The following is a 144179-nucleotide window of genomic DNA, read 5'->3' as shown; positions in this document are numbered from 1 at the left end:
CAATGTGAAGAGTGCTAAATCTTTAGGCTTTAGCCTCAACAATAATATCAATATGCAGGTTCACACTAAAGTATGAATAAAACGTGCTCACTCCCAATTCATACTCTTACGAGGTCCAAGGAAATCCTTGGTTCACATCATTCACCTAAAATCAGTCCTCAACACTGTGGCTGACCTGATATTTGGAGATAACAGATCGAAATACATCTTGATAATCATATTCCCACTCAACTGCTTCCCATAGAGCTGATACATTTATTCAAGCTTACACAGCGATAATGCTATACATTAAATTTCTCTTAGTTATCTAGCTGACAAAATGTGTCATCCCAGATAGATCACATACACTCAAGAGAACAGACTCCTTAGTCCTGGTAATTTCAGCCTTCCAGAAAGCCTAAACTCTCAATCAAGCTATCTCATGGAGTAGTCCTAGAATGTGGAACTCCATTCCACTGTCCAATAGGTTGCTCATTTGTTTGAACACTTTCAAGAGAGAGCTTAAACAAATCCTTTAATTTAAATTCGAATGGGAAATATCTGTAAAGAAATCTTCCGACACTTGGGATGCTGATAAAAGTATAGCCTTATTCCGTCTTAGACTCTACGTCTGCCAATGTTTTGCCCATGTTAAACCTTTGTGGGTGTTTACCCCAATGTGCATTTGCTATTTTGTTCATAAGGTTTTCTGATACCTTGATTAGTCTGGTTCTCACTATACAAAACCACAAGTACATAACCCACTATTAAACAGCTGTTAAGAATTTGGGATCAGATTTAAACAAGTATGGACACAAGAACACTTAATTGATGGTCCAAGAATAATATGCAAGTTGATTAGAGTGATACAATCTCAGTGAACTGGCGTCAAAGTCAAATGCTTACACGTGGCCCTCCCTACATATCCCACACTCGCTATTCATACACATCCAAGTGATATTCCACTCTTAAGACTCTCTCAGTAAATTGTTTCCATGCCAACATGCCACAAACAAGAACACTGAGCACCATGAATTGCTGTGTCCCAGACTCTGCAAGTTAGTACTTATGCTGCACAGAGCACAGGTTGGAAACATGGAGGAGTTATTATTGCTCATTGTTAGTGGGCTGGGTGGTTTGCAGGATATGTATTAACTAGCATAGTAAGCACATCAGCTCATGCCCTGTAAAAAGAGTGAGATAGACATGAGGATTCCTTCTACGCTTCGTGATGGGTGCAAAACAGTGTAGTGAATCGTCCCATGGATTTCTAGCATTGGTATTTGATCTACAGCGGGCTCTGATTTAGCGCAAAATTCATTTTTTATTTGTAGGGGTGATTCATAATCACGAGTAGGCCACACCCACATATATTCTTCCATTGTATTAACATGAGACATTAGAATGTGAACTGTAATAACATGAATCGTGGTGTATTTTCGGACAGTTCAATGTGAACCTGAAGAAATCAAGTTCAAAACTAGATGTAACTAGCTGAAGCCATTAATGTTCAGAATTTGTGTGCACCACTGACAATTAGTCATGTATTTGATGTGCTTATGTAACGGATCAATTTAGAATTGCGTAGTAAAGAGTGTTTATTTTATATGCAATTTCATAATGCCTATGTGTTATTTTCTTATGTTGCCCAATTTCTGTTGTCCTGAAATGCATTTTCCCTGGAAGCTCTTGCATTAGATTTAATAGTTGAATTTCATTTGCATGTTGGATTTGTTCTTTCTCACAGTTCTGTTGCAGGTGGAAGATTCATCCATTAAAAATAATATATATATATATATTTTTTATATATATATATATATATATATATATATATATATATATATATATATATATATATATATATAACTACTTTTAATAAAAATAAAAAATAAAAAAAATCAATAAAGTAAACAATAAGTATTGAGCAGCAAAAGAAATTCATAATGCATTTGTATACACCACTTTAAAAGGGGGGGTCCCATCAGAGTAATACATGTAGAATAGAATAGCTATGTGAGTTGTGGTTTAGGGTAACACTTTATAGCATTGTCTCTGTGATTCAGGGAGAACCTTGCTCGGGATCTTCCTGCATTAAACTGGGTTCCATGTCTAGATTCCTGTATGAGTGCCATCCTGCCCAGACTTTCTCCCTCTTGCGCGTACAACCTCTCCCCAGGTATATTGATTTCTCATTTGTCTTGCACTAATCCGTATCCCGCTCCCCCACGATCGGGGCCCCGGCCACCCCCGAAAGGTTTGCAATATTTTGTTTGGCAAATATAAGACCTGAGTGAGAAATCAAGCTCCTACCCTGGTGCCCTCCACTTCTCTTCAGGAGGCCTTACCTGTCAACTGAGTTTGTGTGCCCGATCGCCCGTGGGTGCAGTCTGGGAAGCTGTTCTGATCCTTTGGAGCCGCATCACTTGTGTTCTGTTCCTCTGCAGCTTTGTGCACTGCGGAGAGACCTCTGTTCTGGGGCAGAGACATTTTCACCTCAGTGATTGCTGGGAGTGACTTGCCTCACCTCCCCTGGTGTTCTCGTCACCTGGTGGCACACTGACTTCTTGAAGCTCCTGCAGAGTGGATGGATTTGCAGCAGCCTCTAGCACAGCGTGTTTGTGGAGCCAAGCATTGCTGAAACATGTAGAGGATACACCTGAGTGCTTACAGTTCTTGCAGGGTGGCCAACATGATCCCTGAACCACGTCTTGAGCAGTGAGTGGGTCTTCCTACAGGACACTCCAGAACACCCCTGATATAGCGACAAGGGTGGTTAACTTCCCTGACGGTCTGCACTATGGCTCCCAAACCTGCCAGACAACTTAAAGAGCATCCTCATGGGCTGCTCTACAGGTGTATGGTCCAAGACAAGAATCTCCCCTTGTCCATAATGAGTGCACAGGTAAGCCAAACGAATCTCGGGCTGTAAAAAACAGCTGGAGAGTATGGGGGCAGGGAGGAGGAGGAGGAGGAATCTACCAGACAGCACTAAGCTGTAGTAAAAAAAAACAGGGCACAAAACAAGTCTCTGAGCAGGGGGGTTTTGGGCACAGAAAAGACAGCCTTGTTCCATCTTTGGCCCCACCGCAACCAGCTATCAAAGCATTTTTTTAGGTTAAGGACGGAAGTGTGGTCCATCCAGCTTAGGGAGCACCTCGACAAGTTCGGCCAGAGTGTGGAACCCAAATCGGATGACAAGTCTGATATATCATGAGCACAGCAGGTGGCAGGAGAGACCGCAGCCGATGGGAGCTCTTCTTCTTCAAAGTTAGGGCTACACACATTACAAGACATTCATGAGTAGGGAAAGAAAGGTGGTTAGCAGTCCCAGAGAGGAGAGGTGAACCAGGAAGCCCCATTGAAAGAGCATCAAGTTATGTATAACTCCTAATCTTTGACTCCCAGTGGTGTTATGAGCAATCTAGGCTGTAATACAGAAACTAATAGTCTAGCTCCAGCCTATCTCACATCCAATGGGGCTGATAAATTATTTTCACTCACTGATCATTCTCGCTTGTATGACTTGGTTTCAGTCAAAGTGAAGTTGGGTACAGCTCTTCAGCATCAGGCTGTAGCACTCTTGAAGCACCTGAGACAGCCTTCTAGCGCCAAAGGCATCGGAGGAGCACTAAGGGCAACACAGACTCACAAAAGAACAGGGAGAAGTCTACCATCGGCGGTAGGCTGAAATGGGACTACCCCCATATAAAAATATTGGGAACATCAGAGATAACGCCCGCTCAGGCAGAGGACTGCTCTGGGTGCTTTGCAGGTTGTAGGGGCAGTAACTATGGATCCTGCGCTGGCCCCAATCTTAGAGTCTATCGAGGAGCACCGTGCTGAGACCCGTTCAGATGAGAAAAAAACAGGCAGGCCACAAAACAATTGGGAAGGCGCAGTCATGAAAGTCGGGAAGGCATGTTCTGAGATTAGCGAGCAGCTTAACACTATAGAGTAGAGAACAACCGTTTTGGAAACTGAGCTGTCTGCTGTCAAAGAACAGACCAAGGCCTAGATGTAGGTAATAGCAAATTACCGAATGGTAAATACCGAATTTTACCCATTCGGTATTCACTATTCGGTAATTGCTATGTAGGTAAAATATTCGGTAAAAATACCGAATCTGTAAGATTCGGTAATTACCGATTCTGTAATAACAGAATCAGTATTTGCCATTGATTCCTATGAGCCTTGAAGCCCATAGGAATCAATGGCAAATACCGATTCTGTAATTACAGAATTGGTAAAATTACCGAATTTGCAAGGGTGACAGGGTGTCACTTTGACACCCTGTTGCACCCCTGTTTCTGGCTTGTGTGCCATGTAGGGCATGTCTGTGTGTCACATGGCACAGGTGTGCATGCACAGATGTGCATGTACACTGGAATTCATTATTTACCATGGAATAGTATTCCATGGTAAATAACGATTCGGTAAGGGCCTGTGGCACTGATTACAGTGCCACCTACATCTTGAATTACAGAATCGGTAAATTTACCGATTCGGTATTTTACCAATTCTGTAAATTTACCGAATCGGTAAATATACCGATTCTGTAAATAAAATTCTCCCTCCATGCCAAATCCCAAATACCGGTCGGTAACCGCCGAAATCGTCCGTTACCGGCCAGTAATTGGCGACCTACATCTGGCCCTTAGTCCCTTAATGCCCAAATGACTGATGCCATGTGGAAAATGGAGGATTTACAAAGAAGGAACAATCACCGGTTTCTGGGGATCGAGGAAAACTTGGAAGGGGGTGATATTCGATCCTTTATAGCGAACCTTCTTAAGGAAGCCTTTCCTGAGCTTCTGGGGTTGGATTGGGAATTTAAAGTTCAGAGGGTCCACCGGTTCCTGTTACTATGTCACAGGCCCACAGAGGTCAGGGGCAGCCCAGGGCCATCTTAGTCTTTTTTGGAAATTTCCTGTTACGTCAAGCTATTTTTGAGAAGGCTCGGCCAGAGGCAAGAGGGAAATACTGAGTGTCCTCTTTTTTTGAGAACCCTGGCTTCTGTCAACTAACAGTAGAACGCAGGTGGCGTCTGCGGCAGGTAATTAAGCCATATCAAGATGCAGGCTTTGAGACTTTTTTGTTGACCCCAGCTCGACTGGAGACAAGAGTCAGAGGGGCTATAAAAAGTGTTACCTCTGAAATACAATCTTGAGACTATCTTGAGCAGGTTTGGGCAGATAGAAGTAATATATAGCTTAGGGCCTGTTAGCGTAGGAAAATTGCGAGGCATGCTAAACATAGCTGGGTGTCTTGTCAGTATTACTGGCAGTGTTTGGGGGGTTTTGGTTATTGGGGGCTTAGGATCTCGCTGGTAGCATATCTCACGGTTTTTCATATTGGTATGTGGTGGTGTAGAGAAAGGATTTGGGGTGGGAGCTCATGGTGTTCTTTACTGTCTCCATCACACAGACCTGGACAGTTTGGCTTCTATTACTGGTGGGGGAGGGTAAGGGAGGGGTGGTGAGCGGGTGGAGGAGGGGTATTTTCTGGGGCTGGGGGAAAGATGTTGGAAATAGGGTCAGATGAAGTGGTATCTAAATTGCAGCAAGGTACGTTTAGTAGGTTGGATGCTTTGGTTGTATTGAAGGACAGGCTGGGGTTTAATTACAAAAACAGATGGAGGACTGTGTCTTGGCATTATAGGAATTCTGTCAATCCTGGGGGGACATTACGGGTGGCTAAATCAATCTTCTGGAGGAATGACTAAGATCCTTATCGCCACTATTAATATCTGTGGCCTTAATGATAGATCTAAAAGAAGACGGCTGCAAGAAGATCTTACATTTTTAAGAGCAGATATATATTGCCTTTAGGAGACTCACATAGTTTGTGGAGATAGTGCTGTGCTGAACTCCTTAGGCCTGAAGGCAATATGTTATACAACCCAGGATGTTAGGACTAAGGGGGTAGCTATTTTAGTTAGAGGGAAGGCTGTTACACCAGGTGGTAAAGCAGCGGACAAGATGGGCAACAATGGAGTGTAAAGCTTGCAAAGATTCTTTAACACTGCGCTTAGTCTATGCCCCAGTTTTCGATGATCCTGGCTTATTGAACTTTTTAGCTATGTAATTGCCTTATTGGCCAACACCATATGTAGTCTGTGAAGATCCAAATTTAAATGGATCTAGAGTCGGGCCTTGGGGTAGCAGAGTCTCTAGTGTTGGGCGCAAGCCACAAACGTCAAGATCATTGAAAAATATCTTGAGAGATGTAAGTTTAATTGATGTTTGGCCTCGCTGAAAGCCTCCGAGCCGGGATATACTTATTACTCAGCTCCCCATGGGAGGTTTGCCAGGCTGGACTATTTTTTCTATCACTTGTCTTATTTAAAGGGGCTCAGGTGGAAATCTTGCCCAGAGTAATGTCCAATCACAACCCTATTGTTTTCGATTTTCCACTTGACGGAGAAAGAAGTGGGGCTAGAAAGTGGTCATTTGAGAGGACACTTTTGTCTGATCCTTATTATTTGAACCATATGAAGGATTGGATTATGGAATTCTTTATAATCAACAAGGGCAGTGCTTCTCTTGGAATGGTCTGGGATGACTTAAAGGTGGTGGTAAGGGGGAAACTCTGGGATTCAGCTTGGGTAAAAAACAAGAGATTTCAGGGATGGATCAAAGAATTATACCCAAAACTTAGTCTCTTAGAATCAGAATGGATTAGTGCTGTGGCAAGCGGGAAATCTGACCCCAGTGTCAAATTTAATACCCATAACCAAGGCTTGTTTGAATGATTTCACTGCAGAGAAAACTGCTGGGAGGTACCTAATCAAGAGCCAAGAATAATAGGAGTACAGTGAATGTGTGCGGAAGCTCCTCGCAGTTAGGTCTAGGCAACAGCAAGCCACCAGTCACATTAGTCAGATAAGGGGCATGCAGAGTGAAGTAGTAACAGATCCTGGTGAGGTCAGAAAGGCGTTTAGGGAATTTTACTCTGAACTCAATAAAACTTCCCCTATGGGCTTCTCTTGGGTCTCAGAGGGTTTTGTTCCTAGCACTAAGGTAAGCAAAGAGGAAAAACTCATATTGGGGGCAGTTGTCTCATTAGAGGAGTTTTAGGTGGCTCTCAAAGCTCCCCTATCACACGAAGCCAAAGAAACAAATAGTATTCCTATACATGTTTTTTAATTAAGAAACCCATACGGAAATGCTGGGATTATTTAATGAAATAAGAGAGGGGGCATTCCTGCCAGGCTCCTGGGGTACTGTTAATGTTGTTATATTTTTAAGGTAAAGTAGGGATCCCATAACCCTGGGCTCTTATCTGGCAATTATTCTTTTAAACAGGCAATATAAAGCTATATTCACAGATCTTTGCGAGTCGGCTAAGCAATGTAATACAGCATCTGGTCTATCCTCAGCAGCATGGCTTTATCCAGCGGCGGGGAACAGCGGATCATGTGCGGTGAGTGGTTTAGTTATCTGATGCCACAAAAGTCCTTGTGCAGCTGGTGGGGGCCGCCTTGCTCAATGCAGAGAAGGTTTTTGACAAGTTTCCATGAGACTATCTCTAGACGATTATGGAGGCTAATGGTCTCGGGACATCCTTCATTAATGAAATACGGATATTGTATGTTTACCCTATTGCTCATCTGCAAGTCATGGGGGTGTGAGTCGGAGCCTTTCTCGATTGAAAGGAGAACAAGTCACGGATTATCCCTCTTCCCTCTTGTTCTTTGCACTGTACATAGATCCCTTTTTAGCATCTGGGGCTGGGACACCAAGATGCTGGCCTATGCTGACGATGTGGCAATAATTACAGCTGATCCTGATAGGGCTCTGTGATATGTGGAAATAATCGCTGAAGAATTTGGGAATCAGTCAGGGTTCTCGATGAACAGGGTTAAAACTCCGGTCCTGATAAACAGATTTATTTCAGCACTGACAGCAGGACTGTTGACGAAGCATCATATTTGGGAGTAAAAATGACAAAAAGGGTAGATACTATAGTCAATTAAAACATATCCCCTATTTTGGAAAAAGTCAAGAAGGGTTTTAGTTGCTGGGACAACCTTAAACTCTCAATAATGGGGTGGTCTAACCTTATTAAGATTGCACTGCAAAAAGGTTTCAGCACTCTTATGCATACATATTACTTTATCATAATATAGTCCACAAATTATCAGCACAATAAAGAAGAATTGTCCAACTCCTGTGGTATGTATTTTCAAATGCAGGTTTGACTTTATTTTTTCATCAATGGATTCAATCCACAGTTCCATAAAGCATAGCCAACGCGTTTCGTCTACTGAGAGACTTCTTCAGGGCTATTGAGGAAATATACAAAATACATATATTTTAAAATGAGGAGCCTATACATTATTTTCTATATAAAGTGAATAAATACATAAACAAATATATTTACAATTAAACAATACTACATAGTTATGCATATTGAAATGTCCATGGTTACTTCCAACAATAATGACCTCAACACGAGCATTTCGAAAAAGGCACAAGTTAATATCATTTATCATCCAAAAGATCTTCTATGGCTCTATAAATAGAGTCAACATTAGATTTCAACATCATATTAGTGTGTCAAATAACAACAATTCATCTGTATATATGAAGGACCCCAAACAATGATATCTACAAAATTAAAAACCATACTTTGAATATATGACGACAAAAGTGTTGCATCACATCTCGTAGTGTTCCTAGCCCCAAAAAGATTGTTTCTTTATTGTTTTACAATTCTGCAATATCAAACATTTTGATAATGAGATTCCACATCCTCAAACCGAGAGCAGAGAGAACATATGTGCTAAAAAAATGTCCAATGTCACCTTAAATTCTCTACCAGATTTCCATGAAAAAAGCAGAAAAACCACAGAAACCATATACCACCATATAACATTCTATTCATCAACACTAATAAAATTCTGGAGATTCTAACTTGCAAGAAATTGAATCTTTTAGCAAAACTCTGTTTGACTCATGTTTAGTCCTGCAAAGCTGTTGCACTTATGGAATACATCACAAAAAGTAACAGCGATGCTCCAACAAATTATCTGTGTAATATTTCTAAAAAACCCTCAACCTTGAACAGATCTATAAGAATAGACACATGATCACACAACAATGTTAAATTGGTGTTTGCGATTTACGGTAGTATAATCAGAAGCACATAGCAAGAAAACTGTATCTGAGTATCCTACAACCTCTAAAAGGGATATGCCAGAGATCACACAGACCCGCTGCCATATTTAAAGTGTGTTCTCGACTCAAGAATTATTATTGTTTATTATGTTACCACAGCCACATAGCGACGACCCTGTTTCTTCATAACATTTTAACACCATTATACTAGGTCTGTGGAACAAATCACAAGCGTAATAGTGATGCCCCAAAGGAAATAGTATACAATTTTTCTAAAAACCCCACACTCTTATTGCACATTTTTTGAAGAAATAACTTGTAATCACATAACACTGTTTAATATGTGTTTGCGGTTTACGGTAGTATGGCCACAAACATAATATTGATGCCTCAAAGGAAATTGCATATAATTTTTCTAAAAACCCCACACTCTTATTTACATATTGCAGAAAAAGAATACGTATTCACATAACACTATTTAATATGTGTTTGCGATTTACGATAGTATAGCCACAAACACATGGCGAGAATCCTTATCTAAATATTTCTGAAACCGCTCGGGGGGGGGTCAATTTTGTGTTCAGCCAATCTGCAAGCACAACATTATAAAGCACTTGTTGACTTATATATAACACCAGCAAAAATTGCCAGATGGGTTGGGGATGAGGGGTCCTGTTGTTTTAGATGTCAGGCACCGGTTGCTGATCGGGTCCACATGTTTTCTACCTGCTCTAACCATGAATCAGTGGGCCAGGAAATAGCTTGGTTTTTTTGTGATTTACTTAAAACTAACATATCCATGCCACCTCAGCTTATGGTATTGGAGACAAGTGAATCAGATAACGGGGTTAGGGAAGGCAAATCTTTGATTGGTAAACCCAGATTCAGATTCAGATTAGCTTTATTTGATTTTGGGATATAAAAATCATAAAAGCAACAATACATAGATATACACTATTACATTTCATTTCACAATAAATAACATTATATTAAAATGGAATTAAATCATTTGAACAGATCAGCTAATCATTGAAGAACGTTTTCTTAAAACATTTTATAAAAAATCCGGTCATTACCATGGTGCATGTGGCGTTATCCAGTTGCTGCAAACTAAGGTACGCTGGTCTAAATTGCCACCAGGCACCTTGCCTCAAGTATTGTCGAATCCACCTTTTTCGCTCTTTCGCGTACAGTTTGCAAAACAATACTACATGGAAGGTGGATTGCGACGACATGTTATCACATGGGCAATAATCAAGCTTTCTAGACCAGTCATTTTTAATCGGGAATGTGACAATCCGATGGAATACATTAAACCTGAATCTGGTCAAAATAAACCGGTCAAAGGCCATGTTACACAGAGTTAAATATGGCTGTATTTTATAGGTGCTCAGTGACAATTGATGTTCAATTACCGTTTTCTTAGTAATTTCTCCTGCACATCTAAGTAAGTTGAAATGGGCCATACATAAACTCTTCAATTCTTTTTACGTGACATTCCTGATTAAGTCCGGATTGGTGAAGAGCTCCGGCCGTTGGAGGTCATTTAGGGTTTTCTTAATGTATTCTAGCTAGACAATGCGCTTTGCATTGTCTAGACTCATGACATCCTTTATAATATCCCGATTTAGGCCCAGAGCTTCCGAAGCCCATACTCTTCGCCAAAGCAAAATGGGTTGCAGTTTAATCAGGTCTGTAATGTGGTCCATCCCTAATTCCTCATGGCAATTAAAGATTGAGGTACCCTTCGGAAGGGCTAGAAGACATCTAAAAAAGTTGTTTTCTTCAACTTGTAATGTTGTTGTATCCTGATATCCCCAAATCCCTGTCCCGTACAGTGCAATACTTCGGCATTTGGCTACATAAATCTTTAGCATAATTTCCGCGGGTCGTTTGCCCAGCTTGGACGAGAAGTTTTTCAGCGCTCCTATAGAGCGTTTGAAGGATAAGGTCCTATTCTTAACTTCAGGTCCCTAAGAGCCTGAACCATCAATTAAGACCCCCAAATATGGGAAAGTTTTAGTATGTTCAATTTCTAGCCCAGGAACTTTAAGATCTTTACAGGTTCCACGACCTTTGCCACACTGCATCACATATGATTTCATGGCATTGATGTTAAGACCCCTGACTTTCATAAAATCAAGATATTTAGTTAGAGCCTTCTTTGCTTCGTTCTTGCCATCAATACCGCGTCATCCGCGTACAAAAGTGAAACAATTTGCTTGTTGCCATACCTCGGGGAGTCAATTTTACTGGCCCCCAGTTCTGCCTCGAGGTTGTTCGTGCAGAGGGAAAAAAGAAAGGGGGCCAACACGCAACCTTGTCTCACGCCTTTTCCTATACTAAAGGATCCAGTACACTCCCCCCTCAGCCCATATCTTACTTTGGCTGTAGCCCCAGTGTAGAGCTGCCTTAAAAATTAAACAATGGCAGGCTCGACTTTCATTTCCTCTAATATTTGCCACAGTTTGGAGTGTATCACGGAATCAAAGGCGGCTGATAGATCGACAAAGATTGCATATAAACAGCCCTCTTTGGCCTGGGTATATTTTGCTTAAAGTAGTACAAAATTGAGGACCTACTCAACGGTACCTATCCCTTCTCAAAAGCCATACTGGACAGGACTTTAAATGTCATGTTCCTCCGCCCATAGTTGCATTTTGTTTAAGAGTACTCTGCCTGCCATTTTCATGAGAGAGTCTAGTAGGGATATTGGTCTGTAGTTGGACGGACTCTCCCTGTCCCCCTTATTATATATCGGTATAATAACTGACTCTGCCCACGTGCCAATAAAACCTTTTGCACAACAGGCCCGAAGGACCCGTGTGCAAAGTGGTGCCCATAGGTCTGTATTTAATTTATAGATGTCATTGGGGATCCCATCCGGCCCCAGGGCTTTGTTATTTTTGCTGGCCTGGAAAGCTGAACGTACTTCTTCCAGGGTAATATCTATAGTTATTGGCTGATGGCCACCCCCTCTATGTAAGAGGCCCGTTTCACCATCCTCAATCGCGGGTGCCCCCTGCGAGTTACTGTATACCTTAGAGAAGAAGTCGACCCAAGTTTGATCATCTATGGCTATTTCTAGCCTTACTGCTTTCTTTTTGGTGAAGAAGAGTGCATTGACTGCCTGCCAAAAAGATCTGGAGTCTCTACACTGGGATGCGCTCAACAGATTCTGCCATGCTACTTCCTTGATATCCTTTTTTCATTGGCGCCTGGCCAAGGTATACTCTTTCCTGCACTTTTTTATTGCATCGTGATCCCTAGGTTTGTTGCCTAAGGCAGCCTTAAGGGCGGTGTATGCCTTAGTACACCGTGAATCAAACCAACCCACCCCTTTGTTTGACTTGTTACTCTGCGCCCTAAATAGTTTATCCTGAAATCAGTTTTCAGGCTATGAGTGGCTTCAGCATGGCTTGAACCCCTGCCCTGTCCTTCCAACAATGGAAGGGGCATTTTTTGCATATCTATAATCTAGAGACAGCACTCTGTGAACGAAAAGGCAAAGGGTAAGGGTTAAAGGGAAAAAGATTTGGGACCAGTTGCTACTTGAGTATCCTTGTTTAAATAAGCCACTCTTTTTTTTTATAACTCTGGGAGTGAATACCATTGTGTATGTCCTTTCTCCACTCAATCTTGATCTTAGGAATATTTGTATTTATAGATAACTAATGAAACTTGCCTTTCGTAATGTATTTATGCTACAAATTGCTTCAATTTTACTTCATCAATAAAAAATTAATAAAAAACAAGAAAGACCCAGTGACAACCATATCCTAGCTTATTTTGGTGGTGGGGTTTCTCCCAAAATGTGTAAAAGACATATTTTTGCCGTTTCTGGGTGGCCTCTGTTCCTTTTCCCGTGATTATTTGTAGTTCTGTCCAAAAGGTTTGTACAAAAGGGCATGACCATATAATGTGAAAGAAGATAACCTCTTTCACCACAGGCCTGGACACATAGATCTGTTACAGAGAGGCCCAGGGATTGGATTGCATGCATGAATAGTAAGAGCAGTGTAGTATGCATAAATAGTTCAGTCAAAACCCTGCATGTATTGCCACTTCATGAAAAGTTCCCAGTGCCTCTTGCCATTCCCCATTGTCACAGTCCCCAACATCTACTTCCTATGTAGTCTTGAGTGCAGTAAGAGTATTAGGTGAGTTGTTGATTAGTTTCTTGTAGATTAGAGAAAACGTTTTTTTGAGTAGTGGTTCAGTGAGAACTCTGTCTTCCAGTGGGGAAGAATCTGAAATAGAAGTACCTCTTGAAATGTGGGTATTAAGGGCGTGCTGAAACTGTGACAACCTGAAAACTTCAGTAGGTGCCCGATCGTACTGGGCCTGCAACTCCACCTAAGTAAGCATCTTACCATCCCTCCGTATTTCACCCAGCGAGGATATTCCTATAAGGTTCCAAGGTTTGAAGCCCTGAAGACTTCGTACTGTGGGGAGGGGAGCAGGGACATGGTGGGGTGGAGGGGGGGGCAAAGCGGGAGGGGATAAGTGGGTGGGTGAAGGGTCTTCAAGGTTGTTGGGCACAGGGGAAAGGGAGGGCGAAAATTGGAGGGAGTACAAACTAGTGATTCAAAGAACAGAATCAATCAAGAAAGAGGGGGACAGGAGAGAGAAGGATCAAGGGTGAGAGAGTCATACTATGTAAATGGGTAAAATAAGTATTTGCTCAATCAATGTAGGGGGCCTAAATGACAAAACAAAACGCATTAGGGTTGCAAAGGCTTTAAGAATGCAGAAAGCTGATATAATATGTCAACAAGAAATGCATATTCCCTAGGGGAAGTGGGACATTCTAAATATTATGTTGATACGGATGTATGACGGTACAACGCGTACCGTCACAATGCATCCCTTTAGCACGCATCCCTTACAACGCAAGTCGTTACCACGACTTGCGTTGGGGGTGCGGATTTCGAATAGTATAATTTACTATTCTAACACCAGTCCCCGTGGACCCTAGGGAAGGTGTTGGGATAGTAAATTAACTATTTTTAAACCTTTAGCGCCCTCCAGCGCAAGTCGTGGTAACGACTTGCGTTGTAAGGGATGCGTGCTAAAGGTACTGCGTTGTGAAAACATCGTGGTAAACGATGTTTACCAAAGGATACACTCTTGTAGCATGTTCTACGTAAACTTCCACTATAAGGGGGTAGCTATCCATGTAAGGGATGTTATTGGGCCAGTTAAACATGTCTTGGAGAATAAATGGGGGAGACGGGATATTGCACTGCTTCCCGTAGGTTTGACAGTATGCACGATATACGGATTAAATCAGGACGATCGAACATTTTTAATGATCTGGAAATTGAGTTAGCGTTATGGCCAGGCCCACTAATACAATGTGGATATATGAACATCAATTATGAGGCAAGTAGAGACTGAACACAAAATATTTGGGAAGAAAGCCACATGTTCATAAGGCTCTATCTGCCTTAATGACTAGTCATGATTTGACAGATATATGGGTGGCAAAACATCCCGCTGACCCAGGATATACATACCTCTCATGCCCTCATAAGAAGTACATTAGATTAGACTACTTTCTGGTTTCTTCCTCCCTGCTTCTGGCGGTGGGAATAAAGAGACTACCAAAAAAAATTGCTATCCAATCACAACCCACTAATTATGGATCTAGCACTTCAAGGAGGGACCATGCTCAAAGCAAATGGACATTCGATAGAACACTATTGATTAATGAACAGTATGTGAAGTATATTAGACAGTGGGTGATACAATATTTTGAAATGAATCACTATAGGTCATCACAATGCATGGTCTAGGATAGTTTTAAGGCAGGCTTGCGGGGGGGAAACAATTAGTTTTGTAGGTAAGGCCAGGAAACAAGAGAAAGATTAAATTAATGGTTTGATCTAAAGGCTGGGAGTATTAGAAAAAAAAGCACACACTCGCCATTAGGCAAATGCAGGAAGCTGTTGAGGTGACATTAAGAACGCAGAAAATAACAGTAGTGAAATTTGGGATTAATAGTTATTACAGTAAGAGGGGTGCGGCAGGATTTCAAGCATATAAAAATGAGAGCTATGAGTATGAGGAATCGGTGGGCAAGATGCAGGCTTTGTGCAAAAAGCAGAGGTCTGCTAGGAATAACATAGTTGAAGTTAAAGGACAGGATGGTGCACAGGTTACAGACTTTAAGAATATCATTAAGGTCTTTGAGAGGTTCTATCAAGATCTATACTGGCAAGATAATCTTGACCCTATTCTTTCGAGTGAAAATGAAACAGTTATCGGGAATCAACATAGGGTAAGTGAATATATTAGGCAGGAGATGGAAAGAGAGTAAACAATCGTTCCATTTCCCTACAGTCCATGGCCTTAGGAAAAGCGGAAAGCCCCAACAGAATACCTCTGGAATTCTATAAAGCCATTCAGGAGGAGATTGCTCAATTACTTCTGGACCTGTTTCTTGGAGTACAATACAATGGGGTCACCCCGGAATCCTGGCAAGGAGCAGATGTTGTGATATTTCTAAAAAAGGGGAAGCACCCCGACAACCCAGCATTTTATCAACCCTTATTCCTCATGAATTTGGATACCAAACTCCACTCAAAAATTCTCGCGACTCAGATGTGGAGGATCATAGCTCATCTTTTCTCACCATGGCAACACTGGTTTATACTGGGAAGAGGCACAACATACCATATTAGGCGTGCTAAGGTAATATTCGATATAACTGAAGTATTAGGAGAGAGGGTGGCTATGATCCTTCTGGACACAGAGGAGGCATTCGACTGAGTCTCATGGCATTATCTATGGGCTAATATGGCACAGAACAGTGTAGGAGTGCAAGGACCACTTGCACTACTTCCGAAGGCACTCCAATAGGAGTGTGGACTCCTGTAATAAACTTTCTTTCAAGGTAATCAAGGTAGAGTAGTCAGTAGTAATCCGGTTTAGAATCCATATATTTAATGGGTCACATATTACGTCATAGTAACCATTTGGCAAAACAATGTATTAGATTTGATTTTCAATAACATCCATTTATCCACATATTATCCCTATGCATTTTGGGACAGAGCCCTTCATCAGGGGATAGTGGACGATCTGAAAATAAACATATCGATATCAGGAAGGAGAGCTAACTTCCACAATAGTGCATATCACGTGTCTGAAAATTAAAGTGCGAGTATTAGTGAACAGAGACAGAATCACTAAATCCACTGATTAATCATCGTTAAAGATCACTAGTGGGTGCTTGGTAAAAAACGTGCGCGAAACTTAAATGAAACTGAGCATAGAACTAAGAGCCAAGCAACCAAAGTTAAGAGCAAAACGATAAACCCAAACGTTGTGTGACAGTCACCCGTGTGTTAAGACCGAAATCCAGGTGCACTCAGAGCGAACAATTTAGAAAAGGGGGTGGTGATGAACAGAGTGTCTGAGTTAAACAGACCACTCTTACCCAGTCCAAAGATCAGGGCTTGATCCATCACCATTATTTAACTCACTGCCCCATCCCAGCTCAGAACCTGGCTATATGCAAATCAGTCTGTCCCTGGCCCAGTGCATCATGGGAACAGGGCAGACTAAACTACCAAGCCAATTCTTCACCAGAAAGGAGACAAGCTACCGGGGACCGGTTTCTGGCATTTCAGCCTTCTTTGGCCCGGCTGGCTTGAATCCTGATGAAGCAGTGAGAAAGGGACTCATGTCTGAGTATACCCTGCCACACCTATAGTGGCCAAAAACGATTTAGAAAAGGGGGTGGTGATGAACAGAGTGTCTGAGTTAAACAGACCACTCTTACCCAGTCCAAAGATCAGGGCTTGATCCATCACCGTTATTTAACTCACTGCCCCATCCCAGCTCAGAACCTGGCTATATGCAAATCAGTCTGTCCCTGGCCCAGTGCATCATGGGAACAGGGCAGACTAAACTACCAAGCCAATTCTTCACCAGAAAGGAGACAAGCTACCGGGGACCAGTTTCTGGCATTTCAGCCTTCTTCGGCCCGGCTGGCTTGAATCCTGATGAAGCAGTGAGAAAGAGACTCATGTCTGAGTATACCCTGCCACACCTATAGTGGCCAAAAACGATTTAGAAAAGGGGGTGGTGATGAACAGAGTGTCTGAGTTAAACAGACCACTCTTACCCAGTCCAAAGATCAGGGCTTGATCCATCACCGTTATTTAACTCACTGCCCCATCCCAGCTCAGAACCTGGCTATATGCAAATCAGTCCGTCCCTGGCCCAGTGCATCATGGGAACAGGGCAGACTAAACTACCAAGCCAATTCTTCACCAGAAAGGAGACAAGCTACCGGGGACCGGTTTCTGGCATTTCAGCCTTCTTCGGCCCGGCTGGCTTGAATCCTGATGAAGCAGTGAGAAAGGGACTCATGTCTGAGTATACCCTGCCACACCTATAGTGGCCAAAAACGATTTAGAAAAGGGGGTGGTGATGAACAGAGTGTCTGAGTTAAACAGAATACTCTTACCCAGTCAAAGATCAGGGCTTGATCCATCACCGTTATTTAACTCACTGCCCCATCCCAGCTCAGAACCTGGCTATATGCAAATCAGTCTGTCCTTGGCCCAGTGCATCATGGGAACAGGGCAGACTAAACTACCAAGCCAATTCTTCACCAGAAAGGAGACAAGCAACCAAAGTTAAGAGCAAAACGATAAACCCAAACGTTGTGTGACAGTCACTCGTGTGTTAAGACCGAAATCCAGGTGCACTCAGAGCGAACAAAGCATGCTTTTATACTCAAGTAAAATGGTCAATACATGTAAAAGACACCAAGTAGCTTACCAGATGTCAAGAGTAGCAGCACACGACATACATCTCTGTGGTGGGTCGGTGTTTGATGTAAGACGCGGAAATACATAAAGAGTGCCCGAGATAAAAAACGGACTAGAGTGAATGTTAGTAAACAAGCCGGGGACACTGACGTAAATGATTATCAAATGTGACAAACGACCACAATCACGGCCTGATGGTGAAAGCAAGGGTTAGATTGGTGCAAAAAGCAGAGGGCTGCTAGGAATAACATAGTTGAAGTTAAAGGACAGGATGGTGCACAGGTTACAGACTTTAAGAATATCATTAAGGTCTTTGAGAGGTTTTATCAAGATCTATACTGGCAAGATAATCTTGACCCTATTCTTTCGAGTGAAAATGAAACAGTTATCGGGAATCAACATAGGGTAAGTGAATATATTAGGCAGGAGATGGAAAGAGAGTAAACAATCGTTCCATTTCCCTACAGTCCATGGCCTTAGGAAAAGCGGAAGGCCCCAACAGAATACCTCTGGAATTCAATAAAGCCATTCAGGAGGAGATTGCTCCATTACTTCTGGACCTGTTTCTTGGAGTACAATACAATGGGGTCACCCGGGAATCCTGGCAAGGAGCAGATATTGTGATATTTCTAAAAAAGGGGAAGCACCCCGACAACCCAGCATTTTATCAACCCTTATTCCTCATGAATTTGGATACCAAACTCCACTCAAAAATTCTCGCGACTCAGATGTGGAGGATCATAACTCATCTTTTCTCACCATGGCAACACTGGTTTATACTGGGAAGAGGCACAACATACCATATTAGATGTGCTAAGGTAATATTCGATATAACTGAAGTATTAGGAGAGAGGGTGGCTATGATCCTTCTGGACACAGAGGAGGCATTCGACTGAGTCTCACGGCATTATCTATGGGCTAATATGGCACAGAAAAGGTTTTGTACGGCTATACGGGCAATGTATTTTAGACCTTATGCATGACTACAAATTATGGGCCAAGAGTCAAGTCATATCAAGGTCGCCAGGGGAGACAAGACAGGGCTGTCCATGCTCTCCCATCTTATTTGCCAAATATGTTGATATATTCATCCAACAAATTCTTCAAGATCAGATCATTAAACCAATGTGTTGCAACAGTTTTGAAACCAAGATAATGGCCTATGCCAACAATATCACGGTAGTGATCACAGATCGAGAAACAGCAATAATTCAAATACAAAAACTGGCCGACGAATATGGCCAGAAATCAGGCTTCCTATTGAGCATGGGGAACACACAGATCACATGTAACTCTAAAACTCCCTGTAATGACCCTCGAAGGCAGGATGTAGTAGCTTACCTTGGGATAAAGATCAGTAGCAATGTAGACTCCATTTGGAAAATAAATCTGTCTTCCATGATAAACAAGATCAGCACGGATCTAAGATACATGGATAGACTTCATCTTTCAGTTATAGGAAGATGAAATGTACTTAAAATCGGGATCTTTCCCAAGATGTTATATATGTTTAGATCTAGCCCATTACAAATTGAAGACCAACTTTTAAAGAAATTGGATTCCATTTTTAGTAACTTTATCTGGAGATACAAGTACATTCAGCGAGCCCTTACATTTTTAATGCCTCCACAAGATCGCGGAGGCTGGTCAGCCCCTAATCATATATTTTATTATTACGCCACTTTTTTGAAACAGATGACATTAGTAGTCTCATTAGGAAATAGAAATATGTTACAAAGAACATCAAAACTGTGGCTGACCAAGCTTCAGCACATCAAATCCCAGGTAGATATAAATAATTAAAGAGTCTGTGCAGCTGCTTCCAGAGCCTGCCGCACTTCCGCTCCACTGGAAACCAGATAGGCAAACTTTGTGCAAAAGGGAAGGTGCACCGGAACAGAGTCAATTCGCTCCAAGTTTATCCAAAATTATCTTTATTGTCGATTGAGATTAAAAAGTGGACATCAGCCAATGCGTTTCGTTCCACAGCCGGAACTTCATCAGACCTGAAAAAACATATATACAAAAACAACACTTAAATCACACTGGACATGACACAATAACTTTAATATATATAGACAATTTATATATATATAGACAATTTATATATATATATATATATATATATATATATATATATATATATTACCTACTGGCTATCGCCAGTAGGTATATATAGTTAGGATTAATTCCCTATGGGACTTTTGAAAATTCTATGTCTAATAACTTTGGCGTTTGTGGATGGAATCGGCTGAAATTTTCAGGAAAATGGCACATTTTGTTTCTGAGCAGCTCCTGAAAATTTGGTGGGGTTTCGTCAAGGGGGGGCTGAGAAAAAAGGGGGGTCCCAAAACGCGTTTTTCCCATGTTAATTTCCATAGGGCGGTTGGACTCACTTTTAGCTCGAACGGCTGAATGGATTTGCACGAAACTTGGCAAAATTGTAGGGACTGTTAGCCCGATGTGCCTTTGCTAGGTCTCAATATATGTGCTCCAGTAGTTTTTGAGAAATTAACGTTTAAATCAAGATATATATCTGTAACAGCGCTCTGGGCAGCGATCCGGTCCGCTTACTTTTCGCTTATCGGAACTTTGCGCGCAGAAAGCTGATTGGCTCTCCGGTGTCTGTCAACATTCTAAACAGTCCGGAGCGGCCGCCATCTTGTCTCTCGGTAGGATCGAGAGAGAAGAAGAGGTGAAAAACGAAGGGTGAATTTAATGAAAGGGGGCAAGGTATCCCCCTTTTGACCCCCTAGGAATGCTGTTGGGGTTATTAAAGGGACCCGTGGGGAAAAGATTAAAAAAATGATTTTTCACGGTAGAAGCGCTTCACGGGCCGCGAACTGGGCCGCAAACTGGTAGCGAAACGGGAATTCGCCATTTTGTGCTTCGTAAATTAAATTACTAGTTATAAGTGGGTACGGGAGACGTATCCTAATCCCCTATGTTTCCTGAGGGTGGGTGAGGAGGCTGATATATGTTGATACATCTCTTCCAGCGGCTGTGCGTGAGCTTTTTTTTTTTTTTTGTTGCGTGACAGTCCGGAGCGGCCGCCATCTTGTCTCTCGGTAGGATCGAGAGAGAAGAAGAGGTGAAAAACGAAGGGTGAATTTAATGAAAGGGGGCAAGGTATCCCCCTCTTGACCCTCTAGGAATGTTGTTGGGGTTATTAAAGGGACCCGTGGGGAAAAGAAAAAAAAAATGATTTTTCACGGTAGAAGCGCTTCACGGGCCGCGAACTGGGCCGCAAACTGGTAGCGAAACGGGAATTCGCCATTTTGTGCTTCGTAAATTAAATTACTAGTTATAAGTGGGTACGGGAGACGTATCCTAATCCCCTATGTTTCCTGAGGGTGGGTGAGGAGGCTGATATATGTTGATACATCTCTTCCAGCGGCTGTGCGTGAGCTTTTTTTTTTTTTTTGCTGCGTGACAGTCCGGAGCGGCCGCCATCTTGTCTCTCGGTAGGATCGAGAGAGAAGAAAAGGTGAAAAACTAAGGGGGAATTTAATGAAAGGGGGCAAGGTATCCCCCTCTTGACCCCCTAGGAATGTTGTTGGGGTTATTAAAGGGTCCCGTGGGGAAAATAAAAAAAAAATGATTTTTCACGGTAGAAGCGCTTCACGGGCCGCGAACTGGGCCGCAAACTGGTAGCGAAACGGGAATTCGCCATTTTGTGCTTCGTAAATTAAATTACTAGGTATAAGGGGGTGCGGGAGACGTATCCTAATCCCCTATGTTTCCTGAGGGTGGCTGAGGAGGCTGATATATGTTGATACATCTCTTCCAGCGGCTGCGCCATCTTGCCTTTTTTCGAATGCCACAATTTTGTCGTGCACGGCAGCCATTTTAGATGCCAGGCTGGTCCCAGGCTATCACCTACCCCTGCGGATGTAGTTTATGGCCCCAGCTGTAGAGAATTCAGACATGCCAATCCTCCTGATTCAGGCGTGTGAGTACTGATTTCAGTGCTAGTCTCCCGCCTCCCGATTTCTGCAAGCAAAAACCCGGGGGCATATTACTAACAACTAGCGATAATTTTTGTCTATAACTTGTTTAGAGACAAAAATTATCGCCGCACATCGGCGATTTTTATCGCAGATAAACCTTGCTATTATCGCAGAAAAGTCAGCGATATTCATGTATTATCGACCTAATGCTCTTAGCCATGTTATCCACCTCCCATTGGATAACATGGCTAAAACCTGCTCAGGGCAGGTGTTAGCTTTTGGAGATATTCGCGCTTAGTGCGAATATCTCCAAAAGTTGGTAATAGAAGGTAGCGATGTTAGGGACTGTTTCCAGTCGCTAACATCTTGGCACGCCACTTTGCATGTCATTAGTGATAAGTATCACTGACATGCAAAGCCGGGCCCAAGATGGTCGCTATCTCCTTTTAGGTGTCACTAACTGGTGTTAGCGACAGCTTGATAATAGGGAAATAATTTTATCTCCGCTTTCATGGTTTTTAAAGCCAAAAAAGGGGAGATAAACCCCCTTGCTAATATGCCCCACGATTCCTTGGGGGTTTCAGCTGATAGGGCTTGGTATTGTGTTACATGGTAATTTTTCCATGAAACGTCAGAGGGTCGATGTAGGGGTTCTAGAAGAGGTGATAAACCATTTAAGCCTCATGAACAAGCGCATGGTCTTTTAAAGATTTCTGAAGTACTCGGGGCGGCGGTGTGTGTGTGCCCTCTTTCAGGAGCGGGCGGGGGGGCACTGCCAGCAACTTGCCAGGTCAGGTAGTGTTCAACACGTGCATCACCGTTTCTCTGCTTGCTATTGCGCTCCATGCTTCGGAAAGGTAAGAAAAAGAACGTGCATTTGAGTTTGAAATGTCCGATCCTGCAGCAGCACACTTCCAAAGCCCACACATGACAATAACCCGATTCAAGGCCCCATTCACCCGTTTTACAAAAAATAGATAACACTCCAACAAATTAAGGTTATAAAACTTTATTAACTTTTAACGATAATGAACAGAACAAAAACTAAAAACATTTAAACATTTATTAACACAAAAAGCAACAATGGTTAGAAGCTGTCTTTTGTGCGAATAGTCCCAAGGCAGCACAACGTGCAGAGTTCTGGACGGCACCCAGGTGATGTCGCCTGGGTGCCGCACTGGTTTAGGGATCCTACAATGCTGCTCCGAAAATTGGCGTGGGGCGTCCCGGGTGGGGCGGGGGGAGGCCTCGTCAGTAGCGGTCTGTTGTGCGAATAGTCCCAAGGCAGCACAACGTGCAGAGTTCTGGACGGCACCCAGGTGATGTCGCCTGGGTGCCGCACTGGTTTAGGGATCCTACAATGCAGCACAGAAAAACAGCGTGGGGCGTCCCGGGTGGTGCGGGGGGAGGCCTCGTCAGTAGCGGTCTGTGTCCAGTGTCACATGGCTGACACAACATGTACGACAGGCACCCAGGTGATGTCCAGTAAACTGCCGCACTGGTTTTGGTATCCTACAATGCTGCTCCGAAAATTGGCGTGCGGCGGCCCGGGGGGGGGGGGGGGAGGCGGCGTGAACGGGTCTCCCCAGGTGGCGGCCATCTAGCTGAGTTGCGCTCGCTCTTGCGGCCACAGCGTCTCGCTCACCATGTTGTGGAGTTGCTCCCACTCTTGCGGTGCAGCGATAGGCGGCTGCCACATGGCTGTCAAAATGGCGGACGGCTCTTCGGTTTTGGGCCTGGTCCACTGAAATGGCCCTGGGACACCTTGGAAGTCGGACGCTTGCCTGCTAGGGCTTGGGCTCCATTCTCGAAAAGCGTCCCCTCAGCCGTGAAGATTGTATAAAAGTCTTGGGGGCCCCCGACTCCCGCAGGCTTCCGGTGGGGAGCGGCTGCCATGATTGCTCGCGGAATGACCACGACGGAGCCACGAGATGGTGGTGCTCTCATGCTGACGCCAGCTTCAGTCTGAATGATCCAGAAACAAGGTGGGGCTTTCATCGTTTGGGAAAAAAAAATGTTCTAAACCAATGAAAAGTGTTATTTTTAGGTCATATGACCAAGCCTTCCATCTTTAGGAAACCAAAAGTAAAATGAACCAATGAAAAGTTTTATAAACAAGTCACATGACCTGTTATGCGACATAGGGCTACAAAAAGCGTAGAAAATCCGTTGGCACGTGAGGCGGCGTCAGTAGCGGACCGATGTGCGAATAGGCCGAAGGCAGCACAACGCGCCGAGATCCGGATGGCACCGAGGTGGTGTCCAGCAAATTGCCGCACTGGTGTGGCCATCCTACAATGCTGCGCCGAAAGACGGCGTGTCCAGCTGAATTGCGGTCACTGTTGCGGTACAGTGACTCGAACGCGCCGAGATCCGGATGGCGCCGAGGTGGTGTCCAGCAAATTGCCGTACTGGTGTGGCCATCCTACAATGCTGCGCCGAAAGACGGCGTGTTCAGCTGAGTTCCGGTTACTCTTCCGGCACAGTGACTCGAACGCGCTGAGATCCGGATGGCACCGAGGTGGTGTCCAGCAAGTGGCTGCACTGGTGTGGCCATCCTACAATGCTGCGCCGGAAGTCGGCGTGGGGTGCCCCGTTGGCTTATGAGGTGATGTCAGTAGCGGACCGATGTGTGAATAGGTCGGAACCAGCACAAGGCGCCAAGATCCGAATGGCAAGTCCTGGATGTTGAGTGCCTCAGTTGAGATTTCTGAGAAGTGCTTGTAGAACTGTCTGAAGCTTATTTGCACCTGCTGCAGCTTCACTAGGTCCGGCGGAACTTGTTGCCTTTTCCTTTGTGCTTCTTTTCCTACAATGCGTTTCTTCTGAAGACACGACCAGGTCCCTGAATGTGTGCAGGGGGACGCTATTGAATGAATGAACGCGCCGAGATCTGGATGGCACCGAGGTGGTGTCCAGCAAATTGCCGCACTGGTGTGGCCATCCTACAATGCTGCGCCGAAAGACGGCGTGTCCAGCTGTATTGCGGTCACTGTTGCGGTACAGTGACTCGAACGCGCCGAGATCCGGATGGCACCGAGGTGGTGTCTAGCAAATTGCCGCACTGGTGTGGCCATCCTACAATGCTGCGCCGAAAGACGGCGTGTCCAGCAGAGTTGCGGTCACTGTTGCGGTACAGTGAGTCGAACGCGCCGAGATCTGGATGGCCAAGTTTCAAGTTTCATCTGGCAGTTTTTCTCCATCCCTCCTGGATCAAAGAAGGTGAATGCTAAATATGCCACCTGCCTCATCTGAACATATGAAGTTAACTGGTATACACTGTGGTGCTATGCTGTCCTATGGCAACATGAGCATCAACCTGATGAATACGGCATTCGAAAATCATAAATGCCCTAATGCACCCAAAAAGTAATTTTTTTTTTGCTCCAGTTGAGCCGTTTTCAATGCCTGTTTTTTGTTGTTTCCCCTCCATCAAGAACAAAACAAAAATACAAGGCGCTAAGATCCGAATGGCAAGTCCTGGATGTTGAGTGCCTCAGTTGAGAGTTCTGAGCAGTGCTTGTAAGACTGTCTGAAGCTTATTTGCACCTGCTGCAGCTTCACTAGGTCCGGCGGAAATTTTTTCCTTTTCCTTTCTGCTTCTTTTCCTACAATGCGTTTCATCTAAAGACACGACCAGGTCCCTGAATGTGTGCAGGGGGACGCTATTGATTGAATGAAAATGGCGGCTTGACACAAAGCTGACTCAAGCGTTACTGTTGGTGCTATACAGACAAAAATTGGTTTTCAGTTTGTACATTCTTCAGGTTTTTTTTTCCATCTAAGTCTGATTGAGAGTTTGTAGAAAAATGGCTTCAGATTTTCCACATACTACTCTTCAACATTCTTCCTAAATGTAACAATGTGAAACTCACTAGGAGAACGGCTGTTTCTGTTTCCTTTCAAAATGCTGCCACCAATATTTTCTGAATAGAAGACACCATCTTGTAACATAAAGGGCCGAAAGGGGTTCTGGTCTGGCCGATGGTTGGTGGAGACATTTTGACTATATCTTGGACCTGCCCGGCCTCGCCCAAAATGGCGCCGGTATAAATGGGACTCGTAACTCTTTGCCCGCAAATGTATATCTAGAAAATGTTATTGTAAGTGGCCCTGTCGTATTTTAATTACAAAATGTACGTCCACCGATTCCGCAACTGTTAGACACCTTTGTTCTTGTCACCTAATGGCCCGCTCGTTACGTTCTTCTACAGTGTAAATGTCTCCTCATCATATACGATTTGAGTTTGCTCCGTGGCCGGCCCACGTGGTTATAGGCCCGTATTTGTATACTGACATTTTCACAATAAAGGTTTTTAAAACAAAACACGGTAGTAGTATTTTCATTTGTAAAGTTTTTACTTTTAGTGACTGTTTTCGAATCAGTAAAAGGCAAGTGAAATAAAGCAGTCCAATTACATGACGGATAAAAGGTATAATATGTAGGAACGCAGTAAAGATAAATGGTCAAGGGCAGTTGTGTTTTTCATGTCTGCAACATAAAGTGATCGATAAGAATCTGATAATCAGGCGTATCGGCGACTAAGACAGCAGGCCGAATCTCTTTTACTCAACGGCTCCGTCATGGAAGGAAGAAACGCCCTTTTTCTCGAAAAAGGAATATATTTTACTTGCAAGACAGTTGTAAATTTTCCGGGAAAGTACATTAGCCTGGAATATTATAACATATGTTTGAAAAAAAAATATTGTTCGAAAATAATAAAAAGCGTAATTTTTAGGTCATAAGACCAAGCTTTTCATCATTAAATTAACAAAAGTAAAATGAACCAATGAAAAGTTTTATTAACAAGTCACATGACCTGTTATGCTTACGTTACGCGCTGCGCGCCGCGCCTCGGATCACTTCCGGGTGCGCTAACGCGGCGTGTCATAAAACGCATTACGCGACAACGTAGGTCAAGAATATAGTCTAAATGTCTCCACCAACCAGCGTTCAGAACACAACCCCTTTCAGCAGTCCAAAAAGTTCTGTTAAATGACAACAGAGGGGACAGGCAACAAGAACCATCAGTCAAAGAGGGGAGGGCAAGTTCTTCTCTTCCGGGTCATGTTGGGGCGCTACCGGAACTGATCGAATTGGTAGTCTACAGTGTTTCTGGATGTTTCACACTAAAGCTGGCGTCAGCATGAGACCACTACCATCTCGTAGCTCCGTCGTGGCCATTCCACGAGCAATCATGGCAGCCGCTCCCCACCAGAAGCCTGCGGGAGTCGGAGGCCCCCAAGACTTTTGTAGAATCTTCACGGCTGAGGGGACGCTTTTCGAGAATGGGACCCAAGCCCTAGCAGACAAGCGTCCGAGTTCCAAGGTGTCCCAGGGCCATTTTAGTGGACCAGGCCCAAAACCGAAGAGCCGGCCGCCATTTTGAGAGTCCTGTGGCAGCCGCCTATCGCTGCACCGCAAGAGCGGGCGCATCTCAACTACATGGTGAGCGAGACGCTGTAGTCGCAAGAGCGGGCGGAAAACAGCTGAATGGCGGAAGAGGCACAGTGTAGCAAAAGCGGGCGGAATGGCAACTAAAACGATAAAGGGGCGCCCCACTACAGCTTGTCTTCAGGTCAAACGGATTGTGGGACAAGGTCCAGAATTGAAGAGTCATCAAAAGGCAAAAAGTACCGCCGGGAGCCGGCCGCCTATGTCGGGGGCGATCTCAGGCTACACCAGTGCTATAAGACTTGGGGAGGGTGTCGGAGCCAAGCGTCTTCTCCGAGTCCATGGCCATCACAGCGTCCCTCAGGGGCCTCCGTCAAGCTGTTTAGGAAGGTAACATATCACATTGTTTTCTAATGCAGTCAGGTCCACAAACGACACTCACTTACTTTGAGAATAGTGAAGCTGCAGTAGGTGGAAATAAGCTTCAGACAGTGTTACAAGCGCTGCTCAGAACTCTTAACTATGGCACCCAACATCTAGAACTTATGCTATTTGAGAATGGTAGTGACATCGAAGCATCTCAGGGACCAAAACCATTAACGTACTTTCACGTATGAAAATCTTACTTGGGGAGGGGGCAGGAGCGAAGCGCCCCCTCCCAGTCAGCGCCACCACACCGTATGTTGAAAATCTGAAGCCATCGTTCTACAAAGTCAACCAAACTTGGATTGAAAAATCTAGAAAAATGTACAAACTGAAAACCAGTTTTGGTCTGCATAGCATCAGTAGCAACGCTTGAGTCAGCTTTGTGTCAAGCCGCCATTTTGATTCAACAAAGCACAGGCATTGAAAAAGGCTGAAATTCAGAACTCTAAACTATGGCACCCAACATCCAGGAGCTTGCTATCCGGATCTTGGAGCCTTGTGCTGTTTTCGATCTATTCACACATCGGTCCACTACTGACATCATCTTATAAATCAACGTTATGTAAATAGTTTTTTAATAAAATGTTTTACCCTGTTTCTTTGCTGGTGTGTTGTCTATATTTTTAATATTTGCATAGGGTTTGTCATTATTTTGTGCGGGATGGGTGATGGAGCCGAGCTGTCTTGCAGCCCTCATGGTGTGGAGCTCAGTTCATGTCACTATTTTCGTATTTCTCAAGAAGGGTTGTTCCTAATATTTCTATTTTAGCGAGGTCAAAAAGAGATCCAATTAGTGGCCTACTGATTTTGCTCGATTACTTTTATTTTTTTTACACGATTTTTCACTATCTGCAAAGACTAAACAGAGTATTGCGACTTTGTGCTTGTTTGTAAATAGAGAATGATCCAAAGAGAACCAATTCTAAAACAGTAAATGCTTGGACAACAATCAATCAAATGGAGAGACAAGGAGGTACGACGGATTACAACGGAGGGGAGGGGGGGGGCAGCGTTCAAAGCACATCAGCGTGCATAAATACGAAAATGTTTTTATCTATCACGTACTTGACATTTTAAAGCTTTTCATATTTGCTATTAAAAAACCAATGAAATTCACAGAAAAAACCATAGGTTATAGTGGATATATAGTTAGGAATTTGCATTTACAAAACCTTGAAAATTCAATGAAAAAACCATAGGTTATAGGCCATATATAGTTAGGAATTAGCATTTACAAAACCTTATTTTACTCGCATAAAACCATTGAAATTCCATATATAGTTAGCTAACTATAAGCGCTAACTATATATCGCGCACCCGCAATCCACTGCTGATGATGTCACATATTACATCATTCATGACATGGTCAGTGACATCACTGATGACATCACTGATCACAACATCCAATGATTGTATGTGTCTGTAAAGTTTAAATATGTTTCACATATTGAAGAATGAGTGGATGTATAAGTGTCTGGATGAAGAATTTAGTAGGTGCATGACTGACTGTATGAGTGAGTGATTAAATGTGTCTCACTGAGTACATGGGTTAGTGAGTAAACTGTCTTAATTCGTGCATCAGTATGTTTGATGTTGTGTAAGCTGCTGCATGTGTTGATCAGTAGCTATAAGAGTGGCCATATGGGTTATTGATTGGTTGCCCAAATATTTGAATGGGAGGCTGAGTGTGTGTGTGGGTGGCTGGGAGGTGCGTGACTCTGTGCATAGATGTGTAAGCAGTTGATTCACTAGGAGTATGAGTTCAAGAGTGCATGTGGAAACAGCTATATGGGCGGTTGACTGTGCATGGGTGTGTTGGTGAGTGAATGGATTTCTCATTGCTACATGTGCAAGTAAGTACGTATGTAAAACACAATACATGTGAGAGTTGAGATATATAAATAACTGAACATAACAGCCAGTGAATGTGTGAGTGGCTGTATCGATCACTGTGAGCTTGTATCAGGGATTATATAAGAGAGTAAATATGTGTTATTATATGTTTGAATAAGTAAGATGTGTATAACTGTATAGTTGAGGAAATGGAGGTGTGATTGATTCTTTGCATGACTGACTAGGTGTGTGAGTAACTCCATGGATGAGTGACAGTCTGTGAGTGTCTGTTTATACTGAGTGTATGTAAGGTTATATTAGAGTCTGAAGAGGTTCATTGTATTATCACATGAGTGATGTGATCAGTGATGACAAATGAGATGTCATCAGTGATGTCATTTGAGTTGTCATCAGTGATGTCATTTGAGATGTCATCATTGATATCATTTGAGTTGTCATCAGTGATGTCATTTGAGATGTCATCAGTGATGTCATCAGTGATGTCACTGACCATGTCATGAATGATGTAATATGTGACATCATCAGCAGTGGATTGCGGGTGCGCGATATATAGTTAGCGCTTATAGTTAGCTAACTATATATGGAATTTCAATGGTTTTATGCGAGTAAAATAAGGTTTTGTAAATGCTAATTCCTAACTATATATGGCCTATAACCTATGGTTTTTTCATTGAATTTTCAAGGTTTTGTAAATGCAAATTCCTAACTATATATCCACTATAACCTATGGTTTTTTCTGTGAATTTCATTGGTTTTTTAATAGCAAATATGAAAAGCTTTAAAATGTCAAGTACGTGATAGATAAAAACATTTTCGTATTTATGCACGCTGATGTGCTTTGAACGCTGCCCCCCCCCTCCCCTCCGTTGTAATCCGTCGTACCTCCTTGTCTCTCCATTTGATTGATTGTTGTCCAAGCATTTACTGTTTTAGAATTGGTTCTCTTTGGATCATTCTCTATTTACAAACAAGCACAAAGTCGCAATACTCTGTTTAGTCTTTGCAGATAGTGAAAAATCGTGTAAAAAAAATAAAAGTAATCGAGCAAAATCAGTAGGCCACTAATTGGATCTCTTTTTGACCTCGCTAAAATAGAAATATTAGGAACAACCCTTCTTGAGAAATACGAAAATAGTGACATGAACTGAGCTCCACACCATGAGGGCTGCAAGACAGCTCGGCTCCATCACCCATCCCGCACAAAATAATGACAAACCCTATGCAAATATTAAAAATATAGACAACACACCAGCAAAGAAACAGGGTAAAACATTTTATTAAAAAACTATTTACATAACGTTGATTTATAAGATGATGTCAGTAGTGGACCGATGTGTGAATAGATCGAAAACAGCACAAGGCTCCAAGATCCGGATAGCAAGCTCCTGGATGTTGGGTGCCATAGTTTAGAGTTCTGAATTTCAGCCTTTTTCAATGCCTGTGCTTTGTTGAATCAAAATGGCGGCTTGACACAAAGCTGACTCAAGCGTTGCTACTGATGCTATGCAGACCAAAACTGGTTTTCAGTTTGTACATTTTTCTAGATTTTTCAATCCAAGTTTGGTTGACTTTGTAGAACGATGGCTTCAGATTTTCAACATACGGTGTGGTGGCGCTGACTGGGAGGGGGCGCTTCGCTCCTGCCCCCTCCCCAAGTAAGATTTTCATACGTGAAAGTACATTAATGGTTTTGGTCCCTGAGATGCTTCGATGTCACTACCATTCTCAAATAGCATAAGTTCTAGATGTTGGGTGCCATAGTTAAGAGTTCTGAGCAGCGCTTGTAACACTGTCTGAAGCTTATTTCCACCTACTGCAGCTTCACTATTCTCAAAGTAAGTGAGTGTCGTTTGTGGACCTGACTGCATTAGAAAACAATGTGATATGTTACCTTCCTAAACAGCTTGACGGAGGCCCCTGAGGGACGCTGTGATGGCCATGGACTCGGAGAAGACGCTTGGCTCCGACACCCTCCCCAAGTCTTATAGCACTGGTGTAGCCTGAGATCGCCCCCGACATAGGCGGCCGGCTCCCGGCGGTACTTTTTGCCTTTTGATGACTCTTCAATTCTGGACCTTGTCCCACAATCCGTTTGACCTGAAGACAAGCTGTAGTGGGGCGCCCCTTTATCGTTTTAGTTGCCATTCCGCCCGCTTTTGCTACACTGTGCCTCTTCCGCCATTCAGCTGTTTTCCGCCCGCTCTTGCGACTACAGCGTCTCGCTCACCATGTAGTTGAGATGCGCCCGCTCTTGCGGTGCAGCGATAGGCGGCTGCCACAGGACTCTCAAAATGGCGGCCGGCTCTTCGGTTTTGGGCCTGGTCCACTAAAATGGCCCTGGGACACCTTGGAACTCGGACGCTTGTCTGCTAGGGCTTGGGTCCCATTCTCGAAAAGCGTCCCCTCAGCCGTGAAGATTCTACAAAAGTCTTGGGGGCCTCCGACTCCCGCAGGCTTCTGGTGGGGAGCGGCTGCCATGATTGCTCGTGGAATGGCCACGACGGAGCTACGAGATGGTAGTGGTCTCATGCTGACGCCAGCTTTAGTGTGAAACATCCAGAAACACTGTAGACTACCAATTCGATCAGTTCCGGTAGCGCCCCAACATGACCCGGAAGAGAAGAACTTGCCCTCCCCTCTTTGACTGATGGTTCTTGTTGCCTGTCCCCTCTGTTGTCATTTAACAGAACTTTTTGGACTGCTGAAAGGGGTTGTGTTCTGAACGCTGGTTGGTGGAGACATTTAGACTATATTCTTGACCTACGTTGTCGCGTAATGCGTTTTATGACACGCCGCGTTAGCGCACCCGGAAGTGATCCGAGGCGCGGCGCGCAGCGCGTAACGTAAGCATAACAGGTCATGTGACTTGTTAATAAAACTTTTCATTGGTTCATTTTACTTTTGTTAATTTAATGATGAAAAGCTTGGTCTTATGACCTAAAAATTACGCTTTTTATTATTTTCGAACAATATTTTTTTTTCAAACATATGTTATAATATTCCAGGCTAATGTACTTTCCCGGAAAATTTACAACTGTCTTGCAAGTAAAATATATTCCTTTTTCGAGAAAAAGGGCGTTTCTTCCTTCCATGACGGAGCCGTTGAGTAAAAGAGATTCGGCCTGCTGTCTTAGTCGCCGATACGCCTGATTATCAGATTCTTATCGATCACTTTATGTTGCAGACATGAAAAACACAACTGCCCTTGACCATTTATCTTTACTGCGTTCCTACATATTATACCTTTTATCCGTCATGTAATTGGACTGCTTTATTTCACTTGCCTTTTACTGATTCGAAAACAGTCACTAAAAGTAAAAACTTTACAAATGAAAATACTACTACCGTGTTTTGTTTTAAAAACCTTTATTGTGAAAATGTCAGTATACAAATACGGGCCTATAACCACGTGGGCCGGCCACGGAGCAAACTCAAATCGTATATGATGAGGAGACATTTACACTGTAGAAGAACGTAACGAGCGGGCCATTAGGTGACAAGAACAAAGGTGTCTAACAGTTGCGGAATCGGTGGACGTACATTTTGTAATTAAAATACGACAGGGCCACTTACAATAACATTTTCTAGATATACATTTGCGGGCAAAGAGTTACGAGTCCCATTTATACCGGCGCCATTTTGGGCGAGGCCGGGCAGGTCCAAGATATAGTCAAAATGTCTCCACCAACCATCGGCCAGACCAGAACCCCTTTCGGCCCTTTATGTTACAAGATGGTGTCTTCTATTCAGAAAATATTGGTGGCAGCATTTTGAAAGGAAACAGAAACAGCCGTTCTCCTAGTGAGTTTCACATTGTTACATTTAGGAAGAATGTTGAAGAGTAGTATGTGGAAAATCTGAAGCCATTTTTCTACAAACTCTCAATCAGACTTAGATGGAAAAAAAAACCTGAAGAATGTACAAACTGAAAACCAATTTTTGTCTGTATAGCACCAACAGTAACGCTTGAGTCAGCTTTGTGTCAAGCCGCCATTTTCATTCAATCAATAGCGTCCCCCTGCACACATTCAGGGACCTGGTCGTGTCTTTAGATGAAACGCATTGTAGGAAAAGAAGCAGAAAGGAAAAGGAAAAAATTTCCGCCGGACCTAGTGAAGCTGCAGCAGGTGCAAATAAGCTTCAGACAGTCTTACAAGCACTGCTCAGAACTCTCAACTGAGGCACTCAACATCCAGGACTTGCCATTCGGATCTTAGCGCCTTGTATTTTTGTTTTGTTCTTGATGGAGGGGAAACAACAAAAAACAGGCATTGAAAACGGCTCAACTGGAGCAAAAAAAAAATTACTTTTTGGGTGCATTAGGGCATTTATGATTTTCGAATGCCGTATTCATCAGGTTGATGCTCATGTTGCCATAGGACAGCATAGCACCACAGTGTATACCAGTTAACTTCATATGTTCAGATGAGGCAGGTGGCATATTTAGCATTCACCTTCTTTGATCCAGGAGGGATGGAGAAAAACTGCCAGATGAAACTTGAAACTTGGCCATCCAGATCTCGGCGCGTTCGACTCACTGTACCGCAACAGTGACCGCAACTCTGCTGGACACGCCGTCTTTCGGCGCAGCATTGTAGGATGGCCACACCAGTGCGGCAATTTGCTAGACACCACCTCGGTGCCATCCGGATCTCGGCGCGTTCGAGTCACTGTACCGCAACAGTGACCGCAATACAGCTGGACACGCCGTCTTTCGGCGCAGCATTGTAGGATGGCCACACCAGTGCGGCAATTTGCTGGACACCACCTCGGTGCCATCCAGATCTCGGCGCGTTCATTCATTCAATAGCGTCCCCCTGCACACATTCAGGGACCTGGTCGTGTCTTCAGAAGAAACGCATTGTAGGAAAAGAAGCACAAAGGAAAAGGCAACAAGTTCCGCCGGACCTAGTGAAGCTGCAGCAGGTGCAAATAAGCTTCAGACAGTTCTACAAGCACTTCTCAGAAATCTCAACTGAGGCACTCAACATCCAGGACTTGCCATTCGGATCTTGGCGCCTTGTGCTGGTTCCGACCTATTCACACATCGGTCCGCTACTGACATCACCTCATAAGCCAACGGGGCACCCCACGCCGACTTCCGGCGCAGCATTGTAGGATGGCCACACCAGTGCAGCCACTTGCTGGACACCACCTCGGTGCCATCCGGATCTCAGCGCGTTCGAGTCACTGTGCCGGAAGAGTAACCGGAACTCAGCTGAACACGCCGTCTTTCGGCGCAGCATTGTAGGATGGCCACACCAGTACGGCAATTTGCTGGACACCACCTCGGCGCCATCCGGATCTCGGCGCGTTCGAGTCACTGTACCGCAACAGTGACCGCAATTCAGCTGGACACGCCGTCTTTCGGCGCAGCATTGTAGGATGGCCACACCAGTGCGGCAATTTGCTGGACACCACCTCGGTGCCATCCGGATCTCGGCGCGTTGTGCTGCCTTCGGCCTATTCGCACATCGGTCCGCTACTGACGCCGCCTCACGTGCCAACGGATTTTCTACGCTTTTTGTAGCCCTATGTCGCATAACAGGTCATGTGACTTGTTTATAAAACTTTTCATTGGTTCATTTTACTTTTGGTTTCCTAAAGATGGAAGGCTTGGTCATATGACCTAAAAATAACACTTTTCATTGGTTTAGAACATTTTTTTTTCCCAAACGATGAAAGCCCCACCTTGTTTCTGGATCATTCAGACTGAAGCTGGCGTCAGCATGAGAGCACCACCATCTCGTGGCTCCGTCGTGGTCATTCCGCGAGCAATCATGGCAGCCGCTCCCCACCGGAAGCCTGCGGGAGTCGGGGGCCCCCAAGACTTTTATACAATCTTCACGGCTGAGGGGACGCTTTTCGAGAATGGAGCCCAAGCCCTAGCAGGCAAGCGTCCGACTTCCAAGGTGTCCCAGGGCCATTTCAGTGGACCAGGCCCAAAACCGAAGAGCCGTCCGCCATTTTGACAGCCATGTGGCAGCCGCCTATCGCTGCACCGCAAGAGTGGGAGCAACTCCACAACATGGTGAGCGAGACGCTGTGGCCGCAAGAGCGAGCGCAACTCAGCTAGATGGCCGCCACCTGGGGAGACCCGTTCACGCCGCCTCCCCCCCCCCCCCCCGGGCCGCCGCACGCCAATTTTCGGAGCAGCATTGTAGGATACCAAAACCAGTGCGGCAGTTTACTGGACATCACCTGGGTGCCTGTCGTACATGTTGTGTCAGCCATGTGACACTGGACACAGACCGCTACTGACGAGGCCTCCCCCCGCACCACCCGGGACGCCCCACGCTGTTTTTCTGTGCTGCATTGTAGGATCCCTAAACCAGTGCGGCACCCAGGCGACATCACCTGGGTGCCGTCCAGAACTCTGCACGTTGTGCTGCCTTGGGACTATTCGCACAACAGACCGCTACTGACGAGGCCTCCCCCCGCCCCACCCGGGACGCCCCACGCCAATTTTCGGAGCAGCATTGTAGGATCCCTAAACCAGTGCGGCACCCAGGCGACATCACCTGGGTGCCGTCCAGAACTCTGCACGTTGTGCTGCCTTGGGACTATTCGCACAAAAGACAGCTTCTAACCATTGTTGCTTTTTGTGTTAATAAATGTTTAAATGTTTTTAGTTTTTGTTCTGTTCATTATCGTTAAAAGTTAATAAAGTTTTATAACCTTAATTTGTTGGAGTGTTATCTATTTTTTGTAAAACGGGTGAATGGGGCCTTGAATCGGGTTATTGTCATGTGTGGGCTTTGGAAGTGTGCTGCTGCAGGATCGGACATTTCAAACTCAAATGCACGTTCTTTTTCTTACCTTTCCGAAGCATGGAGCGCAATAGCAAGCAGAGAAACGGTGATGCACGTGTTGAACACTACCTGACCTGGCAAGTTGCTGGCAGTGCCCCCCCGCCCGCTCCTGAAAGAGGGCACACACACACCGCCGCCCCGAGTACTTCAGAAATCTTTAAAAGACCATGCGCTTGTTCATGAGGCTTAAATGGTTTATCACCTCTTCTAGAACCCCTACATCGACCCTCTGACGTTTCATGGAAAAATTACCATGTAACACAATACCAAGCCCTATCAGCTGAAACCCCCAAGGAATCGTGGGGCATATTAGCAAGGGGGTTTATCTCCCCTTTTTTGGCTTTAAAAACCATGAAAGCGGAGATAAAATTATTTCCCTATTATCAAGCTGTCGCTAACACCAGTTAGTGACACCTAAAAGGAGATAGCGACCATCTTGGGCCCGGCTTTGCATGTCAGTGATACTTATCACTAATGACATGCAAAGTGGCGTGCCAAGATGTTAGCGACTGGAAACAGTCCCTAACATCGCTACCTTCTATTACCAACTTTTGGAGATATTCGCACTAAGCGCGAATATCTCCAAAAGCTAACACCTGCCCTGAGCAGGTTTTAGCCATGTTATCCAATGGGAGGTGGATAACATGGCTAAGAGCATTAGGTCGATAATACATGAATATCGCTGACTTTTCTGCGATAATAGCAAGGTTTATCTGCGATAAAAATCGCCGATGTGCGGCGATAATTTTTGTCTCTAAACAAGTTATAGACAAAAATTATCGCTAGTTGTTAGTAATATGCCCCCGGGTTTTTGCTTGCAGAAATCGGGAGGCGGGAGACTAGCACTGAAATCAGTACTCACACGCCTGAATCAGGAGGATTGGCATGTCTGAATTCTCTACAGCTGGGGCCATAAACTACATCCGCAGGGGTAGGTGATAGCCTGGGACCAGCCTGGCATCTAAAATGGCTGCCGTGCACGACAAAATTGTGGCATTCGAAAAAAGGCAAGATGGCGCAGCCGCTGGAAGAGATGTATCAACATATATCAGCCTCCTCAGCCACCCTCAGGAAACATAGGGGATTAGGATACGTCTCCCGCACCCCCTTATACCTAGTAATTTAATTTACGAAGCACAAAATGGCGAATTCCCGTTTCGCTACCAGTTTGCGGCCCAGTTCGCGGCCCGTGAAGCGCTTCTACCGTGAAAAATCATTTTTTTTTTATTTTCCCCACGGGACCCTTTAATAACCCCAACAACATTCCTAGGGGGTCAAGAGGGGGATACCTTGCCCCCTTTCATTAAATTCCCCCTTAGTTTTTCACCTTTTCTTCTCTCTCGATCCTACCGAGAGACAAGATGGCGGCCGCTCCGGACTGTCACGCAGCAAAAAAAAAAAAAAAGCTCACGCACAGCCGCTGGAAGAGATGTATCAACATATATCAGCCTCCTCACCCACCCTCAGGAAACATAGGGGATTAGGATACGTCTCCCGTACCCACTTATAACTAGTAATTTAATTTACGAAGCACAAAATGGCGAATTCCCGTTTCGCTACCAGTTTGCGGCCCAGTTCGCGGCCCGTGAAGCGCTTCTACCGTGAAAAATCATTTTTTTTTTCTTTTCCCCACGGGTCCCTTTAATAACCCCAACAACATTCCTAGAGGGTCAAGAGGGGGATACCTTGCCCCCTTTCATTAAATTCACCCTTCGTTTTTCACCTCTTCTTCTCTCTCGATCCTACCGAGAGACAAGATGGCGGCCGCTCCGGACTGTCACGCAACAAAAAAAAAAAAAAAGCTCACGCACAGCCGCTGGAAGAGATGTATCAACATATATCAGCCTCCTCACCCACCCTCAGGAAACATAGGGGATTAGGATACGTCTCCCGTACCCACTTATAACTAGTAATTTAATTTACGAAGCACAAAATGGCGAATTCCCGTTTCGCTACCAGTTTGCGGCCCAGTTCGCGGCCCGTGAAGCGCTTCTACCGTGAAAAATCATTTTTTTTATCTTTTCCCCACGGGTCCCTTTAATAACCCCAACAGCATTCCTAGGGGGTCAAAAGGGGGATACCTTGCCCCCTTTCATTAAATTCACCCTTCGTTTTTCACCTCTTCTTCTCTCTCGATCCTACCGAGAGACAAGATGGCGGCCGCTCCGGACTGTTTAGAATGTTGACAGACACCGGAGAGCCAATCAGCTTTCTGCGCGCAAAGTTCCGATAAGCGAAAAGTAAGCGGACCGGATCGCTGCCCAGAGCGCTGTTACAGATATATATCTTGATTTAAACGTTAATTTCTCAAAAACTACTGGAGCACATATATTGAGACCTAGCAAAGGCACATCGGGCTAACAGTCCCTACAATTTTGCCAAGTTTCGTGCAAATCCATTCAGCCGTTCGAGCTAAAAGTGAGTCCAACCGCCCTATGGAAATTAACATGGGAAAAACGCGTTTTGGGACCCCCCTTTTTTCTCAGCCCCCCCTTGACGAAACCCCACCAAATTTTCAGGAGCTGCTCAGAAACAAAATGTGCCATTTTCCTGAAAATTTCAGCCGATTCCATCCACAAACGCCAAAGTTATTAGACATAGAATTTTCAAAAGTCCCATAGGGAATTAATCCTAACTATATATACCTACTGGCGATAGCCAGTAGGTAATATATATATAAAATATATATATATATATATATATATATATATATTACCTACTGGCTATCGCCAGTAGGTATATATAGTTAGGATTAATTCCCTATGGGACTTTTGAAAATTCTATGTCTAATAACTTTGGCGTTTGTGGATGGAATCGGCTGAAATTTTCAGGAAAATGGCACATTTTGTTTCTGAGCAGCTCCTGAAAATTTGGTGGGGTTTCGTCAAGGGGGGGCTGAGAAAAAAGGGGGGTCCCAAAACGCGTTTTTCCCATGTTAATTTCCATAGGGCGGTTGGACTCACTTTTAGCTCGAACGGCTGAATGGATTTGCACGAAACTTGGCAAAATTGTAGGGACTGTTAGCCCGATGTGCCTTTGCTAGGTCTCAATATATGTGCTCCAGTAGTTTTTGAGAAATTAACGTTTAAATCAAGATATATATCTGTAACAGCGCTCTGGGCAGCGATCCGGTCCGCTTACTTTTCGCTTATCGGAACTTTGCGCGCAGAAAGCTGATTGGCTCTCCGGTGTCTGTCAACATTCTAAACAGTCCGGAGCGGCCGCCATCTTGTCTCTCGGTAGGATCGAGAGAGAAGAAGAGGTGAAAAACGAAGGGTGAATTTAATGAAAGGGGGCAAGGTATCCCCCTTTTGACCCCCTAGGAATGCTGTTGGGGTTATTAAAGGGACCCGTGGGGAAAAGATAAAAAAAATGATTTTTCACGGTAGAAGCGCTTCACGGGCCGCGAACTGGGCCGCAAACTGGTAGCGAAACGGGAATTCGCCATTTTGTGCTTCGTAAATTAAATTACTAGTTATAAGTGGGTACGGGAGACGTATCCTAATCCCCTATGTTTCCTGAGGGTGGGTGAGGAGGCTGATATATGTTGATACATCTCTTCCAGCGGCTGTGCGTGAGCTTTTTTTTTTTTTTTGTTGCGTGACAGTCCGGAGCGGCCGCCATCTTGTCTCTCGGTAGGATCGAGAGAGAAGAAGAGGTGAAAAACGAAGGGTGAATTTAATGAAAGGGGGCAAGGTATCCCCCTCTTGACCCTCTAGGAATGTTGTTGGGGTTATTAAAGGGACCCGTGGGGAAAAGAAAAAAAAAATGATTTTTCACGGTAGAAGCGCTTCACGGGCCGCGAACTGGGCCGCAAACTGGTAGCGAAACGGGAATTCGCCATTTTGTGCTTCGTAAATTAAATTACTAGTTATAAGTGGGTACGGGAGACGTATCCTGATCCCCTATGTTTCCTGAGGGTGGGTGAGGAGGCTGATATATGTTGATACATCTCTTCCAGCGGCTGTGCGTGAGCTTTTTTTTTTTTTTTGCTGCGTGACAGTCCGGAGCGGCCGCCATCTTGTCTCTCGGTAGGATCGAGAGAGAAGAAAAGGTGAAAAACTAAGGGGGAATTTAATGAAAGGGGGCAAGGTATCCCCCTCTTGACCCCCTAGGAATGTTGTTGGGGTTATTAAAGGGTCCCGTGGGGAAAATAAAAAAAAAATGATTTTTCACGGTAGAAGCGCTTCACGGGCCGCGAACTGGGCCGCAAACTGGTAGCGAAACGGGAATTCGCCATTTTGTGCTTCGTAAATTAAATTACTAGGTATAAGGGGGTGCGGGAGACGTATCCTAATCCCCTATGTTTCCTGAGGGTGGCTGAGGAGGCTGATATATGTTGATACATCTCTTCCAGCGGCTGCGCCATCTTGCCTTTTTTCGAATGCCACAATTTTGTCGTGCACGGCAGCCATTTTAGATGCCAGGCTGGTCCCAGGCTATCACCTACCCCTGCGGATGTAGTTTATGGCCCCAGCTGTAGAGAATTCAGACATGCCAATCCTCCTGATTCAGGCGTGTGAGTACTGATTTCAGTGCTAGTCTCCCGCCTCCCGATTTCTGCAAGCAAAAACCCGGGGGCATATTACTAACAACTAGCGATAATTTTTGTCTATAACTTGTTTAGAGACAAAAATTATCGCCGCACATCGGCGATTTTTATCGCAGATAAACCTTGCTATTATCGCAGAAAAGTCAGCGATATTCATGTATTATCGACCTAATGCTCTTAGCCATGTTATCCACCTCCCATTGGATAACATGGCTAAAACCTGCTCAGGGCAGGTGTTAGCTTTTGGAGATATTCGCGCTTAGTGCGAATATCTCCAAAAGTTGGTAATAGAAGGTAGCGATGTTAGGGACTGTTTCCAGTCGCTAACATCTTGGCACGCCACTTTGCATGTCATTAGTGATAAGTATCACTGACATGCAAAGCCGGGCCCAAGATGGTCGCTATCTCCTTTTAGGTGTCACTAACTGGTGTTAGCGACAGCTTGATAATAGGGAAATAATTTTATCTCCGCTTTCATGGTTTTTAAAGCCAAAAAAGGGGAGATAAACCCCCTTGCTAATATGCCCCACGATTCCTTGGGGGTTTCAGCTGATAGGGCTTGGTATTGTGTTACATGGTAATTTTTCCATGAAACGTCAGAGGGTCGATGTAGGGGTTCTAGAAGAGGTGATAAACCATTTAAGCCTCATGAACAAGCGCATGGTCTTTTAAAGATTTCTGAAGTACTCGGGGCGGCGGTGTGTGTGTGCCCTCTTTCAGGAGCGGGCGGGGGGGCACTGCCAGCAACTTGCCAGGTCAGGTAGTGTTCAACACGTGCATCACCGTTTCTCTGCTTGCTATTGCGCTCCATGCTTCGGAAAGGTAAGAAAAAGAACGTGCATTTGAGTTTGAAATGTCCGATCCTGCAGCAGCACACTTCCAAAGCCCACACATGACAATAACCCGATTCAAGGCCCCATTCACCCGTTTTACAAAAAATAGATAACACTCCAACAAATTAAGGTTATAAAACTTTATTAACTTTTAACGATAATGAACAGAACAAAAACTAAAAACATTTAAACATTTATTAACACAAAAAGCAACAATGGTTAGAAGCTGTCTTTTGTGCGAATAGTCCCAAGGCAGCACAACGTGCAGAGTTCTGGACGGCACCCAGGTGATGTCGCCTGGGTGCCGCACTGGTTTAGGGATCCTACAATGCTGCTCCGAAAATTGGCGTGGGGCGTCCCGGGTGGGGCGGGGGGAGGCCTCGTCAGTAGCGGTCTGTTGTGCGAATAGTCCCAAGGCAGCACAACGTGCAGAGTTCTGGACGGCACCCAGGTGATGTCGCCTGGGTGCCGCACTGGTTTAGGGATCCTACAATGCAGCACAGAAAAACAGCGTGGGGCGTCCCGGGTGGTGCGGGGGGAGGCCTCGTCAGTAGCGGTCTGTGTCCAGTGTCACATGGCTGACACAACATGTACGACAGGCACCCAGGTGATGTCCAGTAAACTGCCGCACTGGTTTTGGTATCCTACAATGCTGCTCCGAAAATTGGCGTGCGGCGGCCCGGGGGGGGGGGGGGGAGGCGGCGTGAACGGGTCTCCCCAGGTGGCGGCCATCTAGCTGAGTTGCGCTCGCTCTTGCGGCCACAGCGTCTCGCTCACCATGTTGTGGAGTTGCTCCCACTCTTGCGGTGCAGCGATAGGCGGCTGCCACATGGCTGTCAAAATGGCGGACGGCTCTTCGGTTTTGGGCCTGGTCCACTGAAATGGCCCTGGGACACCTTGGAAGTCGGACGCTTGCCTGCTAGGGCTTGGGCTCCATTCTCGAAAAGCGTCCCCTCAGCCGTGAAGATTGTATAAAAGTCTTGGGGGCCCCCGACTCCCGCAGGCTTCCGGTGGGGAGCGGCTGCCATGATTGCTCGCGGAATGACCACGACGGAGCCACGAGATGGTGGTGCTCTCATGCTGACGCCAGCTTCAGTCTGAATGATCCAGAAACAAGGTGGGGCTTTCATCGTTTGGGAAAAAAAAATGTTCTAAACCAATGAAAAGTGTTATTTTTAGGTCATATGACCAAGCCTTCCATCTTTAGGAAACCAAAAGTAAAATGAACCAATGAAAAGTTTTATAAACAAGTCACATGACCTGTTATGCGACATAGGGCTACAAAAAGCGTAGAAAATCCGTTGGCACGTGAGGCGGCGTCAGTAGCGGACCGATGTGCGAATAGGCCGAAGGCAGCACAACGCGCCGAGATCCGGATGGCACCGAGGTGGTGTCCAGCAAATTGCCGCACTGGTGTGGCCATCCTACAATGCTGCGCCGAAAGACGGCGTGTCCAGCTGAATTGCGGTCACTGTTGCGGTACAGTGACTCGAACGCGCCGAGATCCGGATGGCGCCGAGGTGGTGTCCAGCAAATTGCCGTACTGGTGTGGCCATCCTACAATGCTGCGCCGAAAGACGGCGTGTTCAGCTGAGTTCCGGTTACTCTTCCGGCACAGTGACTCGAACGCGCTGAGATCCGGATGGCACCGAGGTGGTGTCCAGCAAGTGGCTGCACTGGTGTGGCCATCCTACAATGCTGCGCCGGAAGTCGGCGTGGGGTGCCCCGTTGGCTTATGAGGTGATGTCAGTAGCGGACCGATGTGTGAATAGGTCGGAACCAGCACAAGGCGCCAAGATCCGAATGGCAAGTCCTGGATGTTGAGTGCCTCAGTTGAGATTTCTGAGAAGTGCTTGTAGAACTGTCTGAAGCTTATTTGCACCTGCTGCAGCTTCACTAGGTCCGGCGGAACTTGTTGCCTTTTCCTTTGTGCTTCTTTTCCTACAATGCGTTTCTTCTGAAGACACGACCAGGTCCCTGAATGTGTGCAGGGGGACGCTATTGAATGAATGAACGCGCCGAGATCTGGATGGCACCGAGGTGGTGTCCAGCAAATTGCCGCACTGGTGTGGCCATCCTACAATGCTGCGCCGAAAGACGGCGTGTCCAGCTGTATTGCGGTCACTGTTGCGGTACAGTGACTCGAACGCGCCGAGATCCGGATGGCACCGAGGTGGTGTCTAGCAAATTGCCGCACTGGTGTGGCCATCCTACAATGCTGCGCCGAAAGACGGCGTGTCCAGCAGAGTTGCGGTCACTGTTGCGGTACAGTGAGTCGAACGCGCCGAGATCTGGATGGCCAAGTTTCAAGTTTCATCTGGCAGTTTTTCTCCATCCCTCCTGGATCAAAGAAGGTGAATGCTAAATATGCCACCTGCCTCATCTGAACATATGAAGTTAACTGGTATACACTGTGGTGCTATGCTGTCCTATGGCAACATGAGCATCAACCTGATGAATACGGCATTCGAAAATCATAAATGCCCTAATGCACCCAAAAAGTAATTTTTTTTTTGCTCCAGTTGAGCCGTTTTCAATGCCTGTTTTTTGTTGTTTCCCCTCCATCAAGAACAAAACAAAAATACAAGGCGCTAAGATCCGAATGGCAAGTCCTGGATGTTGAGTGCCTCAGTTGAGAGTTCTGAGCAGTGCTTGTAAGACTGTCTGAAGCTTATTTGCACCTGCTGCAGCTTCACTAGGTCCGGCGGAAATTTTTTCCTTTTCCTTTCTGCTTCTTTTCCTACAATGCGTTTCATCTAAAGACACGACCAGGTCCCTGAATGTGTGCAGGGGGACGCTATTGATTGAATGAAAATGGCGGCTTGACACAAAGCTGACTCAAGCGTTACTGTTGGTGCTATACAGACAAAAATTGGTTTTCAGTTTGTACATTCTTCAGGTTTTTTTTTCCATCTAAGTCTGATTGAGAGTTTGTAGAAAAATGGCTTCAGATTTTCCACATACTACTCTTCAACATTCTTCCTAAATGTAACAATGTGAAACTCACTAGGAGAACGGCTGTTTCTGTTTCCTTTCAAAATGCTGCCACCAATATTTTCTGAATAGAAGACACCATCTTGTAACATAAAGGGCCGAAAGGGGTTCTGGTCTGGCCGATGGTTGGTGGAGACATTTTGACTATATCTTGGACCTGCCCGGCCTCGCCCAAAATGGCGCCGGTATAAATGGGACTCGTAACTCTTTGCCCGCAAATGTATATCTAGAAAATGTTATTGTAAGTGGCCCTGTCGTATTTTAATTACAAAATGTACGTCCACCGATTCCGCAACTGTTAGACACCTTTGTTCTTGTCACCTAATGGCCCGCTCGTTACGTTCTTCTACAGTGTAAATGTCTCCTCATCATATACGATTTGAGTTTGCTCCGTGGCCGGCCCACGTGGTTATAGGCCCGTATTTGTATACTGACATTTTCACAATAAAGGTTTTTAAAACAAAACACGGTAGTAGTATTTTCATTTGTAAAGTTTTTACTTTTAGTGACTGTTTTCGAATCAGTAAAAGGCAAGTGAAATAAAGCAGTCCAATTACATGACGGATAAAAGGTATAATATGTAGGAACGCAGTAAAGATAAATGGTCAAGGGCAGTTGTGTTTTTCATGTCTGCAACATAAAGTGATCGATAAGAATCTGATAATCAGGCGTATCGGCGACTAAGACAGCAGGCCGAATCTCTTTTACTCAACGGCTCCGTCATGGAAGGAAGAAACGCCCTTTTTCTCGAAAAAGGAATATATTTTACTTGCAAGACAGTTGTAAATTTTCCGGGAAAGTACATTAGCCTGGAATATTATAACATATGTTTGAAAAAAAAATATTGTTCGAAAATAATAAAAAGCGTAATTTTTAGGTCATAAGACCAAGCTTTTCATCATTAAATTAACAAAAGTAAAATGAACCAATGAAAAGTTTTATTAACAAGTCACATGACCTGTTATGCTTACGTTACGCGCTGCGCGCCGCGCCTCGGATCACTTCCGGGTGCGCTAACGCGGCGTGTCATAAAACGCATTACGCGACAACGTAGGTCAAGAATATAGTCTAAATGTCTCCACCAACCAGCGTTCAGAACACAACCCCTTTCAGCAGTCCAAAAAGTTCTGTTAAATGACAACAGAGGGGACAGGCAACAAGAACCATCAGTCAAAGAGGGGAGGGCAAGTTCTTCTCTTCCGGGTCATGTTGGGGCGCTACCGGAACTGATCGAATTGGTAGTCTACAGTGTTTCTGGATGTTTCACACTAAAGCTGGCGTCAGCATGAGACCACTACCATCTCGTAGCTCCGTCGTGGCCATTCCACGAGCAATCATGGCAGCCGCTCCCCACCAGAAGCCTGCGGGAGTCGGAGGCCCCCAAGACTTTTGTAGAATCTTCACGGCTGAGGGGACGCTTTTCGAGAATGGGACCCAAGCCCTAGCAGACAAGCGTCCGAGTTCCAAGGTGTCCCAGGGCCATTTTAGTGGACCAGGCCCAAAACCGAAGAGCCGGCCGCCATTTTGAGAGTCCTGTGGCAGCCGCCTATCGCTGCACCGCAAGAGCGGGCGCATCTCAACTACATGGTGAGCGAGACGCTGTAGTCGCAAGAGCGGGCGGAAAACAGCTGAATGGCGGAAGAGGCACAGTGTAGCAAAAGCGGGCGGAATGGCAACTAAAACGATAAAGGGGCGCCCCACTACAGCTTGTCTTCAGGTCAAACGGATTGTGGGACAAGGTCCAGAATTGAAGAGTCATCAAAAGGCAAAAAGTACCGCCGGGAGCCGGCCGCCTATGTCGGGGGCGATCTCAGGCTACACCAGTGCTATAAGACTTGGGGAGGGTGTCGGAGCCAAGCGTCTTCTCCGAGTCCATGGCCATCACAGCGTCCCTCAGGGGCCTCCGTCAAGCTGTTTAGGAAGGTAACATATCACATTGTTTTCTAATGCAGTCAGGTCCACAAACGACACTCACTTACTTTGAGAATAGTGAAGCTGCAGTAGGTGGAAATAAGCTTCAGACAGTGTTACAAGCGCTGCTCAGAACTCTTAACTATGGCACCCAACATCTAGAACTTATGCTATTTGAGAATGGTAGTGACATCGAAGCATCTCAGGGACCAAAACCATTAACGTACTTTCACGTATGAAAATCTTACTTGGGGAGGGGGCAGGAGCGAAGCGCCCCCTCCCAGTCAGCGCCACCACACCGTATGTTGAAAATCTGAAGCCATCGTTCTACAAAGTCAACCAAACTTGGATTGAAAAATCTAGAAAAATGTACAAACTGAAAACCAGTTTTGGTCTGCATAGCATCAGTAGCAACGCTTGAGTCAGCTTTGTGTCAAGCCGCCATTTTGATTCAACAAAGCACAGGCATTGAAAAAGGCTGAAATTCAGAACTCTAAACTATGGCACCCAACATCCAGGAGCTTGCTATCCGGATCTTGGAGCCTTGTGCTGTTTTCGATCTATTCACACATCGGTCCACTACTGACATCATCTTATAAATAAACGTTATGTAAATAGTTTTTTAATAAAATGTTTTACCCTGTTTCTTTGCTGGTGTGTTGTCTATATTTTTAATATTTGCATAGGGTTTGTCATTATTTTGTGCGGGATGGGTGATGGAGCCGAGCTGTCTTGCAGCCCTCATGGTGTGGAGCTCAGTTCATGTCACTATTTTCGTATTTCTCAAGAAGGGTTGTTCCTAATATTTCTATTTTAGCGAGGTCAAAAAGAGATCCAATTAGTGGCCTACTGATTTTGCTCGATTACTTTTATTTTTTTTACACGATTTTTCACTATCTGCAAAGACTAAACAGAGTATTGCGACTTTGTGCTTGTTTGTAAATAGAGAATGATCCAAAGAGAACCAATTCTAAAACAGTAAATGCTTGGACAACAATCAATCAAATGGAGAGACAAGGAGGTACGACGGATTACAACGGAGGGGAGGGGGGGGGCAGCGTTCAAAGCACATCAGCGTGCATAAATACGAAAATGTTTTTATCTATCACGTACTTGACATTTTAAAGCTTTTCATATTTGCTATTAAAAAACCAATGAAATTCACAGAAAAAACCATAGGTTATAGTGGATATATAGTTAGGAATTTGCATTTACAAAACCTTGAAAATTCAATGAAAAAACCATAGGTTATAGGCCATATATAGTTAGGAATTAGCATTTACAAAACCTTATTTTACTCGCATAAAACCATTGAAATTCCATATATAGTTAGCTAACTATAAGCGCTAACTATATATCGCGCACCCGCAATCCACTGCTGATGATGTCACATATTACATCATTCATGACATGGTCAGTGACATCACTGATGACATCACTGATGACATCTCAAATGACATCACTGATGACAACTCAAATGATATCAATGATGACATCTCAAATGACATCACTGATGACAACTCAAATGACATCACTGATGACATCTCATTTGTCATCACTGATCACATCACTCATGTGATAATACAATGAACCTCTTCAGACTCTAATATAACCTTACATACACTCAGTATAAACAGACACTCACAGACTGTCACTCATCCATGGAGTTACTCACACACCTAGTCAGTCATGCAAAGAATCAATCACACCTCCATTTCCTCAACTATACAGTTATACACATCTTACTTATTCAAACATATAATAACACATATTTACTCTCTTATATAATCCCTGATACAAGCTCACAGTGATCGATACAGCCACTCACACATTCACTGGCTGTTATGTTCAGTTATTTATATATCTCAACTCTCACATGTATTGTGTTTTACATACGTACTTACTTGCACATGTAGCAATGAGAAATCCATTCACTCACCAACACACCCATGCACAGTCAACCGCCCATATAGCTGTTTCCACATGCACTCTTGAACTCATACTCCTAGTGAATCAACTGCTTACACATCTATGCACAGAGTCACGCACCTCCCAGCCACCCACACACACACTCAGCCTCCCATTCAAATATTTGGGCAACCAATCAATAACCCATATGGCCACTCTTATAGCTACTGATCAACACATGCAGCAGCTTACACAACATCAAACATACTGATGCACGAATTAAGACAGTTTACTCACTAACCCATGTACTCAGTGAGACACATTTAATCACTCACTCATACAGTCAGTCATGCACCTACTAAATTCTTCATCCAGACACTTATACATCCACTCATTCTTCAATATGTGAAACATATTTAAACTTTACAGACACATACAATCATTGGATGTTGTGATCAGTGATGTCATCAGTGATGTCACTGACCATGTCATGAATGATGTAATATGTGACATCATCAGCAGTGGATTGCGGGTGCGCGATATATAGTTAGCGCTTATAGTTAGCTAACTATATATGGAATTTCAATGGTTTTATGCGAGTAAAATAAGGTTTTGTAAATGCTAATTCCTAACTATATATGGCCTATAACCTATGGTTTTTTCATTGAATTTTCAAGGTTTTGTAAATGCAAATTCCTAACTATATATCCACTATAACCTATGGTTTTTTCTGTGAATATATATATATATATATATATATATATATATATATATATATATATATATATATATATATATATATATATATATATATATATATATATACATTATAAACAAAATATGCAAACATAATCAATAATATTGACTGAACAGCACAAAAAACAGGACCACACATAGCATATATATAAAGACTTTATAAATTACAAAAACAAAACTATAAAAAATACAAACTTCACACTGTACATACAGGACAATACTGAAAACAATTCTGAAAACAAATGCACATTTAACATCTCATAATAAATTTTACTTTACACACAACTAGTTTCTATGTGAAAGAACTCCAACCTGGAAAGTCCATCAGTTGAGTGTAATATACATCTAATTTCAGTGAACTATACATATGTACATATTTGATTCAAAAAGGCACAAAATAATATTGAAGGAAGATTGATTAAATTTAACAGAAAGACAAAAAGACAAAAGGGAGAAAAAAGGGGGAAAGAGGAAAATAAGGTAAGAGAAACATAAGGTGGGAACAACATAAGCCCAGGAGCAACATGATGACACGTTCATCTAGATATGTAACTATGCACTATGATTGGCTAATCATCCTAACCAAGCAAGGTCAAAAGGAACGGACTATGATTCTCACCTTTGTTATTTAAATTCAGGCACAATCAGCCTATGTACTTGAAACAAAATTCTCTTGGACCATATATTAATGTTATTGTGTCATGTCCAGTGTGATTTAAGTGTTGTTTTTGTATATATGTTTTTTCAGCCCTGATGAAGTTCCAGCTGTGGAACAAAACGTGTTGGCTGATGTCCAATTTTTGATCTCAATCAACAGAAAAGATAATTTTGGATAAACTTGGAGCAAATTGACTCAGTTCTGATGCACCTTCCCTTTTGCACAAAGGAAATAGAAATATGACAACCAGAAACCAAGAGGTGAACATGGGCATTCCCTCCATATATGAGTTGGCCATAGGGAAGGCAGTGCAGGGAGTACTCCTTCGACAAGTGGAGGCCAGGTATTACAAGGAGACTCGGTTTAAGGTGAAAATAGCAATCTGGAAAATTTGGAGCAAAATGGTAGGACTTAAGCAAATTCAGGAGTAAGATAGATGCACACCCTTGTGGCAAAATTCTTTATTTCCTGCAAACATTTATGATAATTTGGGTAGGCAATGGGAGGAAAAGGGTATCACTAAGATTGGGGATCTTTTTTCAACTGATCAGAGGCTCTCATTTATAGATCTGCACAAAGATGTGGAATAATGGTTGGGACTTATTTTATGTATATGCAGATCATAAGCTTTTTAAATCAAATAAGCAGGGAACAGATCTCCACAAATAGAATCCCCCTAATGGAGGCTATGTCTCACTCTCAGATAATAATTAAATATATATATAAAATATTAATAGATACAGGTCCCGATTATCTGGAAACAGTAGAAACCAAATGGCCACCAAACTGGGAAACCCTGACGCTGATCTTTACCAGTCAGTTGCATTAGGTAAGGGAACATTTCTTTCAGCCAATTTAAAAGCTCAACATTACTACACAATCTTCGATCTCTATTTTGCTCCTGCAAAGCTTTTTCACTAGGGTAAAAGAGGGTATGAAAAATATCCTCGATGCGATCAAGGACCGGCGGACACAATACACATGTTTTCGGGTGTGAGAGACTAAGGCCCCTAAAAGAGAGAATAGAGAGATTTCTTCCAGCAGCACTAGGGGGCATAGCTCCTATAACCCCTACATTGATGCTACTAGGATATGATGAGAAGGAACAACATGATGTACAGCAGAATAAGTTTGTTTTTATCACAGACACTGTAGCTCGGCTACTTATTGCCATACGATGGAATGAAGCTGACCCGCCTACGTATCACGCCTGACTGGGTCATTTGTTGGCCATATATAATCTTGAAAGATCACTGTATAATTCTAAAGGCTGGTGTGTTAGCAGGAGAGACAGAAAAATCTGTGCTCTAATGAACAAATGGCTTGCAAGGCACAATGCAGGGAGGTATGGTTGGCCTAGGGTGGAGAAGTCACTGAATCGGGTATTATTCGTCCCTCTCCCTTGTCTCTTATACTTTCTATTCTCTTTTTAATTGCTTTATTTGTCTCATATTGCTTGTATGGAATGTTTGTAGATTTCAGTTGTTGTATATATATGAAATTGTATGAAATTTTGAAAACATATAATAGAAATGACTCTATTTGTATCATCAAACAACTCTTCCTCTGTTGTGTACTCCAAATAAATAAAAAAAATAAAAAATAAATAAAGAAGACTTCGTACTTGAGAAAGTGAATCACTACACCACAATGGGTTCATATCTGTACGTTTCTCTCTCCAGCCCAGAAATGAAGTGGCTTATCTCCAAATTCGAGCCACTGTGAGCGTCTGGGTAATAGATGTTTGGCGTTGATTGAGGTGTAGAGTATGCCATGGTATCCTTCAGGTCCCATTGAGGGCCTCTCCAATCTGAAGGTGGGATCGTCCCAAGGGACGAATGCTCAGTCGTTTGCTACTGCGAAGTGCAATGCCCAATAATATTTTATCATGTCAGGGTCACGTCAGAGAGGGCTATTGTGGTAGGGCTCTATTCCACAAATGTGAGTAGAGGAGGGATTCAGTGGTGTATAAGAACTTGTCAGGCATTCGATGGGGGCATTTTGTAGTGCATATAACATATGGGGCAATGTCATCATTTTTTAAACATTGCTGCTCATCCTAAGAGGGAGAGTCCTCCAGTGCTGTACGTCTAATTCGAAAAGCTCAAGGATAGGGGCTAAATTTAATTGTAGAATAGGAGGCGGTCCATTGTAAAGTGGATACCCACATATTAGAAGTGCCCAGTAGACAGAGGGAGACAGACTCTTCAGGGCAATGTGGGCATGGGCCCATTATCAAATGCATGGGGGATTTATCCCAATTAACAGTATACCCGGAATTTTGGCCAAAGGTTCACAAGATATGGGTTAGTTGGGCAATTGTCACAGAAGTTTTGGTTACATAAAAGAGGATGTCATCTGCATATAAAGATATGCGTTCTACCCATGATTCCCCCCAGGTGATGCCTCTCTCGAGCAGGTCTTGGTAGACCTATGCTGCCCGATGCTCTAGGGTGAGCACAAACATCAACGGGGATAGTGGGCACCCCTGTCTGATGTCCCTGCCCTATGTAAAATTGCAGGACATGGTGTCATTGACTTTAACATGGGCTATCGGGTATTATATGGTAGGTGCATGCAGCCCAAGACTTTGGGTCAGAATCCCATGTGTTTGAGCCATTGAGGCATCCAGGGATAGTACCATGGTGGGATACCTCATTGTTTCTTGAGCCCACCATAACCCCGTACAGCCTGCATATGTTAAGACGCGTCCCTCTGTATGGCATAAAGCTGGATTGGTCAGGATGCACCAAGGAGGTGATCACCTGACACAGCCTATTTGCGAGGAACTTGGCAAGAACTTTGATTTCAATGTTGAGGAGAGAGATGGGACAATATGAACTGTATCATTCCAGTGGCTTTCTGGGCTTGTGTATTATGACTTGTGGTGCAAGTCGTTGATCCTCTGGGAGCTCGTGTCTCTCCCACACTTCCCTCCACATTTTATCTATCTGATGTGCTAATTTGGAGGTGAGGCATTTATAGAACTCGATGGGAAGACCGTTGGGTCCCATTGCCTTGCCAGAACTCAGTGCTTGCATCACCTGTTCCACTGTGCGTGGCTCAATATCCCTTTCCAAGAAATTATGATGTTCTTCTGAAAGAGTGGGGAGTTTAATATCTCTCAGAAAGTCTCTAACGTCTCTGGGTGACCAATGTGTTTCAGGGAGGTAGAGCTGTGCATAGTATTGTGCAAATGCTTCCACTATGCCCTCGGGGTCAGAGATGGTCTCGCCCAAATGAGTGGCGATGTGCGATACCCATCCCCTTGCTCGATCGTTCAGAAAAAAATCCTCAGCACACGTATGTTATATCACAATAGTTGTAGACGTGTGTAACATGAGCACAAATTAAACAAAGGTAATTTTTTTTCTTTCTCTTTTATTTCTGAGTCTTCAGATAGCCTGAGGATTTTTTTTGTGCATGTTGGTTGGCTCAGGCTGCTAGTTTTGGGGAGGTCAGTGGTTCTCCTCACCCTGCAGCACCGTAGTGAAGATAGAGAGTGAAATACCATTTTTTTTGTGTGATTTCTCCTGAGTGGCGCTCCCACTCCCTAACCAGATACCACTGTCAAGTACTTCTTCCCTTCTTGTTGCCCACCTCATATAGATGTTGTTGAGATAAGAAATCGGAAATGTTTGCACTATCTGCCAATGGATCTCTATACTCTTTTTGTTTGAGTCAGAGGGTGTGCAAGCTGTCTTCATTTGTCTCGTGACATTCCGCCCTCTCTAAGGTTCTCATTTCACTCTTCAATCTGAGAAGTTGTTTTTGTTTATTTCGTTTTCACCTCACTGTGAATGAGTATGCTTGGCCATGGATGACTGCCTTATAGGCCTTCCATAGCTTCAAGTAGGAGGGAACTGATCCCTCACTGAACTCAAAGTAGAAATTTGTGGCTTGGGTCAAGTAGCTAATGAGTTTGGTATCTTGAAGATGCCAGGCGTTAATAGGTCGTGGGCTGCGGATTGTGTTGGCACTTCCCCATATCTCTAGCCACACTAGAGAATTTCAGGCCACTCTAGGGAGTGGCCTGAAATTCCCCTCGCCAGGCTCCTGGCTCCTAGGCCACTGGAGCCAGATGGATGGATTGAGTGAAGATGTTGTCTAATCTTGAAAGACTATGGTGGACCCTAGATAGGAAGGTATACTGGCATTCTCTTGGATGGATCACTGAAATAATATCGAGGGACAAAATATCGACTTGCAAAAATATCGTGGACAAAATATCGACAGTCAAAATATCGAGTTTGTATCTACAAACAGGTAAGTACAAAAATATCGAGTACAAAATATCGTTTACAATAATATATTTGTAAAAAATATCGACTTTATTAAAAACAGTGTTAAATTAAATTAATATTAAAATTTTATTACTAAAATATACTTAAAAATACTTACATTAACTTATAATATTAAATAATAAATAAAAATAATAATTTTTTTTTTACAATCTTATTTGTTAAAACATATATATATATAGTAACATACTATAATTAAATAAGATACTATTATATAACCGTACAATACCAGAAGTGTAAAAAATACTATTCCCACTCCAGTGGGTGCAACAGTAGGGAAAACTGACCCTGAACCCTAAAAATACCCCTTTACCCAAAAACCCAAAACTGACCCTGAACCTTAAAAATACCCCTTTACCCAAAAACTGAAAACTGACCCTGAACCCTAAAAATACCCCTTTACCCAAAAACTGAAAACAGACCCTGAACCCTAAAAATACCCCTTTACCCAAAAAGTGAAAACTGACCCTGAACCCTAAAAATACCCCTTTACCCAAAAACTGAAAACTGACCCTGAACCCTAAAAATACCCTTTTACCCACAAACTGAAAACTGACCCTGAACCCTAAAAATACCCCTTTACCCCAAAACTGAAAACTGACCCTGAACCCAAAAAATACCCCTTTACCCAAGAACTGAAAACTGACCCTGAACCCTAAAAATACCCCTTTACCAACAAACTGAAAACTGACCCTGAACCCTAAAAATACCCCTTTACCCAAAAACTGAAAACTGACCCTGAACCCTAAAAATACCCCTTTACCCAAAAACTGAAAACTGACCCTGAACCCTAAAAATACTCCTTTACCCAAAATTAATTAATATTAATTAATTACCAATTAATTATTAATTAACAATAACAATAAAGTAAATATATTAGCACATTAGCTGTAATTAATTTAATTTAATAATTAATATTATTTTTTCCCAATTAATTAATTAACAATAACGAAAAATTATATATATAAATAAATTACTCTAATTAATGTAATTCACTAATTAATATCATTTAATTACCAATTAATTAATAATTAAAAATATATACAAAAGTATATTAATTAATTAACTAATTAATAATAATTAATAACCAATTAATTATTAATTAAAAATATTTACAAACATATATTAATTAATGAATTATTATTAAATTACTCCCCACCCATATCCCCTATTAACCCAACATCCCGCTCCTAAACATTAACTACAATTTATATTACTATTATTAATTTTTTTTTTTAACCTTTTTTCTACATATTATCGAAATTTTTTACTTTGACTATTTATATATATTTTGTGGATATTTTTGTACTCGATATTTTTTTATCATTATTTTAATCGATATTTTGACCAACGATATTTTTATTATCGATATTTTATTATTGTCGATATTTTTAACTCAATATTTTGTCCATTCGATATTTTGGAGTCGATATTTTGTCTGTGCACCCTCTTGGATGTCGTGAGCGCCAGGTGTCAAGAATCATCCTTGATAGCTAGAATAATGTCTTTGTTTTAGGAGTTAGACATGGAGAGAAGGGGATACATTGAGCGTTGATACTGATAGTGGAGAACTGTTTAACTTTTTCATCGGAGGGAGCTTGGGAATCAAGGTCATCTCACCAAGCTCGGGGGCAGTGCTTCCCACTGGAAAATTACCTAAGAGGAGGCAGCCTGACTGGATGGCGGGATTCGCAAACGACCCTGGGATACTTCCTGTACCATTGATGTATCATAACTAGAGAAAGTATCCAGGACTTCTGCCTTGCCTTGGCTTGAGAGAGAGAGCATCATAGAACAAGCTCTGTCTTAGTAGCTTTATGCTACTCGACCCAACTAATGAGGGGAAACTTATTAGGAAGGCTTCACATGCTGACACCTTAACTGATCTTGCCCCGGAAGAAATGTTGTGTAGGGATGTCATGATAGTGCTGGTGTAGGGACAGATTAATGCTTTATACCCACAAACTTTCAATTAAGGGGAACTTGTACTTTTGCTCTGTAATTGTTTGTATCATGATTCTCGAACTAATTATTTTGTGCATGTTGCCCCGCCTTAATCTCTTAGATTTGGCTTTGTATTAGTTCCAATGTATTTCTGCCCCCTCGTCTTGAGGTGCCTGTATGACCAGTTAATCTTGGCTTTGTAATAAACCAACTAATCTTATTTTCTAGTCTGTGATTCTTAGAAGTCATAGTGCATTGGAACTGAAATGATTGGCCTGGTAATGATTTCTCCCCCCCCCCCACGCTTTCATGCTAAGAATAAGTACCATTGACTCAAGGTTCTAGAGCGGATTTAGAACATGGCAACTCAGCTCCTTCAGCTCCATTCCTTTTTCCTGGACATCAGGGTTTTATGTTCATAAAGAAAAGTACAATTAATTACCTAACTGTGTACTTTGATTCCTCTAATTGAATATGAGGACCTGCAACTCCCTGGCAATACCTTCAAATCTACAGCACTAAAGGGATTCATTTGCTGGCTCCGTAAATTTCGTACAATGATACTAGAAAGCAGCATTGCCATTGGCTATCCTTTTAATTTCCAAAACCCACTTACAGATACCATCCATGCCTGCTACGTAAATCCAGATAAGGGAAAAGTGGCATGGGAAACTCTGAATCCCCAGCATTGTCCACATATGAATCCGCTTTGTTTGGTAACTATATGAGCAAAGCGCATGGCTAAGTCTATGAAACAAGCTCAATAGCAACGTCATTGCAAAGGTGATATGTGTTTGTATTCCTTTTGGGCTGAGGATAGGTGCCTGCCAAGGTAAGCAAATAGTATAGTCATCAAAACTGGAGGCTGTTTGGCAGAATATGGTAAAGGAATTTGAAAAACTATGAGAAACCGATATCATAATTTGTCTAACTGAATTCTATCAAGAGTGTTCCAGATGATTAGGAAGGGGTGCAAAATGTTTTTAGAAAAGGAGACCTCACTACGGACTAGATGTAGGTAAATAGTATTTACCGATTCGAAAATACTGAATTTTTCCGATTCGGTATTTTCGAATCGGTAAATGCTATGTAGCTAAAAATTCGGTAACAATTACCAAATCGTGATGATTTGTTATTTGCCAAATCGGTATTTACCAATTCGGTAATTGCCATTCAGTCCTATGGGCCTGGAGGCCCATAGGAATGAATGTCAATTACCGAATCGGTAAATACCGATTCGGTAAAATAGGGAAAGAGTCAAGGGTGGCAGGGTGTCACATTGACACCCTGTTGCACCCCTGAATAGTGCTTGTGTGCACATGTGGCACACATACATGCCCTAAGGGCATGTATGTCTGCCACATGGCACTGGTGTAAATGCACAGATTTGCATTTACAGAGGTATTCGTTATTTACCACCAACTAATTGTTGGTGGTAAATAACGAATCCTTAAAGTGCAGAAGCACTCTTCAAAGTGCTTCCTACATGTCATTTACCGATTCGGTAAATACCGAATCGGTAGACGATGATTCGGTAAATACCGAATCGGTAGATGATGATTCAGTAAATACCAAATCTGTAAATACCGATTCGGTATTTACCGAATCTGTAAATTAGCCCCCTATATAAGAAAAGCCTATTACCGGTCGGTAACGGCCAAAATTCGTTAATTTCAGCCGTTACCGACCAGTAATAGCCGCAGAATCTGGCCCTTTGCGAGCGCTTTTATTGCATTTGGGATTCATCATCACAAATGTAATATTCGCAAAATCTGAAATCACTAAATTGCGAAGAATTGCATTTAAGAAATCTCTATTTGAGATTCCATAAAAGCAATTCATGAACCATTTTAGAATTGCGAATTCGCAATTTTTGGCCGCTATTTACCGCGAAGTCTGACTTCATGGTAAATAGCGAAAACTTCGAAAAATGCTCTTCAGTGCATTTTTCTAAGTTGGATGTTACACACACACATGTCCTTTGGACATGTGTGTGCGCAACACCAGTGTAAATCACCATTTCAGGGGTGTTACAGGGTGTCCTTTGGACACCCTGGCACCCTTGAAATCGCTTCCTTATTTGCGATTCGCTAATTGCTAATCGCAAATAAGGATTGGCTCCCCATTCATTCCTATTGGCCTTTGGCCCATAGGAATGAACGGGGAGTCAATCCTTATTTCCGATTAGCAATTAGCGAATCGCAAATAAGGAAGATGTAGAAATCACTATAAATGTTGCGATTTCTACATGCATCCCGTTTTGCGAGTCTTTAATAGCGATTCCTTAATAATCGCTATTAAGGACTTGCAAAAGAGGAGCATGATGATTCTGGGGGACAGCTCATAAATAAAAAATTTGGTTTATTGAGAAATGTGAGTATGTATATACAATATGACAATATATAGATGTCCTATGGCCACCACCATGATGTGCAATAGCACTGAAATGTGATAGCCAGCACCATCCTTATCACAGCACACTTTTGTGTGTGAGACTCCACAAAATATCTGATGTAAGTCATATGATTAGAGTGTGTCAGGAATACCAACAAGCATGGACAATACAGGCAAGGTCACATACAACGGTTTGACACCATCAAAAGCAAATACAATGTGGTTAGAACTATCCAAGTGCAAAAGTAACCCCAATGAAAAGGCATCACCTATCTCAAAACTACAACACAACCAATGTAAACTTTGATAGGTTCATGGATGTAATCAGTTGCGCCCATTGCAGGTAAGCGCGGTGGAGCGGGCGGGAGAAGTCAACAGACAACGGAATAGCTTTTATTTATTTATTCAGTTTTACCTATAGTGTCATCTGTCGACTTCCCCCCACCTGCACTGCCCCGCCCAACCCACCACGCTTACCTGTGCCGGCCGCCGCTGGATGTAATCCAGGTACTTGTTAGCACTACACATTTCAAAATAACTCTACGTTTTCCTGCATAGTTAAACAAAAGTAAGAGCATGAACTCCTAGGAAAAAGTCATGTCACATAGTATCATGGGTCACCTGGAATCTGCACAACACACATAAACACACACAATTATCACATGGGTGTGACAACATCCCATGCTGCCATCGCCCTACATATCCATGCACATATGGGCCCTAAAGCATAGTGCTACATTAGCAACTCTTGCAACAGCATGCAGGGCACAAATCTACATATTACCCTATGTAAAGTGGCATGTCAAATCTGTGGAAACTACTTAGGGTCATATTTACAAGGTGATACCACCACCTGAGCATCACCTTTAGTGATGTTCTGGTGGCGATCTCCCCATCTCCTGATTTGTAAAGTGGCGTTAAGCCACTTAACATGGCTGAACGCTGCATTGAAATTTAGGCACCTGTCATGTTCCACCTAAGGTGAAAGGGGCCTGCAATGGGTGTTACAATGGGTGTTCTGCCACAACACACATAGCCTAATGATGCTGCCCCAGATTTAAAAGTCTGAGGCTACGCCAAAATATGTAATGGCTATCAAAAGGAGGCTTAAGAATGGCGATACAAGGAGAATTCATTGAATATTCCTCCTAGTTTGCTCTTCCAATGTGTGATGCATGCTGCAGCACAGATTGAAACTGCAAATCACCTTACAGAATTGTTTGGGTAAGTCTATAAAGAAATGCTTGAGGGCGGTGTTAAGCCAAAATTGGTAACACTGTGCTCTGTCTTAACACACAGGGATGAACCATATGTACCATAGTTATGGGGCACCCCTGTGCATCCCCTTGCACTGGTGCAAAACATTCTGCACAGTGCCAACGCAGGCATCATTGCACCATGTTGCAAGGGTGACTGCAGCAGGGGTGATTGTCTTTGTGAATGATGGGACACCTTCCAGCACAAAAACAATTTTGAAAGGGGAATCACCTTATCCATTTGTGCTGCAGAATGCAGCACTCATGGAAAGAACAGAAATGCAGGAGAATTTAATACATAACTCATCATTTGGCCTGTGTAGGCTGTCCGAGTGTCCAACACAAAGGGAACAGGGTCGTCTTTAGACTCTTTACAAAGTACCTTTATTTTGTTAGGACTTTGGTCTATTTCGTAAGAGAAGCTTCTCTTAGTCACAATAAAAAAAACAACAACAAAAAAACAGAATAAAACAAATGATTATTTTGAATAGAACAAAGGAGAAAACCCTGCCGAGGGATATATAGGCCCTAACTCGAGGGTCCAACAGGTATACAAGAAGGGGTGATTAGCCTAGAAGTTGACACTGTACACAGCAACCAACAAGGTCAATTAAAGTAGACTCTACAGAACATATTAGAAATATATATATATTTTTTTCTTTTTTTTGGGGGGGATAACAAAGATATAAAGTGAATAGTACTTTAGTATCACATAATACGTTTAGTGCATAAAAAAGACATACATTTTTATAGGGACAACAACGGAGGGGAAGATAGGACTACATTAAGACCTACCCAGTACCAGCCACACTTCAAACACACTATCTCACTTATTTCTGTCTCTTCTCATTCTACCTCATATTCTACCATTCACCTTTCATTCTTCCATTCATACTTCTAATCCTGGCGTGTGCAACACATAGTTGGTTAATGTGTTGCAAGGATCGGGATGTTAATCCAGGCAGATGACTTTTACTACGGGTCCTGATGTAGTTAGGACAATAACCATATTCCTGGAGACACAAGCCGACGCGCGTTTCGGTGACAGGCCAGTGAGGCCACACCTTCGTCAGGGCTAGGGGCAGTATACTGGGAGGGGCACAAGTGTAAAATCTGTATGGTTTCTAATCTCTATTATCAGGGACCGTAAGCGTTCGATGGCTTCTGCTGCACTAATATGTTCTGTAGAGTCTACTTGAATTGACCTTGTTGGTTGCTGTGTACAGTGTCAACTTCTAGGCTAATCACCCCTTCTTGTATACCTGTTGGACCCTCGAGTTAGGGCCTATATATCCCTAGGCAGGGTTTTCTCCTTTGTTCTATTCAAAATTGTTTTTCCCCCCATGACCTGCCTATATCTCTAAAGTGACCCACGGGGAACCCCCTTCTTTTGTTCATAAAACAAATGATTAGAAAGGTAGGGTGTTGTCGTCAGGGCCGAGCGTCTACTTCTTGGGCTTGGCTCTTGGAGTTGCTGGTCTTTTGGACTTCTCCCCGTCAGGCTCCACAGAAGGCAGAGAGCAAAAAGAAAGGGGACCGGGATTAATTACACCTGTCTCTCTAACGGTTTCAGTGTCCTACCATCACCATGCATAGTGAGAAGAAAAAGGGGCTCAACAGTATGAGGGTAGGGTGTGTAAGACGGGAGGCCGGCAATACCAGTGCTTCATCGGTGTTACCCCTTATCACCCCACCAACCCCACCAGAATGCGCCCCTTAATGGCACTTGCCTTGGGCCACGATCGATCAACAGGGCCTTGGAGTCCGGACCCGGGGCGTCCGCTCCCCTCCTTGTGCCCCCGGGTGTAAGCGCCTTGTATACCCTTGGGAGGTTATCCTCAGTGCTCCGCTCCCTCCGCGACTCGTCTCCTCCTGCAGCTTCTCTCCGGGTTTCGGTCCTTCTGGCAGCTTCTCTCCTCCTTCTCCTTGATTGCTGGGCTCCTTGTCTCCCGCTGACATCCAAGTCACGGCGTCCTGACTGTGCCCCTGCTTCTCTGTTGATAGTGTGTTTTTATCGTCCCTCGTCGGTGTCTGAGCTTCAATGTCATCACAGAGAACTAGACCGTTGGTGGCTTCCAGTCTGGGTTGTGAGTCCTCGCCCGTTGTGCTCCACTTCCTGTTGTCGGCTTCAGTGGTTTCCCGGTCCTTCTTACAGCCTGTCTAATGATGCCTTTTCAGAGGTGTTAAATTTGGCACAGCCCCAGACGTGTAAATTTGGGGCAGTGTCAAAAGCAATGGATGTTGCAGTGGAACGTCCAACCCAACACCCAATGTCAGCCCCTTTGATGTAGTGGACTGCAGTGGTAAGGGCCATATGAACAAGGTGGAGTTAATCCACGTTAAGTGGCTTAGCACCACTTTGTATATATGGGGAAGGCTTTAACGCCACCAGAGCATAAACAAAAGTGATGCTCCGGTGGCGTTTGTGCCTTGCATATATGCCCCCAAATCTTTGGCATAAGTAGTAAATGCTTGGCTTTCACATATATGTGCATTTTCCACTCCATGACAGTGTTACTCCCTTTTTACTGGAATGGGGTAAGTACTTGTCACATATATACATACGCATACAACATATGGGATACGGTATACCTTGTAAAATTGCATACATTGCCAATCAAACATTGTGATGTATGGCGCAGCATGCATATGTGAAGGTTTTCATGTTGAGAGCCTAGTCAAATTTTAAACCTATGACATGTGACCAAGATAAGCCACATACACCAAAGACATCACATGCCACAGCCAACGACTGGTGCTAGGCATGTAACAGCTACAAAAAGTGTGCAATTACATTTCAAATACCATTTAGCTGGAATTTTTTGACCAAATTACACATTAGCATGAAATTTCTATAGCCAAAAAACAAAAATCTTCCAAAGTACAAGTCATCAATTGAAAAGTTACTTTAGACCATTAGCAGCAAACATATTCACCAAAACTCCAAAACCGTGCCACAAACACCCAGGAAGTGATATATCCTGTACCCGGGAATTGTGCTGTACACGTTCACTTTCACTTTTCCTCACACGGTTAGTCTCCTTTGAGAATCGTGGTTGTGTCTGGAGTTGCTTGTTGGTTGTATGTGGTAAAAGTGTGGTTGTTGTGTATAATATGCCATCCCAACTGTCCCTGTCAAGTCCTGTGTTGCATATTTGTTGAGTAGTTTGCGTTTGTACAATTGTTTTCTCAGGTGTCTGTCTACTGAGGTCATAGCCCACTGCTGCCATGTTTAGAGGCGTGATTGTTATTGTGCATGAAGGGACATCTTCCTGCACAAAAACAATATCTCACTGGGATTTGCTGTTTCAATGTGTGCTGCAGAATGCAGCACGGATAGGTAGAACTCAATACATGGAGAAATGCAAACAGTTCTCCTGGTATCGCCATCCTAACACCTCCTTTTTGAAGGTGTTAGATTTGGAGTTGCCCTAGACTAGCAAATCTGGTTCAGCGTCAAAAGCAATGGATGTTGTGTTTGGATGACCAAACCAGCACCCCTTGCCCTGCCCTTTGTTGCCATAGAAAACAGAGGTAAGGGTCATATTTACAAGGTGGTGTTAAGCCACACTAATTGGCACTGCATCACCTTGTAAATATTGAACATGATGCATCAACTCCCAAATGTCCAAAAATGGATGCTTTGTTGGAAACAAGTATGAATAGTATGATGTCCTTTGCCCTTTATTAGTACCTAACACTGAAGTATGTAAGTCAAACATCCTACACCCTGTCTAGGTTATGTACCAAATATGCTCAGGGACTGACACATTGGGAGAATGCTTTGGAATTGCCCATGTGACCACAGTTCAATTTACAGGCGTATGTGACCCCATATCCCTGATAGCAAAAATAATAGACCTCCCGTCTTATGTCTGTTCATTTACACATATCAATGTAAAGTAAGGCCAAAGTATGTCAGAGATAACAACACATACCTGATACAAGTACTTTTATGGGTGTGATTGGCATCAAAGGCTACAGATGATAACGCATGACACACTTTACAATGTGAGATTGAACACATGCTAACTTGCCATGCTGGTGAAATGGCAGAAATCCCCATAGTACTGGGCAGACATGTTTTTTAGTGGATCAATGTAACCGGAGTGACAGATCTTGATGACATGTAATTATGATGCTAGACTAATGCCCTAGAGTCAGATGTGCTGGTGAGAGGAAAACAGAGACACCTTGCAGTGGTAGAAATACAAGTGATGTAGGTTAGGTGTCTTCTGACACTCAGCTGTCATTAGGAGGTTCAGCGATGAATGAGGTGACTACCACCCTCAAATTGGAGTCACAAGAGAAGCACATTTTGCCCCAGGATTGTCATGTACAACACAACCTGCATTGAGTATGTGTTTTGTGTGACTCCGCCATTTCTCATCCCTTCCTCTTTGCAACTTGAACCTTCACATTGTTGATGTTACTAGGTGATATATGTAGATAATTTGTGTTGACACATGATTCATGTGCCACATGATGACTGATCATTTCTGTTATTCCCTGTTTTGCAGTTGGTCACCCATTGTTCACTCAAGGGGACAATGATGGCTTCAAGGACCCCCATGCCACGGGTGAGTGACTTAGTCCATGTTTGATCCCCAAATGAGTTTTTGTGATGACTGATCCTGTAGAGTGTTGATCCCACACAGCGTGTGTGTGTCAAATTGATTTTACCACAGCCTCAATGGGGCATATTCATAACAAAATATTGGAGCAAAGAGCTGCAGCAAATTTGGAAAAATGTTTAGAATGCAAGGATGCCCAGCATACACATTGCTATGTGGCACCCCCGTGGTTTCACAAGTACTTGTGGCACCATTGCACCATATTACACAGTTAAATACATATATAATAATTAAAAACAAATCACAGGTGCAACGCGGCATTAAAATGAGCGGTTACGGGTTGGGGCTAGAAACTCACATCCGGACGCCTTTGACTGAGGAGAGGACGCTACTTTTTCGCTCGGTGAGTTTGGGCCACTGTATGGAATAACTTTTGGGAGGCTCGAAGAACGTTTGGGTTTCGTATTTACTGGTATCATGTCCGGGAGAGGCGGAATGGGGTATAGCGATAAGATTGTAGACTGGCCAAGGTAGCACGATAAATGCGCTACTTGGTACCTGTTTTGTTAGATGCCGAGGGCCGATTAAAGAATGCCACATGCTAATGTTGATTTATGTATTTGACATGAGAGGCGTTATGGCATAAAAATATGTAACTTGGGGCATTGCTGAGGTGACGTGACAAATACGGCAATTAATATTTTGTTCGTAACATGCCAAAAGTTTCTTCAGATAACGCCGACCCGTGGGTCTACGCAGGTTTTGTGTAAGGAATACGATACATCCCCAAAATGAAAAGACGTGGGTCCCACACACATGTCTGCCCCGTTAAATTAAAATTCAAAAACGCAATGTAACTTTGTAGTTCTTCATAACATGCCCACGGTCCCTTAAGACAGACCGAAAGCTAATGCCCGGGTTTATAAAGTTTTGTTTGATTTGTCGTCGGTAACATGCAGACGTTTCCTCGAAGAAGGTAGAACACGCACGCGAAGTTAAGTCTCAATAAAATGTGTGTTACATCTTGCATACTTCTTGAAGTGGGTTCGGCACTTACATTATTTACTAAAATAATATATGAAAACGTATTGTTTAAAAGGCCAGAGCCTGAATTACCGTGAATCGAGTAATAGCCTATGATTCACAATACTGGCCAGGGGGAATTGACACCAACACATGCTACTTGCTTAGTCCAAATAAATTGTGGCACATTGTCATTCATTCATTAAGCTTTATTCGATTTTGTTTCAAACCATAAAAGCATACAATATAAAAAAAATACAGTCATAATTTAACAAACAACATACAATTTTAAAAGCAACAAAATCTCGATAGGTCCAGTAAAGTTAGCTAATCCAGTTGTTATTAATGTCTAAGAAGTTTACACGGTATGCACCCGCCTAATATTGCCAGTTGTTATATGGCGTAAAAGGGTTAAATTGAGGTAGGTTGCTATGCTTAAAAAGACATTGCGGATAAAAGTTAAGTGAGGGGAAAAGGCGCTCATTTGGTGGGCAGAATCTATAACCCAGCTTATTGTTGTGATCGACAGTTTGTTTCCGGAAGGGGGTATATGATTCACTTGGATAAAAGTCATGTAGGTCCCAAGTTTTAATAGGACCATCACCTTCCTGGGGCTGCCAGGACTGGAGATAGGGGACAACTTGTCTGCTCCTGAATCTGATTAAAACCAGATCCCCACCGATATCTTTACGAAGGGGACCCAACCATCCCACTCTCCTCACGCTGACTATCCTGCCATCAAGGTTATGGGGTAGGGGTCTATTCTTTGATAGCCAGAATTTAACTTTATTTAGTAAATCAGTCGTTCTCTCAGATTTCCCATGTTTCAGGGGAGGAACCCCCGATAGGATGGACACGAATGGAGCGGCCACTGGGGGAAGATTAATACGATGAGTCTTAGTACTTTTTAATCTAGGCTCAACAATGCGATCTGGGGCAGGTATAGGTGGTGCTTTTGGGACAAGGACAGGTGGGCACACAATAGTGGAGACATTTTCTGATGATAGGGGAACTGAGTTTTGCATAGTTTGTATGGGCAAAATAGGAAGACCAGCCTGTGAAGAACACTTAGGAGTTACTGTGTTTGCCTGGTTAAGTTTAACAGTTTCCTCAATCCCCGTCAATCTGTCCCCCAAGATGTTGATTTTGTCAATCAGGGGATGGATAATAGTTTTGATCAACTGTTCAATCATGGTCAGTAAGACCAATTGGGGAGAGGATGCAGGGTCATCTAGTTTTTTGCCCATCTCTGACGTTAACAGAGCCATGTTGACAGGCGGGTTAAAATCTGATGGCGCACTTTGCAGTTTAGATGTTTTGGTTGGGGACCCACTTTCTCCAACCCCGTCATGTTTCCTTTTACCAGATGTAACCTTAACGGGAGTTGTACTTCTTGCATTTGCTTTTGTGGGTGTCGGTAGAAGCCCCTGTGTGCTAACGATGTGGGCTAGCGAGCTGGCGTTAGATACCAGATGGGGTGAAGTAACTAGGGTATACCTGATATTGCACATGCTGTTTAGATCGTCTAGCCAGGGGGGATTGGACACTGTACTAGACGTTTTAGAAGGGGGATCCATACTGGTAGGGGTATGTTTAAGGTGAGCAGTGTAAAAGAAAACAAAACAAACAGCTGTACTATTTGTTCATTCGCACCACCTTGACAATGTCAAGCCCGTCTTGTGTATTAGGGCATAAGTTCGACCAGGGGGATATAATATGTAACAACTCCCTTATAGGTATAAGTAATAGTATCAGGCCAGTTGTGATAGTCAGTGGAGTAGGCAATAAGTGGTTTTACCTCCTCAGAGAAGGCCTAGTGGGGTGGCCCGTCCCGGCCTCCTCGTGCCTCTGAGGGCCACAGAGGGCCCGCCCTTTGCCCGGGCTTAGCCCGGCGCGGTCCCGCACGCGTCCCGCGACGCGGAGGGAGCGTCCAGTTCAAGTAGCGCCTCCGGGCGCGCTGTGGCCGGAAGCCGGAAGTAGGAAGTGGGCGCAGAGCACCCTGGGAGCTGTAGTCTCAAGCCGCGAGGTGGAAAGCGACGGCGGCGAGACTACAGCGTCAGGAACCCAGGTGCAAGTGAACCAACGTCTGCCCACAGGTAGGAAGCCCTCCAAGTTTGTTTTCCGCCCCCGCTCCACCGAGGGAGCGTCCAGTTCAAGTAGCGCCTCGGGGCGCGCTGTGGCCGGAAGCCGGAAGTAGGAAGTGGGCGCAGAGCACCCTGGGAGCTGTAGTCTCAAGCCGCGAGGTGGAAAGCGGCGGCGGCGAGACTACAGCGTCAGGAACCCAGGTGCAAGTGAACCAGCGTCTGCCCACAGGTAGGAAGCCCTCCAAGTTCGTTTTCCGCCCCCGCTCCACCGAGGGAGCGTCCAGTTCAAGTAGCGCCTCGGGGCGCGCTGTGGCCGGAAGCCGGAAGTAGGAAGTGGGCGCAGAGCACCCTGGGAGCTGTAGTCTCAAGCCGCGAGGTGGAAAGCGGCGGCGGCGAGACTACAGCGTCAGGAACCCAGGTGCAAGTGAACCAGCGTCTGCCCACAGGTAGGAAGCCCTCCAAGTTCGTTTTCCGCACATTGTAATATCGAGATATTTTTAGTAATGACCAAGACTAAGAATAGGCTTAATATTACTATTTATATATATGATTTCTATTATTTAGGCACATTAGCCATTTACTTTAATCTTGGACCCTGAAATACAGAAAACGAAAAGTGATGTCTGTGCACATTGGACACAGCCATCACGGTAAGATACTACTTTGTATCAGTTTCTTTATGTTTCGGCCTAGAGGTTTTAAATGTTGAATGTAATTACACAATCAGTCACATTGGTTTTTAGTAGGAAACCAATGACGAGAGTCCAATATAGAAACTGTTTTAATATCAGATACAGTGGACCCATACCAGAAGCAGCATGTGGTATTATGACTAGATTCACACAATTCTATGGTGACTTTTAAACAAGAGCTGGGTTCTCTAGACTAATTATCTCACTGTATATGGAGCTATTTTTACTAGCGCCCCGTCTCATTAGCAAAATCCCCCATTGACTACTGAACAAATTATATGTTCTTCTGAAAAACTACTCTATCATACATACCATCTTAGTACTGATTGCACTGTCAATACAATATAGCCCACCTTTTTCCGTAAAAAGAGATAGAGACGCAGGGATAGAAGAACCATGCACAAACAATGAATCTATGAATTAGAAATGTTGTCCAGAGCAATTCTGCATGGTTCTCCTCCAATATGGACTATTGTAAAAATTGTATAAAAAATGTATAAAAAATGTAAATATTGTATATACAAAATGCAAATAGGTGGAGGAAAATAAGCCTATATGGTGACATACAAATGTAGGCTTAGGGTTTTACTGTCACAAATGTCTAAATAAGTGTATAGGATTAGAGATTCAATTGGAAGAAGGATGTATTTTATGTATAGGATTGTTAATATGATGACTGTAAAATGCAATGATGCTATATGGCCATTATTATATATGTATTTTAAATGTTTTTACAGCCCTGATGAAGTTTTGTTGAACGAAACGCGTTGGCTGCCTAAAAGAAAATTGAATAAAGAAGAAAAGAAAAAAGACACAATACTTTTTGGACATTCTTTATTGATATGTACATTACTTGAATTTGGGTGGTGCAATCCACAGTGGGTGGAATTTTTCATTGTTTTGGATAAACAAATTGCCTCTTGGGATCAACAGAGGCAGTGGTAGCGCACACCATAAGAGCTAATAGCTCTGCCTTAGACAAATAACGGAGACGGGCGGGCCTAAGGCCATCGGTGAGGTGCAGCACACTCAAAATCTCTTCTTTTGTGTGTTGAGTTGAGTTGCTCAGGAATAGGGTCATATTACACAGTTGCCTGCATTGCAGGTGATGATTGTGTATGTGCATGAAGGTGTCACTCCCTGCACATGAATGGACACAAATGTTGACTTGTAACTTCTGTGTGTGCTGCAGAATGCAGCATATGTAAAAGTTGCCAATTATCTTTTCACTATTATAGTACATGTGCTCAAAGAAGCACCTACCTTCACATAAACATTCATTTGCAAATGACAATTTGCAACTTCTACATATGCTGCATTCTGCAGCACACCCAGGAGTGACAAACCAACATTTGTGTCCATTCCTGTGCAGGGAATAACACCTTCATGCATATCAATCAATCAATCAATCAAAACATTTATATAGCGCACTACTCACCCGGAGGGTCTCAAGGCGCTTGGGGAGGGGGGGTCCGCTACTGGTCGAACACCCAGGTCTTGAGCTGCTTCCTGAAGGTGAGGTGGTCTTGGGTCAGGCGGAGGTGGGTCGGGAGGGAGTTCCAAGTCTTGGCGGCCAGGTAGGAGAAGGACCTTCCTCCTGTGGTGGCTCTTCGGATGCGGGGGACAGCGGCGAGGGCGTGGCTGGTCGATCGAAGCTGGCGGGTGGGAGTGTAGAAGTTGAGGCGGCTGTTGAGGTATCTTGGGCCTTGGTTGTGTAGGGCTTTGTGTGCGTGGTTGAGGAGACGGAAGGTGATTCTCTTGTTGACCGGGAGCAAGTGCAGGTCTCTCAGGTGTCCGGAGATGTGGCTGTGTCGGGGGATGTCGAGGATGAGTCTTGCCGAGGCGTCTGGATCCGCTGGAGTCTCTTCTGGAGCTTGGCGGTGGTTCCGGCGTAGAGGGCGTTGCCGTAGTCCAGTCGGCTGGTGACGAGGGCCTGGGTGACCGTCTTCCTGGTCTCGGTGGGGATCCACCGGAAGATCTTACGTAGCATGCGCAGGATGTTGAAGCACGACGAGGAGACAGCGTTGACTTGTCTGGTCATGGAGAGGGAGGAGTCCAAGATGAAGCCCAAGTTGCGTGCGTGGTCTGTTGGTTTGGGTGCGCTGCCCAGGGCGGGGGGCCACCAGGAGTTGTCCCAGGCGGAGGGAGAGGAGCCCAGGATGAGAACTTCCGTCTTGTCTGAGTTCAGTTTCAGGCGGCTGGTCATCATCCACTTGGCTACGTCTTTCATCCCTTCGTGTAGGTTGGCTCTGGCGGTGGCGGGGTCGTTGGTGAGAGAGAGGATCAGCTGGGAGTCGTCGGCGTAGGAGATGATGTTGAGGTTGTGTTGGCGTGCGATGGCCGCAAGGGGGCTCATGTAGACATTGAAGAGGGTGGGGCTGAGCGAGGTGATTTTGGAAGCTTCTGATCTGAACGGGGGTAGGCGGACTCTCTGTGTCCTACCGGCGAGGAAGGAGATGATCCATTCTAGTGCCTTCTCCTGGATTCCGACTTTGCTGAGGCGCTGCACTAGGGTGCGGTGGCAGACAGTGTCGAACGCCGCGGAGAGGTCCAGGAGGATGAGGGCCGCTGTTTCTCCGTTGTCGAGCAGGGCTCGGATGTCATCAGTGGCTGCGATGAGGGCGGTCTCGGTGCTGTGGTTGGCCCAGAAGCCAGACTGCGAGAGGTTGAGGGATCCGTTCGTCTCGAGAAAGGCGGCCAGCTGCTTGTTGACGGTCTTCTCGATGACTTTGACCGGAAACGGGAGGAGCGAGATGGGACGGTAGTTTTTGATTTCGGTTGGGTCCGCTGATGGTTTCTTCAGTAGAGCGCTGAGTTCGGCGTGCTTCCAGCTCTCCGGGAAGGTGGCGGTGTCAAAGGAGGTGTTGATGATGTCCCGCAGATGGAATGCGATGACAGCGTCGGCCTTGTTGAAGACGTGGTGAGGGCAGGGGTCGGTTGGAGATCAGGAGTGGATGGAGTTCATCGTACGGATGGTGTCTTTGGTGGTGATCGGGGTCCAGGTGCGGACGGTGGTGGTGGGGGGCGTTGGTGCGGTCGTGGGGTGCGTCGGTTGTGTGCTGAAGCTGTTGTGTATGTCTGCGATCTTGTTGTGGAAGTAGGAGGCGAGGGAGTTGCAGAGGTCTTGAGATGGGGTGATGTCCTTGTTTCCGGCGTTGGGGTTGGAGAGCTCTTTGACGATGTTGAAGAGTTCCTTGCTGTTGTGTGCGTTGTTGTCCAGTCGTGCCTTGAATACAGTTTTCTTGGTGGCGTGGATCAGTTGGTGGTGTTTGAGGGTGGCGAGCTTGAGGGTGGTCATGTTGTCTGGTGTCGGGTCTCTGCGCCATGCTTTCTCGAGGGCTCGGCAAATCTTCTTGGAGCTCTTGAGTTCGTCGGTGAACCAGGATGCTTTCTTGCTGCCGGGTCTACTAGGCGGGGTCCTCAGTGGGGAGAGGTCGTCTGCGCAGTTTCTGATACACTTCGTGAGGTTGTTGGCGGCCTGGCTGGGGTTCGGTGAGCTGGTGGGTGGGTGCTGGCTCAGAGATGCGGCGAGCTGGTCAGCTGTGATCTTGTTCCAGCTTCTGCACGCCCCCTGTTGCTGGTGGTGGTGGATCGTGGTTCTTCTGAAGCTGAAGTGGACGCAGCTGTGGTCCGTCCAGTGGAGTCCGGTGGCGTGGCTGAAGACGATGTCCTTGCTGGATGAGAAGACGGCGTCGAGTGTGTGTCCGGCATAGTGGGTGGGGGTGGTCACCAGCTGCTTGAGACCGAGGTTGGCGTGGTTGTCCAGCAGGGTGGTGGTGTTGCAGTCGTTGTTGTTCTCCAGGTGGAAGTTAAGGTCCCGAGGAGGATGTAGTCAGCGGAGGGGAGGGCGTGCGACATCATCACCTGCAACGTAGGCACCCTTGCAGTATGGTGCAAGGATGCCTGAGTTGGCGCTAGGCAGCTAAATATGGAACCAGTGCTTGGGAAAATGCAGAGGTGCCCCATAATATTGTAAATACATTCCATTCATGCATTTTCAGAATGTTGGCATGCAGCATTCCCAATTTTGGCGTGATACTGTGCTCAGCCATTCTGCAGAAAATATGCCCCTGGATATATTTTCACACAGCTATTTAGTACCATGTCACCCATTGGCCCCATCCTTCCACATGACAGGGGATGCTGTAACCTGATGCTGCAGCTACAGATCTTGATTCTGTGTTCACTCGTTGCAACATATGCCTGCGATGGGCAAAGAGTTGTGAAGTCAACAGCAACATCCATGGCTAACCCCTATGTAAAATATGCCTGTTTGGCAGTGTAGCATGTTTACATGGCTGGTAGTGTAGCATGTCTACAGGGCAGCATTTGTCCACAGTTTATGGCTACACAATACTTACTGTACATAGTGTAGGCCATTGCGACTCAGGCAGGATGGTAACCTCATGAAGTTTCTGTGGCACCATCACCTTGTACATATGTGCCGCAGGTCTACCTCTCATGTGCCTCTGAATCTGTGTTTCACATTGTACATACAGGCAACAAAATCCAATAAGTGATGTGTATGACCAGATAGGGGTGCCATGTACACAATGGTAGTTTATGTGGATCACTGACGATCTGAGCATTATAGCTACACATGTCAGTGACAGTGATTGCCACAATGAGCATGTCTTCTACAAATGTTGGGACCTGCCGTATATCTGAGGGTTGGATAACTGGTCCACTCCAGACTTGCAACAGCATGGAATTGTTGTACATTGTGATGTGTCTAACTTCCCTTTTCACCACTACACCCTGTATTACTTCCCATGTAAAGAGTTGTTCTGCAATGTGGGATGCCAAGCTGCCTTGTAATATACAAGTACTGTCATGCCTCAAGTAGATGAGTAAAGGATGAACGCCATATATTTAGCAGTTGAGACAGTTCAGACTATGTAGTGCATTGTAAGTGGCAGATGAGTCACCTTTGTGCAGTTCAAACCCTTTGGTGCTTAGATGTATGGCCCTAGAACACCCAGTGTGCCCTATCTCTACAGGTAAATGTAAATGTAAATGTGGACCCTACAGACATAGTAATGGTGTGACTGCAGTGGGGGAAGGAGCAGCCAGCGGAATCACCTACAAAATGGCGCTTGCCACTTGCAGTCCCGTCCCCGTGGGCCGCTTCATGCTCTGCATCAACATGCAGATATGGCCTTATAAACTGCAGCAACCTCCAGAGCACTGTGTCCCTTTTTCTGCATCCGAGCTCTGCACTGACGTGTTAATTGGACGGTGGGGCGGAGGAAAGTAGTTCGCTTGACTACTTTCCTCCGCTGTTACTAATTAATCTAGGTGTTTAAGTAGTGGGTGTGAGAAGTTGGCCTGGTATATAATGCTCACTAATTCTTAGTGATCACTTTGTACCATGCCAAGCAACCCTTATGAGGATGGTTGTAATTCAACCTTGTAGACCAGTTATCCTAGTGGTAACGTGGACAAAGCAGTCTTAGGCTAAACTCTGAAAGGCATGTGAAGCCAGCTGTTATACCATACACACCCCCCTTGAATACCAAATGAAAGGGACACCACACAGATATATATTGAAAATATATATTGATTTATTAACTATAAAATCCCCTGGACTCTTTATGAGCACAGAAGCACCAGCGTTAAATCACAAGACAGTTTAAAATACACAAAAGTTGCACAATATGGATGAGCCCTAGGGGCCACCTAAACCATATACTAAGAAAGTGGTATAAGGGATACCAGGAGGAAAGTGAAGAGGCCTAGGGCCTTGGGAATCGCTGGAGCTATTCGAGACTAGCTGTGACTAAGTCGGGAGAGGACCACGGGACTCGGGTGCAGTGTTCAAAGTGCACGCACTTTCCAATACAAAGTCTATGGTGCGTAAAAAGTACAAAGTTAGAAAGTTAGGAACCTTCCGAGTGACCTACGGAGCTGAAACTTAAAACACAGGCCCTTGGGATGTGTACCAGTGCAGGAGCACCGGCGGAGCTGAGTTACCTCACCCACAGAGGCGGGTGCACAGGGTCGAAGTCGTGTCGGGTTTCGTCACGCTGGTCGATGGTGCTTGGAGCTGAAGATGCTGCAGGCGGCTCGATGAGAAGAGTTCCGGTGGATCCAAGGGTGGATCTGAAGATGTGAAGACCTGAAAGCAGAGGGGACAGTGTTCAAAGTCACTAGCCAGTGACTACCGTGGAACCAGATTGGAACCAGGCATTGTCGGGTGCAGACAGGCGTTGTCGGGTAGCTTCTTTCTGCAGCCACGTGGATACCCGGGGTCGAGGACGTCCAGGAGTCGGTCACGAGCTGTCCCACGCAGGCTTCTCGCTGTTGGCGGTGTCGGCACCTCGATCGGAGCAAACAGGCCTTGGCAAAGGCAAGCCAGGCAGAAGTTGAAAGATGCTTAACACTCGGACCAGCAAGGTCAGAGCGGGTGCTCCTTTTCACAGGAGCTTGGGTAGGTCTGGAGCAACCAGACCTGCTGTGTAAATCTTCGGTTTCGTCGCCAAGATGGCCGCTGACCACGTGGCTAGTGGCCGGGATGGCGCGTCGAGTGGCACAATGCAAAAGGGCCCCACGCAGATCGTGGAGATGCTGGAGGGCTGATCTTCGGTGCAAGGGCTGCTCGGTGGTGGGGGTTCTCAGTCCCCAAAGCACAACGTCGAGGATGCCTCAGAAGCTGCGCAGTCAGCTTTTCGAGTGTCTTCCAAGAGGTCCGGTCCCACGTCACTCGGTGCCTCCACGGGTCCCTTCTTTGCAGGGACTGTGGATCGGGCTCTGAGAGGTCTGGGAGTCTGGTTCTTGTCGGGCTCTGGGCTCGGTCTCCGGCGGGAGGCGGCGGCAAAGCAGACGTCGAGTTGCTGGTTGGTACCTGTGTTCACAGGGTGGCCACTCCTAGGCCACAAGGGAGATTCTCTTCAGTCTTCTGTGCAGCAGAATGTCGAAGTCCAGTCTTCTTCTTTGTGTAAAGTTGATTCAGGATGATCTGCTGTGCAATGGCACTGCTCCCGCTCTTATTCCCAATCTGAGGGGTGGATCACCTACTAGGTCCCTCCTCTGGGAGGAACCAGGAAGGGGGGCGGCTACACCCCCTTTCCTTTGTCCAGCTCCTCGCCAGGACTGGGGCTGGAAGGCCCCAGAACCGGTTTGGACTGGCCTATGCACGGGGACACCTTGTGTGCCCCGGGCATGTCTGATTCTATTCAGCCCTGTCCTACCCAATACACAAAATCCTGTCTGGGGTGGTGCTCGCACCTCCCAAGGCAGGAAACCCTTTGTCCAGGCCACCATCTGCCGAGTTTCGGTCAGCAGCAGGAGGCCAGACTCGTGTCTGTGGTGGCAGCATCCATTTTGTGATGCTGAGGCTCTGTTTAACTTTAACCGGGGTTAAGGCTACACACATGTCGTGTCCCTCTAGAAGGGTGGAATGCTATCCCCGTCGCCAGAACTGGCGAGGGGATAGTATTCCAATTCGTATGACACCTTACTCGACATGTTTTGATAAAGCCAAACCAAAGATAGCATTTAACCGCGAGGATTATAATGCACTTAAGAGTATATGGTATGGCAATATCCCGGAACAGCTTAGGGAGTGGTTCCCGACAGCTGCAGACAGGCTCAGCTCATGCTAGAGCACCATCTCACATATTTCCAAGCACTCTGCCTCCAGGATTGATGAGGCCTTCCATAGGAGTGGCTGATAGGAACACATGTGTCCAGTTTAGGGTTAGGCACAGGCATACTGTACCTAAGTAAGAGGTGATTACACCAACTTACCCCAGCTGAGTGATCAGCCAGTTGTGTCAAATATGGAGGCCAGGCCAGGGGTGGCACAATACATGCTGCAGCCCCTGGTAGGCCTTGGCTACACCTATGCCCTGGGTACCTATGGTACACTGTTACAGGGGCCTATAAGGTGAACCAATTCCAATTGTGTTATGCACCTAAGGTACATGGAGTCCATTTTAAGGAGAGAGCAATCAGCCTGGGGCCCTGAATAGCAGGATCCCAGGCCAACTAAGTCAAAAACCAGCTAAACACCAGGCAAAAAGTTTGGGGGTAACCATAGTCAGATATCCACCTTCCTACAGTGGGGGCCAGTTCTTCTCTTACAATATCTCTCAATTGATTCTTGAGATCAGTCAAGAGATTCAGTCCCCAAGTAGGATGGTTCAACGCTTCTCTAGGGGGCAGTGGGCTGCTTGGGTTTTGATCCTGCTTCTCACCCTTCTCTGTACTGGATGCAGGATCGTCACACAGCTTATTTTTTTTTAGTACTGCCTCAGTCGTCTGTTTGCGCTTCCTGTTCTTAGGGATGCTCGTAGTATTCCTATCTCTCCGTACGACTTTCTTAAGTGGGACTTTTAGGGATGGTGGTGAAGGTAGTTCAACTGGCGGATCTTGAGTAACGGTTTGCAAGGTGGGTTGATCAGACATTGAAATACATAACTCGGGGGTAAGTGACAGGCGCCTCTGCGTAAGCTCAATATCTGTGTTAACCACCGCTATGGCTCTCTGTAACATTTTGTCAATCGAAGTTGGTGGGAGTGTAGGTAGACTGGTGGTTTTTTGTTTTGGCAGGCATGTGCGCTTCCCCATTTTGCTACCTGATTTAGCCAAATCCCTGTCTCTCCCACTAGTAACACCCCCACATAAAACTTGTTTTGGAGTCAACTATGCAAATAGTTAGAACTAGTTATAGCTGATCAAAAATAGTACCACAACAGAATCCAACAGGGAAGGGGCCACCTAATGTTTGGCAACCATCAAGCATATAACTATGCAATTCTCTGGGTCTCCGTAAGGCCTATGCAGTGGTCTAATTATATGCAAACCAATCTGTCATGATCCTGCAGGGATTTTAATGTTGCAGTCAAAGCCCAGATCTATTCACAATTGAACTAAGAAGCCCCAAATGGTTGTGTATTAAGAGAAAAGAAAATAGAAAGAAAAAGGGGAGTGCCAAACAGTCGGGTAGACACACTCTGGTTTTTTTCTATTTTGTGTCTAGAGCAGTGTTATTCAATCTGTGGGGCGCGCCCCCCTGGGGGGGCGCGACACCATCCCATGGGGGGCGCCACTCCACGCTAATCTGACCTTTGTTCCCTACAAGTCTTCCTGGAGGACTCTGGTGTGTGGAAGGGGGAGGGAGGGGAGCTCGAGGCAGGCTGGCGTAGCTAGGGGGGTGCGGTGGGGGTGGTCCGCCCCAGGCGGAACAATTTTGGGGGCGGCCATGGACAGAATGCAAAGGACGAACACCTGGAAAAATGGGTCAGTTTTCCAAAGATAAAGTAGCTACAGTCTTTTTTTCGTGTGTTTGAATCATGTTAAAAGTTTTCACTTTGATTGCTGGAAACACAGTACAAATGCGTGCTAACTGGCCAAGCTTACATCTAAGAAATTGTTTAACAAATAACGTATTTTATAGAAAGTACGGAAATTAAGGCATGCAGCCAGGACCAGTTAAATGAAAGCCCACTGAAAAACAGAAGGTGTCTGAGAATCAAAGATACAGATAAGGAAATAATTTGACAAACAACAAATATTAGTGCAAGAACGCAAACAAATGGATGCAGGCAGGGAAAGCTAAATGGGCTAATAAATTACTGAAAGTGTGCAAGAAAAAAAGACAATCAGTGTCTGCTGCTAACAAAATGTTTTCAGGAAATACATCCCCAAAAGGCATTTGAGATAGCAGGGCGGTTCCTGCTCGAGGGCATCGGGGCTCCGCCGCCCTTACTTTCAGGGTCAAACAAATAAAAGGTAACTAAACTACTGTGTTAAAAAAAAAAAATAACACGTTCACACACTAACAATTTGGCTGGGGGGCTGTTGGTCCACTCTGTGCAGGGATGCTTTCAGTTTCCAGTAACTTTCACCTCTGGGCGGGCCCAAATCTAAGAGTATTTGCCCTTTGACAACATGAGTGTTACATTCCCCCCAGGCGTTTTTGACAGAAGAGGTAGAGAGCATGGTATCCCCACCCTTTCCCAACTCGTCATGGAGGGGCGAATCCTATCCTGTGAGGAGTTGGGAAAGGGTGGGGTTGAGGCTGTAGGCAGGCGGGAAGCAGAACAATCGAAACTGCGCAGTTTGTCATCAAGACTTTTGAAGACATACTGTGCAGACTTACTGTGCTGCAATTAATGCAGGACACCAATTCAGCTAGCAGCTCATGGCGCAGATGTACCACACTGCAGGAGCAACAGCTTCCCTTCCAGACAGTCCATGTAGTGCTCACAGCCTCCACCCTGTCGGTGAACCCCCATGGAAGTAAAATAAAAGTGTCAGATGTATTTTCACATCCTTTTCCCTTTCACTTCTCCCTTCAATTAATCTAGTCACCAGCACCTGTGTTTATGCCATGGTTGAGATGTCTGGGATATAGGCAGTGCAAGTTTCTCACACTACCTGTCAGTTGGTCAAAAATGTGTTCAGAATACATGGTCATCCAATCCTTGGCCTCTTTGCAGAGTGAGCACAGGGCAATGGTCATGTATTCAAGTTGTAATTGTGATTCTGTGCAAATGTGTACGATGGGTCCTCAAACATGGGGATACACAGTCGTTAAAAATATTGACAAGGTGAAAGTAATAAAATACGGGGCTTGCTTGCTACTTAAAAGTAATCCTTCACTTTTACCCTTCACCACTTTCAAATGTCACCAGCCGCCACTGGATAGATGGTAAAATGTTTGCAAATGTGTGTGCGACTCGTATTAAATAATGAAAAATGTAAGCGCAGAGAAGCTGATTTAATAAATAATGTTTTTTTGGGGAAAACTAGGCAACTTGCCACCTCGCTTGAAATGCGTGCTATGACAAACTGATGTATTCATTCATTTTAGGATAAACTAAGAACTAAGTCTATGTACATCCAGGGTTCGATGCAGTCTGTGTGTTCTCTTTTGTACTGCCAGTCACCGGTGTGTTCAACTGTGAAGCCTTGGACCGCGTCATGCATGTGCATGTAACTGGCGCATTTATGTTGGTGGTGTTATTATTAATCCATGTCATGTGTAAAACAAAGCACCCTAGTAAAAACAATTTGCACACATTTTATCTTGGAAAGTGGTGTTTTGAGCTGTGTAATAAGCCTCTGTCATTTCACCGGCCCCACTCCCAAACCTGCAGTTTACTAAACACTCTTATTGTATTGAATGTTATTCGCTGAATATGCCCGGAACGTGCGCGTGGCAAAATTTCTGTCAGGTGGTGGGGGGGCCCAACATCTAAAAAAATTCAGCTGGGGGGGGCTCAACCTACAAAAGTTTGAAGACCTCTGGTCTAGAGTATTCATAGACAGGTATTACCATATGGCTAAAAAAAGATTCTTCAAGATGTATTGATGAGTACCAAGTCAGAACAATGAGTCAGAACAAGGTCATTAAATCAGGAGGCTTACCCGCTGAATCTGTCACGGCAGGATGAAACCAAGAGGTGTAGCCCTGCCTCTTCCTGTCGCTGACGGGCACAGACGCGATGTGCTTTTAAGCACCTCTGGGCATGGACATGATACCGGCAGCACCTCCTGGTGCTTGGCTTTGTGGGGTTTGGAGTCCCCCCGGCTGTATTTGCCTCTCGCTGCTGGCCTCTCTGCTGGGGTGTCTGCTGCGGGCACGATGACGGCATTGCCTCCTGGCGCTTGGCTTTGTGGGGCTTGGAGTCCCCCCTGGCTGTGTCTGCCTCTCGCTGCTGGCCTCTCTGCTGGCAGCACCCAGGCTGCGGGAGCCACAATGTGTTTTTAAGCGCCTCCGGGCATGCGCACGATGATGGAAGCACCTCCTGGCGGCTGGCTTTGTGGGGCTTGGAGTCCCCCCTGGTTGTGTCTGCCTCTCGCTGCTGGCCTCTTTGCTGGCATCTCTGCTGACGGCTGTGGTGTCGATAGAGACAGTGTTAGTATTGCCTTGCCCAAAAACGCTGAGGAGTATTTTTCCACAGAAATGTAAAGGTAATGTCTAGAATTCAAGTCAATCCATTCTGTCAGTTGGGATAAAAGTTCTCTTTCAACAGAGTAATTTATGTATAGTTGAGAATGGGGAAAGAAACACTGGCGGTGGGAAGGGTCTCAAACTATCTATCAGTGCTGAGGCGTTTATGTGCAAGAAGCAACAGGTATGCAGGTTGCATACAATGCCGGATTCTGAAAGTGACTCAGGTACTGCTGGAAGCGGCATACTGGAAGTGAGCCTGCAGTCCACCCACATCCTAAGCGGAACTCCTGAAACATGTTTGGCTCTCTGAGGGCAGCAACACAAGACGACACATACTGGTCAGATGACAGACAAGTGGGGTCAGGAGCCTATGTGTTTTGATGTGACTTAAGAGGGGTGGGGGTTGATGTTTAATATTTGTTTTCAAATGTGTATGAAAAGATAAGGATTGTTATGGTAGTGTTAAGGCTAATTAGGATAAGGCAGTGTAGTATAGGTTAGGTTAGGACTTTAGCTTAGGGTATATAGGCTTAGATTTTAAAAAGTTTCTACTTAAAATACACCTAAACATATTACCAAATTGTGGTGTCAGTATCGTTCAATGTGTATCAGAGATGTATTGAGCTAATATTTATCTTGATTTAATCGGTTATCCTGGGTTGAATTGCTGCATAACATGTGTGAGTGGCTTCATGATCTTGGATGGGGTACTGTCAAGTTGTCCCTTGGACGCTTTCTTAACTGTGTGTATTGTATTTTGGAGCAGCTGAGGCTGCAAGTCCGTTTTTGTTCTGACCGCTTAATTTTAAGCCGTCTTCGCTCACCTTGGTAACTGTTAATTTGCATTGATGATGGCTAACTTTGCTGGCCTTTCTTTTAATGACGATGTGCTAAACTCCATACTCACAGAGAATCCGAGCATTGTAGACACCATACCAGCTGTGGGACTTGGCCCCCAGGATGACTGGGGTTCAGTACTCAATTTAAAAAAGACCCATTCACGGACTTGTATACATGGGCAAGTAATGGCAGAGTGTCTACATGGCAAATGTGCACCCACATGACTTATTGTCACAAATGCTCCCCGCCTACTTCTGACCGGCAAAATCTTCCTCAGAGATTGGTCCTTGATCGCGTGGCAGTGCACACGCGACTGGCTGATTTTAATTATCACAACAGCCAAAAGGGTGGCGGATGCCATCCTTTTTGAAATTCAGGTCCTAGAGGGGCAAATAAAGACTACTCATTCTAGTACTCTCTTCAAGAAGAATGTAGATGAGACTAATAAGTCTAATAAAGAATATAAAGACACCATTCTATTTACCAAAATAGAAAAATTCAAGAAAGATCTGGTCCGCTTTTACTAGAAAAAATCTACCCCTACACTAGAGACACCTACATACCTCCCGAATTCAATAGAAAGTCAAGTCAAGTCAAGTCAAAGAATTTATATAGCGCACTACATACCCAGAGGGTCTCAAGGCGCTTGAGGAGGGATGGGGAATTACTTGTCAAATATCCAAGTTTTAAGTTGTTTTCTGAATGCTAGGTGGTTCTGGGTAAGGCGAAGGTAAGTGGGAAGTGAGTTCCAGGTTTTAGCTGCCAGGTAGGAGAAGGATCTACCTCCCATGGTGGTTTTGTTGATGCGAGGTACAGTGGCAAGGGCTTGGTTGGAAGAACGTAGCTGGCGTGAGGGGGTGTAGAAGGACAGTCGTGTGTTGAGGCATTCTGGTCCGATTTCGTAGAGTGCTTTGTGTGCGTGGGTTAGGAGCCGGAAAGTGATCCTCTTATTGACGGGAAGCCAGTGGAGGTTTTTCAGGTGACCAGAGATATGTTCTTTACGCGGGATGTCTAATATGAGCCTGGCTGAGGCATTTTGGATTCGTTGGAGTTTTTTCTGGAGTTTAGCGGTAGATCCGGCGTAGAGGGTGTTTCCATAGTCCAGTCGGCTCGTGACCAGAGCGTGGGTGACCGTTTTCCTAGTTTCGGTGGGGATCCAACGAAATGTTTTTTTGAGCATGCGAAGAATGTTGAAGCAGGATGAGGAGATGGCGTTGACTTGTCTGTTCATTGAAAGTGAGGAATCCAGGATGACGCCCAGGTTCCGTGCGTGGTCTGTCGGGATGGGTGCATTTCCAAGGGCTTCTTGCCACCTAGAGTCGTCCCATGCGGAGGGGGAGGTACCTAAGATGAGGACTTCTGTTTTATCTGAGTTCAGTTTCAGACGGCTGTGTTTCATCCATTCGGCTACTTCTTTCATACCTTCGTGTAGGTTAGTTTTGGCGGTGCTAGGGTCATTGGTGAGTGATAGGATCAGTTGAGTGTCATCCGCGTAGGAGATGATGTTGAGGTTGTGTTGGCGGGCGATGGCCGCGAGGGGGCTCATGTATACGTTGAAAAGGGTGGGGCTGAGTGAAGATCCTTGTGGTACGCCGCAGATGACTTCAGTGGCCTCCGACTTGAATGGTGGAAGGCGGACTCTCTGGGTTCTTCCGGTGAGGAACGAGGTGATCCATTCTAGTGCTTTTCCTTGGATTCCGATGTTTCTGAGGCGCTGTAGAAGGGTGCTATGGCAGACTGTGTCGAAGGCTGCGGAGAGGTCGAGGAGGATGAGGGTGACTGTGTCTCCGTTGTCCAGTAGAGTTCGAATGTCGTCTGTTGCTGCGATGAGGGCGGTCTCAGTGCTGTGTTTTGCTCGGAAGCCGGACTGTGAGGAGTCGAGGGATTTGTTGGCTTCGAGGAAGGCGGCGAGCTGGTTGTTGACCGCTTTCTCGATGACTTTGGCCGGGAATGGAAGGAGCGAGATGGGGCGGTAGTTTTTGAGTTCGGTGGGGTCCGCTGTGGGTTTTTTCAGAAGGGCGCTGAGTTCAGCGTGTTTCCAGCTTTCTGGGAAGGTGGCGGAGTTAAAGGAGCAGTTGATGACATCTCGGAGGTGCGGTGCTATGATGGAGTTTGCTTTGTTGAAGATGTGGTGAGGGCATGGGTCTGTGGGGGATCCTGAGTGGATGGAGTTCATTAGGCGGATGGTGTCCTCAGTGGAGATAGGGTTCCAGTCATTAAGGATGTTCGAGGAGGGTGAAGGTCCAGCAGAAGGTTGGGTGGGTTGGTCTCCGGGTTGGTTGTCGAAGCTGTTGTGGATGTCTGCAATTTTGTTGTGGAAGAATGAAGCTAGGGAGTCGCAGAGGGCTTGAGAGGGGGTGATGTCGTTAGTGTTGGCCGAGGGATTGGTAAATTCCTTGACGATGTTGAAAAGTTCCTTGCTGTTGTGGGCGTTGTTATCTAATCGGTCCTTGAAGGCGGTTTTCTTGGCCTTTCGGATCAGTTGGTGGTGTATGCGGGTGGCGTTTTTGAAGGCGTCCTTGGTGCTAGTGGTAGGGTCTTTTTTCCAGGTCTTCTCAAGGGAGCGGCAGAGTTTCTTGGATTTCTTAAGATCATCGTTGAACCATGAGGCCTTCTTGCTGCCCAGTTTGCTTTGTCGTTTTTTCAGTGGTGCTAGGATGTCGGTGCTGTTGGATAACCAGAGGGTGAGGTTGGTGGCGGCTTGGTCGGGGTTTGAGGAGTGGGCTGGGGGGTTTAGAAGCAGCGATGAGGAGATCTGGTCGATGGTGATATTGTTCCAGTTTCTTTGCAGAGTTGGTTGGGGATGATTGTTGGGTTTGGGCTTGTTGTAGGTAAAGTGAACGCAGTTGTGGTCAGTCCAGAGGAGAGCCGTAGTGTGGCTGAAGGAGACATGATTGCTGGAGGTGAAGATAGGGTCGAGAGTGTGACCTGCGATGTGGGTGGGGGAAGTGACCAGTTGTTTAAGTCCGAGGTTGGCGAGGTTGTCCAAAAGGGTGGTGGAGTTGCGGTCGTTGTTCTTTTCAAGGTGAAAATTGAGGTCTCCCAGAAGGATGTAATCTTTGGAGGGAAGCGCGTGTGGAGTGATGAAGTCCGTGATGTCCTCGCTAAATTGTGCGCGGGGACCTGGTGGTCTGTAAAGGAGGGTGCCTCTGAGTGTGGTCTTGGGGTCGATGTGGATCTGGAAGTGAAGGTGTTCAGAGTTGGCGAGATTGACGTCAGAGCTGGTAGAGATGCGGATGGATTTCTTATGGACGATAGCGATTCCTCCTCCTGTGTGGCCGGTGCGGTCTTTGCGTATGATCTTATAATTTTCTGGGATGGCAATGGTGATGTCTGGGGCGGAGGAGGCGTTCATTCATGTTTCTGTTAGGAAGGCGACGTCCGGAGAGATGGTGTCTAGTAGATTCCAGAGGTCGATGGCGTGCCTGTGGACCGATCGGGTGTTGAGCAAGATGCATTGTAGGTGGTTGGTGTCGGGAATCTGTGGTGTGATCTTAGCAGGGTTGTTGACGGTACCGATGAATTTGCAGGAGTAGCATGAGAAAGGTCCATGGGTGTGTCCAGGAGCGGCTTGGACGCAGTTGGGGGAGCGGCCGGGGTTAAGGGCCAGGAGGGTGGTGGCATCGTAGGCAATGCGAGGGCCAGGGGGTCTGGCGCTGGGCGCGGACCAGGCGCGGACGGGCGTAGACGGGCTTACCTTTGGCGCACCTTCGGCGCGAGTTGGGCGCGAACGCTGCGCGTAAACGCTGTGCGAAAAGGCGTCAGTCATATGTGGAAGTTCGGAGGGGGAGGGGCGAGGGGGGGCCAGCTGGGAGGCGGGAGCGGGGTGGGGCTCAGGTCAGGAAGGCTAAACAACAACACATAAACAATTAAAATGGCCGCAAGGGTTCTAGTCACAGGCTTGGGCTCAATGCACGTGAATAGCGCTACGCTGAAGGTAATGGCGCTGGCACAGTCGGGCACAAATTTGCATGCAGCAGTGAAATATTTGAAAGTAGAAGCGCACCTTGGCAGACAAGCGCTACGCAAAATATCTCGGCAATAATATGCAAATGAGGAGCAGTGCGAAGCCGTCAGGCGCAAGCAATGATAAAATGCATGTAGAAGTAAAATTAAGGCAAAGCAGTCTAGCGCTACGATCTATTGGCAGTTGAAATACAATTAATTCTGTGCAAACGAGCAAGGCAGGTGAACCACTTATCGGTCTGGCGGTGTGGGCAGCAGGGAGCAGCGTTAGGAGCGACCTCTTCTGCGAAGGGTAGGGAAAAGGGAAAAGAAAGGGTAGACGATACGGGTCCAATTACTGTACATCTTCATCAGATCAGAGTTCAAGCGACTCAGATACTGCGACTAGCAACATCCCGCAAGGGAGGGGGAGGGGACAACGGAACAGGTTCACCATGGGGATATCATCAACCACAGTTTTCACATCCTATGCCACACTTTTAACCCCACTAATATCAAAAAAGGGAGGGAAGAGGATAAGAAGTCCATTCGTTTCCCCTTTACAAGTTACTAATAATCAAAAAGAGAATGGACACTGGTGTCTGCAAAAACCATTAGTTTTTATCGGAAACCCTCATAGACTTCCTGGAATTATCATAGCGGTATATCTTTTTTCCGCCCCATCAGGAGTCCTGGCATAGTCATTGGGTCAACGATTAACGTGCAGGATGCCTGCCTCACCCGAGGCTACTGGTGTATGCAGAAGTGTCCAGAAATCAAAAAAGGGGCAAAAATTACGTTAAAAAATAATGACTTAGTCAAAAAAGAAAATTTTTAATATAAGAAAAAGACTAGTCACTATCATTAAGAACCATTGTGATATGTAGGTAGTTGAGTTATTGGGCTACCATATCATTCTGGAAAAGTGTCGACACGTTACAGCTCACGGGGCCCACAGGGGTCAGGGGAGCTTTCGTCAGGACAGTAACAAAAAACAAACACACAAAAATATATATAACACGCACACCTTTTGTGTGTGTTGCAATAGTAGCAAAATGGGATTTCCAAGCTTATGCGTTCAGTATTTTGACTTCAACGGGGACTGGGAGTCGCTTCTGGATTTACACCATGCGGCGCGATTTTCGTGCCTTGTGCTGACTCTGCCGGGCAACACACACAAAAGGTGTGCGTGTTATATATATTTTTGTGTGTTTGTTTTTTGTTACTGTCCTGACGAAAGCTCCCCTGACCCCTGTGGGCCCCGTGAGCTGAAACATGTCGACACTTTTCCAGAATGATATGGTAGCCCAATAACTCAACTACCTACATATCACAGTGGTTCTTAATGATAGTGACTAGTCTTTTTCTTATATTAAAAATTTTCTTTTTTGACTAAGTCATTATTTTTTAACGTAATTTTTGCCCCTTTTTTGATTTCTGGACACTTCTGCATACACCAGAAGTAGCCTCGGGTGAGGCAGGCATCCTGCACGTTAATCGTTGACCCAATGACTATGCCAGGACTCCTGATGGGGCGGAAAAAAGATATACTGCTATGATAATTCCAGGAAGTCTATGAGGGTTTCCGATAAAAACTAATAGTTTTTGCAGACACCAGTGTCCATTCTCTTTTTGATTATTAGTACACTTTTAACCCCAGCCACAGTTCTTTGATAGCCAGGCTTTTTTAGGGCAAGGCCGAGGATGGAACAGAGACAGGAGAAGTGGTCAGCCCCAGGTACATTGGGAGGATAAACCAACGTTCCCGAACACACGAAGCAGACGAGGGCAGCAACAACAGCAACAACAAGCAGGGACGAGCTCGGACTGGAAGATCTCATAGTAAATCTGAGCTCTCGTACCCTCACTGAGGTTGAACGACAGGTTCTCAATAAAGGTTTGGGGTTTGTCCCCACGAATAACGGGGGCCCTTTTCAGTTACGCTGCAAGCTTGATTTTCTTTTTCGAAAGGTACGCCTTCATTTCTTTTTTACAAACAAGGAGAACGAAGGAGAGGTGATGGAGGTGGACCATAACACCCGCCTGAAGAGCCCCTCCACCTTTACTCCCCTCATTCATCAAGTGCCTCCTGAAGTAGACGCTTTTGAAAAGGCAGTGGCTCCTGATGTTGTGACCCGGTGTGCACTTAGGCATCAGCCATTTCAAAATCTGTCAGCCAAAGAGAAATTGTCTGGTGAGACTTTGTCGAAAGATGCCACCATTATTCATCAAACCCGCTGACAAAGGGGGAGCTACGGTTATTTTAGACACTGACACCTACCGTGCAGAGTGTCTGAGACAGCTCAGTGACATCAAGTCATATCGTCCTTTAACTACTGATCCTACATCTAGGTTGACAACAGAGATTGGTCATTTTGTGGAGGAGGCAAGCATAGAAGGGTGGATCACTGCTCGGGAAGCTCAGTTTCTCATCACCACACATTCAGTGATACCATACTTCTACGTCTTGCCCAAGATCCACAAAATACAAAGACCTCCCCCTGGTTGCCCAATAATCTCTGGCATTGGTTCTTTGTTAGAACCTTTATCAACATTTGTGGACTTTTTTCTTAGGCCTCTTGTAAAGACCATGCCTACATACCTGCAGGACACCAAGGATGTCCTCAGGCTGCTTCCTGAAGTTGAGTTCAACATCAAGACTGACTATTTGGTCAGTTTTGATGATGAATCATTATACACCTGAATCTCTCAGGAGGAAACACTTGAGGCAGTTAAGAGCCCGCTAGAGGTTAGCGACCTGGATAACATTACACCAGTGAGCTTTATAATGGAATGCGCCAGGAATGCAATGACCGAAAACTTCTTCAGATTTGAGGATACCATCTTTCTGCAAACTTCGGGGACCTCGATGGGCAGCGTCTCCGCGCCAAGCTTAGCCAATGTTTATGTCATCTTTTTCAGACAGATTGCGTTCTTAACCACAGCAACCCCTTTTTCCATCAGGTGTTGCTGTGGAAAAGATATATAGATAACATTCTTGTCATCTGGCGTGGGGATGCCCAAGCAATACTTGACTTTCATACCTGGCTTAATACCAAGAAGCAATATTTGAAGTTTACAGTCAAGTACAGCCAATCTGAACTCCCCTTTCTGGACATCCTGATTTTTCCGACAGTTGGCAGGTTGGGCAGCAAACTGTACAGAAAACCAATGGGGGTTATGATAATTGAGGAAATAATCTAGATCAGTGATCAAGCATTAGCTGCAACTCCGGGTCCAAGTCTAGACCTTATACGGCATACCATTGATGTTAACATGTCCTGGCTACATCTTTATACACACTGATTGCTAGCGATTTAGGTTAATTTTCTAACAGTAATTTTTGTAAAAGTCAGGAGTCAATGGCACATTCGTAGAGAGGAAGAGTCTCAATTATGCTGTTATCTATTGGCTTATACCAAGTACCAAGGTTTTTAGCTTTTTTAAGTTAGTGGAAAACTGAAGGAGGGATACTGATTTAGTCCTCTATCATTTTTATCCACTCACAGAGTGGGGCCTCATCACCTGAGCAGTTGCCAGGAGAGGTGAGGATTACTTCCATGAGATAATGGGTGAGTTAATGAAAATTTAATTGTTATTTGAAAAGATTTAAATAAATTCTTGTTCGATTACTCATACATAATTAAAATAATAGGTGTATGTGGCAAATACCTGTGAACATGTAGTTTTGAACTATTATCAGTCTTTTTTCTTGTGTACTTTTCCTGAAAAGAATCTAATTTTTTGAATATTCGTCCTACTCAATGGAACCATAAAGTATGGTAGGATGTATCACTGTTATTAATTTATTTTTCACCACACAGTTTTTTCATCGTTTTTGCAGTAGTGTAGTCTTTGGTCCTGAAGAAAGCCAGAGGTTTATTGTTACCTATAATGGCTGAAACATGTCTAGTCAACTGACGTTATCATAGTAGCCAATTTTACATTGCACTTTTGTTTTTTCCTTATCTTTAGTATCACTGCAAATTGTTTCTCAGCACCACAGATCTTACAATCATGGCCTGATCCATCACTGTGGGTTTTGATTTAGGACAGCTCTTGATTTCACAAGGTGAGCTGTGCTATCAAATACTGGTTTTCTCGAATCCCAGATGATGAAGTTCTGCCATTTGGTGGGCTGATGGGATTCCTTTCCAGCTGAGCGCAGGTCTAGATGCTATAGTTTCTGATTTTTCTGTATATTACCTTTTTGTTAGACCAGTAATATCCTTTTTGTTATGGTATACTGTAGATTGGGGATAGAATATTACTTGGTCTATAAAAAGTTGTCCCTTGGACCCTTTCTTAACTGTGTGTATTGTACTGTCATACAGCCTATTCATTGACATAATCAGACATGCACACATTTTAGAATTCAAAATATGCCTTTTCTCATTGCATGGGGAATAGGGTTCTGAATAAGTTGTCCTATACAAGATCATTGTGTATTATAAAAGCAATAAATGTTGGAGGAATGGTACGCCCTCTGACTTCTGTACATAATGTTATTATGGTGGGTGGTTCCCTGTTCACTGCCTCGTGACCTATGGCAATCACTACATTTGCTTTTCACTCTAATGAGGTATTTTTCACTAGTTACCATGGCTGGACATGCCACTTATAAATATTTATCCTACACTGAGAGGGCACTTTAACAATTAAAGATTATTGTGGCCAACTTGTTTAGCACTCAATGTGTATCTGACATTATGTCCTTCAGATATGTTTTTACATCTCACTGCCTATCACGGTCCCATAGTCTGCAAAGACCAGAGTTTCAAATTTACTTTGTAAATGATGTACTGGAGAGGCAGATTAGCCATTGTTGGTGGGCAGTCAAAATATCAAATTTTAAATACCGACCTACATTAATATCAAGTTTTTAATATCGTAGGGACAGAATATTGACCCCAAGGTAAGTAATATATTTTTTTTTAAATATTGAAGCAAGTAATATCAGAATCAAAAATATTGTTGTTAATAATATTGAATTTTTTTGTGTTACATAGTTTATTAAGTATTTTATATGTGTGTTAAACATTTTTGTAATGTATTTCTAAACATTTTAAAATAAATGTTTAGAAATAAGTTATTTTGTGAAAATAAAGTTTGCGTTTTAGTATCAGAGCAGGTTGTGGGCTTATAGGGGAATAGGGTGGGAATTAATTAAATTATATTTAATTAATTATTATGTGTTTCTTAATTGTTAATGATTATTAATTAATTGTTAATTAATTATTATTTGGCAATTCCTTTTTAATAATTAGTTAATATATCCATTAGAATCAATGTATTATTATTTTATATTTATTGTTATTGGTAATTAATAAATAATTGGGTATTAAACTTTATTAAGTGATTAATTGACAATTAAATTAATAATGTGATTTTGTAAGTGTAGTTGGTTGAGGGTTTATAGGGGAATAGGGTGGGAAATAATTACATTAAATTAATTAATGAGATTGTTTTTATTTATTGGTATTTATTATTAATTACCTTTTCCTAATTATTTCATTATATTAATTATAAATAATGTATTAATAATTAGTGTTCATTGTCATTGTAAATTAAAGTATTGTTAATAAATTATTAATTGGTGATTACTTATTAAATGGTAATAATATTTATTAAGTAGTTAATTTATAATTATATTAATTTATATATATAAACTGTGGTTTTTGTATGTGTAGTATGTTGTGTGTTAAAGGGGGAATAGTGTGGGATGTAATTTCATGTTATTTATGTAATATTAATTTTAATTAATTGGTTAATATTTTTTGTGAATTAAATATGAATGTTATTTTTTGTATAAAAAACTATGCAATTGATAAATATGTTAATTTAACCCCTAAGCAATCCCGTGCTTTCCCTACTGTTGCACTCACTGGAGTGAGAATAGTAATTTTGACCCCCTACACTATCCAGCACTTTCCCTACTGTTGCACTCTCTGGAGTGGAAATAGTAATTTTTACCCCTATGCTATCCAGCATTTTCCCTACTGTTGCACTCTCTGGAGTGGGGATAGTAATTTTTTCCCCTACGCTATCCAACGTGTTCCTTACTGTTGCACTCACTGGAGTGGAAATAGTAATTTTTACCCCTACGCTATCCAGCGCTTTCCCTACTGTTGCACTCTTTGGAGTTGGAATAGTAATTTTTACCCCTATGCTATCAAACACTTTCCCTACTGTTGCACTCACTGGAGTAGGAATAGTAACTTTTACCCCTACGCTATCCAGCACTTTCCCTACTGTTGCACTCTCTGGAGTTGGAATAGTAATTTTTACCCCTACGCTATCCAACGCTTTCCCTACTGTTGCGCTCTCTGGAGTTGGAATAGTAATTTTTACCCCTATTATATCCAACACTTTCGCTATAGTTGTAATATGTGGAGTAAGTATATATATTCATTTATATGTAGATGTTTAATTAATTTTATAATTATATGTATTAGTTATTATTTTTTAAATATGTTGTAATATTTATATCTATAATTGTTTTAGTTATATGTATTTTTTACTTATTTTTACATTATTATTAAAACATTAAAAAAGGCGATATTTTTAACTTCGATATTTTTGACAACGATATTTTTTTCTGATATTTTTGTACTTACCTTTATGTAGATAGGACTTCGATATTTTTGATGTTGATATTTCTGTGTCGATATTTTTGTAGGTCGATTTTCTGTCTGTCGATATTCTGTCAGACATTCGCCATTGTTGACACTTGCCCTATTTCATGGTGACAGAAAACACACATCTGGCAATTAAGGGTGCATTTATTCGCATGTGCAAATTGAATTGGGTCACACAGGATAAGAACCCCAAATGATGCTTCAAGCCAGTGAATTTCCAGACAGAGTCCTTGTGGGGAACATGTCATGGGACATGTTGAGGATTAAGAAATTATCAGTCAGGAGGATGATCACAGTGTCATTGGGGACATTGGGCTACATTAGCAGTCCACAAATTTCCAAGGTGAACATGGCAGAGCAAGATGAGGACAGTGCTAGATGATGTTTCCAGGCATGTTAGTGAGAATAGGGCTAACCAGAAACTGGACATTTGACACAGATGAAGGCTACAGCAGACTTTTCCTTTGGAAAGATGTACCATCCACATCTTCCTCCTCTGATGTGTGTGGTGTCTCCTGTGAGGGTGGTGTTGTACATACAGCAGGCAAGGGAAATACAGACACATCAGAAGATGTGGATGCGTGGCTGCAGCAGCATTCATCTGCGCCAACGCATAAAGCATCACTGCAGCGAGGAGGAGCTGCTGGTTTTCCAACACAGCAACGTCGCAGCGGTAGGCAGCCCTGTAGGAGTGCTGCTTCAGCTGCATGGTCTCCCTCCAAGATATTTTGGATGGACCCCAGCTCTTTGGCAACCTTGCTGGTGCCACTGTGGCAGGGCAGTTGTTGATGCCTCTGCCTCATGAGACCAGCAATGTCAGCAAGGGACTGATGGAGGCCACAGAGCGGACAGTAGGTGCCTCTGAAGGCAATCGAGTAGTCCACATTGAGACTGAGGCTCTCACCGACCCCCTCTACTGTGACTGCCAAGGTAAAAACCCTGCCCGCACCTGATCTACCAACTCCCACTGGACTTATGCCACAGACGGTTATAAGGTGATCTATTGTTCCTCAGATTCCAGGCTTATGGGTGTGGTATTAGGTGGTGCCTGCTGGTTGCTTGGTGTGTATGTAGAGAAGTCACAATGCTACTCACCCTCCCCGGGTCCGGGGATTGCGTTCCTATGCGGTCCAAAAGCGCGTGTAGAGTGTTGTGGTTGATAGTTGGAAGGTTTTCATCATCATCACCATCATCTGTGATGGCTGGGACAGAGTGCTGACCAGGAGGTAAGGTTTCATCCTCTGCAATGGAAAGGGGAAATACTGTGTGGAGGAGTGTGGCTCAATGGTTAGAGCGGCAGACCCTGATGCAGAGTTCTGGCCCAGGACCAGGGTCCAAACCAGCCTCGGCTGGTTTGGGCTCAATTTCCTCGGACCTGACAATTCTCGCCTCGGTGCCTATTCTAATCATGGGCCCCACGCTGCAACTCTGGGCAATAGCTTGCTTAACCTCCACAACGGCCCCAACAGTGCTAGGATGCCTGGCTTCACCCTGGGGGAGCCCATGAGTGGACACTTCACAGGGAAAGCCAGGAAGGGTTCCACAGCGGTATGAGTAATAGCGCCAGGAAACCGGTTGGTGACAGTGCGCTCTACAAATACCTTGACATTTACATTTACATTTACTATTGTTGCTGTCTGTTACATGTCAACATGTTGTTAAGCATTTGGCCTTCAAAATGAATGACACTTTCCATTCTCCTGTGATACATGGTACACCTGTTTCACTTAGTTGTAGATGGCAGTTTACACTGTCCATAAATGTTACATGACAGGAGTTCTGCATTATGATATTACCACTGTGTGCCAACACTGAGTGGCTAAGGCCTATCCCAGTCCTCATACAGGAAACTGTGACATCCATTCTATTTCATCATGCGCAGAATTGGTCATCTGCAGGGTGTGAGACGTCTTATGTTTGTCCCAACACTTGTAATCCCTCTGTGCTTTCAAGACAAAGGTCCTGACAACCAGCTTACTGCCACTATGATGTGACCATGATCATGAGTGGCTTATCCTGTACATACTACACCATCATGTTTGCCTATCCCCAACATATGTATATAGCAAGCTGTTACGAGGTGACATGTGTAATGCAACACCCCAGATGCAATTTTATTTGCGGGGTGGTGAGATGTACCTAATGAGGGTCCTTTTAACAAGATTTTCCCTAGACATGGCACAACATGCAACCCAGCATATTTCACCATACACAAGACAGCCACATACTCAGAATGAGTGTACCCTCCCCTTGGGTTTTCCTGTGCATTGGCAATGATGACAACAGGCAAGTAGCAACACAGACAACTTTGAGCCAGTGTTTAACGATGGCTGCACTGCTGAACAGCTGACAATTTTACAGCGGTACAGGTGTGTGCACAGGGATGACACATGCTCCAGTGTATACAGCCCTTCCATGCATTTGTGAATGGATGCATGCTGACACTAACCTATCTGTATGCATTGGCACCCTGACACTTTTGATTTTCGATATGGCCCATGTTCCACGTATGTACATAGTTTGCATTCATCTCCAAAACCAGGGGCATAAATACAAGGTGAAATTGCCCCCACAACATCATTTTCAGAGGCGTTCTGGTGGTGAAATCTCCATCTCGTTCTTTACAATGCAGTGTTAAGCCACTCAACATTGGTTAACACCACCTTTTAAATGAAGCCCCTTTCAACGCCTCATTTAGCATGAAATGGCTGTGCAATGGGTGTTGTAGTGAGCATTCCACCACAACAGCCATTGCTTTTTTAACTGTTTGATATCTACAAGGCTGGGGCAGCACCAACAACTAAGGCCAGGTAAACACTGGGGAATTATATACAAGCCCCTTGCGCTGTCACTTTTTCCCATAGTAAAAATTACGCACCAGCAGAGTAAGGTGCTTGTAAATTAGGGCCCTTTTCTTAGAATAGCAAAATGTGAAAAAAATTATATATTTCTCCTCATATTTTGCTCTTTCTGTGTGCTTCATTCTGCTGCACATATAGAAACAGCAAATCGCCTATAAAGATTGTTCACTTATCATTGTTTCTATGCATGAAGGGCTTATTTACAAAATCCTTACAACGCTGGGATGCCACTTTTAATATGAGAAAAGGTAATGTACTGGAGGTGTAAAGGGCTTGTAAATAGGGATTGAGCTGCCTGTCAATTTCTTGCCAGTGTCTGCTTAGTTTTGCACGTGGCATCATGCCAGCACTTCTTGCAGTCTATCACTGTCCTCTTGATTTCTGCAATGAAGTTCACCTTGTTGGCAATGGACTGCCATATAGTAAATTAATTAATTTCCCCGAGCACTCAGAATATACAGATCCAGTATCCAAATTCAAGTTCAATGGAATTCATAATCTGACGCAGTCACAGGTTGGTAATCCAAATATAAGTCATCAACTCAAGTCCTTCCAATCAAGGATAATACTTTATTTTCTCTTTTCGTGGTTCAAATTCTTCAAATTCCCATATACAGTAGTCATCGGATTAATCAGCCAACACGTGTTTCGTCATGTTAATTATTACACATCGACTTCATCAGGGCTGAAATCACAATACAAATAAACATGGATGAAATTCATTTAAAATATCATATAAATCTACACACTCTACTGTTTAAAGGAATCCCGTGAAAAGTAGAACAGAACCAGGCAAAACCAAGAGAACATACACCCGAGTATATGTGCACGTCTCTACTAAACCATCACCAAATAGTATAGTTAAGTATCAAGCATCCATTCCAAAATAACTCTAATATTTATAAACAAAAACACTCATCCTTGTGTTGAAGGAAGTTCTCGGGTTAAAATACCCCAAACAAAGCCCAACATGGGATCTTCAATCTCCCACCTCTTTATTTTTGATGGTTAGCCCCCTCATGAGTGCTTCCTCACTTAAGTATTTTTATCGCGTGTTAGACTCTCATACGTTATTTAAATACACAGAGTCATTAAAGAATTCTATTCTGTTCAGTTTTTCAGTCACCACCCAATGAATATCAACTTGGATAATTTAGGAAATTAATTTTTTACCGTAATCCACATGTACCGATGAGTTCACTTGTGAAGTATTCATTCACTTTTGCCCTTTCAAATATGAAGTCAAACGACCCTACAATTTGAGCAACCCAAGATCTCCAATTAGATAAATGCCTAACAGTACTTTGAAAAAAGGCTCATGTCACCAAATGTTATCCATACTCGACTTACCCCACTCTCTAAGTATAATCTGGATAGGAGTCCTCACATGTAATTCAATGCGGTTGAATCCCCACACTCTCGATCTGAAATAATGATCGAGTGCGAATATAATTTAGTATCTGTTTAAATACGTTACTAAAACTACTTAAATAAATAGCTCATACATAGGTGAAATCCTCGTGCATACCCATATCTTGATACGTGTTCGTCTATCCACAAACTCGCTCAGTAGTCGGCGTCCTGCACGGGCGCCATATTGGAATTCCTTTTTATACTCTTTCTACTCTTGTAGTGGGTTAGTAGGTTTGTTGCAAATATAATTGAATATTAGTCCCTCAATGCGAGGTCATCTATCCACTTGTATTAGTGTTTGTTTGCACTATTTCATCAAAACGTCATCTTATAGTGGGATAAGTACTCAGATTAATTATACAGTCAACAAACTCAGACATTATCATTTGTTATAATTTCAATGAATACTGTTTAGGTCCGCGTCAATTGCGTCATCATCGTGATAAATATAATATCAGACAATTTGTAATAGGCGCGTAAAAAGCGGGTGTTATATTTTATTTCAGTAATGTATCCACGAGTGTCGTTTTCCGTGCTCGTTATTTGCACCCTACTATTTATCTATAGTCTCTCTTTAGCGCCCTACCCATAGGCAATCTGCGCCATATTATATTTTCTTTAATGTCCTCATTGTTGACAAGTCCCAAAACACTCATTTTGCGAGCGCCATATTATATTTTACTCTAGGTCAACCTTCTTCAGTGTATAATTACCATCTTGGGATGCGGAAATGTTGAGGTCCCAAGTAATAGAAATCCAACAAAAATAAAGAATTAAAAGCTATCAATATTTAGACAGATTCATTCATTCCACAGCCGAATAGGAGATGAAAGATGGGAGATAAGGTGAAACGTATAGGTACATCCTTATAATTCTTTGCTTATGTTAATTTCACAAGTAGCATCAATTAGTTCTTAACACAGAGTCTTCAGTATAAGCAAAAACATACAATATATGTTTAAATACAATAAATTCACGAGATGGAGAGTATTCAAATTCATTTCAAATCATAGTAAGTCATAACACATTCTTATACATTCAATCATAGATCTACACTGGTATCTCCTCCAGTTTCCTCACACTGACGTTAAATCATTCAGGAATTTATAAGTGGCTGTTTGCCACTTCTGAAACCCTACCCATACAGTTAGTCTATTTCTCATACTGAATGCACATTAGTCATCACTCAGAAAGTACTGAAACTCATGGTCATTATTTAAACCTAGTTCCACAGCCTTTAGTTTCATCAACCACATAACCTCCGTCCTTCTTAATTTAAGTTGTCTGTTACCTCCTCTTGGGTGTGGGCTAATATGATCAATCCAATGAAAACTAAAGTTATGTCCTTCCCTGTCATCACAATTTTGGACAGCATGTGCCGCTATGGGATATCGCGTATCACCATTTTTCCACGCCCTAATGTGTTCCATAATTCTGTCTCGAAGTCTCCGGATTGTGCTGCCCACATAGATTTTACCCCATGAGCAGACTAACACATATACTACGTACGTAGTATCACAGTTGATAAAAGTCCCAATGTCATATGTTTCGAATCCATTATAACTAAAACTCAGAACCTTCTTTTGTGCCCACCTGCAAGAACTACAACGTCCACATTTGTGGAAACCCTTCGTCTTGTTCGTCAGCCAAATATCTGGTCTCACAGTGGGGTAGCTCGGACTGACTGCATTGGCCAGGGTTTTACCCTTTCTATAGGTAATACTCGGTCTTTCCCCTATAAAGGGCATCAAATCTTTATCTGTTCTCAGTAAGTGCCAGTACCGATTCAATATGGAATAGAGTTTATAACTTTCCACATTGTACTATGTAATCATTCGTATTTGGTCCTTAGATCCTGTACTTTTTCACTTTGGGTAAAAGTGTTCCTTTCCTATCTAACTCTTTCGCTCTCCTTCTCGCTTTGTCTACCTTATCATGTTCATAGCCTCTTGCTTTAAACCTGTTCGAGATATCGATCAGATTCATTTTAAAATCATTTTCTTCTGAGCAATTCCTCCTTGCCCGTACCATTTCACCGAAAGGTATCTTTTCTATCTGGCTTCTGGGATGACAGCTATGCACATGCAATACTGCATTACAACTGGTTTTTTTCCTATATAGCCTACTGCACAGTCTGTTTTCTTTTATGTACAATTCTATATCTAAGAATGCCTTTCTCTCTTGACTATATTGTGTAGTGAAACTCAAATTCACATCATTGTTATTCAAGTATTCAAAAAATTCTTTGAGTTTTACTTCAGTACCAGTCCAAATCATCAGACAGTCGTCTATAAAACGACCCCAGTAGTGAATGTACTGTATCCATTCTTGCCCACGATGACCCCAGATCCACTCCGTCTCGAACCACCCCATAAAGAGGTTGGCAAAGGACGGAGCGAATTTGGAGCCCACCGCGGTACCAAGGCGTTGTCTGTACCATTTACTGTTAAATAGAAAAACGTTATTTTCAAGTACCAATTCCGTCATCTTAAGAATCATAACAGTATGATCAAAGAGCTCAGCAGGTCTCTTAATCAAAAATGTCTCCATTGCACGTAACCCAAGATGGTGATGAATGTTCGAATATAAAGACACCACATCAAGGGTAACCAGATACATATCAGGTTCCCATACCAAGTCACTCATGACGTTTAACACATGTTTTGTATCCTGAATAAATGATGGCAAATTATGTACATATGGCCTCAAAAACATGTCAATAAATTCAGACAGTCTCTCAGTTCGACCCCCAATCCCGGAAAAAATAGGTCTTCCAGGTGGTCTTTCTCTATTCTTATGCACCTTGGGAAGTGTATATAAACACGGTGAGCGAGGAGTCCTAACCACTAGATAATTATATTCATCAAAATCTAATAAAGTCTGATCATACCATGTTTTCAGACATCCACTGATCTTAGTCATTACATCTGTTAGGGGGTTTTTACTTAAAGACTCATAGTATATGTCATTATGTAATTGAGAGAGGACTTCATCATTATAAGCTTTCGTATCTTGTATAACAACATTCCCTCCCTTGTCCGCCATACGGATAATTATATTCTTGTCATTCATTAGTACACTGAGTGCATGCCTCTCCCCTGTCGATAGATTATCATTCCTGATACATGGTTTGATCATTTTACTTCTGTCAATCATTTTATCTATTTCTAAATTACTGCCATATAGTGTTTTTGGTCCCCAATAACACCTTAGAGCTAATGAAGAGCTGGTGTTGATGCTTCATCACCTCTGCAATCACAATCTCATTCTTCTCCTGACTGAATCTGCTTTTCCCACTTCCTCTTACCATTGGATTCCTGCTGATCATCCTGTGCTGAGCTTGGTCCAGGCTGCTCCATTCTGCATTAAGGTTTGGTATTTTGTTTTCCCTTAGCAGCGTATTTGTGAGTTTTATTTCTCGCCAGATGCTGAAATATGATGTTAGGCCGACTAGCGTGATCTTTCTTACCGCTAATTGGCCGCTGTCACTTTTTTCACGCTAATGTATAGTTTTCTTAGAACTTGAGACTAGCGTTTATATCATTTTGTTGCACCGCTAGCTATTCTTACCACCATGTAGCACTGTAATGTAAATATGGAGCTAGCATGGCGTTAGGAATTGGCGAACGGCAGCGGCAAACAAAAATTACGCTAAGCATCAAAACAGCATAGTGACAATACTTGTAAATATGCCCATTTGATTTGTGTGGCAGCCAAATCCTCTGGATCTTTAGCTGATCCATTATATGGGTTCTAGCCTTACTCTGTCAGTGCTGGTTTTTGTCTTGCATTGCTGAACCATTTGAGGTCATCAAATGGTGGCCTGGTTTCCATCTTCATGCTGAATGATTTATTGTAGCATTACATGGATCTGGCTCAGCACAAAACAGTTGCTTACCAGTGCTATATCCATGGTGATGTACTGCATAATGGAAGAGTGAGCTGTTGCAATCAACCTGTGGGAGCTTCACCTGCCCATGGCTGTTTATGTGGGTCTGGCACAATAATAAGTGATGTGAATTTTTTTTTTACCTCAAACTGTGCATGTACTTTTTTGTATTATTGTGTTGGTCTTGCTTTTTTGTATTGTTTTACATATTTTCTTTTATTCCCTACACTTTTTACCACCTGATTTTGACTGGAGGTATTTTACGATGGTATATTCCATTGGCTTTTATTGACCTCTCTGTGTATGTAAATTGGGTGTTATTTACCACATGTCTCAATTTCTCGCAGCTAGTAAACATCATATGTGATAAATGGAACATGAGTTAAATAGAATATGTCAACTACAGATATGCGGTTTTTAGCACATGTGCTAAATGTAACATGCATTTTTTAAACTTTTGATCAGAATATTTTTAAGAAATGCACTATATACCTTAGCATGTGGTGATTACCACTACACCTAACTCATAATCAGGCCCTTAGCCTAATCATGTACCTCATCCCATATTGACAAGTCTGACCTGCGCTCTGCTGTGGTCCTCCTTGTGTGTAAATACAATTTTGGTTATTGGCTCTGCTTTTTTCAGCCCTCTGAAAATCACTCCATCCTCATGGGTTTTGACCCCACCTAGTAGTTCTAGAACTTGGAAGAACTAGTGGAAGGGCTCTATAGTGTGCTGTTTCAAATGTTCTCTCTAATTGAGACACAGTACACTACTTTGTCCCTTTTGGCTCACTCTAATGGCTACCAACCAATCAGTATGCTGTCAAAGACAACTGTTTTGGGATAGCAAACTTAATGTCAGCAAGGCACTGACACACTCTTCTGTGCAATCAGTCATTGTATTCTGCACAAATGAAGGTTTAAACAAATCCTCAAAAGTAATTGCCTTCTTAGCTTTCACCCAATCATTCAGTAGTAGTACTTGTATCCATACAAGTCCTCAATGTCCCTTACAGCCTTTTCATAGTTTCCTTAAATGATGTACCATATTTGTGAGACGTTGGCCTGGTATATGCTGACCACTAGTTATAGTGGGCACCTTGTGCCAGTCCAAACAACCCTTATTGATGATTAGGTTCAGACAACCTTTATTGAAAGCTACCCTAGTGGTAGCTATGTAGAGCAGCCTTCAGGCTAAGTCTCGAATGAATGTAAAGCAGCTTGGTTTACCAGATCAGAACCTCCTGAATGACCAAATGAAAGGAGAACCACGCAAGGAATATATAAAATATATGTATGTATTACTAAACACTCTCTGCTAACCTCTTTATGAGATTAGAGAACAAAGCCCACAATATTAAATCACTAGAACGACAGTAAATTGCACAATACACAGTGGGATCCATGGGAAGACCGAACCATATACTAAGAAAGTGGTAGAATAACCATAACTTGACTAGACACAGTGCCTAGAGCATGTAGAATCGCTGGGACCCCAAGGAACCAATCAAGGTAGTGACACAGGGGACCCACGGAGGACAGGTGCAGTGTGAGAACACAGGCAACACTTCGTACAACTCTACGGTAAAGTCACGGTTGGAATTTTAAAGATTAAGGACACTTCGGAGAGGACTTTAGGCAAACCCTTTAAAACTTAGAAGGTTCTACGGCCAGCACCCTTGTGAGCACTGGAGTACTCATGTTACCTAACCCAGAGAAGCAGGGTGCATAGGTGTCAAGTGATGTCTGGAATCTTCATTGTTTTCAATGGCATGATGTGGAAAAGTGCTGCTGTTGTGAAGAGGAAAAGTGCCCAGTGGACTAGAAGACTGGATTTGAGGTGATAAGAACCTGAAAGCAGAGGCGACGGAGTCTGGGTCACTTCAGCATGACCATGGACTCAGTAGACGAATGCCCACCAATGTTGGGTGCTTCAGGTGAGTTGACACGATGCTTGCCTCTGCAGCCACAGGGACCAGAAGATGTTGAGGATGACCAAAGTCCCGAGGTGAGCTGTCCCATGAAGGAAGTCGAGTGCTGGGGTCAGTGTCCGGATGGAACACCAAGAAGCCATGGCAACTGCAACCCACGTAGTCAGAAGAAATCAGCTTCGGTGAGGATCAGCAAGGTCCTGGGGACTCTCCAAGCGATGGGGAGTCAGGGCACATCTGGAGCAACCAGGAAAGCCCACAGAAAGTTAAAGGTACCTTCACAGGGACCCACAGGCCAACGGATTAGGGAACGCGAAGGGACATTAAGAGGAATCATGAAATAACAGCCTACGGAACACACGCGGAGTGTAGGCCACAAATCTTCAGAGGAAACACAGAGGAAACACAAGTAGCCCAAAGCAAAGCCTCAGGAGTCACCGGCAAGCATATGCTGCTGCAAAAGAGCACGGTGCACAAGGGTTTGGGTTGCACGGTCCCCACGAGAGATACAGGCCTCAGAATTGCTGAGAGCACAGATGAACCTCAGAGACCTCGGGAACCCACTTCCTGTGTTGCAGAAATCTTCATAGTCCTCAGGAGCTTCAGAGATGCAAACCGGTCAGGTGCGGTTAGGTGCCTGCTTAGCAGGGGAGTAACTCCTTTACTCCAAGAGAGATTCTTCAGTCATCCAGAGTCGTGCAGATCGTTGAAGTACTTGGTTTCTGTAGCAGAGTTTAGTCCAGGTAAAACCTAAAGTCCTGTGTTCAGGGGTTCCTACTTTATACCCAAGGAAGGGGTGGGACAAACTCTGGGGACACACCTATGGGAGGGTCAGGACTGAGGGATGGCTACACCCATGTCCTTTGTCAAGTTTTGCACCAGAGCAGGAGCCAATGGCTCCTGCAACCGGTTTGAACTGGACTATGCACAGGGGTACCAAATGTGCCCTCGGCGCAGACATCAAAGCACTCTCAGAGTGCACCCACCCAGTCCTAATACACTAAAGCCTGTCTGGGAGGTGGTTACACCTCCCTGTGACAGAAAACCTATTGTCAAGCCTTCCCCTACTCTAACTTGGCTCAGCAGCAGGAGGGCAGACTCTTGTATGTGGATGGCAGCATCCATTTTGTGATGCCCAGGTCGAGAAAGCTGGTACCTGTGTGTAGCATGTGTCTCTTTAGGAGGGTGGAATCATAAGGTATGATTCCAAGGGATTTGACACCAAACACAACATGTTTCTAAGCAGCGGTTTTAAAGTTAGCATTTACAGCGAGGTTATAATGCACTTAAAAGTATATGGCTGGATGCAGCACAAAAACAACCCCAGAAAATAGGTTCCGAAGGCTGCAGAGGGGCTCTGCTCATGCATGGGTTCCCTCTCACATAAAACCCAGAACCATGCCTTCAGGATTGATAAAGCCTGCCATAGGGGTGACTGATAGGTTTCTATGTGCAGTGATGTAAGGTAGATATAGTGAACCTATATCTAAGTAAGGGGTGCATGCACCACCTTACACAGGCTGCAGTAGCAGACCTGTGGTGTCAGTTTGAGTGGTCTCTCAGGGATGGTACAATACATGCTGCAGCCCCTGGGAGACCTCAGGGGTACCTATGCCCTAGGTGCATAGTACCCCTATATACTATGGGCTAATAAGGGTACACTAGAATCCAATCTGGAGTGTACATAAAGTACATGCAATCAATTTAGAGAAGAAAGCAGCTAGGCTGGGGTCCTGGATAGCAGGATCCCAGCCAGTCTAAGTCAAAAACAGTGGAACATCAGCAAAACGTTGGGGTAACTATAAGAAGCAGATCCTATTCTCCTACACCCCCCCCCCCCCCCAACGTCAGGACAATAAACTAACCTTGACCAGTTGAGTCTTCATGTTCTAAGTGGAAATATCTGTCGAGTCCATCTGCTTTGGCATGGTTACTCCAAGGTCTATGTTCCACTGTATAGTCCATCCCCTGTAGGAAATGGACCACCTCATAAGTTTTGGGTTTTCACCCTTCATCTGTTTTAGCCATAAGAGAGGCTTATGATCTGTCTGAACAATGAAGTGAGTGCCAAAGAAGTATGGCCTCAGCTTCTTCAGAGCCCAAACCACAGCAAAGGCCTCCCTCTAAATAGCTGACCAAAGTTTCTTTCTGGGGGTAAGCCTTCTGCTAATAAAAGCTGCTGGCTGATCCTGACCCCCATCATTCATTTGTGATAACACGCCCCTACCCCCAACTCAGATTCATCTGTTTGAACAATGAATTGTTTGGAATAGTCAGGACTTTGCAGAATGGGAGCAGTGCACATGACCTGCTTCAGGTCATCAAATGCCTTTTGACAGCTAACTGTTCACTGAACTTTTTTGGGCATCCTTTTGGAAGTGAAGTCCCTCAAAGGGGTCACTATGGACCTATAACCTTTGACAAAGCTCCTATAGTACCCAGTCAGGCTCAAGAAAGCTCTGACCTGAGTCTGGGTGGTTGGAGCAACCCAGTCCATGATGGTCTGGATTTTGCTCTGCAATTGTTGAACTTGACTTCCACCCACAAGGTGGCCCAGGTATACAACTTGACTCTGCCCTAGCTGGCACTTGGTGGCCTGGATAGGGAGACCTGTTTTCTGCAGGACCTCCAAAACATTTCTCAGGTGGACCAGGGGATCCTGCCAGGTGGAGATAAAGACAGAACTATTATCTAGATAAGCTGCACTATAGGCTTCCAGGACTGTAAGGACTTTTTTCACCATTCTTTGAAAAGTGACAGGCGCATTAGTCAAACCAAAAGGCATCATCACAAATTGATAGTGCCCACTAGGGGTTGAAAATACTGTTTTTGGCTTTGCATCCTTAGCTAATCTAATTTACCAGTAGCCAGCTGTCAGGTCAAATGTGTACAGAAACTTGGCTGAGGCGAAGTATCTGTAAGCTCATCTGCACTTGGTATTGGATGGGCATCAGTCCTAATGACTGCATTGTGACCCCTGTAGTCAACACAGAACCTCATCTCTCTGTAACCATTCTGGGTGTGAGGTTTTGGTACCAAGACTACTGGACTAGTCCAAGGGCTATCTGAGGGCTCAATCACTCCCAGGTCCAAAATCTTCAGGACTTCAGTCCTGATACAGTCCCTGACATGGTCAGGATGCCTGTAAATCTTATTTTTAACAGGCAGACTGTCCCCTGTGTCCACTTCATGAGTGCACCAGGTAGTCTGACTTGGAGTCAGTGAGATCAGATCAGATTGCTGCTGGCCAGTGAGGCTGCCTGCCAAGGCTACACCATCTACTGAACCATCATCGGGTTCTGTGAGTGCAGGTCAGGGAGTGGATCACTCTTCCTCCTGTTCCTCATCTGAAGCCATGAGCAAGCCATGTCTGCCCTGTCAACATGTGGTTTGAGCCTGTTCACACGGAGCACCAATGGGGGCTCCAGGAAGTTCAACCAGGTAGGTAACCTCTCCCTTCTGCTCAATGATTGTATGGGGGCCACTCCACTTGTCTTGGAGGGCTGCTTAGCCACAGGCTCAAGCACCCATACTTTCTGTCCTGGCTGATAAACAGTAAACACAGCCCTTTGGTCATGCCAGGCGTTTTGCAATTCCAGGCAAGCCTCACAGTTTTTAGTTGCCTTCTTCATGTACTCAGCCATCCTGGAGCGGAGACATAGTCCACAATATCCTGTTTAGGGGGTTTGAGAGGTAACTCCCAGTCCTCCTTCACTAGGCACAATGGACCCCTAACTGAATGTCCAAACAGAAGTTTAAATGGGCTGTAACCAACCCCCTTCTGTGAAACCTCTCTGTAGGCAAAGAGAAGGCAGGGTAAAAGTATGTCCTATCTACGCCTGAGCTTTTCAGGAAGACCTTTAATCATGCCCTTTAGGGTTTTGCTGAACCTTTCAACTAACCCATTGCATTGTGGGTGATAAAGGGTGGTAAATGTGTAATTTACTCCACACTCTTTCCACATAACAGTTAAGTAACTAGACATGAAGTTTGCATCTCTGTCTGATATTACCTCCTTAGGAAAACTCACACTGGAAAATATTCCCAGGAGGGCTCTAGCCATAACAGGAGCAGTGGTAGTTCTAAGGGGAATTGCCTCTGGAAGCCTAGTGGCATGGACCACCACCACTAGTATGAATCTGTGCCAAGATGCAATTTGAGGATCAATGGGATCAACAATGTCAATCCCGACCCTCTCAAAGGGAACCCCAACCACAGGTAATGATATCAGGGGGGGCTTTGTAGTACCACCTGCCTTACCATTGGCTTGACAGGTGATACAAAAGCTAAAAAAACTCATTTGTGTCCTCTAACATGTGAGGCCAATGGAAGAGAGGGACAATCCTGTCCCAAGTCTTGTTTTGGCCTAGGTGACCTGCTAATGAGATGGCATGTGCCAGTGTCAATACGAAGCCCCTGGACTTCAGAGGTATAACCAACCTCCTGGTAGCACCATGCTTGGGGTCTCTACTCTCTCAGTAAAGGAGTCCATTATCCCAGTAGATCCTCTGGGAGCCACTGGCACTCCCAGCAGCCTCAGCAACAGTTTGCTGTCTGAGTGGTTCAAGAGAGGGGCAGCTCAGCTGCTCCTGGCTCAGATCTGCCCTAGAAGGGCCACCTGTACCCAAGAACTCAAACTGATCAGGTTCAAGTTCTTCTGATACAGTTCCTTCTTCAGGACTAAGATCATCTCCCTCAAGAGACTGAGCTGTACTCTGAGTCAGGGGGAAGACACTGCCTTACCCTTACTGCTCCTTCTCTTGGAAGGCACCTGATCCATTTTTCCAGGGTCCAGGGCCTGTTCGGTGGGAGACATTTTTGCCTGTGACCTAGTCATAGCAAACACATCTGCAGGGATACCCAATATTTCTGCAGGAGTCCTGAGTTCCACTTTAGCCCAAGCTGAAGTTTCTAAATCATTGCCCAACAAGCATTCAACAGGGAGGTCTTCACTTACCACAACCTTCTTAGGGCCAGGTACCCCTCCCCAGGTTAAATTAACAACTGCCAAGGAATTGTCTGACCTGACAGTGCTAGCTTTGGTCTCTTGGTACATCTCCCCAAGTATGATTTGCTCAGGGGCCACAAGATCTTTTCTCACCATAGTGACACTGTGTTACAGCAAAAAAGATGATGGACGGAATGATGACAATGCAAACATTCTCCCCCAGTCAAAAGATCTGGGTTAAAACCATGGTGACACTGGCACCTCTTTCCATGAATGCCAAGGCCTCTTTTCCATTTATCAAAGGCTGCTGTCTGTATTTGCCCAGATTACTGGTACTGAAAAATAGGGAGGCAAAATCCATGCCACCATCACAGACCAACACAGCCTGAGTTGGAACTCTGACTAGGTCAGAGTCCATCTCAGATTCCATGATTAACCCTACTACACCCTCATTCTGAGTACAACCACCTGGAGCTGAACTAGGGGGAACAGTTGCCTTAGGGGCAGTGGTGGTTGGAGTTGAGTCTTTGGACTTGTTACAATCACTTGTCCGATAAGTCATCTGTTTACAGATTTTACACCATGGCTTCTTCTTGCCTTTTCCCTTGTTGTATTGTAGCTACCCACCCGTTGAAGATTTGTGGGGCCCTTGAGAAGACTTCTGGTCTTTACCCTTCTCCCCACCCTTATCCGAGAGTTTTGAATCTTGCTTCTTGGAGTCACCACCTTGGTGCTGAACCTTCTGCCTCACCCTGGTTCTGACCGATTTGTCTGCCTTCTGGCCCTATTCTTGGGGAGAGGTCAGATCAGAGTCCACCAGGTTCTGATGCAAAAACTGATTTTGATAATTATTAAGGGTCTGCTCCCTCATAATTAAATTGTACAATCCTTTAAAATCACCCACTTCACTGCCAAGTAACCAGCCTTCCAGAGCCTTAGTAGCACAATATACAAATTCGACCCAGTCTTGAGTCTGTGCCTTCTGGGTGTCTCTGAACTTAATCATGTATTGTTCAGTGGTTAAGAAAACCCCATCAATCAGAGCACTCTTCAGGACTTTGTAATTATCAGCAACCTCTTCTCTTACAGTGAGGAGCTTGTCTCTACCTTTGTCTGCGAAGGAGAGTCACTATTTTGCCGCCCACTGCTCTTGAGGTGTAGTGTAGTTCCTATATTCCCAATAGGCTCTGCGCATTGGAATAACATAAACAGCAGTGTAGACGTAGGACTGGAGTCATCTAGGTCTCTACTGACTATGTTAGACTTAATTAGTTTTTCCAGCTAGCTCAGAGGTCACTAGAAACTTTCTCGAATGTTCAGGAAAGGGTTAACCGTCCTGATTTAGACAAGAAGGGATTAGCTTCTGACAACAATATAACATGACAACTTTGCTCCCCCAGAATAAAGAGTGTATCTTCAGAGTTGTGTGAAAACAATAGACAACTATTTCACTCAGTCAGTCGTGCATGCTTAGTTTCACCAGATTGCAGAGAAAAAGAGAGACGGGCGTTTTCAATAAAAGGTGTTATTTTATTGAGCAGTCTTCTTTCTCATGCAAGAGAAATGAATTGCCACAATCGCAATGCTTATTGCAAAGTAAAGTGCGTACAGTAAAAGTAGTATTATGAAATACTACGGTAAAAGCATTGATATGGTTTCTTAGCCATATGATACTTTAAAATGGATAAAATATATACATACATAAAAACATTGACTAACGAACTCAACTGATGCTTCTAAGATACACCTACCCCAGTGTACCTGACCTAAGCCTAATACGTGGGAAGGAGTAAGTAAGTTGCAATTTTTAGTTAAGTTAAGTTTTGCCAAGTATCGGAATCAAGAATTCTCTCTAAGGTTTTAATCAGCTCCGTACCTTGGTTATAGAATGAAGGAGGTCTTGTATCTCGCTTCTCAGGACTCGATCTCCCAGCAACCCGCGAGGGTGACTCGGGAACACCGGAGCTGGATTTTCTCGGCTGGATAAAAAGACAGTGTCTCTCTCAGTGCGTCAAGGGGCGGGGCGGTTTCCGTCGGCTCTCATAACAGCTGGGCTCCCGGGCAAGTAGAACATCGCTCTGCTCCCAACCACCGTGTGTTTGCTTACGGCAACATTGGTATATTTATACCTGAAAGGTGCCGGGTTTGACGTAAGCTTGGACATAAGACGTCACTAAGAACTAACAGTTCTTTCTGGACTCCAGGAGTTTTTGTGCAAATGAAAACAAAAGCAGGGGGTTGTCCCGGACTGCTGGAGGCTTGGTTTGTTTAAAGAACGCATTGTGCTTTCTAGGAGTCTATGGGAGTAGCCTTGCTGTGTTTTGGACTGCATGGGCTATTACTAAATATGGATATGAATCTTATGCCTTTATAAGGATATTATTAGTTATAACCACATAAGGGCAAGAATCGGGAATATCAAATTAGGGTCCTAGATAGAAATACAACACCCACTCCACGTATTAATGTCCATCATTACTAAATAATAAGCAATATAAACATATAACGATGCATGTGTGTTTTCCAACCCACCCCAAAAATACATAAATTGCAATTGAAATGGTGTATGGTTTATACACGAAAATGAGTATTGGTACTGTACGCTTTTCAAGCAGGGTTTGTCATTCAGTTAAATGCATATGAATATCAGATGAATGAATTGCGAAAATTACACATGAAATGGCTCTGTATACAAAAAAGAAGGTCAAGACCACTTCATCACATATTTATACGATATTGTACATGTGCTAGAGGCTGAGGTAAATATTGTCTCTAACGTCTCTAAAAATAGAAGCTCTGTTCTCTAAGAATAGTTCTACTCTAAGCAGAGTACTGTGTGCCAGAAAAACTGTAAATATTTTTGAAATGAAAGAAAATAATTTTGCTTTCAGGGGAAAGGGAGAGAAAAAAATAGTCCCAAATGTTTTCAGTAGTATTGTTTAACAAAACTGAAGGCCGAATTCAGAGTTCAGGGAACGCTGTTTCGTCATTGTTTTTTTAAAAAGTTATTCTCATTGTCAGGAGAGAACATCATATCAAACAGACTCGCAAAAAATTGGTCTATGACATCGAGTGAAAGTTCGACTAAGTTTGAAAAAACTGAAACTGTGCAGTTCTCTGCGTGATTGCTATCATCAATGTTTGGACAAGCAATGCTCACAGAAGGTTGTACCTGTTGGTGCTGCTTTCCCCTCGTACTTCACCACCACCTATTCGTAATGGTGAAGTCTCAATGAATGCCGTCATCAGAATTGGTAGCTGGGGACAACACGTTGCATGAGTCGTTACCGGACCTAGCAAAGTATCGCTATCCATTGGTACTGCTGATGGTAGTGTAAGACAGACGTCCAACATGCATTCTTCTCCGCATAGCAGACATCGAAGCAGAGGTAAGATGCAATCTTGCCAGATTGGTCTGAATGAAAGAAACCAGGTAGTATTCAGATCTCTTAGCCGGGCCAATCCGAGGACCTTAGTGATATGGTCTCGGTATCGTATTGCTAGGATCGTTTCATCCATCGTTGCAGGAGTCTTGCCTGTAGATTGGCCTGCCATATCGGAGCAGACGGAACAAAATAAAATTCCTGCCACGAGTCCCAAGATTAAGGGTAGGCCACCAAAGACAGAATGGACAAAATTCGGGAAGATGGCCAGAACTGTTTCAAACGGTGCTAACAGTCCCGAAAAAATTGTCTTAAATGCATGTGCGATCCACTGGTATTAGACATGTTTAAAATTTGGCTTAACATTTCTACGAAATGTACGGGGCAATTTGACGATAAAAGGGTATGTATCTCAGCTGCTGTCCTTGCAACTTGCAGAGCAAATGTTTCTTTGGACGAGGTCAATGGCACAGTAGTCTGTAAAAGAATAGACTTCATTCTGCTTAAAGTATCAATTCGAATAGAAGAGATATTCACATAGGCCATATTGCCGCCTCCATGTCTGTATTGCTGTTTGGATACAATAGTTGCATACAGCAAACGACCCTGGAAGTAGCAGTCAAGAGATAGCATTCTCCTGGCACCATTCCACAACAGCTGTGGTCATTTATTAAAATGTAACTTTGGTTGGAAAGTTGTCTGAAGAATGGCTCTATGTGTTTTGCAGGAGTGCCTTGCAGGTGACACGAAAGGTTATTTGAAGACCCTTCGCAAGCTCCAAGCAAGTTAATACTTTGACACAGGTGTACCGCCTAGTGATTTTTTACAATTATTGCCACTAAGGAATACCTCCTTTTTCCCTTCACTGTAACATTTGTTTGTGTAAGGTAAATCCCAGGTTGATTTGATGTATCCTTTACCCAACCTTTCATACTGGCCTGCTGGTATATATTCTTGGCAATATTTAAACTGGAAAGTTTTTATCGGAATTGTAATAGTTCTGTGTATTATCCATTCAATGACAGCTCTCTCTGACATTGTCAATGGTAATCTCTCAAGTTTTTCATGGCTCAGAATCGTATAGTCTGCTCCTTTTTGTGCCAAACTGATCTGTTTATCAGTAACTTTAAAGATAGAAAATAATGACATTATGTTGATTAGACGCCATGGCACGTAGCCTGATCGTAGGTTTTGCAACATCCAGCCTAGCTGTACAATATAACGCAATTGGGACTGACCATGTTGTAACATTAGTAAGTCTTGCTCTATTATATCAAAGGCAGAAGATACAATACTGTCCAGTGAATATATTCTGGAAGACAGAGTCGTTAACCCATTGTCCACAACAGAAAGTGATTTTTCCAAATTTATACGATCAATTTCTCGTATTTTTTCTGCTGTTTCAATTTTCATTACTTTCCAAGCTTCGTTGTATGCAGCGTATATACCGGCCGCTATGAAACGTTTTTTACACTGTTTGCGAGGTCTCATAAAGAAATCTCGCAAGTCAGCACCTTTTTTAAGTAAAGTCAAGTGTTGCTTAATTTCAGCCAGTGTGGATTTCTGTAGCCACTCAAGGCATAATTTCCCTACACTGTATGTTGTAACTATCCCTGGATGTTGTCTCTGGGAATATCTTGGGTCTGGCCTGGTCATTTTTAACCCCTGTTTTATGTTCAGGAATCTATCTTGACAGTTATTTGTGTATGTGGGCCAGATCAACCATTTTTTCCAATCAGGATTTGTTCTGTTTTGGTGAAAAATATGGGATACGTCTATTTCCACATCAGTTATGTTATGTTATGTTGTGTTATGTTATCTGTGTTTTTTTATAGCGCTCGGCTACTCCAAGGAGTGTCCCGGCGCTTTTATTTTTAACCTGTAACAGAGAACACAACAGGGCAAATGACAAAGAAACCAGAAATAAAAAGAGAGAACAAATCTAGAGAGCAAAAAGCCAAGTTTTAAGGCCCTTCCTAAAAGCTAACAGGTTGGAAGTGCTACGCAGTGACACGGGCAGAGTGTTCCATAACTGTGGTGCCAACAGCCTGAAAGACCGGCCCCTAATGCGTGCCCTTTTTACCCGAGGAACCACGGCAAGGAACAAAGACTCGGATCTCAGGGATCGGGCAGGGTGGTAGAAAGCTAGCCTCTTTTGAATATATTTCGCTCCAGAAGCATAGAGAGCCTTATGAGTCAAGGTCAAGGCCTTAAAAACTATCCGCTTCCGGATAGGTAGCCAATGGAGTGACTGCAGGAGGCCAGAGGTACTGGGTCGCCCGTGGAGGCCAAAAATGGCCCGTGCTCTCGAGTTCTGGACCACCTGCAGCCGTTGCAAAAGATACTCCGGCAGGCCGAGATAAAGGACTTTGGAATAGTCCAATCTCGAGCCAATTAAGGCCTGAACCGTAATCTTCCTGTGATCTTCCGGGAGCAGCGGAAGAAACTTACGGAGCATCCTGAGGAGGCCAAAGCATGTATCCGTTAAGCCCAGAATCTGGGATCTCAACGTCAGGCGGTTATCGATCTTCACCCCCAGGTTCTTGGCTAACTGGGAAGAACCGGCAGGAGGTAGTACTATTACTATCAGGTATGGGCTTCCGAATATACGGTTTGTTGAAGTCTTTTATCTTACTTATGCCAAGACAAGTAGTTTGTTGAATGGTATCATTCAGGAACATAATTTGTTCTGGGATCATGCAATGCAGGCTCTGAATAATGATTCTAGACCTTGTACCTGCCAATCTTTTGTTCCCCAGATGGTTTTGTCTCAATGTTATTTTTCCAGAACTCAAAACCAAATGTAGACATTTTGTCATAACATTTTTCAGAATAAATCAATTTAGTATTTGTCAACATTGTTTTCATTCCTGTTTTGTTAAACATTTTAAAATAAAACGTTTCTGGATCACTGTTGTTAAACCCTGAGAAGTAAGGAAGTTTCTCAAAAAATGTTTTCGAACTTCCTTTTGGTGGAGTTGGACAATGTTCCCATTGATTATAAGTAAAAACATATCTAGGTTGAGCAGATTTATGCAAATAGTGATGACCATAGTGATTGTAACAGTATAATTCTTCATAATTTGACGAACCCTGTAAATAATCATGTTCTGTGAATTTAGCTGACATTACTAAATCTGACATCATATTATTAATATTTTTAAAGTCCCAATCATCAGAAAAAGAACTTGGTATCACAAAGTCACTTAAGGAAACCTTAAACTGGTGTGGATACTTCAAGAGCTCAATCGGGACATAAATTTCATAGTCAGTTCTGTCCCATGCTATACCCCCAGGTATTGGATTTGCTGTGATGTTCACTGATGATAGTTCTCTTTTCTCGATGTGAGAGGATCTGTGAGACTTTAGAACCAAGTTGATGTTCTGACTTGCTGTGTCCATTGTACTATATTTTCCATCAATTAATTTACCCAAGCATAAAACCATGATGAGCCAAAGCAGGAGAAAAAGCACACCTAACACAGTCCAAAATTCAATCCATGGTGAAATCAGATATGTTTCTTTTAGTTGGTGGAAAAGTTCGGTCAATTTTCCTTTGAAAGTTTTTGTTGCTGGCTTGTCTCCATGTTCACTTGGATCATCGGAAAAGTCATCAAAGTTGATAAAATAACCAGATGCAGTTCTGTCAATCGGTGGGATTGCTTCCGGATTTCCGCTGATCTTTGCATTTTCCTTTGTTACATTTGTACATTCTGATGCTACATCATTGTAGATTGGTGTATCATTATGAATTGTTGCAATTTGGGTTTCAAGAGGCACAAGTTCCATGGCTTTGTTGCATAGTCCCTTGTTATTTACTGCAGGTTTATCAAATGTGAATAGTCTCTCAGTTTGAACCTCTTTGATTGTAGCAAAGTTTGGTCTTCTACTATTTCTTGGTAGTCCACTGGGCCTGCTATTTATTATCGGCCACATGTTTGTGGTTTCACCAGATCGATGGAAACAATTCTGTTTTCCTTTTTACCAGCAAGGGGCGGTAGTACTACTGATCTTGTTCCGCTGACAGCTAAGACAGGTGCTGCTTTTCTGTAAGAAGGCCCAAATTCCTTCTTTACCGCGATCTTTTCTGTGACCAGATCCCCAATCTTCGGAATCCAGACAGGTCCTGCTGGGACAGGTGGTTCTTCAGTGGTTGTTGGCTTAAACTTTATGTTACTTAGACTCTTTCTTATTTCATTCAAGTCCTGTAAAACAGCCAAACGATCTTTGATATCAAAGGTTTTTTCTTCTACCACTGAAGTTTGACGATCCAGGCCCTGGATTATCATTCTAGTACCATATAATAGTTTGTACTGACTGATACCTCCTAGAGAATTTCTTGGCATGTTATTAAGACTACGTTGGACACTTATTAAATGTTTGACCCACCCATCACCCGAACCTAATACCCTCGCCGTTATAGATTGCTTTATGTCACGTTTTTTTCTTTCCACTACCGCATTTCCCTCAGGATGGAAGGGAGAAGAGTACCGCAATGCAATGCCCATGCTGTTCATGGCCTCTTTGTAAGCTCGAGAGCTAAACACAGGACCCTGATCAGAATGTATCATGCCAATTGCGTATGTGCCGAAAAAGACTCGCACATCTTTTATAATAGTTCTGGCGTCAGCCGAGCACTGGTGGTCTACATTTTTAAGTAAATTTTTTCTTAATAATTATGGGGACGCATTTCTCCGGTTGTATTTCTGCGTTATAGATTGCCTGATGCTTTCTAATAAAGGTGTCCTGGCAATAGTGTGGTCCGGTTCACAACTGCGATCTCTGTTGCAGTCTGGACAATTCATTGCAAATTTGTAGATTTGCAAGCTCATCCCCAGCCACTAGTATTCTGATTGTAATTCTATTAGAGATTTCAAGATCTGTTGGTGCCTCGGACCCAGTCCCATGTGTGCGTCTTCAATCAAGAAAACTCTCCGGTTTGTGTTTGGAATTACTCTATCCCCCACTCCAGGGATTTGAGCAAAAGGAACGGAGTTTGCATCAATTATGTATGCATTACTGAGTGGATAGTTTAGAGGTAATGCTGCATAATCGCCTTTTAATGAGGCTTTTACTGCCAGCATGGTTTCTCCATCTATGTGTTTTTCTGAACGCTTTTTTGTGGCTACGGAAGCCGGTTGAACCGCTTCCGCTGTGGCTGTGTTAGCCAATGAATTCCCTGCAACGTGAACGCCATCACGTTGATGACTCAGTGTATGTATCACGTGAGTCTTTTGTAGTTCTTTCTTTAAAAGAACTACTTGTTCCCAAAGCGTTTTATGCTTTATTGTGGCACCAGTGTCATCTTTGTAACCGTTTTTGGTCCATGTCTGCATGTCACTGTTGTATGACTTGATGCAGTAATGCGAATCGCACACTATTAGTGTGGGAAATTCGCAATCGGCATTTTCAAGCGCCATCTTTAAAGATCTTATTTCAGCTCACTGAGTTGAACAGTTCCTGAGTGATTCAGATTTGGTAATCATAGGTCTGAATTTACCAGAGCGCCAAAGACCTTTAACAATCGCGCAGGCTGCATTGTAGGATTTTTTATCTACATCGTAGTGTTGTGCGAATCTGTCCATATAGATTACGCAGGTATATTGTTCCAGAGGCAGAATTTCGATTGGCAGAGGATATTCTTGTTCATATTCTAGATCATCTAGTTTTTCATTTTCGGGTCAAAATAGTATTTCACGTCTGGTGCAGCAAGAGAATTTTCCCATTGTATCCATTCTGGATCTAATTCCACTGCATTCAGATTGCGTGGACGTGTTAATGCCTCAAGGGCTGATTCTGCTGTATAAACAGTTATTCTTTTGCCTTGGGCTAGGGCTCTATCTCTTGCTACAGCAGTGTGAACCGCTGTCAGATTTTTTTCTGTAGAACTGAATTTCATTTCAGCTTGAGTGTACAAATGTGATTTGTAAGCTATAGGTACCGTTTCTCCCTCATTAGAGGTCAGGTATGTGAATCCGCATCTTCCTGGGATGACTCGGATTACAAGGTTGTGTACGTTTTCGCGAGTTGCAGTTTTGTTTTAGCTAACATGTCTGTTTGCAATGATCTTAAAATTTCTGTGTGTTTCTGAGTCTAATTTATTGGTTTGAAATCAGGTCTTATTCATTCATAGAGAGGTTTAACCATCTCTGCATAATTTAGAATGTATGTCCTTCCGAAATTCAGGAAGCCTAGTATTGATTGTAAATATTTCAGTGTTTTTGGTGCTTGCAGTACTGCCAGGCTTTTGCCTTCACTTGATGATTCATATCCTAAAAATAGGACTGTTAGATGGGCAATTCTTGACTTTTTAAAGTTGAATTTGTAACCCTTTGATGCGAACCCAAGTATTATGGTGTTCACTCTCTTTAAGTGAGTCTCCAGGTCGTCGTCTGTAAGATAGATGTCATCGACATATGATAATGCCTCATCATCATATATTTGTAGTAACTCTGTTACCCTTGCTGAGAATAATGCTGGGCTATTCTTGAATCCCTGTGGGAGTCGGCAAAATTGTTTTTGCTACCCCATTATTGAGAAAGCGGTCAAATACCTGCTTTCTGGTGCAATGTTTTGACAGAAGAATCCATTAGAGATATCTAATGTTGTTTTATATTTTTTGCGCACAATGTTGTTCATTAGTGCTGCACTGTGTGAGTTTTGTACTGCACAAGTTTTGCAGCAGGAGTTTAAATGTCTGTAGTCAAAACAAGGCGATATGAATCGTCTGGCTTGGAGACAGGAAACAAAGGATTGTTCATTTGTGAGGTGCATGTTTCAATCACCCCTTGATATTCAAGTTGATCTTCGATCTCCCTGACCTGCCTTTTAGCTTCTTGTTTAACTGGATACTGCCTTTGTGGAGTGGGTTGACTTTTTAACTGAATTTTGTGGGGAGGAGAATCCTCATCCCATCCTACATGATTTTTGTATAATGCAGGGGCTTGGGCCACTGCCCATTTTTTTGCCAATCTGTATTTTTGTGAATCGGGACATGATTTGAGAAGGCCGGCATAATCATTTCTTCGCCATGAGGGCACTCCCTGACAAACTCTGGTGGCCAGTCTATCTCTGCCAGAAGGATGTCATAGCCTTTAGAAAGTTTCTCCCAAAAGAGACCTTTTGTTTTCCTAGTTTTATCTCCCTCTATGCGTAATGTTATTTAATATAGTTTATGGGGCACACTGACTCTTGTGTCTGCAGTATCCACTTGATTGTCTTCATTCGTGTCCACTGTCTCTAGAAGATTCATCAGGATCTTGTGAGCTATTGTCACTTCTGCTGTGCTGTCTAGCATTGTCTGGGCCCACTCTCTGTTTTTCAGTTGTGTCCTCAGAATCATCGGCATGTTTAATTTTAATACTTGCTACCTTCTTTCTGGGAAATTCTGATTTTTTACTTTGATGAGCAGGGTCTTTCAGCCTGATTCATGAAGCAAAATTGCGCTCGCAATAGCTGCGATTTCCGCAATAGGTATTCACCACGAAAATAGCGAAATCGCTAACACAGAATTGCGAAATCGCTAAAAGATTCGCAGAATCCCGGCAGTAGACCATTTGCGAATCGGAATTAGCGAGAATTCACGGAATCTGCGGAAAAAAATAGCGAAATCGCAATTTCCTTGCAATCGGGATTCATGAAAAATCGCAATTGGCGAAAAACCACAAAATTGCAGTTAGCGAAGCGCAATTTAAGGACAACCCAAAGCAGGTGGTAACCATGAAACCCATAGTAAAAAATTTTTTGAAAAACCGTTGGCCAATCAGCAACTGGTGCTGGCCTGACCAAACACACTTAAGGAGAAGCAGCATCAGCATAAGGAGTGTCACAATGCCAGGAATGTACATGGTGGTCAGGCGACAAAGGCTACAGCGAGCAGCACGGAGGAGACGCAGAATCCAGGCCAGGATATTCCGCCAGCGGGTCACCCTGCTGGGCCAGACCAGAGAGCAAATATACGCAAAGTACCGCCTCAATGGGGCAATGATCATCAAGCTAATACAGGACCTTGACCCCCTGATGCAGCACCCAACAAGGCGGACTAATGCCGTGCCAACACATGTCCAGGTATTGTGTAGACTGCACCTCCTGGCCTCCGGGAGCTTCCAGGGGATAGTTGCGGCTGCTGGGGGATATCCCAGCCCACCATGTCCCGCTGCCTAGGGAGTTTCCTTGACGCAATGCTGACCCAGCTACACCACCACATCAAATTTCCAACAAGCCAACAGGATTTGGATGAGACCAAGCTTCAATTCTACAATGTCGCCCATTTCCCACACGTGATAGGATGCATTGACTGTACCCACATCCACATCTGCCCACCAGCTGCAACGGAGTACATGTTGCAATCGCAAGTCCTACCACTCCCTCAACATCCAGATGGTCTGCAATGCTAAGACATACATCACGGACTAGTGGCACAGTACCCGGGGAGTACACATGACTCATTCATATTCCGGCACAGCGGCCTCCACACACGACTGGCCAGGGGAGACTTCGGGGAAGGACACCTACTTGGTAAGTACACTTTGCCCACAATGGCACACTGCGATGAAGTAGCTGTGATGCACAGGCACTCACCCTCTGCTCCTCTCATTCAGGTGACAGTGGCTACGTCCTGCGTGAATACCTCCTCACCCCATACCGCAACCCTGCTACACCACAGCAACGGCGTTACAACGTATCACACATACGCACAAGGAATTGCATTGAGAGGACTTTTGGGCTACTGAAGAGCAGATTCCGCATACTTCATAAGACAGATGGGGCCATGTACTACAGTCCTGATGTGTGCTGCCGCATTGTGGCTGTGTGTGCAATACTACACAACATTGCTACCAAGCGCCGGATACCTGTAGACATCTCTGGCAGTGAATCGGAAGGGGACGACCGGCCACCTGCACATGTGCGCCATGCACGCGGGGAGAACCCAGCTGAAGCCCACAGACGCCGTAACCACATCACAATGAACAGTTTCTAGTGCACCCTCTCCCCTCACCCAACAAATCACAATAGCATGCATATTGAAATAATGACAGAACGCCAATGTGTGATGCTATAATAAATATTATTGTTTGATTCACAATAATAGTGCAAGTTGCCATCCTTCCTATGCAATCAGTATTGCCCCATACTGCTGCGTCCAAAACACAGGGCAGGCTTATAGTGTCAGCCTGTGCCTGTCAAAGTACATGTTAGTCAGGTGCGCCTCCGGCGCGAAGCACCCAAGCGCCTCTCTGGCTCCTCCTCTGTCACCGCACGTGACCCTGCAGTGGGCCTGGTGCTACGTCTCAACACCGCTATCTGTGAGGCAGACTGGCTGCTCACACTTGAGGTGCCTTTGCTGCCATCGTCCCCCCGACATTGCCAGGTAGAGCGGGATGAAGTGCCATCACGGCAGTGGTGAGGTGCTCTAATACTCTGGCCACATCCTCGCAGCATTCAATTAGCTGCTGCTGCTGCGCCAGGGAGCATCGCGATAGCTGCGACGTGGCATTCCCGATCACGTAGTTCGATCGAGTGTAAGCCGACAGCCGCGTCAGTGGCTGCCGGTGGCGGTGGCGGGCGGTGTTAAGCTGGGATATCAGAGCAGCTGTGTTGGCCTCCATGGCTGCCGTCATGCGGTCCATCCTCTCCCCCACACCTGCCACATTGCGGCCAATATTATACAGCTGCATCTGTATGGCCCCTTGCCGGCGTGCCTGCAGCTGGTGAATGCGTAGCATTCTACGCTCTATACTCATGCTCGGCAAGCGCACTTCCATCCCCCTCCTGGCGCTGGGAGCATTGTTCTCCAGGCGAGCCCTGCCACGCCTGCTCTGCTGGCAAGCCACAGTGGGAGGCCGCTGTGTCACCGCTGTCGCTGGACCAGATGTGGATGCTCCAGCTGCTGGTGGAGTTGAGCTAGGCGTAGATGGTGCACCAGACGGTGGAGGCACAGATGTTGTAGGCCTGGCTGCAGGGGTAGGTGCTGCGCCAGACGGTGGAGGCACAGATGTTGTGGGCCTGGTTGCAGGGGTAGATGGTGCGCCAGACGGTGGAGGCACAGATGTTGTGGGCCTGGTAGCAGGGGTAGATGGTGCGCCAGACAGTGGAGGCACAGATGTAGTGGGCCTGGCTGCAGAGGTAGGTGCTGCACCTGTTGTTGCGGGCTGTGTTGGTAACGGCACCTCCTCGGCATCCAGTGCTTGCTCATCGATCAGCAGCCTGTCACTGTCGCTGCTGTCTGCACCACCTATGAGGGGAAGTGGACATTCATTAGTTGCATGTATCTGTCACATGTGCAGTTGCTACATGCATGCTGGATGACATTTCCTGACTGGCTGTGGCATTGCGTACTTTGGAACCTGTCTGGCTGCATTGGGGTACTTGTACATTGTGGCCACACTACATGTACCACAATGCTTTAGGGCATTACCTATTGTGCACCGATGGCATGACTTTGGAACATTATGGGAGGCTATAGGGTCATGGCCATTCCTAGGGGATAGGGTCGCAGTCGCATGCCACTTACCATGGCTCTCTTGGGTGGTGCGGGATGAGTCCAATCTGGTGACTCCTATGCACGCCTCGGCCTCCAACGTGTCTTCGACGCGGTCCTCCATGGGGGTGTTTGGAGGGACTGTAGGTCCCCCCCCTCCAGTGGCCAGGGACTCTCCCAGCCTCTCAGCAACCTTCTCCTTGGCACGACCTCGGAGGTCGTACCACCTCTTCTTTAGTTCTTCGAGTGACCTGTCTGCCACGCCCACGGAGTTCACTGTGGCCGCTATCCCGACCCAGATTCTCCGCTTCTCCTGCTCAGGCACCCTCCTTGACTCTCTCCCAAACAGTTTGGAGTTGTTATCCACCACCCCTTCGATGAGGTGCTCCAACTCCTGTTCGGAGAACTTCAGTTTTCTTTTGCGCCCGGTGTTGCTGGGCCCAGGTACAGCCTCCTCTGCCATTGCTGCAGTGAAATTGGGTGTTGTATTCCTAGTTTGCAGGTGTCCTTGCAGGAGCTGACTCAGTTGCTGCCTCGAGGTCTGCCTCACTGTGGTGAATGGGGATGGGAACTGGCTGCTTCCTGGTTGTGATGTCATCACTGTGCTCGAAATGCGACTTCCCGTTTTCGCGATTTTGCGATCTTGCATTTTGCGATCTCGCAATTAGCGATATCGCTATTTGCGATATCGCTAATCCTACACGGATGTTGCCGAAAATAGCGATTATTCTGCGCTTTTCGATAATCGCTAACGCTTTTTGCGGCCGCGTGCAAATCGCATTTTTTTCTCGCTAAAATTCATGAATACTGATCTGCGATTTCTAAATTGCGATTCTCAGTTAATCGCAATTTGGAAATCGCAGAATCCGGTTTTCATGAATCAGGCTGCAAGTCTTTGGACTTGACGTGCTCTTCCTTGTGTTCTGACCGTCCTCTTCTTTCTGATTTCTGTGAGGAAGATCGAGAAAGATTGAGTGAGAGGGATCGAGAGGGACGTGTATCAATATCTTGATATCTATCAGGTTTTCTCAATTTATCCCTATCTCTGAGATTATTTCTCTTTTCAGAGGGGTCCCTTTGGGGAGACTTGCCTCCTCTGTCAGGAGATCTTTCTCTCCGTTGAGGAGACCTTCCTCTGGACTGGAATCGCTTTTCTTTGGGAGTGGATTGATTATTACCATCCCAACTCTTTTTTGGATTATTTAGATCATTTTTAATAAATTGTTTTTCAGGTTTTTCAGTTAGTTGGGGTTTTACTGGTTTCCCACCCAAACTATCCCTTCCTAGCTCTTCATAGGATTTTTCTATGATTGTGGCAAGTTCAAATGGTTGGTCTGTTATATCTTTCTCCTTCAATTTCTGGCGGATTGCCACACATGCTGCTTCACCTCTTATGTTGGCCAATAATATAGCCAAGACCTGCTTAAAGTCTTTTAGTACTTTCATACCCAGATTCAAGGCAGGTTCTGGACCGTATTCGTTTTGGATTTGTCTTAGTACATCTGGTATTACCACCATAGACGGAACACCATGTGTTTTTGTGTAGATGGAAGCAAAGACCGTGCCCCAAGTGTCACAGTCCTCCTCATATGGTTCAACCCACATTGGAAGGCAGATAGTCAGGATTCTGTGTTTCTCATGAGGTGTAGTATTAGGAAATACTGCCTCTATTTGAGTTATTTTCTGAGCTAACCAGAATGGAATTTGTTCCTGTCTTATGGGTGTTTTACCAAGACTTGATTGTATGCTCTGTGGTGTAATTTTGTTTGTATTCCCCTGATGAGTGGTCAGCTGTGGGGTGTTAATTGTTGGTTGGAGTGTTGCAGTCCGCATGACATATTGGACTAATTGTCTATGTGTTTTAATTAATAGTTTTAGCTGAGCTAAAAGTTCCACGTCTGACATGTTATTAGTGTCTGGATGTGGTGTGTAGCTGGCTAGAACCGGCCACGTGGCTCCTGGTCTACCTAGTGAACCGTGCCTGGTGATGTGATTTTGATGTTTTAGGGCGCCTTTAAACCAGAGCAGGTTCTCTTGGTAAGTTAGTGGGATTTCAACGTCCTCAAAAGGAGTGTATATATCCGGAGGTTCCTCTATTTTGTGATAGTGGAAATCTTTTGTCACAGCATGTGCTGCTGGAAAATGTATCCATGTGTACAATACTTCTGTCTGCCGATACTCATGTGCCTCTATCACGAATATGACCGTACCACCTCCGGGTGATAGTCCATTTTCTATAAGTTTAAGAGTTATTGTTCTTCTTATGTTGACCGGAATGAGTATAGCATTCGGGTCATTTTCTTGGATTGTTGTTGTAGGAGAGTAGGGTCTGCAATCCTATGATCACCCAGATTTTTTGCTTTTGTTTCACTGGTTTACGACTTTCTCTGGCTGTGGGCCTGCCAATCAGACCCACAGCCTGGTTGTTCTTTTTCTAAATTACGATATGTACCCTAGGTGCATTTACCAATTGGTACTGGGCCACCTTATCAGACCCCGTAACGCAGGGCATAGGTGTACCCAGGGCCGCCAGGGGCTGCAGCATGTATTATGCCACCCCTGGCTGGCCTCCTAAATTTGACACAACTGGCTGCATGACAGCTGGGGCAAAGTCGTGTAATCACCCTTTGCTTTAGGTATAGTAGCTCTATATCTAACCATACAATGGACACCCGAGTTCCTATCAGTCACTCCTATGGCAGGCCTTGACAATCCTGAAGGCAGAGTGCGTGGGCTCGTGTGAACTAGGTTCTGGCCCGAGCCGAGCCCGGTTGCAGCTTGCGGAATCAAGACCCAATGGCTGTTCCATGATAACGTGTACCACATCGGTAACTTCGGTGTCGCGTTATCAAGGCATGTCGAGTAAGGTGTCATACGAATCGGGATGCTGCCCCCTCACCAATCCTGGCAACGAGGTTAGCATTCCGCCCTTCTAGAGGGACACGACATGTACGTAACTGTGAACCCCGGTTAAAGTTAACTAAAGCCTCAGCTCCACAAAATGGATGCTGCCACCACAGACACGAGTCTGACCTCCTGCTGCTGGGAGTCCTTCCAGCGAGGAGAGCTTGGACAAAGGGTTTCCTGTCGAGGGCGGTGTTCGCACCGTCCCAGACAGGGTTTGTGTATTCTGGGTAGGTAGGGCTTTTGCGAGAAGGTGACTGCGGAGTGGCACCCCGGTGCTCACTACGCATCTGCCGGTTAGAACCAGTTCCAGGGGCACCAGCCCTGGCCTGTGGAAAGTCCGGCAGGGGAGAGGGGTGTAACTACCCCCCTTCCTGGTCCCACCCTTAGGGCAGGACCTAGTCATGTACCCACCCCTTTCTTTAGAATAAAGGCCGGAGCGGGGACCCTTCCAAATTAGATCATCTTTGAATCAAGAACTACTTTCTACGAAAGGACATTCAAGACTCGTCTCAAGATTTCTCCCTTGTGACTAAGGAGTAGTCACCCTGCATCAGCTGGCACCATCTAAGAACTCTGCGGTTTGCTGTAAGTCCTTCCTCAAGGAATCCGACGGCCCAGCTCGACGAGAACCGGCTTCCCTGGCACCTCTGACCTCTACCCACGTCATCAGCTCAGCTGTGATCTGTGGGTGCGACGAGACCTCGAGGGACCGGCCATCATCAGAACCAGCACGACCATCGAAGCAATTCTCTGGTGAGTGCTCTGGGGTCCGAGAAGCCCCGACCCTGAGCCGCTCCAGCACCGAAGTGCAGCCTCCCAGCATCTCCACGATCTGCGTGGGGCCCTTCTGCTCGCTGCTCAGCACGTTGTCTGGTCACTAGCCGCTGGCTTGTGCCCTTCCTTGACGACGACCGACAAACAACTCTGCTGGTCTGGTTGCTCCAGATCGGCCCTTGCTCCCTTTTCCGAGAGGAGCACCCCGGACCCTCCTGGTCCATTCAAGACGCCATCTTAGGCCTACCACGTGGCCCTGAGATCTGCCAAGGCTTGTTGCCCCAATCCTGGGCCCAGCGACGCCGACAGCATCATCCTTCGTGGGACAGCTCGCACCTCCATCCTGGTCGTCGACAACGCCTCCTGGTCTGTGAGACTGCAGAGCCTAGCGTCGCCCACTCACCTGGTCGAGGTGACGGCCAACCGGTGCCCTCCTGGTACCCTCTGACTACTGGCTAGTAGTACGAACTTGGTCCCCTCTGCTTTCAGGTGTCAACGATCTCTGATCCAGGCTTGGATCTCTACGAACTATTCATCACTGGTCGCCGGCCAGCAACTCCTTTTCTTCCGGCTCCTGGTTCGTCAGCGAAGACCCCCGACGCCTGTAAGACTTGTCCAGCCGCAGCCCTCGTGGCTAGGTAACTTCGGCATTTCGGTGCCTGCATAGCCTCCTCACTCTAGGGTCCTGAGTCCCTCGCTTCCGACTTGCCTTATCGGGTCCGCCCGAGACCACTAAACTTCCCGTGTCTTCGGACACTTGTTTTAATTGTGCACTTGAAGTATTTTCCTAAGAGATTTGGTTTGTGCTTAGTACCCTGTCCTCATAAAAAGTACAGGGCTGTTGTGAATCTTAATAAATAACCTGTTTATTTTCATAACACTTGTGTGGTGTCCTTTCACTTGGTGTTCAAGGGGTACATGTGTGGTAAACAGCTGGCTTAACACGCCCTCTCGAGTCTTTAGCCTTAGACTGCTCATATCCACGCTACTAGGATAGCTGGTCTATAGGTTGACTTACAACCAAACACCATAAGGGTCGTTGGAACGATACATAGCGGTCGCTAGAATAGCGAACGCTGCATATCGGGCCAACTTCTCACATTGGTGAGCAGCGGTTGGGATTTGAGCTTGCTGTTGTTTTACCACGCGTATCCTAAGAATATCTTGTTGAAAGATCGCATAACTACTGTTAGTACATATAACTAAAGCTTAGAATACTCTGAGTTCTACTGAACCAGCTGTTGTAGCTCCTCAAGGCGTAGCACACCTTGGCTGCAACTCTTAGCAAGGGAACAGTAGGTAAACACATAGTGTAGGTAGGTGCATCACTTACACCACACTAGAAACAGTATGTCGGACAAAGGAGGAAACTCTGAGTCTCCCCTTGTGTCAGTTGACCCTCCACAGGTCATCCCTTCAAGATATACTGTGCTGAGCTTCAAGGAGTTAAGACAGGTGTGTCACTCCAGGAAGATCAAGCAGGGGTCTAACCCCACAACGTCCTTTCTGATTGGTCTCTTGGAGACTTATGATGCCAGAAAAGCTGAGACCCTTCCCAGCTCTTCTAATCCAGAAAGAGACATGCCTCCCCTCGAGGGAACCAGAGACGATCCTGACCTCATCCACCTCACAACTGAGAACGAAGATGTGGAGGATGATGAGGATGAGGATCCCTCTGGGGATGAGGCAGATAAGGGACAGGTAGAAGTCGTTAGACTAAGCAGGTCCAACTTAAGCAAACATGACAGTGGTACTGGGAGACCCCTGGGGCCACTATCAGGTCAGCTTAACATTGGGAATGGGCGAGCCCGATCTCTGTCAAGAGACTCTGGCAGATCCCTTCAAACCAATGGCTCTCACAACTCTTCTCAAAGAGGGATGACGTCCCCTCAGAGGAGAGTGTACGAAGCTAAGGAAAGGGCAGCTAATCTGAGGATTATAAGGGAAGAACTTGCCCTGGCCAAAGAGAGGCTTGCCTTTGCTAGAGAGCAACAGTTAAGTGGGGCAGTCCCCACTGGTGGCAGCATTATACCTAGCAATAGGGAAAGGAGTTTTGATACGAAACACCTTGGTAAGATAGTGCCCCCCTTTAAACAAGGGGACGACATCCTCAAATGGATTACTGCTTTGGGGAGGGCCTGCACTGTGCAAGGTGTTCCCCAGAGTCAGTGGGCAGCTATCTTGTGGCTCTCCTTTGAAGGTAAAGGAAGAGACAAGCTCCTCACCACAAGGGTAGAGGATGCTAATAATTACCACGTCTTGAAGAATACACTCGTCGAAGGGTTTGGCCTAACCACGGAGCAGTACAGGGTGCTGTTCCGGGATACCCAGAAGACGCAGTCTCAAGACTGGTCTGACTTTGTCGATTGTGCCACTAAGGCTTTTGAGGGCTGGTTGCTGGGCAGTAAGGTTACTGATTACCAAGGGTTGTATAATTTGATGATGAGAGAACAAATTTTAAACAATTGTCAGAACCAGTTGTTGCATCAGCATCTTGTCGACTCGGATCTGACCTCTCCCCAAGAATTGGGAAAGAAGGCAGACAGATGGGTTCGTACAAGAGTTAAACAGAACCAGGGCCAGAATCAAGGTGGTCAGAAGAAAGCAGACCAGAAGGGTAAAGATTCTAAGGGGGAACAAAATGACCAGAAGTCTTCGACAGGTCCCCAACAACCCAAAGAGGGTGGCGGTCAGGCTCCCCAAAAGAAGAAAGAAGGCCAATCCAAAAGATGGTGCCAGTACTGCAAAAGTAAATCTCACTGGTTTAGTGAGTGCACCAAGAAAGGAGGAGGGCAGACTCCTGCCACTGCAGCCCCTAAGGCACCTGTGCCCCCTAGTACAGCCAGCAGTGGTAGTGCACCTCCCAAGGGTTTAGTAGGGTTAACCCTGGGTTCTGAGGGGCGTGACAACTTAGTTGGCACACTCACTCAGGCTGTCCTTGTCAGTACAGGGGATGTGGATATGTCCCCTGACGTAAGTCCCAATACTTTGGGCAAATACAGACAGACGCCTTTCATAAATGGAAAAATGGCTCAGGCCTATAGGGACACTTGTGCCAGTGTCACCATGGTGACACCTAACTTTGTGGACCCTGGACAGATCATGCCAGGTACAGAATTCCTGGTGACCAATGCAAGCAATGTCACTACCAATCACAGTATGGCAATTGTAGCTTTCTCCTGGGGAGGGGTAACTGGCCAAAAGAAGGTTGTAGTTAGTTCAGACCTCCCAGTGGATTGTTTGTTGGGCAATGATTTGGAGTCATCACAATGGTCAGAAGTGGAGCACCGGACTCACATGGAAATGTTAGGCTTGCCAGCACATGTGTTCGCTGTGACCAGGTCACAGGTCAGGAAATGCCCCACTGAACAGGTGCTGGATCCTGGAACAACGGACCAGACACCTCCCAAGAAAAAGAGCGGTAGGGTTAAGGCTGCGCCTTCCCCCTTGCCCCAGGTCGTGGATCAAGTCTCAGAGGAGGCTGACCTACAGGAATTGAGGGAAACTGAGCCTAGGGAGTTCGAACTTGATCAAGTTGAATTCTTGGGTTCAGGGGGACCCTCAAGGGAAGACCTGGGGAAGGACCAGTTAGACTGCCCTTCTCTTGAACCCCTCAGACAGCAGGCCGCTGCTGAGGCTGCTGGGAACGCCACAGGTACCCACAAGGTATACTGGGAAGATGGACTCCTGTACACTGAGTCAAGAGACCCCAAGCCTGGCATGACCAGGAGGCTGGTTGTACCCTTGTCTCAGCGTGGTTTCCTACTTACCTTGGCCCACGAGATTCCCTTAGCAGGTCACTTAGGCCAGACGAAAACGTGGGACAGGCTTGTCTCACACTTTCACTGGCCTCATATGAACGAAGATACCAAGGAGTTTTGCCGCTCCTGTGTCACTTGCCAAGCCAGTGGTAAGTCAGGTGGCACGACAAAGGCCCCCCTTATACCAATGCCTGTGGTGGGGGTGCCCTTTGAACGGGTGGGGATCGACATCGTCGGTCCCATGGAACCACCAACAGCATCAGGGCACAAGTTTATACTGGTGGTAGTGGATCATGCCACCAGGTATCCTGAAGCTATTCCCCTTAGGACCACTACAGCACCTGTTGTGGCAAGAGCCCTAGTTGGAGTATTCTCCAGAGTGGGCTTCCCTAAGGAGGTCGTCTCCGACAGAGGTGCAAACTTTATGTCGAGCTACTTAACTGCTATGTGGAAGGAATGTGGTGTCAACTACAAGTTCACTACACCCTATCATCCACAGTGCAATGGGCTTGTTGAGAGATTCAACAGGACCCTTAAAGGGATGATTCATGGACTACCTGAAAAGCTTCGGCGTAGATGGGACGTCCTGATCCCCTGCCTTTTATTCGCTTACAGAGAAGTCCCACAGAAGGGGGTTGGCTACAGCCCTTTTGAACTTTTGTACGGGCATCCTGTGAGAGGACCCCTATGTTTGGTGAAGGAAGGATGGGAGAGACCTCTCAAAAAGCCTGCAGCCAACATAGTGGACTATGTGCTTGGCCTCCGCTCGCGGATGGCTGAATACATGGAGAAGGCATCTGAAAACCTTAAGGCCAGCCAAGAACTCCAAAAAGCTTGGCATGACCAAAAGGCTGTCTTGACTGTTTACCAGCCCGGACAGAAGGTGTGGGTGTTGGAGCCAGTGGCCCCAGCAGCACTCAAGGACAAATGGTCCGGGCCCTACACCATCCTGGAGAAAAAGGGAGAGGTCACCTACCTGGTCGACCTGGGAACTCCCCGGAGCCCCCACAGGGTGCTTCATGTCAACAGGCTCAAGGCATATGTCGACAGGAAGGACATGAGTTTGCTCATGGCCCTAGATGAGGGACAGGAAGAGGAGAGTGACCCTCTCCCCGACCTGCTCACTCAGAATCCTGACGATGGATCGGTCGATGGTGTTGTCTTTTGTGGCAGCCTCTCCGAACATCAACAGAAAGACTGTAAACAGGTTCTTCAGACTTTCAGACATATGTTCTCTCTAACACCCAGTCAGACCGATTGGTGCACCCATGAGGTTGACACTGGTGACAGCTTGCCCGTCAAGAGTAAAATCTACCGGCAGCCTGATCACGTTAGAGACTGCATCAAGAGTGAAGTGCAGAAAATGTTGGAGCTGGGAGTCATTGAACCCTCGGATAGCCCTTGGGCTAGTCCCGTAGTTCTAGTGCCGAAACCTCACACCCAGGGTGGTAAGAGAGAGATGAGGTTTTGCGTAGACTACAGGGGTCTCAATGCAGTCACTAAGACTGACGCCCACCCGATACCAAGGGCAGACGAGCTTATCGATAGATTGGCTTCGGCCAACTACCTAAGTGCGTTTGACCTGACAGCTGGGTATTGGCAAATCAGGTTAGCTGAGGACGCCAAGCCTAAGACCGCATTCTCTACCCCTGGTGGGCATTATCAGTTCGTGGTGATGCCCTTTGGTCTGAAAAATGCACCTGCCACCTTCCAAAGGTTGGTGAATCAAGTCCTTACTGGGCTGGATGACTTCTGTGCGGCGTATCTAGACGATATTGCTGTCTTTAGCTCCACCTGGGAGGATCACCTGGTCCACCTGCGGAAAGCGTTAGAGGCTCTGCAAGCAGCAGGCCTCACTATCAAGGCCACCAAGTGCCAGATAGGGCAGACACAGGTTGTATACCTGGGCCACCTTGTAGGTGGAGGCCAGGTTCAGCCACTGGAGAGCAAAATACAGTCAATCAGGGACTGGGATCCTCCAACCACCCAGACTCAGGTTCGAGCTTTCTTGGGCCTGACTGGATACTACCGGAAGTTTGTCAGGAACTATGGTTCCATCGTGACACCATTAAACGAACTGACAAGCAAGAAAATGCCAAAGAAGGTTCAGTGGACAGCGAGCTGTCAAAAAGCATTCGATGACCTAAAGCAGGCCATGTGCACGGCGCCTATCCTTAAGAGTCCGGACTACTCCAATCCATTCATTGTCCAAACAGATGCTTCTGAGTTGGGTGTGGGAGCTGTTCTTTCTCAACTGAATTTTGATGGTCAAGACCAGCCCATTGCTTTTATAAGCAGAAGGCTGACCCCTAGAGAGAAGAATTGGTCAGCTATTGAGAGGGAGGCCTTTGCTGTGGTTTGGGCCCTGAAGAAGCTGAGGCCATACTTGTTTGGCACTCACTTCAAGATTCAGACCGACCATAAGCCCCTCTTATGGCTAAATCAGATGAAGGGTGAAAACCCCAAACTGCTTAGGTGGTCCATTTCCCTACAGGGGATGGACTTTACAGTGGAACATAGACCTGGTACTGATCATGGCTATGCCGATGGGCTCTCCAGATATTTCCACTTAGAACAAGAAGACTCACCTGGTCAAGGTTAGCTTATTGTTCCGACGTTTGGGGGGGGGTCATGTAGGAGAGTAGGGTCTGCAATCCTATGATCACCCAGATTTTTTGCTTTTGTTTCACTGGTTTATGACTTTCTCTGGCTGTGGGCCTGCCAATCAGACCCACAGCCTGGCTGTTCTCTTTCTAAATTACGATATGTACCCTAGGTGCATTTACCAATCGGTACTGGGCCACCTTATCAGACCCCGTAACGCAGGGCATAGGTGTACCCAGGGCCGCCAGGGGCTGCAGCATGTATTATGCCACCCCTGGCTGGCCTCCTAAATTTGACACAACTGGCTGCATGACAGCTGGGGCAAAGTCGTGTAATCACCCTTTGCTTTAGGTATAGTAGCTCTATATCTAACCATACAATGGACACCCGAGTTCCTATCAGTCACTCCTATGGCAGGCCTTGACAATCCTGAAGGCAGAGTGCATGGGCTCGTGTGAACTAGGTTCTGGCCCGAGCCGAGCCCGGTTGCAGCTTGCGGAATCAAGACCCAATGGCTGTTCCATGATAACGCGTACCACATCGGTAACTTCGGTGTCGCGTTATCAAGGCATGTCGAGTAAGGTGTCATACGAATCGGGATGCTGCCCCCTCACCAATCCTGGCGACGAGGTTAGCATTCCGCCCTTCTAGAGGGACACGACATGTACGTAACTGTGAACCCCGGTTAAAGTTAACTAAAGCCTCAGCTCCACAAAATGGATGCTGCCACCACAGACACGAGTCTGACCTCCTGCTGCTGGGAGTCCTTCCAGCGAGGAGAGCTTGGACAAAGGGTTTCCTGTCGAGGGCGGTGTTCGCACCGTCCCAGACAGGGTTTGTGTATTCTGGGTAGGTAGGGCTTTTGCGAGAAGGTGACTGCGGAGTGGCACCCCGGTGCTCACTACGCATCTGCCGGTTAGAACCAGTTCCAGGGGCACCAGCCCTGGCCTGGGGAAAGTCCGGCAGGGGAGAGGGGTGTAACTACCCCCCTTCCTGGTCCCACCCTTAGGGCAGGACCTAGTCATGTACCCACCCCTTTCTTTAGAATAAAGGCCGGAGCGGGGACCCTTCCAAATTATATCATCTTTGAATCAAGAACTACTTTCTACGAAAGGACATTCAAGACTCTTCTCAAGATTTCTCCCTTGTGACTAAGGAGTAGTCACCCTGCATCAGCGGGCACCATCTAAGAACTCTGCGGTTTGCTGTAAGTCCTTCCTCAAGGAATCCGACGGCCCAGCTCGACGAGAACCGGCTTCCCTGGCACCTCTGACCTCTACCCACGTCATCAGCTCAGCTGTGATCTGTGGGTGCGACGAGACCTCGAGGGACCGGCCATCATCAGAACCTGCACGCTCTTAACCAGCACGACCATCGAAGCAATTCTCTGGTGAGTGCTCTGGGGTCCGAGAAGCCCCGACCCTGAGCCGCTCCAGCACCGAAGTGCAGCCTCCCAGCATCTCCACGATCTGCGTGGGGCCCTTCTGCTCGCTGCTCAGCACGTTGTCTGGTCACTAGCCGCTGGCTTGTGCCCTTCCTTGACGACGACCGACAAACAACTCTGCTGGTCTGGTTGCTCCAGATCGGCCCTTGCTCCCTTTTCCGAGAGGAGCACCCCGGACCCTCCTGGTCCATTCAAGACGCCATCTTAGGCCTACCACGTGGCCCTGAGATCTGCCAAGGCTTGTTGCCCCAATCCTGGGCCCAGCGACGCCGACAGCATCATCCTTCGTGGGACAGCTCGCACCTCCATCCTGGTCGCCGACAACGCCTCCTGGTCCGTGAGACTGCAGAGCCTAGCGTCGCCCACTCACCTGGTCGAGGTGACGGCCAACCGGTGCCCTCCTGGTACCCTCTGACTACTGGCTAGTAGTACGAACTTGGTCCCCTCTGCTTTCAGGTGTCAACGATCTCTGATCCAGGCTTGGATCTCTACGAACTATTCATCACTGGTCGCCGGCCAGCAACTCCTTTTCTTCCGGCTCCTGGCTCGTCAGCGAAGACCCCCGACGCCTGTAAGACTTGTGCAGCCGCAGCCCTCGTGGCTAGGTAACTTCGGCATTTCGGTGCCTGCATAGCCTCCTTACTCTAGGGTCCTGAGTCCCTCGCTTCCGACTTGCCTTATCGGGTCCGCCCAAGACCACTAAACTTCCCGTGTCTTCGGACACTTGTTTTAATTGTGCACTTGAAGTATTTTCCTAAGAGATTTAGTTTGTGCTTAGTACCCTGTCCTCATAAAGAGTACAGGGCTGTTGTGAATCTTAATAAATAACCTGTTTATTTTCATAACACTTGTGTGGTGTCCTTTCACTTGGTGTTCAAGGGGTACATGTGTGGTAAACAGCTGGCTTAACACGCCCTCTCGAGTCTTTAGCCTTAGACTGCTCGTATCCACGCTACTAGGATAGCTGGTCTATAGGTTGACTTACAACCAAACACCATAAGGGTCGTTGGAACGATACATAGCGGTCGCTAGAATAGCGAACGCTGCATATCGGGCCAACTTCTCACAGTTGTGTCATCCGCTATGAGTTGAGCTGCTATTCTAGCTTGCTCCCTTTCGTCTTCACTTTCTCCCATTTTACTGACAGAAAGTTTTGTTGCAGATCGAGTTTCAAGGAAACAAAGATTAGGTGCACAATATTTTGGAACACTGTATCCTTCAACGTTGACTAAACCAAGAACTAATCCATAGGATTCTCATCCTACTAAGTTCAGGCGGATTTTAACCTTTCACCCACTCCAGGCGTCTATTGGAGTTTTTACTGGAAAAAAGGGGTCTGTGTGAAAAGCACAACTGAGTTACTCTAGTCTCTTGCATTAGTTTTATCGCCTTACCAAACGTTGGGCGCCATGTAGTGTAGTTCCTATATTCCCAATAGGCTCTGCGCATTGGAATAACATAAACAGCAGTGTAGACGTAGGACTGAGGTCCTCTAGGTCTCTACTGACTATGTTAGACTTAATTAGTTTTGCCAGCTAGCTCAGAGGTCACTAGAAACTTTCTTGAATATTCAGGAAAGGGTTAACCGTCCTGATTTAGACAAGAAGGGATTAGCTTCTGACAACCATATAACATGACAACTTTGCTCCCCCAGAATAAAGAGTGTATCTTCAGAGTCTTGTGAAAACAATAGACAACTATTTCACTCAGTCAGTCGTGCATGCTTAGTTTCACCAGATTGCAGAGAAATAGAGAGACGGGCGTTTTCAATAAAAGGTGTTATTTTATTGAGTAGTCTTCTTTCTCATGCAAGAGAAATGAATTGCCACAGTCGCAATACTTATGCAAAGTAAAGTGCGTACAGTAAAAGTAGTATTATGAAATAATACTGTAAAAGCATTGATATGGTTTCTTTACCATATGATACTTTAAAATGGATAAAATATATATATACATAAAAACATTGACTAACCAACTCAACTGATGCTTCTAAGATACGCCTACCCCAGTGTACCTGACCTAAGCTTAATACGTGGGAAGGAGTAAGTAAGTTGCGATTTTTAGTTAAGTTAGGTTTTGCCAAGTATCGGAATCAAGAATTCTCTCTAAGGTTTTACTCAGCTCCGTACCTTGGTTATAGAATGAAGGAGGTCTTGTATCTCGCTTCTCAGGACTCGATCTCCCAGCAACCCGCGAGGGTGACTTGGGAACACCGGAGCTGGATTTTCTCGGCTGGAGAAAAAGACAGCGTCTCTCTCAGTGCGTCAAGGAAAGGGGCGGTTTCCGTCGGCTCTCATAACAGCTGGGCTCCCAGGCAAGTAGAACTTCACTCTGCTCCCTACCACCGTGTGTTTGCTTACGGCAACATTGGTATATTTATACCTGAAAGGTGCCGGGTTTGACGTAAGGTTGGACATAAGACGTCACTAAGAACTAACAGTTCTTTCTGGACTCCAGGAGTTCTTGTGCAAATCAAAACAAAAGCAGGGGGTTTTCCCGGACTGCTAGAGGCTTGGTTTGTTTAAAGAACGCGTTGTGCTTTCTAGGAGTCTATGGGAGTAGCCATGCTGTGTTTTGGACTGCATGGGCTATTACTAAATATGGATATGAATCTTATGCCTTTATAAGGATATTATTAGTTATAACCACATAAGGGCATGAATCGGGAATATCGAATTAGGGTCCTAGATAGAAATACAACAGAGGTACCCTCTGTACTTTACAGGCCCTCTCTAGTGCAGTTAGCCATTTGTGGATGTCATCCCCACTCTGATAGGGAGGGACAAGCTTATTCAGGTTCCTATGATCATGAGTATTCTCTCTACCTCTAGGGACACTGTTGCTGATACCATGGGTCTCTAGCCCCATCCTACTGGAAGCTCTCTGGAGCTCTAGGGATTGCCTAGCTAAGGCCAACTGCTCTCTCTTGATTCTGAGCTTAGCTCAAACTCAAGCAGTCTGCACTTCTTCTCATAATAGGATTCTCTTTTGTGAGAAGCTGAGGACCCTACAGAAGTACCAGAATGATAAGTCTCCTGAGAAGGAGATCTTGATATTCTTGGTAAACTGCTAACTCTTCCTGGTGGAGTAAAGAGAGGGCCACTAGGACCTTCTCCCCCACCTGAAGGAAGAATTGGAGTATCCAGGTTAGAATCCTCTGGATCCTCCTGGTCAGCATTGGGGTCCATGTCATAGACGTTTTCACTTCCTGCCCTTTCCTCCTCTGCTGTGCCTCCCAACTTGTCTGTCTCATCAGACCCTGGGGTGTTTCTGATATCATCTAAAATCAAAATCTATATGAGAGGTTGAGTGTTTGCATGTCTCCCTGTCTTCAGTTTCTTAGATGTACACATATTTCTCAATTCCTGAAATGATAGATTGTCATACTTAGTTGGCAATGAGCCACTGGCTTCGGCCCTAGAAGACATACTAGTGTTAAGTGGTGTAGGCACCTACCTAACTTAGTGGGAACTGAAACTCTCCTGAGTTGAAGAAAGGGTGTGCTAGACCCTTGACTACCCAACTCCAAGTTCCGTAGAACTTACTTATTCTAGTCTTGATTTACATGTACCTAATACCTTTAGTGGTTTTCAGTTAATCACTCAATGAGATTTATCTGGTAAAACCTCGATTTGCATGTTGGATAAGGCTATTTGCACCAGGCACAATAACCTACTGTGCTCTTATAGATAGTTTCTAATACTATTTGACATTAAACCTGTACAGATAGCTCAGTGAGTTAAGGCCCACAGGTTTGGGAACAGTTTAAATCCAGGTGCGAAGAACTCTGCCTATATCTTTCCAGTATTACTGAAATACATAACAGATATGATGGATAAAAATGTATGTTAGATTCAAGAAATGTATAAGCATGAATGCAATCAGCACCCATCCAGTCACTGCACCACACAACCCCCCCCCCCCCTAACCTGGATGCCCTACTCTAATAATCCTCCATAGTCCCACCCACAGTACTAAATAGCTAATTTCAGAAATTGCTTATAACCACCTGCTCTTCATACCCAAAGAGATTTATCTGGTAAAACAATAGCAAGCTTGAATCCAACCGCTGCACACCATTGTGAGAAGGTGGCCTGGTATATGCTGACCACTAATTATAGTGGGCACCTTGCACCAGTACAAACAACCCTTAATGATGATTAGGTTAAGAGAACCTTTATTGAAAGCTATCCTAGTGGTAGCTATGGAGAGCAGCCTTCAGGCTAAGTCTTGTAGCAATGTAAAGCAGCTTGGTTTACCAGATAAGAACCTCCTGAATGAACAATGAAAGGAGAACCACACAAGGAATACATAAAATATATGTATTTATTACTAAACACTCTCTACTAACTTCTTTATGAGATTAGAGAACAAAGCACACAATATTAAATCACTAGAACAACAGTAAATAGCAAAATACACAGTGGGATCCAGGGGGAGACCACACCATATACTAAGAAAGTGGTATAACAACCACAACTTGACTGGACACAGTGCCTAGAGCATGTATAATCATGGGGACCCCAAGGAACCACCAAGGTAGTGACACAGGGGACCCACGGAGGACGGGTGCAGTGTGAGAACACAGGAGCGAGCTCGGTACAACTCTAGAGAACGTCACGGTTGGAATTTTAAAGATTAAGCACACTTCGGAGAGGACTTTGAGCAAACCTTTTCAAACTTACAAGGTTCCATGGCAGCACCCTTGTGAGCACCGGAGTACTCGTGTTACCTAACCCAGGGAAGCAGGGTGTATAGGTGTAAAGTGATGTCCGGAATCTTCGTCGATTTCAATTGCGTGATGCGGAAAAGTGATGCTGCCATGAAGAGGAAAAGTGTCAGATGGAATCCAAGCCTGGATTCGAGGTGAGAAGAACCTGAAAGCAGAGGGGACAGAGTCTGGGTCACTTCAGGGTGACCAGGGGCTTGGTCTACCAATGTCAGTTGCTTCAGTTGAGTTGACGGGATGCTTGACTCTGCAGCCAACGGGACCAGGAGATGTCGAGAACAAGCAAAATCCGGAGGTGAGCTGTCCCACAAAGGATGTCGACGGCTGGGGGGTCAGTGTCTGGATGGAACATCAACAAGCCTTGGTACTGCAACCCACACTGACAGAGGAAATACACTTCGGTGAGGACCAGCAAGGTTCTGGGCACTCTCCAAGCAATGGGGAGTCAGGGCACATTTGGAGCAACCAGGAAAGCCCATGGGGAGTTAAAGTTACCTTCACAGGGACTCACAGGCCTACAGACCCGGGATCGCCAGGGGACCTCGAGAGGAATCATGAAACCGGCTCCTCTGCTTTGCTTTTGCCAGCGCCTACTCCCGCTGTATTTCTCACAAACCTGCCAAAGACTTCGACCCAGCTGTCGAGACCCTCCCGCCTGTCTCCCGCTGCCCAGCTGCAAACTTACCATCAAAAGCGGGGCCGCCGAGCGGAGCGTGGCGAGGGGCTGCCTACAACCCCCGGCAGCCCTCGAGGTCTCCAGCGCCCAGCGGCACCACCACTGAAGCGTCACTAGACAGCGCCAGGAGGCGCATAAAAGTGACGCCTGTCCCGGTAAACGGGTCTCCTCTGCTTTGCTTTTGCCAGCACCTACTCCCGCTGTATTTCTCACAAACCTGCCAAAGACTTCGACCCGGCTGTCGAGACCCTCCCACCTTCTCCCGCTGCCCAGCTCCAAACTTACCATCAAAAGCGGGGCCGCCGAGCGGAGCGTGGCGAGGGGCTGCCTACAACTCCCGGCAGCCCTCGAGGTCTCCAGTGTCCAGCGGCACCACCACTGAAGCGTCACTAGACAGTGCCAGGAGGCACATAAAAGTGACGCCTGTCCCGTCTCGTGGGACGCCGGCCGAAGCCCGGGCCAAGGGCGGGCCTGTTGTTGCCCGTTAGTGACGGGAAGGGACCGGACTGGGCCACCTTCATTGATTCTTGTTATAAAGCTATCTGATCTGTCGTCATTGCTGCTTGTTCCTTTGACCAGTGCAACATGCCCCTTGGATCCAGAAGTAAAACTAAGTCTGCACTAAGTGTAGCCCAGCTCACTGGGCCAATAGACCAATTCATCACACGAACAAATGAGGTTATTGAGCAGAGTATTTCCCTTCTGGAGCGCAGACCTTGTTAATGCAAAACGCTTCTCGATGGGCCTCTTGGCCACAGCAGCCTCCCCTATCCAACAAGCCCCTACCATTTCTATATTGTCACCATCCGTTACGGCTGCAGTTATCCACACAGTGCCCTGTTCTGTGGATTTATCTGCAACCCAATCTGAGTCTGACTCTTTCTCGTCAGTAGATTTAGAAAACACTCCAGACCTTGAGTTATGTGAAACCCTGGGTACATTCGAAACAACTCTAGATAAACAGCTCTGTGGGGCTAGGGAAGGCACCATACCAAAACGGGGAAATAGTAAGCTACGTGGTAACGTAGCAGATCCTGACACCCCCTTGGAGTCCGGGGGGGGTCAGTTTACCCAACCTACACAATCAAACATAAATACGTCAAATACTAATAACTCCGCAGTGCTTATTATCAATGCGGAGAATTTGTTAGATAATTCACCAAAAGGGACCCAGTCGGGGGGCTCTTGCAGAGTTTGTAATTCCACCTCGCAAATACTAACTACCATCAGAGAGCTTTTTACACAATACCTAAAACCTCTGGAAACTAGTATGAGGCACCTAGAAACTCAGATAGCAACTTTATCTCGTACTCCATCAACCGTGCCTAGCTTACACCCACCCAAACAAGGGAAGGGGAAACCCAATCACCCAATAAAAGCTTCCCAAATGGACCAAACTGGTGCCAGTAGCAAACAGCCCGTAGTGGTCACTCCATCTCTTATGAAATCAAAGCACATTACCCCCTTAGTTCAACAGCAGTTAAAACCAGTGGCTGGTGTGCCAACGACTACAATGTCCATTGTTCCGCCCCAAGCTCCTCCAGGCCCTGTGAAAAACACTAATCAACCCACTAACAATAAACAGACACCCTCATCTCCTAAATGGTGGGTACAAAATCCTCGGAGACAGCTAAAAAGGGAGCACGACCAAGGCGTCCAGTACACCTCCCACCCGAGGCTTCCCACTGTACGGTTATCCTTACAGGAGTACCTGAACTAATTGAGGGCACAGACGAATCCGCATGGTCACTTAAAAATAAGGTTTTGCAGTGGCTAAGCTTAAATAGACCATTAGAGTCCTGCCATTTCGGCAGGATCTCTACAGTTCATAGAGTAACCTGGATAGAGGATGAACGCAAATCAATTCAGGGCGACAGCATCATAGTAAAATGTGATGATCCAACAACCGTCGAATATATCTGCTCCTGGCCAACACTGGAAAAAAAGGGTGGCATTGACGCCCAACATCTTTCCTTTTTTTATCCCCCAGTGAATACTCACCAATATTTCCCTACCTCAAACTGGCAACATCCGCGGGAAGGTCACTGGAACCAGGTGGGCTATAGCTATAGCTACAGAAACAGAAATAGGAGTAGACTTTGGCAGATCCAGTTCTGGAATCCTGGCAGGTCCCACTCTTTAATGGAAGGTTGGCAAGGTTTCCCAACCAGAAATAGATATGATTGTTTGGAAATGGTAGACTGACCGTTAGCGACCATAATAAGTACGACCCATGCTCCCAAAACTCCTGATCCCCCTGTAAGTCTTGGATTAAAATTAAATCAGTCTAATTTACAAGCCCTCACAGAAACAAACAGTAACAAGACGGGCCCTACCATAGGATCTCCCCATCCCATCTTAAATACAATCATGATCAGTCCTCTGGAGCTCCTTACTGGAGTTAACACTATACACTCTCATCAGATTAGAGATTCATATAATACCAAAAAAGCCACTGTGATCCCACCAGTGTGTTCGCCTTTGCGATCTCCTGATCCCCAGCCAACATTCCAGTCAAATGACTATTTGCCCACCGTAGATCTGAGCTTTTCAATTATATACTGGAACGTTGCAGGTCTGCGTGCTAAGTTGTCACTGCAACCGTAGCTTGATACGGTGAGGAAACATCAGATAATTTGTCTCCAGGAGACATGGTCAGTTACCACAATTCATTTAGTGGGCTACAAAACTTTTCATGTTCCAACAATTCAGGGAGCTATGGGCAGACCAAAGGGAGGACTGGTGGTTTATGTTGCTAATACTCTGTCTTCTATATCCATATGCAAGTTAAAAGAACTTCCGAACTACCAAATTCTGCAATTAAATTTTAATAAAAACAGTACCTACATCTTGATTAATTATTACAATAATTCAGATTCAATGGACTGTATAAAAACGTTAATTGAAATTACCACTTTTTTAGAATCCTTGCAAAATGAATTCCACAGATCCCCAGTATATATAATCTGGGGTGGGGATTTTAACCATCCACTATGCACAAACTACAAAAATGGCAACTGTGGACTGCAGGACGAACATGGTAGTCCTCTGTCCCATTTTGCACATTCCACCAGCGGCAATAAATTAAACGAGTCCCTTTTTTCCCTAGAGCTTGATTTTGTAAATGAATTAGTAGAACCCCAAACAGATTTTTCACCAACGTTCCACGGTAGGGGGTCCTTAACCACTATTGATTTTATTATGACCTCCCAGACCCTAAAGGGACAAGTGGCCGATTTCTCTACTGGGACTGACGTTAGTAGTGACCACTTCCCCATTAGCGTAAGAGTAAAGCCAAAAAAGGTAAAACTGCACTCTATTACCTCTAGCCATCTAAGACAAAACTCTCTAACTATGAACAAACTGAATGGTTACACGGTCAAATGGGCCAAAGTAGACCCTGGTGTAATTACGGAGAGAGTTCTTGTAAAAACTAAACCCTGGGTACTTGAATGTTTATCAACCGACTCCTCTCCCCAAACAATCATGACTAACTTCCAGAATATCCTGAAGGTAATTGGACAAGAGTTCTCTGGGAAACATAGGAACAATAAGTCTCCCTCAGAGAGATGGTTTAATGCAGACTGTCGTAAGGCCCTTTCGAACCTAAAAGAAGCCCTCCACAGACCTATGAGGGATATCTTAGAAATTTCCAACCTAAGGAAACTCTATAATATAGCCAGACTGGAACTCAGGAGAGAAATCAAGAAAACGCTTTGGGTACAGCTGCATGACAGCTGCCAACGCAAAGATAGTGCCCTCTTCTGGCAAGTTATTAGATCCCCCTTTCTGGCCGATATATCAAAGGGACAGCATCTAGATGTTGCAGTTACGGCTGCTGAATGGGTCTCTCATTTCTCCAAAATCTTTGGAAATCCCCCTATGGATCCTCCAGGGGAAGAACAGAGTGGAGGCAACAACTTGGAGAAGAATAGCTACCCGATTAACATCTATTTTAATCACGAAGAGGTTGGTAAAGCTCTCAAGGCGTCGAAACCCGGAAAAGCTCCCGGGCCTGACGGTGTTCCTTTGGACTTTTTTCTCCACAACTTTGAAGTTTGGTCACCACTTCTTACTCAGGTCCTGGCTGCAGCATCTTAAATAGGGCTGTTGGAGTCTTGGTCAATGTCCATCCTGCTTCCCATCTATAAACAAGGTGACCGCAATGATCCGGCCTGCTACAGACCTATTTCCCTTCTGGACTCCATGGGTAAAGTTGCGGGTCGGGTGGTTTTGGACCGATTACAATCATGGGCCCAAGAAAATAACATCATGACCGACCTGCAATACGGTTTCCAGAAGGGTCTTGGGACTGTGGAGCAAGCCTTGAATCTTGCCCTCCTGATTGGAAAGTATGTGGGTGCAAAAGGAGTTAATATCTTCCTCGTGTATGTTGACCGTAGTGCAGCATTTGACTGTGTCCAGTGTTCCAAACTCTGGGCTATTCTTAGTGACCTTGGGGTGGATCCCGCCCTTATAGTCTTCCTACGTGAACTCTACTCCGACGCCACGGCACGCGTCAGATTTGGAGTCAACTGAGAGCTTTCTCCCCCTTTCTCCATAGGAAAAGGGGTAAGACAGGGATGTGTACTGGCTCCCTTCCTGTTCAATCTGTACACCAATGGACTAGAGCAGGCCATGCTGGAAGGGAGCCAGGACCTACCCCAGATTAACCATCGCCCTATACCAACACTGCTATATGCAGATGACTCAATCATTATAGCGCGTACACTGAACCAACTCCAAAAACAACTTAACAAATACTGCTCCTTTATGAGTTCTCTTGGCCTTAAAATTAATATAAAAAAGACATTCACCATGCACATCGGTCCTAAGGTCAAGAATTCTAAACCAATCCTGGTGGAAAAAACAAAGCTGGAAAAAACCTCTGCATATCTGTACCTAGGCATCTTGGTGGATGACTCTTTGAGCTGGCGTCAGACAACGGCCAGCAGAAAACTTCTATTCCAGCGAGCAACATCGGCCCTGGTCTCATTTTCAAGAAAGTTAGGTAAGCCTGCACCTCCTGAACTTTTGAAAATGTATTATGCAAAATGCCACAGTGTGGCCACTTATGGAGCAGGTGTTTGGGGTTATGGTCTAGTAGACTCTATCCAAAAAATTGAGAACGGCTTTGTCAAATACCTGCTGGCCCTTCCACAAAGTGCCCCGAACCATGCCTCACATAATGAGCTTGGTATGGAATACACTACTGATACAATACGCTCCCAACCAATTTTATTATGGCAACGTATATGGACCAAACCAGAGTGTCATCTAACATGTTCCTTGATTACGGACTGCATGGCTTTAACCAACTGGCGCAGGATCCCCTGGCTAGTCATTGTGGGGAATTTTTTTAACGATCTCGGCCGTAGATCTTACTTTGATGATCCACCTAGTGTGGAGGACATCTCAAAAAAAGAGCTAAAAAAGATATGCCTGGACCATTTAAGAGAACTGCGCAATCAAACGGAGATTGTAAAACCTTCGAACTCCCAAATTGGTGCAATTCAATGTGTCAAAGGTATTCAACCTTATCTAAATTATTATCTGTCCAATCATAAGAAATATCTATTGACAAGATCCCGTTTCAACACTATTTTTCATTTGGTTTCCTTTCCAAAAGTTCAAAACTGGTCGAGTATCCTTATGAAATGCCCATGTGATGGACTATCCACCCATTTCATATTATTTTCTTTTGTAAATATTATAAATTACCACGAAACTCATGGATTCTCCCACTCCTTCGCTCATATGGTCTTAGGTCCTGCTATCCTGCATTTCTTTCTTTACAGCTCTTGGACTCAGTACATGTTGCAAAGTGCATAGCTATTTTCTTAAAAGCAAGCATCAAGATACGCCAAGCTTATGATTGATAAGACATTTTTTTCTCCACAAAGCTTGCATAATCCTTTTTATGTAATTTAAACTCTTCTTTTCCAAAGTTTTATAGTTTTTTAGTTTCATATTCTTTTGTTAGTCTGCTTATCTATTATAAATTGTATTTTTCTTTCAAATGTCTTTTTCTTCCAGCAAATATCGATTGTTGTTTTTAAATTGTTTTAAATTGTGTACTTTTTATGGTTGCAAACAAGTGGTAACCGAATAAAAGATTATGAACGAATGAACGAAACACCAGCCCAGGGAACACTTGTGGAGTGTAGGCCGGAAATCTTCAGTGGAAACACTGCTCAGAATCACGACTACAAGTAGCCCAAAGCACAGCCTCATGGGTTGCCGGAAAGCATATGCTGCTGCAAAAGAGCGCGGTGCACAGGGGTTCCGGTTGCATGGTCCCCACAAGTGATACAAGCCTCAGAATTGCTAAGAGCGCAGATCAACCTCAGAGACCTCGGGACCCCACCTTCTGTGATGCAGAATTCTTCAGAGTCCTCAGGAGCTTGGGAGATGCAAACAGGTCAGATGTGTTTAGGTGCCTGCTTAGCCGGGGAGTGACTCCTTTACTCCAAGTGAGATTCTTCAGTCGTCCAGCGTCGTGCAGATCGTCAAAGTACTTGGTTTCTGTAGCAGAGTTTAGTCCAGGTAAAATCTAAAGTCCTGTAGTCAGGGGTTCCTACTTTGTACCCAAGGAAGGGTAGGACAAACTCTGAGGACCCACCTATGGGGAGGGTCAAGACAGAGTGGTGGCTACACCCATGTTTAATGCCAGAGCAGGAGTCAATGGCTCCTGCAACCGGTTTGAACTGGACTATACACTGGGACACCAAATGTGCCCCCAGTGCAGACATCAAAGCACTGTGAGAGTGTACCCACCCAGCCCCGATACACTAAAGCCTGTCTGGGAGGTGGTTACACCTCCCTGTGACAGGAAGCCTATTGTCAA

Source organism: Lissotriton vulgaris, chromosome 4_1 (assembly GCF_964263255.1).
Source record: "Lissotriton vulgaris chromosome 4_1, aLisVul1.2, whole genome shotgun sequence".
NCBI classification, from domain to species: Eukaryota; Metazoa; Chordata; class Amphibia; order Caudata; family Salamandridae; genus Lissotriton; species Lissotriton vulgaris.
Note: the sequence above shows the minus strand (reverse complement) of the source record.